General features: G+C 45.6%; 1 protein-coding gene and 1 pseudogene across 1 annotated transcript; both read right to left on the bottom strand.

Annotated features, from left to right (window-relative positions):
* Positions 1-52,441: 52,441 nt before the first annotated feature.
* On the bottom strand, positions 52,442-59,611 carry LOC129012880 (uncharacterized; annotated as a pseudogene).
* C15H14orf132 (chromosome 15 C14orf132 homolog) lies at positions 52,442-106,907 on the bottom strand. The gene is made up of 3 exons (XM_054449044.2): positions 106,696-106,907; positions 59,584-59,835; positions 52,442-52,812 (listed from the first exon to the last, which is right to left on the bottom strand). The coding sequence occupies exons 1-2, from the start codon at positions 106,720-106,722 to the stop codon at positions 59,611-59,613; spliced, it is 252 nt and encodes an 83-aa protein (XP_054305019.1). The 5' UTR covers positions 106,723-106,907; the 3' UTR covers positions 52,442-52,812; positions 59,584-59,610.
* Between the last annotated feature and the right edge of the window lie 37,272 nt (positions 106,908-144,179).

Raw genomic sequence — 144,179 nt, 5'->3', positions numbered from 1 at the left:
AAACAGTAACACAATGGAAATAACCACAAGGTATTAAGGCAACAACTAACATAATGGATAGAACTGTACCTCACATCTCAATACTAACATTGAATGTAAATGGCCTAAATGCTCCACTTAAAAGATATGGAATGGCTGAAGGGATAAAAATCCACCAACCAAGTATCTGCTGTTTTCAAGATACTCACCCAACACATAAGGACTCACATAAGCTTAAGGTAAAGGGGTGGAAAAAGATATTCCATGCAAATAGAAGCCAAAAGAGAGTAGAAGTAGCTATTCTTATATCAGACAAAACTGAATTTTAAGCAACAACAGTGAAAAAAGACAAAGAAGGACATTGTATAATGATAAAAAGAATAGTCCAACAGGAAAATATCACAGGCATATATATATATATGTTATATATATACATATACGTATATGTATATGTAGCTATACATATATACATATATATTTTGTAGCTATACGTGTGTGTGTGTGTATATATATACATATATATATATAAAAAACACTGGAACTCCCAAATTCATAAAACAATTACTACTGGACCTTAGAAATGAGATAGATGGCACCATAACAATGTGGGAGACTTCAATACTTCACTGACAGCACTAGACAGGTCATTAAGACAGAAAGTCAGCAAAGTAAATGTTTAAAATGCAAAATGAAATGACCTAGACGGTAAAACTGGCCTGAAGGCGCATTTCTTTCTCAACATTGTAAAGGGCTCACATTTTCTGGGGTCACCGGGAAGGGTAAGCATTCCCTCAAATATATTTTTTCAGATTTAGTGATGTGTTTGCTTGAGTTGCTGCATGCCGGGGCACATGTGAGGTCAGACTTAACTCTTACTTGCATCTTTGAGTTCCTGGTGGTGTTTTGCCCTTGTTGAGTTCCTGTAGTTGTACCCCACAGGATGCGGGGTGGGGGTGGCCTGGGAGTTTTTACCTCTGTTTCGGAAGTTAATTCTACCCTGTTTGTTAAACACTCTCCACTTCCACACACTGAGTGACTGGGCGGGGAAGGTCTTGAGGAATGAGCTAAGACCAATTTCATACACCGCCAATTCATGTCCTGCTCCAGAGGGAACTGGCTGGCTGTGCTTTCTCATTCTTGGCACAGGAACACAGTCATGTTTGTCCTGCAATGCCAGGGGAGCCCCAGGCCTAGAACAATGGTGAGTGATTTATTTGGTAAAGTGTATTTGAGTTCCAGAGTGTTGCTAAGCATGTTAAATAGCTGTTATCTTTGCTCAGTCCTAGCCAGTAGTTTCTGGATGCATCCAGGAGGAATTCCACATAGTTTACATGACTTTTCAAGGAGCTAGTTTAGCTTTCCTTTCAATCTTCCTAACTCTGGGATGATGGTCACTGTGCTTCCCAACCTTTTAGCTGTGGGCAATCAATGTTATGTAAACTAAAAGATCACATTTAACAATTCAAAAGATCAAAAATTGAAAAGATTAATCACAGATGAGCCCTAACCCACTCAATATCAGAATCATATTTCCGTATGTTCTGATACACATGTGGATGTCATATCTAAACATCTAAATTGGTGAGATGTCCTATCTGCATATACCACAAGGCATGGGGCCGCCTTTAGGGAGGACTCTTTTACTCCCTGTGGCAAAACATTACCCCAAATCCCAACACACACTTTCTAGTCCATACCATGGCTATGAAAATAATCATGAACTAAACAAATTCTTCCCTTGGAGAATGAGTTTTCAGTAAAATCCAAAGAGTCAGGAAGCACTTGTTTCTCCAAAATGAATCATACACAGGCTAGAAGTTGATTTTATACCCTGCCAAACTTGGGAATAAATTTTGTGTGTTTTCTTGCAAAACAAAACTGTGCTCGTAATTTATGTGTTATTTTGTAGCTTTCTGTTTGCAATTATAGTATGTCACAAGCATTTTCTTATTTCACTAAATAGCATTTTTAATGGTTGCAGAGTAATCCTTTGAATTTGGTACCATAATTGATTTATCCAAAGCATTATTATTGGATGTTTGGAATAACTATATCTTAATACAACTTATTAATTCATTTGCTCAACATTCAAGAAGCATCCACCATGTGCCAGGTCTTCAGGGATAAATAAGATAGCCCTGTCCCTTAAGGAGCTCTCAGTTCAGGGGGAAGTTCTTGTGATCCACTGTGTTAGAGTGAGAAGAACCCACAGGCCAGACTTATTTAATAAGGGGCTACTCTCCCTAAAACCTGCCGCCCTCTCTCTAATCCCAAAGTGCTCAGAATCTGAGCTGCACCTGTTGGAGCAGGGGGGCTCATGTTTGGCCCAGGCTAGTAGTTTCCTCTTCTTTGCTACCTCCTTCTAGGGCAGTGATTCTCAACTCCTCTGAATGCTAGTAGCAGCTGATAGATTTAAAAAATACCAATGCCATGGCTGATCAATTATCACCAAGAATGGAGTCTGAGCAGTGATGTGCTGGTAAATATTTAATAATCAGTAATCCACAAAAGTATGCATAATTATACATGTACATAAGTTTATTATATATCTAGTGATACAAAGAATGTGTAGGACACAATTTACAAATCATTAAAAATATGCAGGACTCTAACATAAATTCCATAATACTAATGGATTCTTTTATGTTGTTATCTATTTATTTTAACTTTTATTTTAGGTTCAGGGGTACACGTACGGGTTTGTTATATGGTAAATTGCATGTCATGGGAGGCTGGGGTACAGGTTATTTTATCACCCAGATAATTAAGATAGTACCTGGCAGGTAGTTTTTCCTCTTCCTCCTCCCACCTCCACCCTCAAGTAAGCCCTAATGTTTGTTACTTCTTTCTTTGTGTCCATATGAACTCAGTGTTTAGCTCCCACTTATAAGTGAGAACATGCGATATTTGGTTTTCTGTTCCTGCCTTAGTTTGCTTAGGATAATGGCCTCCAGCTCCATCCATGTTGTTGCAAAGTACATGATGTCATTCTTTTTTATGACTGCATAGTATTCTGTGGTATATATGTACTACATTTTCTTTATCCAGCATACTGTCGAGGGGCACTTAGGTTGATTTCATGTGTTTGCTATTGTGAAAAGTGCTGCAATGAGCATAAACGTGCATGGGTCTTTATGGCAGAATGATTTCTATTCTTTTGGATATATACCCAATAATGGGATAGCTGGGTCAAATGGTAATTCTGTTTTAAGTTTTTTTGAAAAGTGACCACGCTGCTTTCCACAAGGGCTGAACTAATTTACATTCCCACCAGCAGTGTAAAAGCATTCCTTTTTCTCTGAAACCTCACCAGCATCTGTTATTTTTTGACTTTTTTAATAATAGCCATACTGACTGGTGGGAGATGGTATCTCATTGTGGTTTTGAATTGTATGTCTCTAATGATCAGCAACATTGAGCATTTTTTCATATGCTTGTTGGTCATGCGTATGTCTTCTTTTGAAAAGTGTCTGTTCATGTCCTTTGCCCACTTTTTAATGGGGTTGTTTTTCACTTGTTAATTTATTTAAGTGCCTTATAAATCCTGAATATTAGGCATTGTTGGATGCATAGTTTGCAAATATTTTCTCCCTTTCTGTAGGTTGGTTGTTTATTCTGTTGATAGTTCCTTTTGCTGTGCAAAAGCTCTTTAGTTTAATTATGTCACATTTTCCAATTTTTGTTTTTGTTGCAATTGCTTTTGGCATCTTTATCATGAAATATTTGCCAGGGCTTATGTCTAGAATGGTATTTCCTAAGTTATTTTCCAGGGTTTATATAGTTTTATGTTTTACATTTAAATCTTAAATCCACTTTGAGTTGATTTTTGTGTATGGTATAAGGAAGGGGTCCAGATTTAATCTTCTGCCCATGGCTAGCCAGTTATCCCAGCACCATTTATTAAACAGGGAGTCCTTTTTCCATTGCTTGCTTTTGTTGGCTTTTTTGAAGATCAGATGGTTGTAGGTGTGTGGCTTTTTTTTCTGGGTTCATGTGTCTGTTTTTGTACTAGTACCATGCTGTTTTGTTTACTGTAGCCTTGTGGTATAGTTTGAAGTCAGATAACCTGATGCCTCCAGCTTTATAACAATAGATTCTTACAGAAAGCTTTTGTCAGGCCATAGTCAATCTACAGTTGTGAATGACAAAGGAATATAGTCCTGCCATGAACAATAGTTATTTTCATTTCTGTTAATGAGTAAGATGAAAGTGAAACAAGGAAGACACGTGCCAGAACTTCACTCGTTTATCAATGGCATAAATTACTTTTTTGCTGGATTATAAAATGGGTTTTGAATATTGGAGGAATATTTTCTCTTTTTCTTTTTTGTACAATTCACAATATAACAAGTACAGACACAGCACTCTTTTAAGTTGACTCTGCATTGTTAACACTTACCCATTATTTTTAATAGTAGACAATCAACAAAATAACAAATCAAGCCTTTATTTGTAGCATTTGCTGATTCCTGTGGTGTAAATTCTCCTATGGCCAATTACTGATGGACATTCCTGAATGCAGAGCTGGGAAATGTACGTATCATTACATAGAATTTTTGCCATGTAAATACAATAAAAATATGCCACAATGTCACAGGTGACTCAGGCTGGCCGAGCACGGAGGGCCAGAGCCCCTGAACACTGAGAGCAGCCAGTCTGCCCCCAGCTGCTGCTCCCACCAGTGGGACCCACCTGCCAGTGGTGGGTGGCCAGTGGAGACCTAAGCCCCTGTGACACCACGTGGCAGTTTCTCTCCACTTTGGCAAATCTGTCTTCAACCAAGGACTCAGATGGGGGCTGGCTGAAAGACGGCACTCTTTCAAACAACTTGACTTTTATTCTCCCAAATGGGGATTTTTTTAATGATTTTATGTAAACAACATATTTTGTTTGTAAAAATTCGAAAAGAATGATAAATAAAAACGGGAAAGTTTTCTGCCCCTCAGTCATTTCCTACTCCTCACAAAGAATCACCTCTAATCATTTGTTATCCATCCTTCCAGACAGTATTCCATGTGAGCATGTGTGTATACATTTAAACGGGATGGCATGACATTTTAGATTCTGTAACCTGTTCTTTTTACTCAATAACAAAGCATATATGGCATTTGTGATTGCATTTCCTCAACTATTTATACTGCCTAAACTTCCACATACGGATGGTTTCATAATTTACTTAATAAATCTCTGTTGACAAGCATCTAGGTTGTTTCTGGTGTTTGCCATGACAAACAATACTGTCAATTTTAACAAGGGGAAACATTATGGAGATAAATACAAACCTTCCACGTGAGATATCCCTCACCCAGAATCATAGTGGCAGTTACCGTTTCTCTAGTGCCCGTTGTGTGTCAGACACCATGCCTAGGACTCACCCACTGCAGTGGGATACCAATGTTACTACTACACAGTAGACAAAGCTGATCCTCAGAGAGATTCAGTAGCTTCCTGAGGTCACACCAACCGCTGAGAGAAGAGCCAGTATTCGAACCCCAGTCTGCCTGAGTCCAGAAGCCTCAGATCAGTCTGGCTTCTGCCAGGATGAGTGCATTAATCTTGCTTGTTATTTTCTGTATTTTATGATGTGTTGATGTCTTGGGGCCTTGCAGATCTGGGAGAGTCTGCCCCTCCCAGGTTTAGCTAATTCCTGGAGATAACAGACAACTTACCTGTCAGCACACCTTTGATATACAACCAGTGCAGAGCCCACACCCCAACCACCTCTTTTATCAGACCCTTACATACCAAGACAATATTCCCGGTACCCTAAATCATCTCAGGGCCAGATACTAGACAACTGGGGATCACACCCATAGTCCAGAGCCCACTGAAATTATTCCAACCATTCAGTCCTCAGCTTACTTAGAATATTTACCATGTTTGGACTGTTCCTTTCCACAAAAGCCACGATTCAGGGTCTGGTCATGCTTACCCCTTGCTCCTCCTGCCTCCTGACCAGCACTGGTGCTTCCTGACATGGCCCTGCATGGTGTGGCGGATCCCTTCCTCTTAGGAAATAGAAATAGAAATACTGAACTCTCCTTGCAAGGCCATCATCTCCACATCTGTCAACTAACCATCATTATAACAAGATCCCAGGCACATTTTAAAATAGCAAGGAGTCCATCTGGGCTCTGGCTAGGGACATGGACTTCCCACCTTGGTTATTCCCCCTCCACCCTCTTGTCTGTCTCACCCTCCCCAGGACATCCGCCTTCCTCCACTAGTCTGTCCTCTAGCCTCTGCTCAGGCTTGGTCAGTTTCTCCAAGCCTGCCAAAGTCTAGACGATGATGCTCTAATTTGTTTAGACTGTTGTTTCCAAAACGTTGCTTGCGGATGTCCTGGGATGCTCACCCTGTGGGCAATCACTTCCACCCCCGAGAGTTTTACATAAAACTGCAGATAAGGAGAACAATGACAATCCTCTCCAAGATGACAAGGGCATGAGTGGATGACGTTGTCTGAAAAGAGACTGTGGGGGAAGCAACCATCCTTAAGGAAGCTGACTTATTCCAAGGTCCAACGAGTCTTCCCACAATAGAGTTTTCAGATGTCTAGAATATCAGACAGTGAAGGGTTTCCTAAATGAAATATCAAAGGGCTTCCAGTAAGCTTTATCTTGAAGTCAATAACCTCTTCATTTCCTTATAAGAATTTCTACAAGAGAAATTCTTTTCATAAAGCTTAGAGGGAAAAGAAAAAGTGGCAGGAAAAAAACAGAACATGAAAACTCAAGATACAAAATGATTCAGGATTTTTCCTCAAGTTGGAAACTGGATTGTGTCTTCAAGGTGAGGCTCATCATCCTTCTGTTGGGTCTCAGAAGGAGATAAGCACTCTTGGGAGCTTCTGGGAAGCAGAAGAATCTGCCCAGGTTGTGAGCGGCGGGGTGGGTGCTGGCTGGCTTCCCCCAACTCCACCCACTTGTCGAGATCTGTTGCACAGCTAAGATGGGATATTCAGGAACATGTCCAGAAAATGGACTCACAGACGCTTGCAGTCAAAGAGCACATGACACTCATAGGAGGCCCCTGCAGACATCTCACAAAGTCTGGGTTTCTTTCAGTGTTCCACCAGCAGGTCCTGGGGGTTCTTGAGCCTGAAACCAGGTGGCACTAAGAGTGACCAGAGGTTCAGAGGAAGGACCTAGGGCAATGAGGATAGAGGGTAAAGAGAAGGGAGATGGGGCTCATTCAATATCTGCGGTGGGTGGCCTGGTGGAGTTGTCCCCAGTAGCAAAATGAGGAGGCTTGTGTAAATTAAGGAGCTAGAGGGAGGTGAGTTGAATAGGGTGAAAGAGCTACTCCTAAATCCCAACCCCATGCTCCTGTGGGGTTGGGGAATTTTATGGGTCAGATGATATGATTCAGACAGTGGTGAAGCACAGTCAGCTTCGTACATTTTTCTGGAGTGCATCTGTGTGTGATGTGTGTGCTCTTGACTGCCCTGATACTAGGATGTCTAATAATGTACGCCTCCTCAACCTCCTACGAATAAAGGCTTGGTGATGGTGGTCTAGGTAGAGCCTTAGCCACCCCCACTGAGTTTTAGGCACCTGGCAAAATAAAAGGAGTCAGGTGGGGGGTCGCTGGGATATGGGAGGTCTCATCTAGGGCAAACTATAAGAGAGGTTGAGGAATAGGTCTGTATTTCTAAGCCCCATATACACAAGCCCTGGGCCAGAGCTGTAGAGTTGAACTAGGCTTGGTGGGGGTGGGGGACAGGTTGACGATAGGCTCCAAATGCTGTGTGCACGTCACGGGCCAGATGGCTAACACGGGACGAGGCAGAGCAGCAACAACTAGAGAGGCAAAAACATGTTAACAGTTCAGAATGGGTTTGGGGATCGTTCTATGTCTTTTTCCAGAAGTTTCATATACTTCTAAAGTGGGCAGTGGTGTGCTGCAGGTGGCTCATATGGGTTTACAATGGCAGATCATGTCTCTCTTTCCAACTCTCTGATCAAGGACATCAGGTTGGTAGTTTGCAAATGGCCATGGTGGGAATATTTACACTATAGCAATCAGCAAGTGCTACAGACCACGACTTCTTTTTCCCCAGAGAGCTGATTGTTAAACATTTACCAGCACATAATGGGCAATAGGTAGAGTGATAGGCAGGCACGTAGAAATCAGTGAGAGCTAACAGACAGCTCCTAATTCCTGCCTGAAAGAGGGAGGGTTTTATTTGGAAACTAGCCCTGTAGAGTGGGAAAAGCTGGGCTTAAGAGTCAAACAGATCCACCTGGGTTTGAATCTAAGCTCTCCTATGGATCAGCTAATAACCTTGGGTACATTGAGCTTCAAGGTCTTCATTTGTAAGAAGCGGGGACAGCAGTATATCTGCCTTTTCATGGGGTGCATCTGGTAAGGCAGACACATTATAGACACTGTCTCTAATACTCACATGCCTTGAATGCATGCAGAAAAACATATACTTGATCAATAAGGATCTCTTGGGCACCTACTTAGTACAGTATGGTGGATAATGTGATGTCCAACAGGCCACCAGTCTATGGGAGGAGTAGAGGAACAAGCTGCCATTCATGCATGATAGAAGTATGACTTTGTGGTGTGATGTGGCAGCCCACACACAGCCTCCAGTGACCCCCACCTTCTGGTGCTCATGGCTGTGTAATCCCCTATCTGTATTGTTCCAGGAGTGTTCTCTGCGACCAATAGCACATGGTAGAAGTGTGTGTTGTGTTTTCCTCTGTTAGGTCTTGAGGTCCCTCTCATGAGAGTCGCTGTAAACTCTACTCCTGCTGTGATGTGGCTTCAGGGATCTGGCCTTGGATATTTGTAGGGTGCTTCCATGGGATATGTCTCTATTCTGGCAGACGACCTAATGCCTAAGTGCTAGACCCATGACCAGGTGTCCCTCTCACTGAAAATTTGTTTACACTGGCAGACACCCTTGTGGCTCTTGTCTGACCTCTGTCCAGTTTATTCCTACCAAGATAACCATTCTCTGGAAGATCCCTGATGGAAAGAAGCTGGGTTTGGGTGTGTTAGTTGGATGAGACTTAGAAGAGATGACACAGCAAAACACATGAAATAACAGAAGCAGTTTATCACTCACAGATCCCAGAGAGAAGAAGGCAGCGTGCCTCGTAGGGCCAATGGGAAGCAGGAAGCCATCCAGAATAATGCGTTCAAACAGTGGGTGGGGAGCAAGAGAGAGCTATAAGGCTCCCCACCCACCCACTTGGGCCTGTGGGCCAAGCTATTATTGGGTCCAGGGCATTACCCAAGCAGGTTTCCTCCTGGGAAGTTCTAATTGGTGGGTTTAGAGGAAACAGGCACAGGTTTCATGGAGCTATACTGTGACTGAGAGGGTGGTCACTGCAGCATATCTGTGCTCTCTATGTGGGGTATGGGAATCAGTGGGGTGCGTCAAGTGGGTTGCATCCAGCTGTCCATGGGGAGGTGTTCACCAGGAGGTGGTTGGTAAGGCAGGTATCTGGAATGACCACATTTGAGGAACTGGAGGGTAGAGAACTGGAAAGTGTGTTGAGGGTGACCAAACCCTACTTCTGGTATAAGAAAGTTCAGCGGCACCTGTAGTCCCAGCTACTTGGGAGACTGAGGCAGGAGAATGGCGTGAACCCAGGAGGCAGAGCTTGCAGTGAGCCAATATCGAGCCACTGCACTGCATCCAGCCTGGGCAACAGAGCAAAACTCTGTCTCAAAAAAAAAAAAAAAAGAAAGTTCAGCTTATATTCAAAATGGATGCTGATGCAACATAGCAGTAACAATAACTCACTATCTGCTGGGATGTGACTTCCAAGATTAGGTTATAGAAGACTTCAGCTTTGGTCTTGGGCTCTCTCTGGAGCTATTCACTTTGAGGGAAGCCAGCTGCCATGCTGTGAGCAGCTCTAAGGAGATACCCCATGACAAGGAACTGAGGACTTCTGCCAGTATGTGGTGAGCTTGAAGATGGACTGTCTAGCCCCAGTTGAGCCTTCAATGACTTCAGCCCCAGCCAACAGCTTGACAGCACCCTCGTGAAAGACCCTGAGCAGAACCACTGAGTTCAGCCTCCTCTCAATTCCCAATGCTTGAGACTGTATGAGACAACAGATGCTTGTTTTAAGCGCTAAATTTGGAGGTAATTTGTTATGTGGCTCTAGATAACAAATCTAAGGATTGTGGCTAGAAAACTGCCAGGTAATCTTACAGATGAAGAAGCATAAGTTGAAATAAAGAGAAGCAAGTTACCTATAGAGTGCTAAGGAGGAATAAAGTCTTAGAAATCATCTACTTCATGTCATTAAAAGAGATAAGAAATATTTATTATTAAAGAGTTTTATCATGCCAAAAATATTGTACCCATAATGCTATTCCTCGCGTGCATCAACTGTTTACATTTCTCCACAGCCCCTTGCACTCTTTAGCTATAAGCTGGATAGTTAATATCCTAGCGTACATGCAGTTTTGTGGCCAGCTTTTAAAAACTTGACATTTACATGCTTTCATCTTTCTACAGAGTTATCACATTGATCATTGTAAATGTATATTAGGTTGGTGCAAAAGTAATTGCGGTTTTCACCATTACTTTCAGTGGCCAAACCACAATTACTTTTACACTAACCTAACAGTATTTCATGGCATCAACAAGCCATATTTCCTGGGCTTCTTAGTAGACATTTCTGTTGTGCATGATAAACAACCTTTTAAGAAACAGCTACAGATGCTCCTCTAATTATGATGCAGTTATGTCTTGATAAATCCATCGTAAAGTCAAAACATCCTAAGTCAAAGAATCCTATGTGAGGGAGTATCTGTATATATGTGATTTTTTCATTTCTTTCCCAGTAATTTCCTTTGGATACATTCCCAGAAGTAAAGTGAACAGGAATGCTATGGTATTTTTTTTTTTTTTTTTTTTGGCTCTCGGTGTGTACAGAAGGGTTGCTAGGGAAGGTGGCTAAATGTTGTTCATCCTACATTTCTGATATGCCTAAGGGGGTGGCCCCTCCAGGGGTCTGACTCATCATGAACTGACTGGCGTCTAGGACAAATTCACCTTGAGAGAAGGTGAAGGGCTGAGCCAGGAAAATAACGGACACTATTCTATTTAAAATTGACTATGTTCTAGTCAGGTCACATTCATTATTCTCATATCCACAACCTTAATAAGTGTGTGGGTGTGTTTGTGTGATGTGTGTATATATATGTATATATATGTGTGTGTGTATGTATATATATGTGTGTCCCATTTTGTAGATAGAGCAAGTAAGGTAGTAAAAGGCGTGCAAGTGTTTTATCTTTAACAGATAAAACCGGTGGTTCAAGCCCAGACCTACCAGACTTTCACACTTGCACGCCTTTTACTACATGATATTGTCTTGAAATCCTCTTTTACTCCTCATGAGTGTTACGGTCTGTGACTATGCTGATCCCTGGCCCCCTTCAGTACATAAGACCTGCAGTTCCCTTCACAAGGCCTACGGCAGTTTCAGCATCAACAGAACTGCGTAACTGCTTCTGTTTAACCCCAAACTCATCTGCACTGGCATTTAAAATTTTCTTCCTCATTGTTCAATTCCCACCTATGAGTGAGAATATGCGGTGTTGGGGGAGGGGGGAGGGGGGAGGGATAGCATTGGGAGATATACCTAATGCTAGATGACGAGTTAGTGGGTGCAGCGCACCAGCATGGCACATGTATACATATGTAACTAACCTGCACATTGCGCACATGTACCATAAAACCTGAAGTATAATAATAATAAAAAAAAAAAGAAAAAAAAATTTTCTTCCTTTTCTCTAGTTTAATCCAACCAGGTCAACTTAAATTTGAAGTGAAGGGACTTGTTGAAGGTCACCCACTGAATTAGCCATACCGTTTCTGCTTAGCCCTCTCCCCATCTCCCCCATTTCCAGTTTATTCTTTTTTATTCCTCCACCGCTTTCCCTGCCTTCCAGCCTAACATTTGTACTCCAAAAGAAGGCTGAAAATAGCACCTTCTGGTCATGAACCAATTTGCTCAAGGGTCCCCTCTTTTTGATAAGAAGTGAGGGTGTGACCGATTCCCATATCCATGTCCGTGCAGCTACACAAAGCTGGGACATCAACTTCCCCGCCACTTCTCAGACCACAGGAAACCTGGACGGCTGCCTCGGCCAACGTTTAAAGTGTCCATTTCCTCAAAGCTCTGTGGTCTCACCTCTCACCTCTGGCCATGGAATGCCTTCGCCCACGAATGTCTCCCTATATGGTGGTTGTTTGTCTACACTCTGGGCTAATTCCCAAAATAGGTGCTCAGGAAGTGTCTCCGTTCTACTCACTTAGGGAAGGACGTCTTCCAAAAAAGGTTAAAGATATCCTGAGATGGAAGTGGGGAAAAGGAAGGCAGAGAGACCTTTGGACTTGGTTATTAAGGAAGGAATGTGATATCTGGTGTTGTGAACTCCAAGCCCATTAATCAGATGTGAGAGAGGGAGAGGTGGCCTGGAGTGGCCAGGCTACTTCCAAAACAGGGACTTGAAGGAGTTGCATAGGTTCTGTTTTGTCATGAAGAGATTCTAGAATAGCTTCTTTTTCTTAAAGAAAAAAAAAAAAAAAATTGTCCGGGCTTGGTGGCTCATACCTGTAATCTCAGCACTTTGGGAGGCTGAGGCAGGCAGATCACTTGAGGTCAGGAGTTCAAGACCAGCCTGGCCAACATGGTGAAACCCTGTCTCTACTAAAAATACAAAAACTAGCCGGGCATGATGGCAGGTCCCTGTAATCCCAGCTACTCAGGAGGCTGAGGCAGGAGAATCACTTGAACCCAGGAGGTGGAGGTTGCAGTGAGCTGAGAAGGCACAACTGTACTCCAGCCTGGGTGACAGAGCCAGACTCTGTCTCAAAAAAAAAAAAAAAATTAAGGCAAAATTCACATTAACATAAAATTAATCATTTTAAAGCCCACAATTTAGTGGAACTTAGTATATTCACATTATTGTGCAACCACCACCCTTATCCAATTCCAAAACATTTTCATCACCCAAAAAGAAAACTCCGTGTCCAATAAGTTACTCCTTGTTCCTTTTTCTCCCCAGCCCCTTTCAGCTACCAACCTGCTTTCTGTCTCTATGGATTTAACCATTCTGGATATTTTATATAAATGCAGCCATATAATTACTGTGCACTATGGCACATGCCTGTAATCCCAGCTATTCAGGAGGCTAAGGCAGGAGGATGATTTGAGCCCAGGAGTTTGAGGCCAACCGGGGCAATATAGTGAGATCCTGTCTCAAACAAGCAAACAACAAACAAAAGACAAATAAATGGAGCCATATAATTTGTGACCTGACTTCCTTTACTTAGCACAATGTTTTTGAGGTTCATCCATAGTGTAGCATATATGGGTGCTTCATTTCTTTTTTATGACTGAATACTGTTCCATTGTATGGATGTACTGCATTTTGTTTATTCATTCATCAATGGACATTTGGCCAGTTTTCACCCATTGGTTATTGTGAATAGTTTTGCTGTGATTATTTGGGCACAAGTATTTATTAATTGAATTTATTTCAGTTCTTTTGGGTATATATCTAGAAGTAAAATTGCTGGGCCATATGGTAATTCTATGTTTAACTTTCTGGGGAGTCACTAAACTGCTTTCCACACTGGCTGTACCACTTTACATTTCTACCATCGGTATACAACGGTTCCCGTTTCTTCACATCATTGTCAGCACTTGCTATTTTCCATTTCTTTGATTGTACCCATCCTAGTGCGTGGGAAGTAGTATTTCATTGAAGTGTTGATTTGCATTTCTCTAATGACTAACATGTTGAACATCTTTTCATATGCTTGTTGGCCTTTTGTATATCTTCTTTGGAGAAATGTCTATTTAAGTCCTTTGATCAGTTTTTAATTGGGTTAGAATAGTTTTTAACCTCAGAGCTGAAAAGGGCTTTGGGGATCATCTATTGCCTGCCCAAATTTCTCCCATTTTACAAATGAGGAAACAGAAACCTAGGAAGGTGCACAGGTATCCTTAAGATCACACAGCAATGACTGAACAAGAAATCAGAGCTCTTGACTGAATTCCGGACACCCCACATAACCTATTCTTCACAGATTTGACCCAAGGGCAGATCACAAGTCTAGACAGCTGGACTTTGGCTCTAAGGAAGCCTCTAGAGCAGTAGATCCGTGGTCCCATTGATCTGGCTTGCTGATCGCCCAGCTAATGGAGGTAGGGACTTAAGAACAAGTTAATGACCACAGAGAGTGAAGCCAGCAGCACTCACACCTTAGTTAGCCTCACTCATCCTCCCAGTCTTTAACCCCTCCAGGTCTGTGTCCTTCCTGCTGCTTAGTTTCACCATATTTTCATTCATATGCAAATAGATGGATGGGTGGATGGATGGGTGGGTTGGTGGTGAGGGGGTAGATGGATGGGTGGGTACATAGATGGATAGATGAATAGATGGATGGATCAATGGATGAATTGATGGGTGGCTGAGGAGGTGGATGGATGGATAGATAGACAGATAGACAGATAGATGGATGGATCTATCCATCTGTCTGCTCTTCTTTGTGCTCAGTTTTCTTGCTAAGAATCTCTGTTTCATAGTTGGCACTCACTGATGATGCAGGCTGAGTGGTTTTGTAGTTGTCCCTTTAGTTGATCTATTTTTCAGATTGTGGAATTTAAGACATTCACAAAAGCACAGTTCATGGAGGGAGCAGGGAATTGTTCATTCTTGTCGTTAATGTCTTCCTTCTCTGGATCTCAGCCTCTTCAATGCTTCCTCCCTCTCCTGTGTCTTCAGCCTGCCCCATTCTACCTCCTTATTAGTTCCCATCAGCAAAAAACATGCCTAGCTCTCTTATCTTTGCAAATGTCTCCCTTGAAATCATGCCCCACCCATTAGGGCTTTTTTTTTTTGTCACCCCACACCAGCCATTGACAGGCAACTTCTTGAACAAATTATCTACTCTCTGTAACTCCTATTACTCATTCTTGCTCATTCTTCAACCAATCTTCTGGCTTTTGCCCCCCACCCCACTCACTGAAGTTGGTCCTTGCCATGGTGACCTGCATCTCTCTAAATGTGACCTGTGCTTTGGAGACTTTATCTTGTACACCTCTCCACAGCATTTATACTACTGACTGTTCCTCCCTAAAACCCACTCCCTGGCATTCTCTGACAGTCACCTCTCCTGGGTCCCCTCTGCCCTGATCTGTTCTTCCTCAGACTCCTCTGCCAGCTCCTCCTCTTGTATCCAGCCCTTAAATGCTATAGGGTCTCATAGTTCTGTTCTAGGCACTCTCCATGCCAATACTTTCCATGCAGCAGATAATGACCATGAACCAGTTTATGATCCCCTAATTTCTATAGAAAACCAAGATCTCTCTAAACAGCCAGACTACAAAGTCAACCTCTCATGGGCACACATTTCCCTTGAATGCCTCACTGGTACCTCAAACTAGTCATATGTAGGGCTGAATCCTTAGTCTTTCTCTCCAAATTTGCTTCTCTTCTCAGCTTCCCTTCTACAACACGCTTAAGTGTATCATTTGGGACTCTAAGTCTCAATTCTGGCCATAACATTTTATCAGCTCTTGTTCTAAGGGTTGCCCAATTTGCATATCAGGAAATTCCACAGCCAAATGGATGGGAGTAGCCGAGTCAATGTGTGCACTCACAGTATATAAGATCAACCCTGAGGGTTTGCAAGTTTGCATGTAACCGATCATAAGGGCATGAGCAGCACTGTCACTAGGGGACCAAACCCAGAAGGAAATGTCCCACTTGAAGCAGAACTCTGAGCTTTCATAGCCCAGGCACCCTTGTTGCCACCATGGAGCTGCATGCTGTGTCTCCTGTCCCAATGCGAGAGGGTGAGCCTCTGGCTGGAAGCTCCTTGCTCTGAGAGAGCCCTTATAGCAAATGCAGTCCACAGTGAGAAGCGACAGCATCCGTAGCTATTGGGCCACCAATAGGCTCTTGAGATACTCACCTAAGGGTGAGGTACTGTGGCTGTCTACCCCATCCTAAAAAAGTGTTTGTGTGGGGGTAGGAGGTGCATCACTAGGAAGCTTTGGTTTAGAAAGACTGAATAATTCTAGATAAGATATTGCTTTATATTAGATAATTCTACAGTAAACATGAGTAATTTGAGAAAGCTATCTTTCAGTTTCCACTTATTACACTGAAGCCAGTGGGGCAGCCTGAGCAACATATTGAGACCAGTCTCTACAAAAAATAAAAAATTTAGCCAGGCATGGAGTATGCGCTGGGCTTGGCGGCATGTGCCTGTAGTCCAGCTACTTTGGAGGCTGAGGTGGGAGGCTCCTTGAGCCCAGGAGTTTGAGGCTGCAGTGAGCTATGATTGTGCCACTATACTGCAGCCTGGGTGACAGAGCAAAGCCCTATCTCAAAAAATAAAAGGAGCCAGCAGAGTGATTGCACTGCCACTCACTGAAGGTCTAAGATCCCCTTTTCCTCCGTCCCCTCCCCCAACTTTGACACCCTCTCAGGTCAAGAGTGCCACCATCTTCCCAGTTGCTCAAGCCTGAATGCCAGGGTCCCTTCTGGCCCTCCCAGTTTACACCCCTTAGCCAATCCATCGCCAAGTCTGCCAACTCTACCTCTACAGTGTCTTGAGAATTAGTCACTGGAATGAGACTGCCAGAGTGTGAAACCAGGCCCTGCCTCTTCGCCACTACTTGTTAGCAAATGGTGCTGTTTCTCAACCTCTCTGTGCCTGAGTTTCGTCATCTGTAAAATGAGAACAGTGCACAGAAACCATTGTACTGATGTAATTATTAATAATGCTCCCTTTCTCTCTTGAAAGTGTCCTAGTTTGGATAAATTATATGGTCAACCTAACTGATATGAATATTATGAAACCTAATCAAGGTTCCCTCTTCAGGCAATATGCCCATCCCCCTGCTGGGAATATCACTTTTATCTCACTCATTAATGCAAATAAAAATCTCGATCATCATTCATGTCAGAGCTGCCTTCCTTTATCCATTGTAACCGCACATAGACTGTGGCCCCATCTCCCCCTGGTGCCCCCAGCCCTGCCCTGAGTCCTTCACTGGGAACCGTCCTGTGTCTCACCCGCTGTTATACTGTCTCCCAGGGGCAGCCCATGGCTGATGACTGGCTGATTAGGGATATGAAGATCCAGCCCATTTACCGTAATTTGGGGCAACTCTGAAGGGCCTCCCCAGCTCCAGAGTTTCACATGGGATTGTCTGAGGTCTCAGTTGTACCACAGTGTGGGTCCCTTCACTCTTCCCAATTCTATCTTCCTCTCTTCCTACTGGTGAATCTCTCGAGAGCAATACTCAGTAACACTTCTGAATCTGGTTCCCCATATTACAGTTCCTTTCCAGAGAACTGAATCTTAGACACTAATGATAATCTTTGTCAACATTTCTTTCCAGCGTGGCTGTGAGCAACTTGAGGTCAGGGCCCGTGTTTTCTTTGCCTTCCCGGTCTTGGCAAATGGCACATAGATTGTGCTCATCTTAGGTTGGTTGAAGTGCCTGAAATGCAACTGGAAGGGCGAGGTGGTTACTACCCTGGGAACAAAACAGGTAGATAAGTTAGAGACCTGGGTTAGGCACTTACCTCAACCTTCCTCTCCACCAGGAAGGTGGTCTAAGTCAGGTTGCTGAACACCTCCCAGAATAGGGGATGCAACATCAAGGCTGACACAGCTCCCGCAAATGTGGGGTTGTGTCTGTGTTATGGGATTTGATGCTATTGCCTGCACTAATAGAAGAGCCAACCAAAAGTAGATTAAACTTTAAGGGCATTTATTATCTCAGATAGTAAGAACTCTTGAGGCAAGGCAGCTAAAGGGTTGTTTAGTCCTGTGGTTCAATAATGAGGATCCAACTCCTTTCTGCTCTGCCATTTTTGACATGTTATCTTTAGTCCTTAGGCTTATCTCCTCATGGTCATAAAATGGCAGCCATATTTCCAGACATTACATTTTCATCTGTTAAGGCCAGCACAGAAAGCCATTTCAGTCACTGACAACTGCACACATGAACTTCCCCCACTTAGGACCCTCAGGTGACTTAGATACAGGCTCCCTCAGGGGCCCTAAAGTTGGGTAGTCCAAATGTAGAAAGGACAGGAATAACCCACTGCTATAGACCCCACAGGCCCAGCTTCCTGGGTGAGTGGCCTGGGCAGCCCCACAGGATCCCTTGCTCAGTAAGGCCTAGTGCTTGGATTAAGGCTGTGCTGTTGCTGTCTTGAAAGTCTTAACACTTTTATCTTTGAATTTGTTTTGTAAGTGAAGTCTGATGGGACACTGGAGCATGACAGTGACCCGAGGAGGGAAGTGCAGCGTGTGTGTCTCTGTCCCTTGCTGCTCATTGACACAGTGTTCAAGATGCTCTATGAACCCACGATGCGTCAGTGATCGGTGAGACTCAAAGTGAGCACGAGGTAGGTGTGTTACACCTACGACTGAATAGGAGGCTCTGCCACCCCCAAGGGGTCACATTTTCTTTTCATACCAGAACTTGCTTTGAAAGCACAAAGTAGGCAGTGATATTCTAAGAAACAGGAACAATCAAGGCATCTTGTCATATCCGTTCTCATTCATGTTGTTTCCCTGTATTGACCAACCATATAGGGTGACGATGATGGCATAGAAAGACAAGGAAAGATGGTCCCTTTCCTTTCAGTCCTGCTTTACTCCTCAGGAAGACGAAGGTAGAGTTTGGGTAGAATGTGCCCTTAGCAAGACATGAATGGGCTGGGCATGGTGGCTCATGTCTCTAATTCCAGCACTTTGGGAGGCTGAGGTGGGAGGAACACTTGAGGCCAGGAGTTTGAGACCAGCCTGGGCAACATAGCAAGACCCTGTCTCTACACACACACACACACACACACACACACACACACAAAATTGAATTAAAATAGTTCAGCTAATTTGGTGTTCTGTCTTAGCTGTACTGGTAAGAACAAATACATATGTACATATAAGCTACAAAATACAAATTGCATAATATCAGTGATTCCGCATGTAAGTTAAATTTCTCTATTTGCATTTGAAACTGGAAATGCACAATGCCAAGATGAACAGAATTCATGCTAATCATTTTAATTTTTCTTTGCTTACAAAGTTAAATAGCAAGTAAAAAAAATTCCATGACAGAGAGGGGGAGAGAGAGAGAGAGAGAGATTGGAGAATAGCTTTATATTTTAGTACCTTTAATGGCATTTTTCTCCATGTTTTTATTTTGCACTGGTGCAGATGCTGGAAGTCCTTTGAAGAAGTGATCCACAATGGAATGAGTGTCTCGGACTTAAGCAGTAAGGTCCTTGGTTCTGGAAGATTTCAAACAGCAATTAGAAGATGTCTATAAGAGATGCGGTAGAAGATTCCTGACATGCGTACAGTGATCCTCAAGACTCCCTTTAAAGCTAATAATTCCATAACTTTTAGTGGGGGAGTGACAGGTCCACAGTCCCTTCTCTGATACCACGGGGACCAGATTATTCCAGAATTCAGATCTTTCATACCTTATAATGTATGCATATAACTTGCATTATGTAACACCCCTAGGGGAGTTTGGAAAGCACCCCAAAACCAAACACACTGGTATCTCTGGAGCAAACCATAAGCCGGTGACAAACACAAACCATGAAAAGCCTCATGTTAGGTTCAGCTGGGAAACAAACTCAAAGAGGTCAGATTGTCCCACCAAATATGGGAAGTCTTTTGGAATTTGAAGCTTTTGGACTTTCAGATAAGGGATTATGGATCTGTGTGTGAACTCTTAAGTCATTTCACAGATTGGAAAAAAACAAAACAAAAATACCAAACAATGTATACATGGAGGCACCTGAGATGTCTTTAAATTTCATGATGGGAAGAAAGAAACCAACACTTGTACACTGCTCTAGACCTGATGAAAGTGCTTGGGGCTCCACTGTCTGTTAGACAATCACCATGACCTTATGAACGAAGATGCATCATCTCCATCCTTTGGGGACAGGGAAACTGAAGCTTCCACATGGCCGGCATCACATAGTACATGCTAGTGCCTGTGTGAGAACACACGGATTTGGGACTCCAAATGCCAGGCTTTTTCTATAACCTCAAAAACCTCCTAAATGGTGCCCAGTGAATGTATTTCAGGCAGTGCTGCTATTCAGACGGATGCCCCCATCTAGCTGTACTGAATGTTGGAGTTCTTCCTTTTAGGTGATATATCACCAAGGCCCTAAGTCTGTGGAGGCCTCCAGCCTTATCCTGCTGCCCCAGAGTGCCCCAGACTCTCCCACAGTGTAGTAACTGTACAAAGGGCAGACGCCTGGCAGAACAGGGACTCCAGGGGCTGCAGACTGTACCCTATTGTAGCCACATATTTGGAATATCACACCTACTAGAATTGTGCTAAGATACTGACCAGTCCTTGAGTATGTTGCCTTCCACCAAGAAGAGAGCACTCCCCTCCCCCAGAGATGTGCTATGTGTGTTTAGCTGGGAAGCTCTGCACAGCTGCAGGCTGGTATATCCATGCTTGCCTGAGAATCACAGCTGCCTGGAGCTCTTGGGAAACACAGACTCCTGGGCCCCATCCTGACCTAATACAGAATCAGAATCTCCTGACACAGGCCCAGGTGTTTTGTGCACAAACGTTCCAGCTAAGTGCCGCCTAGAGTTGGGCAAGTTTGGAGATCACCGTGGCCCTCCATTTACTTTGGTAAGAAGGATCTAATCAACCCATTCAAATTTGCAGAGGCAACAGTAAGCAACTCTCTCTAGTTCTTCCACATAAGCACCTTTAGAGACAAAATTTTCAGCTCTAATGGTTTCCACATTTCTTTCCTTGTCACTTCCTCCTTTTGTCAATGTCAATGTATATGTGTGTATTTCCAAGGATGCCATGCCTTGCCCCATGTGCTGTAGCAACAGGGCTGTGCCCACCCCACCCAGGCTGGCCGGGTGCTCAGTGAGCGCATTCTCCACTATGCTTCACCCCACCCCATTGTGGAGATCTCAGAAATAGTGGGTTCCCCAGGTGACATTCAACCTCAAATGTGCATTTGTCACGCTCAGTTCTAAATTGGCTTGTTTTGGCAACAACTTGATGTTTCTAAATATGTGTTCTCCACATATCCTCTTGCCTGAATCTTGAGAAATCTACACAGGAACTGGTAGCCTAGCTACGGAGAGAAGGTTTTTTCCCCTTCCTTTTCCCTTTGAAGCTGCCTGTGGTTGCACCCAAACGCTGCAGATGCAACCATGGATGTGTGTGCGCTGTATCCTCAGCCAGCTCTGGGTCAAGAGCCTGCTTGGCGTTTTTATGTTTCCCTTCTTATGAAGGATAAGGAAATGTGGGGGCAAATGGAATCTCTGCTGGGGACATTTTCAGCCACCGATGCCACCAAAAGGAAGTGAATTTCTTTTCTGTTTATATCTCAGGAAATAATCTGTCACATTTGAAATCATTTCAGAAATATCTACTGCTCATAAACTTTCTGTTCCTTCATCCCCTGATCTGTTGATTCTGTAACATTATAGAGGGAAGGAAGAATGGATTAAGCAGCCTCCCCAGCCATGTGGAACTGTGAGTCCATTAAACCTCTTTTTCTTGGCCAGGTGTGGTGGCTCACGCCTGTAATCCCAGCACTTTGGGAGGCCAAGGCAGGCAGATCACCTGAGGTCAGGAGTTCAAGACCAGCCTGGCCAACATGGTGAAACCCCGTCTCTATTAAAAATACAAAAAATTAGCCAGGTGTGGTGGCACACCCCTGTAATAGCTACTCAGGAGGCTGAGGCACAAGAATCTCTTGAACCTGGGAGGCGGAGGCTGCAGCGAGCCGAGATTGCACCACTGAACTGCAGCCTAGATAACAGCCTGAGACTCCATCTCAAAAACAAAACAAAACAAAATAAAACAAAACCTCTTTTTCTTTATAAATTACCCAGTCTTAGGTATTTCTTCATAGCAGTATGAGAATGGACGAATACAGTCCTTAAAGAAACAAAAAACTCAGAGGTGAAATATGTTTTTAATTAACTTTATGAGGTATGATTTACATGTGTATAAATTATAGTGTACAGGCTGATGAGTTTAGATAAATGAATTTACCATATAACCACCATCTCAATCAAGATAAAAGCATTTCCGGCACCCCAAATGATTTGCTTGCACCCTTTCCCAGTCAATTCCACTCCCATCAACAACCTCAGGCTACCATTGATCTGATTTCCATCACTATAGCTGGATTGTGTCTGTTTTAGAACTTCTTAGGAATGCAGCCACATACCCTTTCCTGATTGGCTTCTTTCATTCAGGGTAATGTGTTTTTGGGATTGATCTATGTGGTGTGTATCAGTAATTCATTCCTTTTTATTGCTGAGTAGTCCATTGGAGGGCTATACTACAATTTGTTTATCTGTTCACCTGTTGATGGACTTGGGGTTGTTTTCAGTTTCGGGCTTTTATGAATAAAGCTGGTAGAAGCATTTTTGTATAAGCATTTTTTTTTGGTGTGTGTGTATGCATGTTTTCATTTTGTGGGGGACTAAATACTTAGAAGTATAATGGCTGGGTTATATGGTAAGTGTATATTTAACTTTGTAAGAACTGCCAAATTGTTTTCCAAACGTCTGTACCATTTTACACTCTTGCCATTAGGGCATGAGTATTCTATTAGGTTGGTGCAAACGTAATTGTGGTTTTTGCCATTAAAAGTAATTTTTGCACCAAGAATAGTAATAGCCTTACTAGCCCTGGGTATTAACTTTTTAATTTTAGCCACTCTTCTAGGTGTGAAGTGGTGTCTCTTCGTGGTTTCAATTTGCATTTCCCTGATGACTAATTATGCGAACAGTTTTTCATGGACTTTTTGGCCATTTTTATATTTTCTTTGGTGAAGTCTTTTTGGTAGTTTTTTGCCATTCCCCTTTTAAATTGGGTTGTTGGTCTTCTTATTACTGAGTTTTGAGTGTTCTTGGTATATTTTGGACACAAACCGTCAGATATATGTACTGTGAATATTTTCTTCTTGTTTTCTTACTTTCTTAATGGTGTCTTTTGAAGAAATTTTGAATTTTTATGAATTCTAATTCATCATTTTTTTCTTTTATGGTCAGTGCTTTTTGTGTCTTAAATCTGCCTACAAGGTTATAAAAACTTTTTCTTCTGTTATTTTCTGGAAGTTTTACAGATTTAGCTTTTAGGCCTATGGTTTATTTCACATAAATGTTGTGTATGCTCTGAGGGTAGAGGCTGAGGTTTGTTTTGTTTCGTTTGGATATCTAGTTGTTCCAGTGACGTTGCTTAAAAGATTATTATTTTCTCATTGAATTACACTGCATCTTTGTTGAAAATCAATTGGCTTATATATGTGTGGTTCTAATTTGGTTCTCTATTGAATTAGCTTCCCGCAACAAATTGCTACAAACTTGGTGGTTGTAAACAACAGAAACTTACTCTCAGTGTTCTGAAGTCCAGAAGCCCCAAATCAAAGTGCTGGGAAGGGCGTGCTCTCTCCAAAGGCTCCGGGGGACAATCTTTCCTTGTTGTTCCAGCTTTTTCCCCAGCCCCTTCTGTGAATCGTGTGCTACATCTCATCCTGACCTAGGTCAAAACTCAGGCCTTCTCCCCTGAGGCAGTTTGCACAACTCGGCCAATGCTTATTCAGCCTTGCAGTGCCCTTTTGCTCTGATGTGGAATGACTTGGAACTCAACGAATGTTTATTGCGGTCTGCAATGTTTGGTTGGAGGGATTCAGGATTGAAATACAACAACAAAACATTCTTAAGGCATGTTAATTGTTCCTAATAAGGGAAGGTAACAGTCCCGTGATTAATCTTTCCAAAATGCAACTCTGAAATCTTGGGTGGTCTTCAGAAAACCTACTGCCTCTTAGTGCTTTACAATCCCATCACAACCTACCTGTTCAGAATTCTTTCCCTTTACAGAGTTCCCCCCCATCTGAGGTTCTGCTTTCCCTGGTTTTAGTTACCTGGGGCAACAGTGGTCCAAAAATATTAAATGGAAAATTCCAGAAATAAACAATTAAGTTTTAAATTGCATACCCTTCTGAGTAGTGTAATGAAATCTTTTGCCATCCCACTCTGTACTGCCCGGGAAGTGAATCACTCCCTTGTCCGGAGTTTCCACAGTATATACTCTACCCATCTGTTAGTCACTTAGCAGCCATTCCAGCTATCAGATTGACTGTCGCAGTGAAGCAGTGCTTGTTTTCAAGTCGACCTTATTTTACTGCATAATGGCCCCAAAGTACAAGAGCGGTGGTACTGGCATTTTGTTATAAGTGTTCTATTTTATTATTAGTTATTGTTGTTGCCTAATGTATACATTATTATCTATCATAGGTATGTATGTGTAGGAAAAAAACCTTGTATACATAGGGTTCCATACCAGCCTCAGTTTCAGGCATCCACTGGGAGGTCTAGAAATATATCCCTCCTAGATAGGGGGCACTACTGTACTCTCTAATCTAGCCACACCTATATCCTCCCTCCATAGTCAATTCCTGCCTTTGCAGCTCTGCTTAGCCCTGTGAAATTTTTGCTTGCAGCTGTAATGGAGGCTGTTGGACATTCAGGTCTGGAGTTTAGCACAGCAGTGTGGACTGGGGACTTGGATCTAGGATTTTCAGCACAGAGATGTATATTAATTTTCTAGGGCTGCCATAACAAAGTACCACAGACTAGGTGGCTTAGAGGCATTTATTTGCTTGCCTTTCTGGAGACTGGAAGTCCTTGATCAAGGTGTCAGCAGGGTTGGTTTCCTCTGAGGCCTCTCTCCTTGGCTTGCAGACAGCCACCCTCTTGCCGTTTTCACATAGTTGTTCCTCTGTGCACATGTGTCCCAGTGTCTCTGTGTGTCCTAATCTCTCCTTATAATGACATCAGTCAAGCCTGGGCAATATAGACAGACACCCTCTCTACAAGAAAGAAAAATAAAAACAAAATTTGCCATGCTTTTACTCCTAGTTACTTGGGAGTCCAAGGCAGGAGGATTACTTGAGCCCAGGAGTTTAATCCACTTATGCCTAGTAGGCTAAGCTTGTGGGAGTTATTTATATCCTACTGCTCAAGGTCATTACCAAGGTCTGATATTTCACACAAAAAATTTGCAACCTCCGGCATAAATGATAAGGCTGAAGTGAGCGATGATCTCTCCACTGCACTCTAGTCTGGGGGACAGAACGAGACCTTGTCTCTAAAGATAAAAAGATTGGCTTAGACTAGAGCCTCCACTAAAGGCTTCATTTAACTTAATCATCTGTTTAAAGGTCCTATCTTTAAATACAGACACATTTTGAGGTACTGGGGGCTTAGAGTTTCAATATAAATTTGGGAGGAACACAATTCAGTTTATACCCAAGAAGGTATCTAAGTTATGGGAATGGATGATTTTACCGAGAAGGATAAAAAAGGGGTTGCAAACTCTATGTAACAGAGATTAATGAGCAAAGGGGGCTGGTAGTAACATAATGGCATCTCAAGTCATCTTCTTTTGGCACAGATACACTTTATTTTACTATTATTCTCATTTTTTAAAATGTCAAAACAAAGAAACGTTCTTCCTGATTTTCTTAAAACAAGCTTCCCTTCCAGGATATCCCTTGGTTTCAGACTGTTGATGGTAACCTTGGCACTTAGAACTAGTTCTCCATCCAAAGAAAAACAACACTGCAGATCCCTGGGAGATGCGAGTGATGCTCAGCCTCAGCCTGGGGAGCTATAGGAGTGCATGGCAGTGATGACTGACAACCAAGAGTGCACACTGTTATAGAGTGTCAGCCACGAGTCAATGCTCCCGGATTTTTGGTATTTCAAAGGAAGCTGAAAATGCATATTTTAAAATGTACATTATCATCACTTTAGAAAATTGTCTCAGCTGTTTAAAAAACAACACTGTGAAGTTGAAACAAAACACATCACCAGACTGTATTTGGAGTGTGAGCCATCCATTTCTAATCTTAACATAAAGTGAGACATAAAGAAGAGGAACTAGAGGTCTGAGCACTAGACAGAGCTCAGAGGAATCCTGTCTTAAATGAAAGCTGAAATTTTTCTATTTTTTATGAATGAGCTAACAAACATGGCTGGATGCTGAAAGTTCCAGTGGATGATGAAAAGTTAAAGAGGGACCTTATATGGAGTGACCTTAACTCACAAACTGAGACAACGTCATTATGTACTCCCTGTCTAATGCAATAGGAAGTATCCAGTACCAGCTATGAGCTTCTTTTTGCCCAGATCACTCAACCCAAATCTAATCAAGCCTGTAGACCTAATTTCCAGCTTACAGGAAATTAAAAGGTTAGAGGAACCCAGTAAAGGATACTACAAGGATGTGCTCGATCACATCCACCATGTAGGGAATTCTACAGGGCAAATGGCCAGGTTTTCTTCCAGATGTAAAAAGGGGAGAGGGACTATTATAGATTTTAAAAAGATTTAAGACACACATCAGCCAGATGCAAAGCATAAGTCACATGTGGATCATGATTTGAACAGTTGTTTGTAAAACATACTTTGAGACGGTTGGAAAAATGTGGACTCTGGCAGACATTAGCAGACATTAATGAATCACTTGTAATTTTATTATATGTGATAACTATTTTGCAGCTATGCATTTTCAAAAGCTCTCTCTGTCAGAGATACAAACTGAGGTATTTTTGGGTGAAATGATAGGACATCTGGGATTAGCTTTAAAATACTTTAGGAAAAGTTAAACAGGGAAGAGGCAGAATGGATAAAATAAGATTAGCAAAATGTCAATAATGATTGATAAATGTGATGGAAACATGGGAGGTGTTATTGTATTATTCTTTCTACTTTTATATATATTTTTAGAATCCTAAATAAAAGGAAAAAAATAGCACAAAGCTCCGGTAGAGCAGGTGACCTTTGCAGAGAGGTAGGAGAAGGCCCAGGCATCAGCCTTTCCCGGCTGCCTCTTCTCAGAACTGTGCCTGGACACTATCCTTTGAACTGCACCCATGAACTGCCTTGTTCTACCTTTTTATTCTTTCTTTTGGCAAACACTGAAAGCACCTGTTATGTGGTTAGGGCTGGGCAAAGGGCTGAGTTAAAAAAATCATTTTAACAAAGAAATGTTCTTTTTCTTAATTTTCTTGATATAAACTTCTCTTGTTTCTCTGAGTTCTGGAGGCCTATGTGCTGGATCCTCCCAGCCAGTGAGGGAGCCCCTGGAAGGCAGGAGGCTTGCCTTATTCCTGTAAACTCTGTTGCTCCAAAACACCACTGCCATTTACTAGCTTGCTGTGTGCCAGGCGTGGTACTAAATGCTTACTATGGAATTTAAAATTTTGATGTTTTGCATGGTTTATTTTGCATTAATTTGGAATTTGTAAAACATTACATTAGAATAGTATTTACCTTCATTACCTCAGCTGTTTTTTGGCACCCTTTAAATTTTGAGAGGAGGTTAGTACCTAACTCGCCTCACCTAATCCTGGCCCCGCATGGAGGTCCCAATACTTGCCTCAAAACTATGTGAATATCTGTTATTCTACTGGTGAATGTTCTGGAACATTCCTCGGCACCTTGCAGGCATCAGTAGTCAAAGCAGGACAGAGAGAATTAATTACAGAACACTGGGTGGCATTTGGGAACAATAGGTCTCACCAAAGTCTGATTCTCAGCATCTTACTTAAACTACAAATAACAGCTGGGAAGACAGGGAAGAAGGAGGACAGTAGGTTCTCTTTCTTGAAGTCAAAACTTTCCACTGCCCTGAATGGGCCACTTCATTCATGGCCCCTTCAATTGGCTTCTGTTTGTTCTCAAGGAACCAGGATTCCTCTGGGCTTGTGCCTTCTGGAGCTGTCTTCTTGTTAGAGTAGGTAGTTAGGCAGACATGAGCAGGGCAGGAGAGGCCCCCCCCAACCCACCACAACTGACACCCAGGAAAGTCAGGCGACCATCAGGTAATGGTCAAGCAGTTGTTAAACTTTCTCTCTAAAATAATAATTGGTTGCAGCTGGTGCCGGGGAAAGGCAGTCTCCCAACAGAGAGAAAATAACTGAAGCTGATGATCAGCAGCTTCCTGATAAGATCTCAGGAGTTGGGCAAGTGGGCTCAAGCGTGTGCGCTAAGAGGCAAAACGGCAGAGTTTAACTGGTATGTGATCTTCCTCTAGGAACACTCGAGTAGTAAGGGGAAAACACCTCAAATGAGTATGCACATAACTTCAGTAAATACATTGTGCATGCAGCCCCTCCCAAGTGCTGGCACATGAGGATAGCTCACCCCAAGGGAAGAATCAGAGGAGGAGAGATGCAGATGCTGGAATCATGCTAATGTATAAAATCCCAGGTCAAGGACTAAATGGCACTTGAATCTCTCAAGTCACCTGCTTGGCCTTCTTTCAAGTGTACTTTACTTCCTTTCGTTCCTGCTCTAAAACTTTTTAATAAACTTTCACTCCCGCTCTAAAACTTGCCTTGGTTTCTCACTCTGCCTTATGTCCCTCAGATGAATTTTTTCTCCTGAAGAGGCAAGAATCAAGTTGCTGCAGACCCATATGGATTTGCTGCTGCTAACATACTTTGGTGTCGTGACTCACATACGTCCCCAGTGGTAAGATACTGCTAAGCCTTGCCTTCTTTGGCTGGGGGTGTTTAATCCCCGTGTGTGATTTTCATCTCCCCTTTCACATTCCTGCTTACTAACCAACCCCCGGAACAATCCCTCTCGGTCACAGTGGCTCTGTTCCCCCAGGCTGATCTCTCAGCTCACCCTGACAGGTGGCTTATGGGAGTAGGAAGGACCTTGGCATCTGCAACAAGCAGACCTGAAGCACTGATAGCTCTCCTGGACAAGAGGCTCATGAGAGTGGTAGGGCTAAGGCCTGAGACTATGGAATGTCTGGGGTTTCCTCTGCTATTTTAACTAAAATCGGTTCTTTCTCAAAAAACCTGCACATCCTGTTCTCTTGTTTTCTCTAAGTGTGTTTTGAAATAGCCTTGTGCACCCACTGCACTGTCTGCCTCAGGGGCAAGTCTGCCTCTTCTCTGGTTTCACCTTGCATGCTGTCTGACTTCCTTCTCTGCCTTAAAACACACACTCCCTGTTATTTGTGCACCCGCGGCTCTTGCTGTATCTGTGCAGCAGCAAAGACATGGCCTCCCTGTGAATGTCTGTTGGCTTGTTGCCAGGACAGATACTAATTGCAACCACAGCTCTGCCAGCTCCTTATAAATTACCATACACTTTTCATCCCTGTTACACTCAAGGGCCAAGATTTTTTGGTGGCTTTTGAAACAGTTTGTCACCTGCATAGGGCCTCACTCTCACTCCTTTAAGGATCCCACTTTCTTGCTTTTTTTGAGTTGGCATCCCTTTGGGAGGAGAGAAAATTCCTCCTTTGACATTTGAAGCCTTTATCCTAAGCCCCAAGTCCTCTAGAAGTTCCTTCTTTATGTCAAGAGGGTAAATACATGTTGCCCTCTGAAATCCAAGGGTTGCTGTTTTTGCGAGCATATGAAGGCTTTCCATAAGTGTCATTCTCACCTCCTCCCACTTCCTCATGTAGCAGGATTGTCCTGTCTGCTTAAGCATTTTTTCTGCGTGTTGCCCTGGGAGGATGAGGAACCCCAAATACAAATTTTCTTTCATTTCTCTAATCTGTCCCATGCCCTTCTCAATATGCATCAAGACCTTCAAGGTCATATTCAAAGGGAGGAAAGTCCAGCCTTGTGGCAGTTGGCAAAAAAGCAGGCTTCTCATCTACTTAAAGAATGTGGAAAATGAGAATCTGAGAAAAGAGATAATCATTTTGTTTTTCCAAGTGAGAGTCACTATAAGGTCATGGAGACAAGGATATAGGCCAGCCCAAGGCTACAGGTGCAAGAGACAAAAGTACCCATAAGGGTCAGTCACGGTGGCTCATGCCTGTAATCCCAGCACCTTGGGAGGCCGAAGTGTGTGGATCACGAGGTCAGGAGTTCAAGACCAGCCTGGCCAACATGGTGAAACCCTGTCTCTAGGCCGGATGTGGTGGCCCATGCCTGTAATCCCAGCACTTTGGGAAGCTGAGGTGGGCAGATCACTTGAGGTTGGGAGTTTGAGACCAGCCTGACCAACATGGAGAAACCTCATCTTTACTAAAAATACAAAATTAACTGGGCATGGTGGCACATACCTGTAATCCCAGCTACTCAGGAGGCTGAGGCAGGAGAATCTCTTGAACCTGGGAGGCAGAGGTTGCAGTGAGCCAAGATCACACCATTGTACTCCAGCCTGGGCAACAAGAGCAAAACTCTGTCTGGAAAAAAAAAAAAAGGAAACCCTATGTCTACTAAAAATTTAAAAATTAGTTGGGCACAGTGGCAGGTGCATGTAATCCCAGCTACGTAGGAGGCTGAGGCAGGAGAATTGCTTTAAACTGAGAGGCAGAGGTTGCAGTGAGCCGAGATCGTGCTGCAATGAGCCGAGATCATGCTGCAGTGAGCCGAGATCGTGCCACTGCACTACAGTCTGGGTGACAGAGCAAGACTCCATCTCAAAAAAAAAAAAAGTACCCATAGGACAGAGTTGAAGACTGATCCCAGGCTACAGGAACAGAACAGATTATCATTAGAACAGAGATGAAGGCAAGGTTGGGGTAATGGGCAAGACCAATTCTTCCGAAACCCCAAGGATGAATAAGGAGTCCCCTCTTCACTCCAGTATCTCCTCTGTTCTCAAGTGGGTAATTGGGACCAAGGTTAAGGGTACCTGGTAAGATTGGCTCATTCTGGAACCCTAAGGATGAACGGGGGATGCCGTGTTCAGAAAAGGATAACAGAGGGGACACCTTCTTTTTCCTTTTCCTCCTCTGTTTTCTCTTTGCAGATGAGAAATTGTGTCTCCATACCACAAGACACCCCCCTTAGATGCATCCCTAAGAACTGGGAAAAGTTTGATCTCCCAAACCTTAAACAAAAAACTAGTTCTCCTTAGTAATACTGTTTGGCCTAAAAATGAACTGGGAAAAAAATCACAAAAGTCAGCCTTAGAATCCAGTGCGCCTATGCAGGAAATCCTCAAATTAGCCTCCTCAGTCTTTTATAACCAAGATCAGGACAAGGAGGACAGGGCTAAGAAAAAGGAGAAACTCAAGGACAAGAGGCTACTCACATATTGGCTGCTTTACAAGCCCCCAGCCCCCTCCAGATTGCCCTAAGGCCACTCCTCCAGGTAACTGCCATTGGTGTGGGAAGCCAGGCTGCTGGAAGGCAAACTGGCCCAAGGGGATAAATGGGAAAAAGCCCCTCACAGTTTGACCCCTCTGCCACAAGCTCATCCACTAGAAATGGGACTGCTCTGAGGGCCAAATGGCCCCTGGGACAGAATCCCAGCCCCTGAATGCTGTGAGCTGAAGGCGCTCTCTACTCAACTGGCTTCCAAATCAGACATCATCATCAACAGGACAAAGCCAAGGACAACTCTTGGAGGTGTCAAGTAAAATTATACATTTTCCTTTTGGATTCAAGAGCTGCCTACTCTGTGCTAATCTCCTTCTCTGAGCAACTCTCCTCCAAATAGTATTGGATAGTAGGGGCAAATTGCACCCCCTCCCCCCAAAAGAAAAGATTCACTCCCCTTTGGGGCAAAAATATACTTTCCAAGATGGGTGCCTCCTTAATATTTACCCAACCTCTAAATTCATCTTTCCCTCTAATAGCCCTGTTTCTCCTGGGAAACCTACCTAAATCTTTAACCAATAACTTTAACCTGCACAGTCCTACTTCAGGGGTTTAAAAATAGCCCACACTTATTCAGACAAGCCCTAGCAAGAAATCTAACTGAGCAATCTCTTGAGGGGGGGATAACTTCTACAGTATGTAGATAACCTCCTTATCTGCTCCCCTTCACAGGACTTGCACAGCAACATGTAGTGCAAGCCACAACTTCCTAATAGAAGGAAAATGACTTTTGCCTAATTCAAAGGTTATAAAGGTAAAGAGGTATTTTTGGTAAGGAACATTATAAAGAAATGAGATTTTATATGAGAAAGGATCTTGTATGGTAAATTCTTGCCATAAAGTAAAATGACTTGTTGTTTTAGAAGAGGGATATTTAGGACAAGTCAGAAAGTCCAAGCATGTCATAGCTGGTCCATGTAATTTGTGAAAAGATTTGTGAAAGGGAATTTATAAAAATTGTACAGTTTCAAAGGTCATTAGGTATACTACATGCTTTAAGGTCATAAACTGCTACTATAACTCTTAATAACTGTACAATTTGCCTGCTTTAAAGCCATTAAATTCTAAGTAAAACTTAGGAAAATATGGAGTTAGCCATGATCCCTAGCTAAAGAGTCAGATTTTTCTTTTTTCTTTTTTTTTTTTTTGAGATGGAGTCTCACTCTGTCACCCAGGCTGGAGTGCAGTGGCGTGATCTCGGCTCACTGCAACCTCTGCCTCCTGGGTTCAAGTGAGTCTTCTGCTTCAGCCTCCTGAGTAGCTGGGACTACAGGTATGCGCCACCATGCCCAGCTAATTTTTGTATTTTTAGTAGAGACGGGTTTTCACCATATTGGTCAGGCTGGTCTTGAACTCCTGACCTTGTTATCCACCTGCCTCTGCCTCCCAAAGTGCTGGGATTACAGGCATGAGCCACTGTTCCAGGCCCAGAATCTATTTCATTTCAACATCTCTACTTGTCTTAAAACTCAAGGAGTCTTCTATGTTTGTGGCCAATCAGTTCACCAATGCCTTCCCACTAACTGGACTGAAACTTGTACCATAGACTATGTATCCCTGAACATCCTCATAGCCCTTGGCAATCTCTCTCTGCCAGTACCAATACACTGGCATTCCATCTTGCTCAGGGTGAAGAGGGCTATCCAATTAAGTCCCTTTCTCACAGGACTTGGCATCATAGCCAGTACAGGAACTGGAATTGCTGGAATCACAAAAGCCTCCTTAACCTACAGCCAACTCTCAAAGGAAATCAACAACATTGAGGCCATGGCCAAAACCTTAACAATCTTGCAAGAACAAATCAACTCTTTAGCAGCTGTAATCCTCCAAAACAATCAAGGACTAGAGATGTTAATGGCCAGTACAATTTGTTTAGCCTTAGATGAAAAATGATGCTTTTGTGTAAATCAACTGGGAAAAGTATAAGACAACATCAGACAACTCCTAAATTGAGCCTCCAATTTACAGGAACAAGGCTCCCAGAGTTGGCAAAATTGGAAAGGAACCTGGAAATGATTATCCTGGATTCTTCTGTTTTTGGTTCCACTCATTAGTCTTTGATTTTTGCTCCTTTTTGGTCCATGTCCTCTAAATCTAATAACTCCATTTATCTCCTCTTGCCTTCAGGTCATCAAGCTCCAGATGATCCTCAGTGAGGGATGCCATCCTCTCAATATTCAAGTCACCCTTCTACAGAGGACCCCTAGACTGCCCAGCAGAGGGACATGACAGAGATAAAATCCTGCTCATTTCCCTTGGATCTGGCTGAATACCACTTTCACCAACCCATGGAGCCACCCTGCCCTGACAGCTAGCAAGAGTCCAAGACCCACAGAACAACCACCACCACCCCTCTGTCAGCAGGAAGCAGTTAGAGAAGACTGAACTTCATCCCGTTTCCTAAAGAATTGGGTCTTGGACTCTTGAGTGGGAAAATGTTAGAGCAGGGCAGGAGAGCACTGCCTTCCCAACCCCCTTCTTTGACACCGAGGAATGTCAGGCAACCAATAGGTGCTGGTCAGGCAGTTGTTAAGCTGTCTTGCTAAGATAATAACTGGTTACAGCTGGCAACAGGGAACAGCAAAAACAACTGAAAACAATGGAAGCTGGTGATCAGCAGCTTCCCAATAAGATCTTGGGAGCTGGGTGAGTGGGCTCAAGCATGCGCACTAAGAGGCAAAATGGTGGAGTTTAACTGGTAGATGACCTTCCTCTAGGAACACTGGACTGATTAGGGAAAAACCCTTCAAGTGAGCACGCATGCAACTTCACTAAATTCATTGTGCATGCAGCCCCTCCCAAGTGCTGGCAGGCCACTTCTCATGAGGACAGCCTGCCCCAAGGGAAGAATTGGAGGAGGAGAAATGGGGATCCAGGAAAAATGCTAATGTAAAAAGACCCCAAGTCAAGGACTAAACAGGACCTGAATCTCTCAAGTCACCTGCTTGGCCCTCTTCCAAGAGTACTTTGTTTTGTTCCTGCTCTAAGACTTTTTTTTTTGAGATGGAATTTCACTCTTGTTGCCCAGGCTGGAGTACAATGGCACAATCTCAGCTCATGGCAAACTCCACCTTCCAGGTTCAAATGATTCTCCTGCCTCAGCCTCCCGAGTAGCTGGGATTACAGGTGCCCACCACTACACCAGGCAAATTTTTGTATTTTTAGTACAGACGGGGTTTCACCATGTTGGCCAGGCTGGTCTCGAACTCCTGAACTCAGCTGATCCACCTGCCTTGGCCTCCCAAAGTGCTGGGATTACAGGTGTGAGCCACTGCACCCGGTCTCTAAAACTTTTTAATAAACTCGTTCCTGTTCTAAAACTTGCCTTGGTCTCCTACTCTGCCTTATGCCCCTCATATGAGTATTTTCCCCAGAGGAGGCAAGAATTGAGTTGCTGCAGACGCCTATGGATGCACCACTGCTAACATTCTCTCCTCTGTTGAAGGAACTCCCTTCTTCTTCCTTTCACATGTCAGCACATCAGGACCTCAAATTTTGGCTGGTAATTTCTATGGGAACAGCAGGAGGGGGCACACACTACATGGGAGCTACTATGGTTACCCTGAGCTTGTGTCCTCAGCTCCTACCAGCAACTTCCCCTTCTGGAGCTCCATGGCAGGTCCTTGATGGAGCTATTCCTGGGAGCCACCTGCAAACTCTGAACTGATTGGCGTTTCTACCCCCTGCCTTTCTTTCCTTTTCTTTTTAAGTTCTGAAAAAAGAACAATTCATGGTACTTCTCAATAATTTATACTGCCAACTCCCTAGTTCTCATTTGTATACTGAGGCTACAGGTCAACCATGTGACTTGTTCCAAAGGGAAACCCATGTCTGTGTAATTCAAGCCAGAATCCACTTCCATAGCTACAGAAATGGAGGCCAAGTTGATTTGGGGCTTATTTATCTAAAAGCTTTAAAGAGAAGCAGATGACCACATGGCATATGAGAGGGAGAGATTTTTCTGCACAAACCAGCATCCCAGACTGCAAGTGATTTCTCCAAGATGTTCTTGAATTAATAATGGCAATAGGTCTCCTGAGAGGAAAGTGGTTGCTTTCTTAAAAGGGTCTCCGATATGCTTCTTGGGCTCCCACATAAGGAGCCAGTGCCCATGATGTGGGGGATGTGCCTGTAGATTTCCAGAATGGTAGCCTCTGCTCTGTCTGAGATGAAGTGAAAACAAGTAAGACTTGGATGCTAAGCTCTTGATCCTGTGCCCAGCACGTAGTAGGCACTCAATGAATATTTGCTGAATGGATGGATGAATCGGCTCTTAGCTATCATGTATGTGGTCTGACGTTCAGAGATTTTTGTAGAGGATCCATTCCCCCACTTCCCGTATTTTCCATGGCTTTTCCTGGGATGTCTGGAATTGCCCCATGATGGCTTGTGGCTGAACACTTTGCTCCTTCTCAAATGTCATTAACACTCAGGATGAAAGAAGGCTCTGGAGAACCAGTAGGAGACAAGAGTGGCTTTTCCATGCTTGCTGTGTTTCTTGCTGTTTGCTCTTGGAACTGTGGCATCCTTCAGGGCAGGGACTGGGCATCTCATCTGTGTGTCCTCTGGGCCTTGCGCTGTGCTCAGTGCATGCAGGCACTCAGGAATGTGCTCTGAACAAGTGACAGAGAGGACACTTTTGTCTCTTTAGTGTTGAGCGCTGGGCTTGGCACACAGTAGGTGCTCAATAAAGGCTTATTCCATGGAAGGCCAAGCATGATTTCTCAGGAACACTGGGAAGTGAGAAACATTTTGATCTCTGGAAAAGACCACATTCAGGCTGGATAAAGAGGCTTTCAAATATCTTTCAATGAATGAGACCCACGGCTGACACATTTGCTTCCAAAATGTTTGTTTCCCCTCCTTTGACTCAGCCCCTGGCCATTGCCAGTGCAGATTAAGGTGTTTCCCAGTGAGTTTCTGGAGGAGTTCCTACTGAGGAATCCCAGGGCCTGCACCCAGGTTCTTGGGAGAGAACCAAAGCCCTGTGAAATGCTGGGCCCAGGCAGCCAGAGGCAGTGGGGCATGTGGCCTCTTCTCCCACCTTTTGAGTCCAGCCAAGAAGGACAGTGCCCTCTGTCCAACATTTACTCAGTGCCAAGCATTTACCAGCAGAATCCAACTGAATCTGCACACGATCCTAGAGAGCAGGTGTCATCCCCACTTTACAGATGGTAGAGCTAATTCTCAGGGGTGTTAGCTAACTGGCCCAAGTTCCTGTGGGGGAAGTAGCAGAGCTGGCATCCACACAGGCTGCAGAGCTGGCATCCACGCAGGCTGCAGAGCTATGCCTGAACTCTAGAGCTGCCTCCCACAAGATAGCTGCAGGGTGTCAACACACAGTGATGCCAGTACTCACTTGTGTGCCCATCAGTCAAGGGTGCACTATGTGCACACAGATAGGGACCTGTCGTACCTCCGTTTTACAGAGGAAGGAAGATGCTTGAGCCACCCAGCTCAGAAGGGGACTTGAGTCTGTCTATAAGCAGGCCCTGAAGCCCAAGGCCTGGCTCTACTGGCCTCTTCCACACCTGTCCCACAGTGGCCATGATACTCCTGGCATAGACCACCCAGTGGTCTTCCTGCCCCATCCCCAAGTCTTGTCTCTCTTCAGTTTTTCCCACCCCAGCCCCACCACACCGCATCTGTCGGCATTTCTTTCTAAATCTCAGATCTGTCACGCCAGTGCCCATACAAGGCCCTCCCGTGGCCCCTTCTGAGACACGTGCTGTTTTCCAAGAATAGACACAATCAAAAAAGCCATTTATCTTGGAAACACTTCACACAAATACTTTCCTAATTAAATTCCATCTCTATGTCAGCACCTACTAATTTAAGCCCCTACTAATAAAATTCCATCTCTATTTCAGTAGGTGTATTAAGCACCTACTATGTGCCAAAACCTGTGGGAAGTGTTGGTGGGTGCCGTGGGAGCACCCAGGAGGTCTGCTGACCTCACAGGTGTGGTGTTTCAAGCTGAGAAAGAGGGATCCGCATTCACCCTTGAATCCTCGATTTACCCTGTGCATCGGTACAAGGCCAGGGGATTACATGTGTCAGTACGTTTAATCAGCCCATTTACCCTTGAGAGACAGAGGCTCAAAAGGGCTGAGCGGCTTACCTCAGTGATAGGTGGTGGGGACTGAATCAGCCCAGGTCTCTGTTTTTCTCACAGTGAACACCATGACAGGACATGAATGAAGACGGGGGCACAGGCGGCGCTGAATTCGGGCTGAGACTGGCTCTGAATGGGGGCATGGTGGCAGTTGACACTGAACAACTTCCAGGATTCATCTCTCCTCATTCACAGTGTGCCTACAAGATCCCAGGAAACCAGAACATGAGCAGGAAACTGAGTCTCATTTCACAAGCTGTGTCACCTGGGACAAGTACTTAAGTTTCTTAGCCTCATTGTCCCACCTAGGAACATGGACAGCGTAGCTGTGAAGAGAATGGAGTGGACTGGGTGAAGCCCATGCACGTGCTCTGTTCCCATGTACGGGGGTTCCCTGTAAGCACTGTGGGGAGGGGAGGGAGGGGATGTCTGGGCTGGACTCTGCGTGTAGGCAGCACTGAGGTCCCTGCCCCCCAGCCCTTTCCTCCAGGGAACACTGTGGGTACCACAGTGGACAAACATTAGTTCTTCCTGGGGGTCAGAGACTGCCCTAAGAACTTGATGGGTGATAGCTTATTTAATGCTGACAGCAACCCTGGGAGAAAGTGCCATTGCTGTCTCTTTTTGACAAGTGGGGAAACTGAGGGCTGGAGAGGTCGAGAGATATCCCCACCCAGGTGACATGGCTGATGGTGAGAGAAGAGGTCTGAGCATCAGTGCCTCTGTCCTTGACTGCATGCTAGGAGCTGGGGGCTCCAGCGGTGGAGGCGGGTGGGGACAGGGGCACCTGCACTGCCAGGTAGAGCTCTGTTCCCTCTCCATTCCCATCATGCATGAAATATTCAGAGCTGACACCCACCGACAGCCGAGGTGTGTCAGAACTATTTCTCTTCCAGTTTCCCTTAGACCTAAGAAACACCCTTTGGATCCTAGCAGTCATTGCTAAGCCTGTGTCTTCCAAGTAGAGAAGTAAAAAGGAGAAACAGCAGAGAAAAATGGGGGCTGAGATGGGTTCTAAACAGAAATCTACTGTCCTGGGAACATTTTGGAGTCTGTCTTCATGGGAAGGGGAGTGGTGAAGTGAACAACAGGTGCACCTGAGGGACTGGGGAACATGACCATGGATCAAGGGGCGCTGCATTTTAAAAGAAGACAGAGAGGAGAGGGAGGAGGCTTAGTCTGCTCTGGCTGCCGTGACAAAATACCATAGGCTGGGCAGCTTAAACAGCAGAAATGTATTCCTTGCAGTCCTGGAGGCTGGAAGTCTGAGATCAAAGGGCCAGCCAGTTTGCTTTTTGATAAGGGCTCACTTTTTGGCTTGCAAACAGCTGCCTCTCTGTCCTCAAATGATGAAGACGGGCAGCAGGGTGCCGGGGGGTGTGGAGAGAGAGAGATAGCACTCCACCTCTGGTGTCTCTTCCTACAAGGACACTAACCCTTTTGGATCAGGGCTCCACCCTCACAACCTCATTTAACCTTAATTACTTCCTTACTCCACATACAGCCACACTTGGGGTTAGGGCTTCAACATATGAATTCGGGGGAGCACAATCTATTTCGTAGCACGAGGGAGTTGGGAAGGTGACATCTGAGGCATCCTTAGGGGAGAGTTTGTGGGTGGAGAGAAGGCTTCCCAGAGTCCATCAGAGAGATTCCCTTTTCTGACACCCCCAGTGTGCCTCAGTTTCTTCATCTGTAAAGTGAAATTATACAACTTCCTCATAGGGTTCCTATGAGATGATAATGAGAAAATCTATCTTGAATGGTCAGCACAGGGTCTAGCACACAGGAGGTATTTCTCTTCTTAGTTAGCAGGGTGGGGTGGGGTCTATTGCCCACCACTTGGCAACGGCTGGGCTTGCGACTTGCTTCGAGCAATGGAATGTGTGGAAGGGACACTGAATTTCAGAGCTGGGGCCCCCAGGTTCCTTGCAGCCCCCCACCCGTCCCCTCTCTTGGTATCCTGTGAATAAGCATGAGCTAGCCTGTTGGGTCATGAGAGTGAGGCAGAGGAGAGTGAGGAGACCTAGGAGTTGGAATATTCTAGACCATCCAGGTGCCACCTGGACACCGACTTTTGGGGGAGCCCAGCAAATATCAGCAAATATCCTGGCCCAGACTAGGAACATCACCCAGCTGACCAACGGAATTATGAGCTAAAAAAAATGATTGTGGCTATAAGTCACTACATTTTGGAGTGTTTTGTTTTTAAGCCCAGCAAAAGCTAAGTGGTAGCTGTATTATCTGTCCATCTGGCTGGTGTGTGTCTATATTGTAAATGGCAAAGATCTTGGCAGATATGAGAGATTTTGTCTTATCCCTTTGTTAAACTGGAAGATGACCTCTGAGTTGCTGTTGAGGGGTACAACATCAAAACTGCCCTACGGCCTTGTTTTATCTTTTCCTCTGAATATTTAATTATGTGAATGAAAAAATTATACAGATAACCTGTGTACATGTTCTCTGCGCAATAACCTGAGTCAAAGCTCTTTTGACCATGTCCACCTCCCAGTCCTCTCCCCAGGGTAATCCTGGGTCCCACTTTCTCCCTGTGCATTTCTATCTGTGGACGCACAGACACTATAAAGCAGAGTTTTCCATCTTCTAAATGGCATTACGTCAATATTTTTCAACCATTTGCACTTTTGCCCAGTGATTACATTTTGGAGAACCTTTATCTAAATGAGGGCATCCTCTCCGCTGATGTGTGTCAGCTCTCCCGCCCTAGGCCTGGCACACGACACACTTTCAGTGAGTTGTTGCTGAGGGAATGCCTGAAAGAAAGAACGCATGTGGGCAGTGACATTGTCATCCCACCCAGCTTGCAGCCTGCTCTGGCACAGCTGCCTCATGGTCTGCACACCCGTGACTCCGAGGTGAGTCCTAGTGGCCCCGCCTAGAGCTCTAGGGAGGACCACCCCGCACATGGCCCTGGCATCTCACGAGAGGATGGGAAGAAGAACTTTGAAGGCCACCGTCATTGTCATGGACACCAGGCTTACTCTGCTTGCACAGAGTAAGCAGGGAGGGGGGGGGATAGGCTTCAGTAATTTGGGGGAGGGGTGTCTGAGGTGGGGGCAGCTCCCTTTTGGAGGATCAAAGCGCATGCGCTCCAGCCTCCTCCTCTGTGCTCCAGAGCCTTGCCCAGGTCTCAGAGGGGAGGGCGGGTTTCTCAGCTGCTCTGGTTTATATCCACACTCAGATGGGGCCTGGTGTGAAGTCTCAGTACAGACGGTTTCTGGAGCAGGGCTGTGTCTAAGGGACCTGAAAAATGGGAGCCTGAAGTCCCAGGAGCTCCCGGTGCGTCCCCGCTGCTCGCTGCTCTCCAGCCCATTAGACTCACATGCCAGGCAGATCAGGCCATTCCCCACCGCACAGCTAAATGCCAAGCAGCCTGTCTTCTGCCTGGAGCGTGTTTTCTGTGACATCAGTCTCGTCGTGGGCTGGGAGTCCGAAGGACACAGGTGACTTGGGGATTCTTCTCCTGCCTTTCTTTCTGTCTTTCTTCCTTCCTCCCCTCCATCCTCCAGACATGATATTTTGAGGTGCAGCGATAAGTCAGGCAGTGTGGCAGGCACTGAGGACTTCAGGGACCTGAGTCAAGCAGAAGGGTCCCTGCCCTCCTGGAGCTTACGATCTAGTTGGGGACAAATATGTAGCTAGAAGGTAGTGAAGGCCTATGAGAAAGACACAGGAGCAGTGACCCCAACAAAGTGGGTTGGTCAGGGCCCCAGGGCAGGGCCAGCCATGGCAAATCAGAGGAAGAAGATGCTGGGTGGGGGGTCAGCATGGGGCGGGCCCTGAGACCAGGCAGAATCTAAAGAGAAGGAGGCCGTCCTGTATTGGGGAGCAGGATCAAGTACCATGGGGCAGGCTGTCTCCACACTAACAGCTGAGTAGGGTGACCAACCCTCTCAGATTGCCCAGGACCTAAGGGGCTTTCAGTGCTAAAACCAGGAAAGTCCTGGGCAAACGGGGATGAGTTGGTTACCCTGGGGCTGGGTCACTGGGTGAAGCCTCCCAGAGGAGAGACGAGCTGTAGCTGGGCCCGGAATGTGGTGCAGGCTGAAGCATCCCAGGGAAAGGCTGTGGGCGGGGTGACGGCATCCCTGCCTGGTTTATTACTGCAGGGAATGATCTGGCCAGCTGGCCACCCACTACCAGCCTGAGATGAACTTTTGCTTTCACTGCTGGCTGCACTTGAAACCAATGACGCAAGCCGAGGCATGTAAATAATGACTTCACGGCCACCTGGCCTGCCTCCCGTGGTTGGGCAAGTCTGGAAGGGGCCGAGGATGCAATGACTGTAATCTCCACCATATGGCCTCCTTCCCTTCCTCGCGTGGTCAGAGGTCACTCCACGTTTCCCCCAGGAGGTTCCTGGGGCCGGAAAGAGGCAGGAGCTGGATAGGGGCAGAGGTTCGGAAGCCCCAGTATTGACCGAGTGGCAGTGGCTTCCACTTACTGAGCTCCAAGCTGTGCCCCAGGGACCGAATGCTTAGAGGCCTCATCTCAGTTCATCCCTACAGCGATCCTCTAGGGGAGGTGCTTGTGGTAGAGTTTCCTACATCTGCTGTTACCAGTGACTGCAAATTTAGTGCTTAAAACAACATCAATTTAGTACCTTACAGTTCTGGTACTGGAAGTCCAAAATTAGTCTCACTAGGCTAAAGTCAAGGTGTTGGTGGGGCTGGGTCTTTCTGGAGGCTCCAGGGGAAAATCTGTTTCCTTGCCTTTTCTGGCTTGGAGAGGCAGCCCACACCCCCAGGCTTGTGGCCCCTTCCTTGCATTACTCCAACCTCTGGCTTCCTTTGTCACATTCTGAGAGCTCACTCTGACCCCCTGCTCCCTCTCATGGGGACCCTTGTGATGACATTGGGCCCACCTGGATAATGCAGGATGGTCTCCCATCTCAAGATCCTGACTTAATCACATCTTCAGAGTCCCTTTTGCCATCTAAGGTAACATATTCATGGGTTCAAGGGGTATCTTTGGAGGGCCTTCATCAGCCTAGCACAGTGCTACTCTTTCTCCCATTTTACTGATGAAGAAACTGAGGCTCAGATAATGTGTGTCTCTTGCCCAAGGTCAGGGCCAGGATGGATATCCAGCCCAGCCCCTGGAGGGCCACCACATTAGCTCATATGGCTCATGGGTTCCTTTATGAAAACTAAGAGGAAGTGTTTGTCCTCTGGGCACAGGTGGCCCACACTGGGTACACAGCTTGGTGAGTGGCACAATCTGCACGTCAGCCCCTGGAAGCCCCTAGGCCAGATGCCTCTGTGTAGTGACCACTTGTCACTGTGCAGCCATATGTGGCCTCCAAGGCTGCTTCCATCTGTCTCTCTTAACCCGAGGGCTAATGATAAGTGGCCTACTCGGGGTAAAGATGGGATGAGAGGACAAATGATTGTGGGGCTGCCTTCTCTGTGTCAGTTGTGTACACAACTGCTTCCTCCTAAGCTCCCTAGGGGCAGCTGCCCCCAAAGATGACAAAAGGGAGGGTGAAGAAGAGAGACTTTCCTGCTGGACTAGCCAGGTGACCTTGCCTGGTCTTTAGGAAGGGCTAATTCTCAGAATTACCTTCTCTGGTGAGGCTGGCAAACGTTTTCTATAGAGGGCAGATAGTAATTATTTTTTACTTTGCTGGCTATTTGGCCTCTGTTGCAACTACTCAGCTCCTACTGCAGTACTTAAACAGCTATGGACAAGGACTAAACTCATGGGTATAGCTGTGTTCCAATAAAACTTTATTTATAAAAACAGGCAGTGGGCCAGACTTGGCCTCTCCTTAGTGCACTTTCCTCTCTCTTGCTGCCTCCCAAATACTAACCAAGGAGAAAGGTGCTCCCTAAAGAACTCTAAGGGAGATGAGGCCCTGCCCAACTCTTCCAACCATGAGGGAATGGGTTTTAGTAGGAGTTGGGCTGCTCTGTTGAGCAGTGAGCCCCCACAGTGGCAATCACTGCTGTGGTCTGTGGGCACACACTGTGTGTAAGGCCCACTGCTGACATCATCTCTTTAAATCCATAGGATGCTCCTCTGTTGTATTCCCAGGAAATAGAATCGTAATCCCCCACCTCCCATCCCCCACCACCATACCCAGTACAAAGGCGGGGGCTGGGTGACTTTGATGGGATTTCATAAATATTCACAGAACTAGAACCAGTCTGAAATTAATAGGCTGGCTAATAATTTCATCCCCTCTATCCCTTTCCAAACCGATGTTCTTTAAGTCCAGGATTGCAAACACAACACCTACAGGGCCAGACAAGTAAGATGAGGCTAAAGCCAGCTGCTGTAGAAAAACCTGGCGTTTCAGGGAGGCTTCCATTAACTCACGCTGGGCCAGGGCTACTGCACAAATGGAGGACAACACGCCATTTGTCAAAACGTTTTAAAGATATGATTCAGCTAATGAATTGTGAGCAAAATATGCCCTCTCCTTTTACCTGGACAGATGCACCTTTGCACCCTGGAAGGAAGGCTGGGTTTGAATATAGCCTTCTGGGAATCTGTGATGATGACTTTTATGTCAGCTTGGCTAAGCTATGGTGGCCCAGTTATTTGGTGAAACCCAGTCTAGCTGGCGCTGTGAAAGTATTTTTTAGATGTGATTGACATTTAAGTTACTAGACTTTGAGTTAAGCAGATGACCTTCCATCGTGTGGCTGGGCCTCATCTAATCTGTTGAAGGCCTCAGGAGATAGACTTTCCCCCAGGAGGAAGGAATTCTCAAGACTGAAGCACAAAAACTTCCCCTGAGATTCCAGCCAATTGCCCTGTGGAATTTGGACCTAAGACAGCAATATCTGGCCTACCAGCCTGCCCTACAAATTTCAGCCAGCCCTGCTTGCCAGGACCCACAGTTGCATGAAATAATTCCTTATTCCTTAAAATAAGTCTCTCTCTCTCTCCCCCCATGTATACACACACACACACACACACACACACATACACACACACACACACGCACTATATTGGTCTGTTTCTCTTGTGAACTCTAATAGTGGCTTTTTAGGGTGCTGTGCTGGGGTGAGGTGCCCAGGACAGTGGGCTTGGCCCCAGGTCTGCCCCCCTTGTCTTCCCACCCACCGCTTGAACATCATTTATTTATTTATTTATTTATTTAGAGACGGAGTTTCACTCTTGTTGCCCAGGCTGGAGTGCAATGGCACACTCTTGGCTCACTGCAACCTCCACCTCCCGGGTTCAAGCGATTCTCCTGCCTCAGCCTCCCGAGTAGCTGGGATTCCAGGCGCCCACCACCATGTGCCGGATAATTTGTATTTTTAGTAGAGACAGGGTTTCTCCATGTTGGCCAGGCTGGTCTCAAATTCCCGACATCAGGTGATCCACCCACCTTGGCCTCCCAAAGTGTTGGAATTACAGGTGTGAGGAAATTACAAGTGTGAGCCACCGCGCCCGGCCAGCTTGAACATCTTGCACATGCCCTTTCCTCATGTCACAGACAGCTGCTCCTGAACCATGGCAGTCAGCTCTCAAAAATACGAACACAGACAGAATTCTGGGGTCCTGAGTACAGAAGTGTGATCTAGAAGGGGGATGACAGAGCCAGGTGGACATGTCTCCTGGCCTTTGGAGCCCTTGCCTTGTGGGGAAGGACCATGTCAGAGGAGGACAGGGAGGGCCTTTAAAACAGAGGGCACATGGCAGGTTCCCCTCTTCCCTGGGCTAGGTGGCCAGGCATGAACTGCTGTTCCAGGCACGGGCAGGCAGCTGCTGTGTGAATCTTTCCATTTTCTCCAGAAAAACCAGAAATCCAAATTTTCTGTTGCTGTTATTGTTGGCAACCAGTTTAAGTGAGTTTCACAACAAGGTGCAGGCTGAAGACGTTTCTGAGAATGTTCCGCTTGTTGGCCCCATTTCTGGATTTATGGGGTATGAGGACTTTGTCAAAATTTGTTGAACGGTATACACAGTTTTCTTTCTGTATGTTGTACTTCAATGCAAAGCTTTATTCAAACAAATCAGAGCCATGCCCAGTTCCATCAGAGGAGGTCTGAGGACCGGGTTCGACCTGTTCACCTGTCTGGGTCCTGTCTTAGAAGGTTTGCTTGGCATTTATTTTGGGGGTGGGGCAGGGTGATCCCAGGGAGTTATCAGTTAATTTCCTCTCTGGGACCTCGTGGTTTGTGGGCTATTTCTCGTATGGGAACATGAGTTCCTGAAAGGTTCTGGGGGGAATCTCAGAGCTTCTTCTGTTTTTCTTTGCAACCACCAGCGGGCGACAACCCACTGACCCCAGAGGCTGCCGGGGTCTCTTCCCATCCCTAACACCACACTGCCCCCTGCTGGTCCTGGCTCACTGCATTTTTCCATCCGACTGATTTTCCAGGCCCAGTAACTCATAATTGCCCCTGGGGGCAAATTTTGGGAATAAATTAAATGTTTTGGAGTTTCTTGGGCAAGGCAGGATTTTGAATGTGTTTCCAGGGAGTCAAAAATTGAGCATCAACACAGGTGCAGACAAACACAATACTCCTTGCAGGAGGAGAGTGCAGGTAGGGAGGGGAGCACAGGGAGGGAGGAGGGAGGTAGGGAGGAGGGGAGCATAGGGAGGGAGAAGGGAGGTAGGGAGGAGGGTAGTGTAGGTAAGGGAGAAGGGAGGGCATCTCGGCAGTGCCATGTGCTCCTCTGAAGGCAGCCCCGGCTCACACGACCCCCTGATGCTGCAGGCCTATGGGTGTAAGGGAGCCCGGGAGCTCACAGCTCTGAGCGGCCCACCGAGGATTCCGCCTCTGATCCAGCTTCTAGCAGCACTTGGAGCCAGCCAGTAGGAGTCACACGGGGTCATCACACAGCCACGTGCCTGCAACTGACCGGTCATCCATCACATGGTGTTTTCATGTTCACATTTGCCCAGTAGTGCTCTTGCCCCCTCCCCCAAACAAAAGGAACCCTAAGCACACTGCAAGGTGGGGAAGCCTTGAGTGGATATAAGAAAACCTTCATCAGTGGCTGGCTTCATAAGAAGTATCTTTTTCTTTTTTTGCAAATTTGACTCTACAAAAGCACATTATCACAATATTGACATTTTGTATAAGTATTGCCCACGTACGCACAAACATTGAAACTTCCTCAGTAAATGGAGAGATGTCCTTTTTGTACATCTGCACATATGAAAAATGAAATATCTCGGGATCTCGGCTCTTTGATCACCATCATGGTGACCCATCACAGTTTTTGACAGAACGTCTCAAAATGCTTAGGTTATTCATTGCAGTATCTCAGATGACTGCAGTTAGTGAGCCAGCCATTGTGGTATGTGTTTATACATCTCCCTTTTTCACCGGTTTCTTTCCTTTCCTTTTTTTTTAAATTTTTTTAAATTATACTTTAAGTTCTAGGGTACATGTGCACAATGTGCAGGCTTGTTACATATGTACACATGTGCCATGCTGGTGTGCTGCACCCATTAACTAGTCATTTACATTAGGCATATCTCATAATGCTATCCCTCCCTGCTTCCCCCAACAAGTATCTTTTTCAGAGGGTAGAAACAGTCACAGTTGGGTTCAGACCCTGCAGCAACTGGGGCTCTGTGTTTCTCGTCTTCAGGGCTATCTGGATGGACATGAAGGGTTCCATCCTGGGATCCACACGGTTGGCTTACAGAGCAAGAAAAAGGATGGACAAGGCTCGGGTGAGAGGGCAGATGAAACTCAGGGCTGTGGCTGCTGTGGTCAGTGTTTACGATGACTCTGGGCTGCAGAGAGCTCGCTAAGGCTCTGGTATTAATGTCCAGCTTCTGAAGACTTGATTGCTAATTGCAATCCCAGGCATCTAATTAATCAATGGAGGATGGAGTGCCTTGGGTTGTGGGGTCTAGAAGAACTGAGTTTAAAGCCTACCCTGTCACTCACTGGCTGTGTGATATTAGACAGGTTGCTTAACCTCTCTGAGCATTAGCTTCCCTATGAACATATCTAGCTCTCATGGGAGTTAGGGCCATTTCTTTCTATGTGTTCCCCAGAAACAGACCTAAGACAAGGGTTCAATGCAAGTGATTTATTAAGGAAGTGCTTCTGGGAAACGGGGTGTTTACAGGAAGCAAAGCCAGGGTAGCAGTTCCAGGCAGTGTCCTGCTGGGGGCAGCCTCAGCTTGGTCCTGCAGGGAGCTCAGGGGTGTAAGTTGTTAGAGCCCATCGGAGGCAAGGGAGCTGGGACACCTGTCATCAGTCCCACCATGTGGGAGGAGGAAGGGAGCAAACTGCCTGGCCTTCCTGGCTGCTCCCTCTGTGTGGGCAAAGCTGCTGGACCCATAGCCGGAGGGCAGGCTGCAGGAGTTGCAACTGGAGACAAAGGCACACTGCTGCTGGGAGGGGGCAGACCAAAATGCACCAGCCCTCCGAGGGCATCTGGGCAGTGCACTGCAGGGCTCCTGTGTGATCAAATTAGAAAATGTATGCGAAATGTCTTAGCTTGGAGAAACAACAGAGATTTATTTCTTGCAGCGCTAGAGGCCAGAAGTGTAAGAGCAAAGTGCCAGCAAGGTTGAGTTCTTCTGGGTTGCAGAGGGCCATCTTATTACATCCTCACTCAACAGAAAGGGGGAGAGAGAGCTCTCTGGGGTCCCTTTGATGAGGGAACTTCCCATTCATGTGGCTCCACCCTCATGATCTAATCGCCCCCCAAAGACCCCCCCCCACCTCCTAATACCATCACATTAGGGGTTAGGATTTCAACATAGGAATTTTTTTGGGGGGTGACACAAATATTCAGTCCACTGCATGAAAGATTTCTGCAAACTACGAAGTGGGATGCATAATATTGGTGATGTTAGGCTTCCCAGATTCCCAGAGCAGCAGTAATGACAAAGGGCTGTACCGGGGCGGTCCCCCACCCCACTCTACTGGCATGAAACAAAAATGAGGAGGGAGTTTGTTTGACACATTCTAATTCTTTGGAGGCAGGGTCAGGCTAATTCTGGGGTCAGGTCCTAGGTGTTGAGCCTCATTGGTGGACAGTATCTGAGGCCATCAGAAACCAGCAGATAAGGCCAAAACCAAGGACAATGTGTCGAGCCAGAAAAGCTGAACCTGTGGCTGGACTCAAAGTTCAAGCTTCGAGGGACAAAGGGAACTGGGTGAGAGCAGGGATAGAGTGAGGCAGCAGCCAGGCAGGAGACCCCAGGATGGCCGAGGATGAATAGGACGGCCCCCTAGGGCTCCTCAACCTGGGGGTGGCCATCCCCATGTGGGGTGAAGGTCAGAGTGCACTGAAGGAGTATCGCCAACACCCTTTCTATGACAAGGGGCAGAAGCCCAACTCAAACCGGTTCAAGTAGACAGGGAATTGATCAGCTTACATGAGGAGAATCAGATGTGGCTTGATCCACAGGGGTCCAGTTAGACCCAGCAGGAGCCAATCTCTTTCTTCCCAACTCTGGGCTCTGCTTCCTGTGCCTCCACTCTCAGCAGCTTCTCTCACAGTGGTGAGATGGCAGCTGCCATGACAGGCGCACATCCTCCTGGCTTTCCTTCCAGCAGAGAGACAGAGTCCCCCGTGCAGACCACTTCCCAGTGCTCGCTTACAAGTCAGGGCATCTGTGCTGCCTGCATCTGCCTGGTTGTGTAATCACTCCTGGCCCAGCCACTGGGATCAGGGGGTTGCAAGGCCACCACTGCCCAGGCCAGAGCCAGGCACACACCCTGCACATATCACTGTGGCCATGGGCATTCAGGCTACCCAGCCCAGGAGGGATCAAGTACACAGACTGCGGATTGTGGCTCCCCAAGAGGAAATAGCATGCTTTACTGAAAGGAGTGACAACAGATGCTGAGAGTCCAAGACCAGCATGCACCTGCCCCAGCAGCCATGTCTGACTGCTTGAGATAGATGCCAGGGTGCTAGGCCCCAGCAGCACCTGCAGGAGCCACACAGGGAGGTGACTGTCCCACTCAGAAAGGTCCAGCGAGGTATAGGGCACCACCTGAGCATTCCCTGTGGGCAGCAGTCTCCAGCCAGTGTCACCCGCATGCAGACTTTGGCTGGTTAACCAGGTGTCTTCTGAGACTTAATCTCAGGGGAGAACTGGGTCCTGCTGCCCCAACCGTGATCACGACACAGGGACTTCAAGCCTGGACCGTGAGTACCGTGGGGGCAGGAGCCAGGGTGTATTCTTGCCTGTCCAGCTCAGAGTAGAGACTCAGTGAAGGAATGGGTGAATGAATGAATGAATGCTTGAATGAATGAATGAATGATGCTATTTCCAAAAGCACTTCTGGGACAAGACAATACTCTGTAAGAACTGAGTACAAAACTCTTTCTATCCAGAAGCTTGGGGTGGCCAGGCACATTGTCAGGTCACCTCTCTGAACTGTCACCCTGTCCTGAGCCACTGGCACCACCTCTCCCCTGGGGATAGGAGTGCCTTGATCATCCTCTCCAAAACTGCATGCCCCTCCTGCTCCAGCCCCACACTTACTTTCTGTTTCCCCCAACACTTGTCTCTATTCCACAGCGCATTCTTTCACTGTTTCTTTCTTTTGGTTTTTCAGAAAGTGAGGCTTGATCTTGTTTCTTTATTGGCCTTCGCCATCAGCAGGATGGGGGCTTTGTTTTGTTCACTAGACACCCTGAGTGTCTAGAACAGTGCCTGGCTCATAGCAGGTGCTCAGTCATTGCTTATTGAATGAACAAGTCAATGAACTTCAGTTTTGTTTTCTAAAAACTGGAGGCTTGTCTCCCTGGCGTTCTAGCCTGGAGTGCTAGTCTGGTTAGGGGGCCCTCCTCAGCCCCTGCCCATTTCAGCTTCTCACTATCACGCAGTTACAACCCATTGTCCTCATCTGATCATTTGCCTCCCCAACCCCGCCACACACAATACAGAGAGTAGGTGCCCTGCCTAGTTGTTCTTGGGGCATGGGAGAGGCCGACACAGGTCACCTGTTCAGAGGATGGAAAACTGGAATGGAAAGTGCTTGCAAACCCTAAGGGCAGCACAGCTCAGATGCTGGTTGCTGTGGTAGTTAATATTATTTGTCTTGCTTGCGAAAGAGGCCTCAGCAGCTGGCTTGTATCAATATTAATCGTGGGGCCATCTCTGCTGCCTGGTAAGGCCAGCACCCTGCGGGAGCCTGAGCCACTGGAAGCCAAATGGAAAATCCCCAGCAAGGACAGGCTTTGGAGACGTGGGTAGCAGACAGCGAAATAAACAGGCAGCCTCGCCAGAATCACTAAGGGGCCCATCTCAGCCCTGGAAACCCGTTCCTCCTCTTCCTCTCCCCCTCCTCCAACCCTAAAGGCTCAGGCAGCTCTGGGGAGCGGATGCAGGGCCTGGCCATTCCAGCAGGCACCAAAGGGAGGCCGCGGTGTTCATCCCTGCCCCCCTCATTAGTTCATTTATGGAAAGCCTGACACTGCCATCCCTGGGCTGGGCACTGGGGAGGACAAAGGGGTGAGCCAGAGGAGGCATTAGCCCTCCAAGGGTACACAGCTAATGGGGGGCTGGCTCATCCCTAGGGGAGAGGAACACCCCACTACCCACAGCATAACCAACTCCTGGACAGAAGTGAAGAGCTGTGGTTGTCTGAACCTTTATTTCTTTACAGGCCCCACATTACAGATGGACATTCTGCTCCAGGAAAGCTGCCCATACCCTTACAATACCAGGGTTGACTAGGAACAGGCACATTGCATGAGGATGTATGTGTTTACAATCCTGATTGGTAAAACCAAAAATTCAATTAAATGTTAGCAAGGAGGGTGGGGCAGGAAGTGAGGGACATGTTGTGGCCTGGGCTGGACTGGCTGCAGCTTCTTGAGACATAAATTCAGCAGCATTGGACCAGGGATGCCTCCTTTTCTTGAAAAACCTTGCTGCTAGCCATTTTTGCTGTTTCAGAGTGATGCTTATCAGTCTTGAGAACGCAGTCCTTTGGGCCATGTGAAAGCCTCTGCCATCTTTGCAAGGCACACGACTGGGAGGGAGACCCCAGCTTATCAGCCACGCCGGTGCAGGGCGGAGGTGCCATCCAGCGAGCTAGGGAAGATGCCAGAGGGGCAGGTTCGAGGGGCAAAATCAAGAGCCCCTTCCCAGTTCTCTTGCTGCCTCCCTGCTCCAGAAACTGCAGCCCTCTCTACTTGAGAATCAGCCCTGCTTCCCTATGGCCAACGGTGGCCCATGACCCACCATGGTGCCCACCTTGACATTCAAGGCCCCTTCCAGCTGGCTGTATCCCTTCATCCTCAGAAGCCTCAGATCTACTGCTGCCTTGACCTTCATCCAGCCTGGCCTTCTAGCCCAACCCCCATGCAACCTCTGCTCTGCACCTGCTTCTGCAGATTCCATGCCAAGTTAAGTCTTGCCTCCTCCAGGCAGTCCTCAGTGATCTCTTTAGTTGCTGCCTACAAAGTCCATGCAGCTCTTGACATTATGGAACACCTTCCTGCTCAAACCCCTCCCTTGGCTCTCTTATCTGTTGGGCTGTTGGCAGGCTAGGAATGGCCAGGCTCTGGTCTCTCCTCATCCAGCAGGCTACCCTTGCTTTCATCCTCAGGGTTCCAAAGACAGAATAAAAAAAGGCTTCTTGAGGCCTAAGCCCAGGACTGACCCAGAATCAGTTTTTCAGTCCTGGTTCACCAGTTACATGGCCCTGGGCAAGAAACCTCTGCATGCCTCAGACTCCTCATTTGTAAAATGAAGATTAAGTGAGTTAACATGTGTGGAAAGAGCTCAGAGCTGCGCCAAACACCTCATAAGTGCTATATGAATGTTTGTTATTATCAGTGAACTAATAAGTAAAATGATATGGTCCATGTTCCTGGTAGTGTTGAAATGTACTGGGCTGCTCATTCAGGTGTCATTCACTCATTCACAAAATATCGGATGTTTGCTAGGAGCCAGGCACTGTGCTGGGTGGTGGGGATAACATGTTGAATAAGATAACTTTGCTCTTAGATGGCTCAGATAGTTGGGAAAACTGAATGTAGCTTCTGCGATTTGATTTGCTACAGGTGTGATGATGGAGTGGGATCAGGACGAGATAGGGAGGAGGGGACCCATCCTGCCTCGGTGGGGCAGGAAAAGCATCAGAATGGAGGTGACGCTGGGGCTGAGCCTTTTAAAGCTGAGTAGATCATCTCCTTTACATAAAGCACAGATGAGAACCAGACACAGAGGAGTTCATGTTTTCTTCTTTTCTCTTTTCAATTATCATAATAGAAAATGACAACAGCAACAACGCTAACAAAGTGAGATTTCACAGATACATTTTTACATCTTTTAAGGTTAGATATTTTTAATCAAAAGAGCACAGCGAAATCCTACATTAAGAAAGAATCTTCACTGTAGAAAAGTCAGTGATGATCGCATGGTGAAACCAGGTGCTTGGGTAGCAAAGGACTCCAAGAATAGTTAAAATACCTTTTATGAAGTCAACTGGTTACATTTACAAGTTGATCATGAAAACATCAGTAAGACACAGAAACATTTCCGATGCTCTCAGCATGAAGAACTGGTATCTGGAGAGTAGCAAGTTACAATAATAAGGTTTCTGCAAAAGATTAAATAGTATAAAGAATATTAGTATGCCTTCAACTGGCGGAAATAGGACTGGACACGTGGAAAAAGGTCAGAAATAAGATTAGATGCAGATTTGCTCAAAGGCTGCTACCCAGCACTCCCATGCCCAACCAATTCCTAAGCTCTTCCCCAAGCATGCTCCTCAGTTGCATTGGTGAGGGGCCAGGTCCCTGGAGGTCCCAGAGACACAAAGTTAAGGGTAGGGAAAATTTCAGCCCCACACTCCCATCCACTTTGTAGGGCTTTCTCCCTCCAGTCTGGGGATCCCCACAAATGCCCAAGATGGTGGAAACAGAGTCACATGGATTTCTAAAAGACTCATATGACATGCTGGGAGTTCCAGATCACTGTCCTCAGCTGGCATTATTTGAACTCAGGGCAGTGACCATGGTCACTGCTGCTGCTCAGAAGAGCTTTGATTTATTCGATGACTCACAAAGGGGGAAAAGTGGAAAGCATGCATAGTTTTAGAATCAGAGATAGGATGGCCCAGAGCAGGGTCCCCTGACCTCGGCACTATTGGCATTTTGGGACTGGATAATTCTTATTTGTGGGGGGCTGCCCTGTGCATTGTAGGATGTTCAGTGGCATCCCTGGCCTCCACCCATGAGATACCAATAGCAGTCCCCACCAAGCTGTGAGAATCAAAAATGTCTCCAGACATTGCTGATGGCCCCCAGCCCTTCCTTGAGAATGACTGGCCTCATGAAAGTCACCACTAAGTCTCCCAGTGAAAACTTGATTGTTAGGTGTCCTGGGCTCAAGACCCCTGTCTCCTGAAAATCTCCACCTGGCAATACTCCCAAGCCTCTCAGAGATTCAGTTTCCTCAAGTTACAAGGTTGGAAGCTCCCTTCTGCCAGCATATAGAGCCCTTGTCAGAACCATCTGCATTGTTGGGACAACGCTTCAAATGGCAAACGCAGTAATGGCGTGGTTCTTTAAGAAACTGGCAGAAAGACAGCCAGTGAGACAGATACAGGGGACACAGGGGTGTTGCTCAGCCACGTGGATGGGGCTCGGTGTGGAATGGGCTCTGATTCCCCCAATAATTGAGGCCTGCAAATTCCCTGCAAATATGTTGTGCACATCTGTCAGGATTTATTTCCAAGGCAGGATGGGGCTCAAACCTCCTCTTGGGGAGGCAGGAAATCAGCTTGAAAAAGGACCCAAGAGCAGATGACAGCCTTGCCAAATGTCTGGATGGAGCCATCCGGGCAGGCGTGAGGCTGCCGCCACGGTCAAAAGACCAGCATCTGGATTCCTCCGAGGACTGCACCACCTGTGCAGCCTCTCCAAGGACCAATGTCCATGTCATTCTCTGCTCTTTTCTATCTTGATAATAAATGCATGACTTCTACAGTGACTCAGAACACACTATACACTTTTATTTCAGAATTTATGGAGTCAATTTTGTGTACTTTTTGGCTCTTCCATTCTGCTTCTGGCAGTAACTGTTTTCTCGCTCCAGGGAGTCTTTTATCATCTTCAGTCATGACGATTTGCATTGTTTTGTCCTTTGTCACTTTCCTTCTTCCTCAAAAAGAAACCCAGTAAATGCTCAAGGTCTGAGCTCAGAAGGACGTGCTGGGAATGCGTGGGTGCTGTGATAATTCTGGTTATCCAGATTTTTCAGAGAGGTCCCTTTTCATGCTTGGAAGCTGTGGGCTCGCTCTGTCCTCTGGGTTCTCAGTATTCAGTTCAACCACCTTCTCCTCCATCCCTCTCAGTGAGTGGCCATGGTCAGGGGCCTGCGGAGTGGGCCAGGGCGGGAGGGGCTGGGGTGGGTGAACATAGAACATTCAGGGTCTGTCTGTTCCCTTTGGCTCCCTGAGCAGAACTCCCTGGGCCTCCCTGTCATAACAGCTCAGCCCAACCCTGGCACTTGCTCAGGGACAATCACTGGGCATCTGCCAGGACGAAGCAAAGCGGGCCGGTGGCAGCTGCAGCGAGCACAACCCACCTCGGGACTGGGGCAGGTAATCCTGGGCGAGCCCTTTGCTTCCCACCGAACGCACAACGTGCTGGACCACGGACCCCTGGGCCAGGAGCCCAGACACTTGTCAGCTCTCCACTAATTTTCCACATGGCCTCAGCTGCTCTCCCCCAAAAATTAAAGGTCTCGATTAGATGCTCTCTAAAGCCTCTTATCACTGTGAGGTTCTGAAACTGATAAATCCATGTGCGCTGCTGCCTGCCCCTTTCCTGGACTTACACTGGAATGTGGCAATCTGGCTACAAGCTCTTCAGGACCAAACCTCAACCCCAGCCTCCAAGGCCTCATATCCCGAGATGGTTCATCCCAGGGGGATCACCCTGGTGGGCATGGATGCAGGGTGCCTCTGGAGCTGACAGAACTGGTCTGAATCACAGCTCCTTAGCTGTGAGCAATCAGCCCTGGCCTCCGTTTTCTCCACAGAAAAATGCGACAGTAATTGATGTGCATCTCTCTGCATCCTCATTCCTGCCCCCAGGGGCAATTTGAGAAGTAAATGAGATACAAATAGGGCAACAAAAAGATGTGCAAAACCGGCACCAGTAAGAATAATAACTGGGAATAATATTACTGCTAATAACGAAGGCAGATGATGCTTCTGAAGAAGGAAAGTGCCATTTGTCTTGCAGGGATCAGGCAGCAGCGCTGACAACAGACAGACTCCACTGAGCCTCTTCGGTCTCCAGGGACCCACTTCAGGATACGCCAGAGTGGTCTGGCCGGCCTCCAAGCCTTCCAGCTGAACCGGGGCTGGAAAAGCGTCTGCTGCCTTTCCAGCGAAGTGCTGCTGCCCCTCCTCCCATCCTTTCTCCCTCAGATCCTGGGGGATCTGAAAGGAGTGAGAATCATTTCTCTCAAGGGGGTGGAGTGGAGCAGGGAGTCTTATTTGCCTCTTGACCTTGATTTCATGGGAAAGGGGAAGGCAAGCATTGGCTTGGAGTAGGGAGAGCTGCGCCATCATCCTGCCTGGGTCCCTGGAGGCACAAGTCCTCTTAACACAGGCCTGGCTACAGCGGCATCTGGCCTCTTCTCAAAGACCTTCAGTGGCAGCCACTCACAACCTCACAAAGCAGCAAGTTGCTCTTTTTTTTTTTTTTTTTTTTTTTTTTTGAGACAGAGTCTCGTTCTGTTGCCCAGGCTGGAGTGCAGTGGCGCGATCTCAGCTCACTGCAGCCTCCGCCGCCTGGTTCAAGCAATTCTCCTGTCTCAGCCTCCTGAGTAGCTGGGATTACAGGCACATGCCACCATGTCTGGTTAATTTTTGTATTTTTTGTAGAGATGGGGTTTCACTATGTTGGCCAGCCTGTTCTCGAACTCCTGTCCCTGCCCGCCTCGGCCTCCCAAAGTGCTGGGATTACAGGCGTGAGTCACTGTGCCCAGCCTAAGTTGCTCTTTTGAATCACCTAATTGCTTGTAGAGGAGCAATGGAGGGGCACACAAAGGGGCAAGCACAGAGAACATTCCAGAAAATGCAGGACCCTTTCTCTGAGGCACAGCTATTTAACAGGCAACCCCACCCAAGGAGAAGCCAGTACAGAGGCCCCAGCTAGAGTCTGAATGAGGACGATCCCTCTCCCCTGTCCTGGGGAGCCTGGGATCACCTTGCAGAACAAGATGGTCCCAGGACTCTGACTCTGCACTTCTGGCTGCAGTGAGCCTCTTTCTATGTGTGGGTGCTTCTGTTGGGCTCCTGGGTGTTGGTCAGGGAGGGTCCCCTTCTGCCTGCATCCCAAGAAAACCAGTCTCTGGGAGCTTCACCGGGGCCTTCCAAGGAGACTTGAGTTCAGTCTTAAAGAAGGGGGCAGGCCTTGGGGACCGGAACCCCTGAAATCTGGGCAGAGAGAGAGCAGTGGGTGGGAGGTTGAGCATGTTCCACTCTGAGGACAGTCAGGGACCTGTGGAAGCCAGAGCTGGCCCAGGCCACACCATGATGGGCATCTTGAGAAACAGCCTCTGCAGATTCAGGGCCTGGTGTAAATGTGCCCTGGAGGTGCCACCCAGTCACAGAAGGCAGTACAGTGTGGCAGAAAGGTGTGGCAGAAGGCAATACAGTCTAGCTTTAGAGCCCAACTTCCCAGGTTCAAATCCTAGCTCGTCACTTTCATGCTGTGAGACCTCAGGAAGGCGACTTCACTCCTCTGAGCCTCTGGTTCCTCATCTGTGCACTGCGGCGATGATGCTGTGTGGTGATTGTAAGGAGTTAGTGTGCATGCAAGTCTAGTGGCACCTGGCCACAAAACTCAAGCAGTGAGGACTGGCATCTTTTTCCCCTTTCCGAATTGCTAAGATGGACCCCCGCTGAGGCAGGAGGGAGAGTGCAGCTCACTGTGGTCAGAAATCCATCCTTTGCTCCTTAATCAGACACTAATGGGCACATCTATCTTCATTGTTATTTGAGAGATGGTGGTAAAAAAGTTGATGAAGAAACCATAGGAGACCAAGATGGGGCAACCCCGAGGAAGTCACTGTAATCTGCAATGCAGAGTGGTCGAGGCCTCCAATGCCCTGGACCATCTACTGCTCTGACACTGAAAAGGGAGAGAGGCTTGAAAACTGAATTTAACTGACATTTATGTTAGGGCTGGAGGCTGAGGGGCCTCCACAGAGAAAACTCAGCAGCCAGAAGCACCCGGTGCCTGGGATGCTGGAGTCCTCTTCAGGGCTAGAAGCCATCCTTTCCTCCTGCCTTCTCCTGCCTTCACCGCAGCAAACACAGAACCCTCTCTCCCGTCTGCCATCTCCATGGGCCATTTGGAGGCCAGGGAGCTGCCTCCTGCGTCTTTACAGGGGTCAGGCCCTCCTAGGGATGTGGGGCCAGAGGGAAGATTTGAGCATGTGGGGCAGAGTGACTCCATGAGGACGTCAAACAACCCCGCCTTGGCTCTGGGCTTCTTGCCTTGGGTTTTCTCATGGAGACATCCACCTGTTAAAGATCTTGCTTATGGGGCAGACCTGGGGTTTGATGGAGAGAGACTTGCTGGAGACACAGCCACCCATGCACACTGCGGCTAACTCCCCAGCCCAGCCTCCGCCCTGTCAGTGATCCCAGGAATTCCAGGCAGGTGGTCCATGTTCCTTCTCCCTCATTGCCAAGGGTCAGGTTCTTTCGCACTCGTGACCTCCCCTTAAGCTGATGCACTGGCAGATGATATACGGTGGCAGTGAAGGATGTGATCGGTAAGAACTGGCAGCCATGAGCAGGCACTGTCTGGAGCCAGGCTAGTAATCCTACTATCGTGGCAGCTTCCAGGGAAGAGTGCGGCTTCTGGATAACTAAGATGTCCCTTTGTCTGTCATCAACAACACTCATTTTTCCTGAGGCCACAGTGGCAAGTCCAGCTTTCTTGTAATTGTCCCTAAATATACACGAGAGCTTCCTAACCAGCTTTTTAAGTTTCTCCACCACAGAGGGTGCTATTGACACAATTTTTCTGTTTTTGCAGTGTATAAAGTGAGGAGAAAGCCTCTCTGGGCCTAGAGGTGAGTGAGCCCCTTTCTGGGACCTTTCCCACTCTATCTGCACTGGGAGGCTGGCTTCGGAAGGCGTGGGGGGTGGGGGTGGGGGTGGGTCCTGTGCAATAAGAGTTCCTAATGAAGAAAGAAAGTGTGCCCTTCTCTCTGGTTTTTACTTGGAAGCTTCCTTGTTTGCCAGGACCCCAGATGCTGATTTTTCAGAATTTAAGGAAGTGGCTTGGGCAGAAGCACTTTCACAGCTTCAGGAGAATGCACGGTATCCACACTGAGTGTAAAGGACAGGTGTCTGAGCGGCCCGCCAATCTTGCACCCACCTTCAAGATGCCTGGACATTCTCCCGAGGGCAGCTTCTCAGCAGTCTCCTCAGGGAAGTGCTTAGTTGGGGCAGAGAGCACAGTGAGCTGAGAGTGAGGACACATCTTTCTGTTCCGACTCCTCCACGAACCTGCCTGGTGACCACAGGCAAATCACCCCCCTTTCTGACCCATCCGTTGAATAATTCAGTGGACATGAATCTTGTTCATCTTTAAAATTCCACGATTCCTCAGAGAAGAAACAGCATCCTCACGTGGGTGGCCTGAAGAGTCCACTGCCTGGCAGATCTAGCTCTTAAAGACATCCTCTCCTCTTCTTAAAAAGAAGAGAAAGTCTGACCAGGAGATAAAAACCGCCAACAACACCCCCAGAAACCCCACCTATTACCAGTAACCCCCCATCCCTGGGTCTCCCAATGCACTTGGGTCTTGGAAGGGACCAGGTGTCTCGTGGCAAAGGTGCCATTTCAAAGTCAAATTAGGAACATCCAATGGCCCTACTAGATGGCCAAGGGACTGAATGTGAAACCAGAATTGGGTCAGGAACACTGAAGTTCTGAGGATTGCTCTTGCCCCAGCACCCCACGCCCTAGGTTCGATAAGTTTGCATAAAAACAAGACACACGAGTGATTATTTACCACCAGCAAGCGATCATCAAATCATGTCTATGTTTTAAACTTAACTAGCTGTCTCATCTGGTCTCATGTTCCTGGAATGTAGTTTCAAGGATCCCCAATCTGCCCTCTGAAGGCCTTGCCCCGTCATGCCTCTAGGGGCAGGAGGCCCATACTTCCATGTCTTCTGACTCAGCTGGACCACAACATGGGATATTTGAAATCAGGGCTGCTGGGGGGAAATTCCAGAAGGATGGCAGCTGCCCCTGGTCAAAACTCCTGGTTCTAGAACACAGGAGAAGCCAAAGGCCAACAGCAAGTCAGAGTTACGTGCCAAGCCTCACCCCATGGTGGTGCAGGGTGTGCCGTCCTCAGAAGGTGAAGGCATACACCACGCCCACCACCACGATGTTCCCCAGCGTGGCTATGATGGCAATCCATAGCAAGACGGCGTCGTTGGAGGACCGAGGAGGATCTTCCGGCTGGCCCTGGCCGTTGGCAGCCGCGTGGACGTTGGCAGAGGAGTTAAACAGGGAGTACTCGGTGCTGAAGTCCTCGTTGGGCGAGTCCATGAAAGCTCCCCCCATCATGGGCAGCTGCGAAGAAGGAGAGAGAATTATCCAGGGCCATGGGGGCTTGGGCCCTGCAAAAGGGAAGTGGTCTGGTCAAACAACCCCACATGAAGCTACGACCTCTATTGCACCTGCAAAACGGGGCTTTGCTTTTGTGGTTTTATAATTGATGGTAATCTATAAAAATCAGTGTTCACAGCAGCCTTTTGAGGCAGATGTTCTCATGCCCACGCTACTATGAAAGCATCAAGGAACTCACCCAACAGCTAGCTGGTGACTCACCAGGACTCACAGCAACCCCTCCAGCCATTCCCCTCCCCTCCGGGCCAGGCTCCTCCATAACGATATGGGTTGTAAAATGCCTTCATTCCTCTTCTAATTTTAAAAATAATATATGCTTAGCATAGAACCCTAAGAAAATATAAAACAGGATAAAAAAATGAGAATCATGATCCCACCACACAATCAGTGCTAACATTTTGATGGTTTTTCTTTTCCATCTTTTTTTCCTCTGTGTGTGTGTGTGTGTGTGTGTGTGTGTGTGTGAGAGAGAGAGAGAGAGAGACAGAGAGAGACAGAGAGAGAGAGACAGAGAGAAAACACATTTAAACGTGTTTTTTAATCCCTGTTTCAAAACGGCCACCAAAATTCCATTTTAACAATTGTGTATTATTCTATCATGAACATAAGCCACAGTTTAACCACTCCCCTAGTGTTGGACATTTAGCAATTTCCACTTTTCCTATGATAAATGACGCACTGATCAACATCCTTGTACATCCATTAGCATGTACATGCATCATTGTACACACATTATTATTTATTAGGGCAGACTCCCAGACACACAATTTCTGAGTCAATGAGTATGAACATTGTATACCTTCCGGTGGATAGGAACAAATATGCTAGAAGAGGTTCCCTAATTCCCACCACCCACGCCGCACATCACTGCACACGGGATGCCAGAATGTTTGCATTCATGAATCAGAACTTCCTATTTCTGTTTTTAAAGTTTCTCTGCTGCTCAGACTTCAGGTGGCAGGTGGGGTGCTCCAAGGGAGGGGGTGATCCCAGACACAGCAGTGAAGAGGAGGCCCCTTCCTGCCCCAGCCCAGGAGGCCCATGTCCAGGCTTCCCAGGCCCTCTCCAGAGGCAGAATGTGCATGTGTATTCCCAGGCTGGCACTGATACCTATTTGGCCCATAATCAATGTTTCTTTTGAAGGGAACCTGAGTGAATGAACACGACACAGTGAGGCCTGCATCAGATGCACAGTTACCGAGCACTGCATGAGACAGTATTCTGTGTGGAGCTCCTGCTATGGTCAGGGACTGTGCTAGAGATATTAAAATACTCTCAATCACTCAACTATCCTGGGGGAGGCTAATACTGCAACCCCATTTTACAGGTGGATAAGCAGAGGTCAAGGCCACAGCACTAATCTGTGGTGGTGTCAGGGTTGAGCGCCACGAGTGTCTGACTGTGAGCCCAGGCACTCCCGGCTCTGCCCCATGGGCTTCAGGGTCAGGCTCCTGGAACATGAGAGGCACACAGGTGCCTGGGCAGCTGCTGCTCAGAAGCTCTCTGGCCTGCCTTGAGTCTCAGTGGCCTCCTCTTAAAGGATGACCGTTACTAGGTTACCAGGTGGTCCTTGAGCATCTGCTTCTGATGGGCTCCTGCCAGGAGGCACTCGGCACCTATATTCCTAACATGGTGCTGTCCTTGAGGGGACGGAACAGGGCAGTTGTTGACCTGGAGAGTGCAGTGACTGGAAGGGACTGCTATGGGGCTCAGGGCAGGCCAGGTGCAATTTCCGAGTGGGGGCTGCAGGTTACCATGCTGTGTTCACCCCTCGTGGGGTACATTTTTATATAAGTGCTTCTTATATGTATAACATAGTCTATTAATATATTTCAATTAAATATAATAACCAATGCAAACAAGAATATTACAACAGTTTTTTATGCTAAAAATACAATTATAAGTGGAAATAAAAGAATTACAGGTCAGATGGGGTGTGGGTGCATCAGACACATGCCAGCCTAATGGGAGGCTTCCCCTTCCCCAGGCGACATCATCAGTGCCTTTGCCCAACTTGTCCACAACAGAAGGCCTCCCAGGCTAAGGTAAAGCCGCCAACATTTGCTGGAGGCCTCTTGGAAAGCAGGCTCAGTGTGGGAAGCTGTGCTTTCTTCCTCTTGGGCATGACGGGGGCTGCGGGGGCTTGTTCTGCCTCCACATCCCCCTGTGACCCCTGCCAGATTCCCCGGAATTAACCAGCGTTTCTGTGCCTTCCCACTCATTGCTTCTTGTCTCTCCTCCCTTACCAGGCCCATGCTGCTGGGTGCTCAGACAGATGCCTCCCCGGACTCCACGCATGGGATCTGAGCCATTCTCCCACCCTATGGAGCTCTCTGGGCATATGTCCTGTCTCTCTCTTCTCTTTAGGGCAAATGTGAATGAGATGAGTATTTTCATCCAAATCACTGGAGAAAGAGGAAGGGAATCTGGACAGAGCCTTTTGTAGGGCTCCTGCCAACCAGGCCATCAGGTGGCCCTTGAGCACCTGCTTCCGATGGGCTCCTGCCAGGAGGCACTCGGCACCTGTATTCCTAACATTCCTGCCAAACGGGTCAGGGTGATGCCCTCCAGCCTCTGCACCCCTCACTTCTCTGCCTCCCTGCAGGTATTTATTTAATAGCTTTGCATGTCAGTTTCCTGTTGCTGCTGTGACTAATTACCACAAGCACAGTGGCTGAAAACAACACTAATTTATCATACAGTTTCAGAGATCTCACTAGACTAAAATCGAAGTGTTGGCAGAGCTGCACTCCTTCTAGAGGCTCTAGGGGACAATCTGTTTTCTCGCCTTTCCCAGCTTCTAGAGGCCGCCCACATTCCTGGGCTCATGGCTGGGCTCATGGCCCCTTCCTCCATCTTCAAAGCCAGCAGTGTAACATCTTCCAATCTCTCTCATCTTTCAATCTCTCTCTCTCATCTTCCAGCCTCACTCTTATAAGGGCCCTTGTGATGACACTGAGCTTCCCTGGCTAATCCAGGCCATTCCTACCATCTCAAAATCCTTAACTTACTCACACCTGCAAAGTCCGTTTGGCCATGAACGGTAATCCATCAACAGGTTCTAGGGGTTAGGACGTGGACATCCTTGGTGGGGGCATCATTCTGCTGACCATACCCCGGACTTCTGTTCCAGAAAGGAGTCAGGACGGTGTGCATAACTGGATGTCCACCTCCCATTAGACAGAGAACTCCTGAAGGCAAGGATATGGTCTACTCATCACAAATCCCCTCAGCCCCATCCTTAACATACAAAAAAAGTGACAAGTAAAAGCATGCGGAATTAATGAATTTGAAATCAGCAGGAGGGCTCCCCACAGGCAGTACTTCATAAACCCCAATCCTGGAGCTCCCAGCCATGGGACAGGCCTCATGGGGAGTCCCCTTTGCCCTGCACCTGTGGTGGGAGCTCAGAACTGCCAGAGAGGATGGTCAGTGTGGGACGGATTCTGCTGTCTCAGAGCGTGGGAAATGAGGGTGGGTTCTGGTGTCAGAAAGGCTCGGGGGTGAATCCTGCTTTGCCACATATGGTGGAGCTTGGGTGAGTTACTTACCCACTTGCCTCAATTTCCCTGTAAGTAATGAAGAAAATGCAGTCCAACCAGTGAGATTGTTGCAAGCAGTGAATAAGATCATGTATAAGAAAGCATGGCCCAAGACAGTTACACAACAATTACCAATATTCCTTCCCTCCGTCATCCTTGTAGGACAGTATCACATGCATCTCTTATCCAGCTGCTTAAGCTAAAGTGAGGAAATCAGGAACACGGCATTTCTGGTCATGTGCTTTTTGTGTGATCGACAACCAGATACTCATTTTCAGTTGTCAGCAGATGGCCGCCCATGCCCCCAATGTATGCTGAGACAGGCGGCTGAGAGGTGCTCCAAAGCTGGTCAGCCCTGTTGCTCCATCCGTCTCAGGTTTGTTGGTTTTATTTTGTTTTGATTTTTTTTCCTTTGTAAAATAGGTTCTAAATGGAAAGTGCTGAGTTAGACATAAAAATAACTTCCAACAGCAGAATTCCATGACTCAAAAACAAAAAGTCAGTCTCAATTTCATCATTTGGAAGTCACAAAAATTTGATCAGGAGCTGGCTTGTGGTCAGCATGAGGGGTGTTGGCTGAGGTCATCCTGGAAGCAGGTGGTGAGAGAATGTCACTCTCAAAGCTTGCCCGACTAGCTCCAGTCTACTTTTAGCCACTTTGAAAGATGCCCTTCTGGTGGTACGCCACTGCTGGAAACGAGCAATGGGGCTTTCTCATACCAGTGGGCAGGGGTGGCCACTGGCCTTCAGAGAATGGGATTCTTGGATGAGGTTTTCACTCAGAGCAGATTTGGGGGTGTGACCCTAACCTTAAACCCTAGAAAAGCTATCGTGCAGAAGACAGAGTGGCTTAAGGGGGCAGAACAAGAAAACTAGTCTCCTCTTGCTGAGTTAGACACTGGCAACCAGGACAACACAGGGGGTGATGGGGGGCTTGTTTCCCTATCAGAGGAGATATTCACATCAAGATTAAAAAAAGAAACAACAACAACAACAAAAACATTTGTTGGCCAGGTGCGGTGACTCGTGCCTGTAATCCCAGCACTTTGGGAAGCCAAGGTGGGAAGATTTTTGAGGCTATGAGTTCAAGATCAGTCTGGGTAACATAGTGAGACTCCATCTCTACAAAATATAAAAAAAAATAGCGGGGTGTGGTGGTGCACACTTCTGGTCCCAGCTACTAGGGAGGTTGATGTGGGAGGATCGCCTGAGCCCAGGAAATCATGGCTGCAGTGAGGTCTGATGGCACCACTGCATTCCAGTCTGGGCGCCAGTGAGACCCTGTCTCAAAAAAAAGAAAACAAAAACACTTGTTGGCCTGTTGAAGAGAGAAGGCTGTATTTTCTGGCTACACTTTTCAGAAGGCAAGTCTCTTGCACAGTATCACAGTATCCCCAATGCCTAGACCAGAGCAGATACTCAAAAAATATTTGGTGAATGAATGAATCCTAGGACCATCAGTCAAGAATCCTGAGGGCGTGATGAGATTTAGCCCCAGGGCCAACATTGCCTCGTGGTATGATCTAGGCCCACTTCTTAACCTCTCTGAGGCAGAGGTTTCTCAGTTAAAAACAAGGGAAATAATAAAGACAGCTGTATAGAAGGGGGCTGCTGGGAGGTTCTTAACACTGGATGAAAAATGCTTTCTAGGGAAAAAGGCAAGTCACAAAATAAACTCACATAGCATTCTTGAAATCAAAAACATGCATGCATAATATGAGCATGTACTATGCATGGATTTATACAAATGTTAGTAAAAGTACCAACTTGGATTGTGAAGCCAGATTCATGATCGCGGCTGCCTCTGGGAAAGGGGGAGATGGGACAAAGGAGACTGATTTCATCTGCAGTTGTTTCATATAAGGAAAGACAAGGCAAACATGATGAAATATTAGAAATGGCCTATTCTGGTCAGTGGGTATATGAGTGTCTGTTATTTTTTGGTATTTTTGAACTTCCTAAAATTAAGAGCAGGGCTTCAAGCATTGGAGTGCACCAAACGCATGATGGTTATAATCGATTGTAGCTGTGGGATTAAGTGCTCTCTGAATTCAGGAGCGTGCCCCAGGCTCAGGGTCCCTGCCCCGCAGTGTCAGGGCGCCATGTAGCATGTGGTGGCTGAGTGCGATGTGGGGTGTTCCAGGTGGTCCAGGCCATTGTGGAAAATGGGACGGCATCCCCCAGGGGCCTCAGAGGGCCCTGCCTTCCCGACAGTCTCCATCCTGCTCCCAGAGCAGAGCTGCTCCAAGGAGTGGGGTGGCCTTTAGGCCTCCACCTGTTCCTGCTAAGGAGGTAGGTGTCCGTTATATAAATCTCCCCTAAGCTCCACCTCTACAGAGAAGGGAATGGAAAATGCTTTCAGAAGGAAATCTTCAAAGCATGGTTATCAGAGGTGACCCCAGCAGGCCTTTCAGAGGACGGGTAAACACAAAACAACAGAAGTGTGATTGTGATGGCTTGTGATACGGGGGCCACCAGACCCTCCTCCCTTAGATGCAGTCTCAGTGCCCGTCTTGGCCGCGCCCGTTCTGCAGCAACCTGGCCCAGAACAGTTAGAATCTGATGTCCCTGGGCTATGAATTTTACAGTTAAATTTGTGTGGGGGTAAAGACAACCATGTCCCCAGTGGGCTGGGCTGCTCCCACACTGCTCTGGGTCTGGAGACCTGAGATCTGGCCCTGCTCCAGCCCTGCCCTGTCTTGGATCCTTACATACTAGGGAGTGGCTTGGATGGGGTGATATCTAAGGTCAGAAGTCCCTGCCCAATACTAAGAAGGCTGAAGTCAGTTATAGACGGGCCTAAAGTGAGAGTCTGTGTGGCAAATATTGCCATATAAACCCTTCAATAAAATTCTCAAACAAAATTTAAGATGCTCAGTTAAATTTGAATTTCAAATAAACAACAACACAATTTTTAGCATAAGTATATCCCACATATTAGCATAAGTATATCCCACATATTGCACAGACTATACTTATCCTAAATAATTATTTGTTGTTTATCTGACAATGAAATTTAACTGTGCATCTTTTATTTGCTACATCTGACAACTCAATATGTGGCTAATCTAAAAACTAGCAGCAATTTCAGAATTTGTACAAGGGACCACGCCTTCAGTTTTGTCTCTTCAGAACACACCATCTGTGGCCCAGGCTCTCTGGGGGACCTAGCACATCAGAAAATTCCAGAGAAGACTCCAGTTAGTGTACAAACATTATAAAGATAATTTCTCTCATCACTAAATTCTCACAGGGTCTCTGTGGTCTAAACATAAAGGCTGGATAGATTTGAATACCATCCATCCATCCTTTCATTATTCATTCAACAAATACCAAAGGCCCACTTGCACCAGGAAGACCAGGAAGTAATAGACAGACATTAGGCACACCAAGAGTTACTCATGACTTCTGAAGGGCTCAACATTTAAAAAGAATATAGACTGAAACACACCGTCATAAAATGGTGTCATGTGCACTTTCACAGAGAGAGGAAAAAGGTGATGGGATTTCGACGGGGTGAAGACATTTCGGCTAGAAAGAAGCGACACAGGTTGGGATTCATTACAAGAGCTGCAGAATCAGGCATGAGACTGAGCTCCCGCGTGGTTCCTTTTTAGCTGTATGATGAGGGCAAGGGACTAACCATCCTATGCCTCAGCTTCCTTATCTGTAAAATGAAGATAAGAGCAGGAACCACCTCCTAAGGTGCTGTGGTGTGACAGAAACGCACAGCACCTGGCTGTACGTGTTCCATGCTCGTGAACTGTCACTGTAAGTTTCATCCTTGCTGCCTGGCCCCATGACTCCCAAGGCAGAGAGCTGGACCTGCTGTCTCAAGGTGTCTCCAGAGTGGGGTCTCTTTCGATTTTCTCCATTTTCCACATTTGGGTCTGGTTTATTTTATGTGGATTACACTGGGAACGTAAGAAAAAAAATGGAAGGTGCATGGCTAGGTACACGCTGATCCCCTCATAAATGTCCTCTGATGGGGAGAGCTGAAGCCCCACCGAGCAGGAGGGTCAGCAAAGGATGGAAAGGCACCTGAGTTTTCATTTCCCACTCGTGGGCTCTTACAAATCAGCAGGAACTGCTGGAAGGCTGGGCTCTGAATGGCACAGTGGCCTCCTGACCTGGAGCTGGCAGGACTGCAGGACCGGAACAGGCAGGCAGGTCCTCCTGAAGGGATGGGTGGTACATGAAAGGGCCCCAAAGGGAGATGTAAGATCTTGGTGCCAGCCCAGTCTGCCTGCTGGACTGGGCCACTTCTACTGCTGGATCTGTTCCCTGTCTCAACATGAGAACTCCTGCCTGGGACCCACAGGACCATTATGAAACTAGGAGAATATGATAAAATGCTTGCAGTGCCAGCACAGATGGAGTAAGCCCACTGCAGATTCCAACTAAGAACCCCAGGCAGGCTCCAACAAGCAATGGCCGAGGCCCCTGACAAGAAGGTGGCAGCAGCTGGCTCGGGGAGGGAAGATAAACCTGGAGAAAGACAGGCATCACGAGCTTACTGGAGTTTTTGTCTTTTTTATCTCCCAGGACTGAGCACAAAAGCTCTAGAAGAAACCTTCTCTCTCTAGACAGAAGACTGAGAAACCAGGCTCCTGTGAGCTGGCAGTTTGAGGGGAATCCCCGATTTTTACTTGCTTTCTCTTTTTTCTCTCCTGGTCCTGCCTCTCAAGGCAGTGTCAGTTGCTGAGCTGTGTTGCCATGGTCGCGATGGCAGCAGTGACAGTTCCGCTGGCCAGAGGAAGCCGGGGAAGGGCCCCATGGTCTGAAGGGGGTGGGGGCTCCCTTGATCTCTTCCATTTTCTCTCACTGCTTTGCCTGCAGGGTGCCCCGGCAGTGCAGACCTGTGCAGCAGCACAGAAGGATGCAGCGGGCAGAAACGCAGGCTTTGCAGCCAGAGGGTTACAAAGAAAGGCCCCTGGGAGCTAGACAGTGTCAGGGGAACCCAGAGGGAGGAAGCTGGAGAAGGGAACCCCCTAAGTTTGTGGTGTGAACCTATACACATTTTGGGCTCACCCCAAACTCACGCACAAAAGAGATTCAAAGGAGCACTGTAAAGACTCTTATAACTGAACTATGGTGCAAACCCCTGCCATGTCGAGACTAACCCCCGAGGGGAGCACCTGCAAGACACACCCAAACGACATGCAACCACTGCTTATAGAAGGTGACAGAGAATTTTCAGACCAGACCCAACCTGCTAAAACAAAGCAATGCTCTAAAATTTTTAACAAGACACAGTGTACTAGTTTGCTCTGGCTGCCATACGAAGTACCTCAGACTGGGTGGCTTAAACAACAGATTTACATCCTCACAGTCCTGGAGGGTGGACGTCCAAGATCAAGGTGTCGGCAGGGCTGTTTTCTTCTGAGGCCTCTCTCCTTGGCTTGCAGGTGGCCGCCTTCTCCCTGTGTCTTCACATGGTCTTCCCTCTGTGTGTGTCTGTGTCCTAATTTCCTATTCTTATAAGGACGCCAATCATACTGAACTAGGGCATACCCTAGTGACCTCATTTTAACTTAATCACCCCCTTTAAAGACCCTATCTCCAAATACACTCATGTCTAAACTATTGGGAGTTAGGGTTTCAACATAGGAATGGTGGGGTTGCGAGAAGGAGCAACAACTCAGCCCATAGCCCCCAGCATCTCACAACATAATATTCAGAACACCCAGAATCCAATCCAAAATTATCACACCTCAGCACTTCTCTCGTGGTATAGAAAGAAATAGGAAATCAACAAGGACACAGAAGACCTGAATGTCACCATCAACCAACAAGATCTAACTGACATACTGAACCTTCCATCTGACAACAGAATGCACATTCTTCTCATGGGCAAGTGAAATAGTCACCAGGACAGACCATATCCTGGGTCATAAAGCAAACCTTCACAAGCTTAAAGGAATCAAAATCCTATGAAATATGTCTTCTGATCATAATGGAATTAAACTAGGAGTCAATAACGAAAGATATTGGGGAAATCTCCCAAAACTTGGTAGCTAAATCACACACTCCTAAATAATCCATGGGTCAAGAAGGAAGTCTCAAGAGAAACTAGCAAATATTCTGAACTGAATAAGAGTGAAAATACAAGTTATCAGCACGCATTGATGCAACTAAAGCAGTGCTTAGAGAAAAATTTATAGTACTAATTGTTTATATGAGAAAAGAAGAAAGGTCTCAATTTAATAATCTAAAGCAACCTTGTCCAACCTGCAGCCCATGGGTTGCATGCAGCCCAGGACAGAATGTGGCCCAACACAAATCCATAAGCTTTCTTAAAACATTACTAGATTTTCTTGCATTTTTTTTCTCATCAGCTATCATTAGTGTTAGTGTATTTTATGTGTGGACCAAGGCAACTCTTCTTCTTCCAATGTGGCCCAGGGAAGCAAAAAAAAAAAAAAAAAATCTCTGTTGTTTAAGCCACCCAGTCTGAGGTACTTCGTATGGCAGCCAGAGCAAACTAGTACACTGTGTCTTGTTAAAAATTTTAGAGCATTGCTTTGTTTTAGCAGGTTGGGTCTGGTCTGAAAATTCTCTGTCACCTTCTATAAGCAGTGGTTGCATGTCGTTTGGGTGTGTCTTGCAGGTGCTCCCCTCGGGGGTTAGTCTCGACATGGCAGGGGTTTGCACCATAGTTCAGTTATCAGAGTCTTTACAGTGCTCCTTTGAATCTCTTTTGTGCGTGAGTTTGGGGTGAGCCCAAAATGTGTATAGGTTCACACCACAAACTTAGGGGGTTCCCTTCTCCACACTTGGACACTCCTGATCTAAAGTATACCTTAAGAAATTAGGAAGAGGGGAAGATTAAATTAAACCCAAAGCATACAGAAGGAAGGAAATAATAGAGATAAGAACAAAACTCAATAAAATTGAAAACAGAAACAATAGAGAAAAATCAGTGACTCTACAAACCGGTTCTTTTAAAAGATCAATAACAGTGATAAACCTCTCGCCAGGCTGAGCAAGAAGGGAGAAAACACAAATTACCAATACCAGAAATGGAAAAGGGATATTGCCACAGATATTACTGACAGCAAAAGGGAAGACAATAAGGAATTACTGAGATGATTAAAAACAACTGCATATCCATAGGTTTGACAATGTAGGTAAAATGAATCAATACCTTAAAAAACACAAACTACCAAAACTTACTCAAGAAAAAAAGATAAACCACACAGTCCTTATAGCTATTAAATAAATTAAATTTTTAGTTAAAAATCTTCTGGGAAAAAAAATCACCAAATGATTTTATTGAAGAATTTACCAAAAATATAAAGAAGAAAAATACAAGTTGTAGACATTCTGTTCCAAAAAATAAGAGGAGAGAACATTTTCCAACTCATTTTATGGAACACTTCCCAAATCATCTTAATGAGGCAGCATTACTCTGCTAACAAAATCAAAGACATTACAAGAGCAGAAAACTGTGAATCAATATCTCAATTGAACACAGACAAAAAGTAGTCAACAAGATATTGGTAAATTAAATCCAGCAATATATAAACAAGATAATGCAAAGCATTCAAATATTCAACATGCAAAAAAAATCAATCCTTATAATTCATGCCACACTGACAGAACTATGAAGAAACAAAACAATCATATCAATAGATGCAGAAAAAGCATTTGACAAAAGTAAACATCCACTCATGATTTAAAACTCTTAGTAAACTAGAAATAGAAGGGAACTTCCTGGATCTGATAAAGAACATCTAGAAAACAAAACCAAACAACCTATAGCTAACATTATACCTAATGGTGAAAGAGCGAATGCTTCCCTCTATGATCTAGGAATACGAGAGGACGTCTAACTTCACCACTCCCATTCAAAATCACACTGAAAGTTTTTGCCAGGACAATAAAGCAAGAAAAAGAAATAAAAGTCATATATATATATAGATGCCTTATATATAAAGAAGACATAAAACTGTCTCTAATTGCAGAAGACATGATTGTCTATACAGAAAATCTCAAGGAATTTCCAAAACATCATATAACTAATAACTGAATTTTGAAAGGTCATAGAACACAAGGTCAATATTAAAAGATCAATTGTATTTCCACACTCAAGCAACAAACAATATGAACTTTAGCCAAAAAGCACCATTTACAACAACACCAAAAAATAAAACACTTAGCCTAGATCTAACAAAATACGTGCAGGATCCAAATGCTGAAAACAACATACTGATGAAATAGCAAAGAAGATCTAAATAAATGGAGAAAAATACTATGGTCATGAAATCAAAGACTCAATATCGTTAAGATGTGAATTCTCCCCAAATTGATGTAGAACCTCAATGCCATCCCAATGAAGATCCCAGCAGGAATGTTTGTCAATGCCAACAAGCTGATTCAAACATTTATTTGCAAAGGCAAAGGACTAAGCATAATCAAAACAATTTTGAAAAAGAAAACAAATTTGGTGAACTCATGCTACTGTATTTCAAGACTTACGATAAAGCTACAGTTATCAAGACAGTGTAGTGTTAGCAAAAGGATGGATGCATACATTAAATGGAGGGTCCAGAAATGAGATGCACATAATATGGCCAATTAATTTTTGAAAAAATTGCAAAGGCAATTCAATGGAAAAAGGATAGTCTTTTCAACAAAAGATGCTTGAACAAGTGGACATCAATATGCAGCAATATATAGAGAGACAGATATGTGAACTTGGAACCCAAACTCTTACACAAAAATTACAAAACAGCTGCAGCAAAAAAACAAAACTTACGCCTTATACAAAAAAACTCAAAATGGATCTTAGACATAAATGAAATCATAAAACTATAACACTTTTAGAAAAATACGTAAGAGAAAAATGTCTGTAATCTTATGGTAGGCAGAGTTATTAGATCCAACATCGAAAGCATAATCCATACAAGAAAACACTGCAAACTGGATTTTATTAAAATTAAAAACATTTTCTCCATGAAAAACACCATCAAGAGAATGAAAAGACAAGCCACAGGCTGGAAGAAACTATTTACAAATCATCTATCTGACAAAGAACTTATAAGTAGAATATATAAAGAACACTGAAAACTCAACAATAAGAAAACAACCCACTTTGTTTTTTCCTTCAACTTCTATTTCAAGTTCTGGGGTCCATGTGCAGAAGGTGCAGGTTTGTTGTTACATAGGTTACATAGGTTAACAAGTGGTTTACTGCACAGATCAACTCATCACCTAGGTATGAAGCCCGGCCTCCATTAGCTATTCTTTCTGATGCTCTCCCTCTTCCCACCCTTCCCAACAGGCCCCAGTGTCCCCCATGTGTCCACGTGTTTTCATAGTTCAGCTCCCACTTGTAAGTGAGAAAATTCAGTGCTTGGTTTTCTGTTTCTGTGTTAGTTTGCTGAGGAGAATAGCTTCCAGCTCCATCCATGTCCCTGCAAAGGACATGATCTCATTCCTTTTTATGGCTGTGTAGTATTCCATGGCATATATGTACCACATTTTTTTATCCAGTCTATCATTGATGGGCATTTGGGTTGATTGCATGTCTTTGCTATTGTGAATAGTGCTGCAATGAACATACGCATGCATGTATCTTTTTAATGGAATAATTTATTACATATTCCTTTGGGTATAGCCCCAATAATGGGATTGCTGGGTCAAATGGTATTTCTGCTTCTAGATCTTTGAGGAACTGCCACACAGTCTTCCACAACGGTTGAGCTAATTTACACTCCCACCAACGGTATAAAAGCATTCTTTTTCTTTACAAACTTGCCAGCATCTGTTGTTTCTTGACTTTTAATAATCACCATTCTGACTGGTATGAGATGGTATCTCATTGTGGTTTTGATTTGCATTCTCTAATGATCAGTGATGTTGAACTTTTTTTCATAGGTTTCTTGGCCACATGAATGTCTTCTTTTGAGAAGTGTCTGTTCATGTCCTTTGCCCACTTTTTAATGGGGTTGGAAAACGACCCACTTTTAAAAATAGGTAAAAGATCTGAACAGCTAAATAGGAGATATGTCACTGAACAAGAGATATATATATACAGAGGGCAAATAAACACTTGAAAAGGTGTTCATCATCATTAATTAGGGAAATGTAAATTAAAACTACTATGAGATAACACTACACATCTATCACAATGGCTAAACTTTAAAAAACAAAACAAAACAACCTGGCATTACTAATTTCTGATGAGAAATTGGAGCAACCAGAACTCTTGTACCTTGCTGTGGGAAGCAATTATGCAGCCATTTAAAGAAAACAGTTTAGCCAGTTCTTACAAAGTTAAACATATGTTTATCATATGACCCAGAAATCCCACTCCTACATATTTACCCAAGAGGAATAAAAACTGATGTTCACCAAAAACCTGTGTGCAAATGTTTACAATAGCTTTATTCATAGCTGCCCCACACTGGAAACAATGCGAATGACTTTCAACTGGTAAATGGGCGAACTGTCTACATTCACCCAATAGAATCCCACTTGGCGATAAAAATGAACAGGTTATTGATGTCCGCAATGATATGGGTGAATCTCAAATGCATTAGGTTACACTGAATGAAGCTATGTGGAAAAGGCCATTTAGATGGTATTCTGGATGATGCAAAAAACAATGGGGTGGACAACAGTAGAGACAGGGATGTGTCAGCTAGGGGGTGGTTGACCGCAAGAGACAGCAAGAGGAGATATTTTGGGGTGATGGAAAGTTCTAGATTTTTATTGTGGTCATGATCACAGGGTTCTGTGCATTTGCTACAAGTTGGAGAACCATATCATCCCCTCCACCAAAACAATTTTCGGGTGTGCATATCAGCAAGTAAATCAAAAGCACAGCGGGAAGGAGACTGCAGCATTTGCTCTGAGCCAGACACTATGGCAAGCCCAGCGTTCACCATTCCATGCAGTCCTCAGGGCCCCTGGGAGGTGGTGGTGGCCTTCCCACTGCACAGACTCAGCTGAGGCCCAAGCACCCAGGGTCAGGCTGGACCCCAAACCACGTCTGCCTCCACGTCCCAAGCTCTTTCTACAGCGCCAAGATTTTACTGCATATGTGACAAAGGTGCTTGGCAAATCGAGACTCAGTGGACCTCAGCCCACAGCAGAGATCACTGTGGTGTTTCGACAGGCCTGCAGAACATGTGACAACTTTCCTGAGGAAGTGCTCGGAAGGATTCCCCAACAGCATGGGCACGGCTCCCTGAGTCCCAGGCCTTTCCATTCACATCCCCCACCTTACCCTGATGGCCATTCCGACTTGGGGGATCTCTTGAGCCCTGCATGACCATTGTGGAGTCTGAGTCAGAGGCAACTCCAAAAAGAGCTTCTCTCTTCACACCAGGTCTCCCTTCACCTCTCTGTGAGGCCACATTCACATGGCTGTCCCAGGCATGCCCCGGAACTGTGCTGAAGCTCAAGCTGATTGATTTCAGCAAAAGTCCTTTGTGACGAAGGCCCAGGGCTGGACAGGCACAAGGCGACGTTCACCAGCCCTGGCAAGGCACCCTGTGTGCCCCACCTCCCTGCAGTTGTCTACACTCCCCATGGGGCTGGTCTCCTGCTGAGACATCTGGGGCTCTCACTAACCACAGAACGCGGCCCAGCTTCCCAAGGTTGAGTGGCACCATCCCTCAGGGTGGCAACAGGCTGGGTCTACAGGCTGCCACCTGAACCCCTTCAGGAGAGAGGGCTGGGACTGTGGCAAGCTGGTCAAAGACTGGGGATCCCCAGGGGGCAGTGTGTGTTTATGGCTTAATTGGGGTGACAGTAGTAGCAATGATGGCAATCAGAACACTTGAGTTTATGCCACCAAATCCAGGGAAAGTGGAGAAGAGACGGGCTTGCTTGCATTTCACTATAGGAGAAAGACCCCTGGTGATGAAGGCTTGAAGGGAGACATGGGCAACAGAGGGAGAGTGAAATAGTTTGGCTGTGTCCCCACCCAAATCTCATCTTGAACTGTAGCTCCCCAAATCCCCATGTGTTGTGGGAGGGACCTGGTGGGAGGTAATTGGATCATGGGGGCAGTTACCCCCATGCTGCTGTTCTCGTGATAGTGAGTGAGTTCTCACACAATCTGATGGCTTTATAAAGGTGCTTTCCCCTCTTTTGCTCAGCACTTCTCCTTCCTGCCATCATGTGAAGAAAAACGTGTTTGCTCCCCCTTCCGCCATGATTGTAAGTTTCCTGAGGCTTCCCCAGCCATGTGGAACTGTGAGTCAATTAAATCACTTTCCTTTATAAATTACCCAGTCTCAGGTATGTCTTTATTAGCATCATGATAATGGACTAATACAAACCTCATTGGATGTTGCTTCCCCTTCTCAGCACATCACCGAAGGCTCAGAGTGAGCTCAGCTGTCTCTGCACTGCAGACAATGATCAATGACCTTTACAGTGTGGCAGTCATTAACTCAGAGTGGTTTAGCTGCCTTTCAGAGACTCTGCCACCCTAGGGATGAAGAAACTAAGGTGATGCAGTGCACCCCATGAGGACACAGGGCATGCAGCTACTCCCCTGCACACCTTCCATCGGAATCTTCAGAACTGCCAATGACTCTGGTGGGGTAATTTCTATCTATGCCTTTAACAAAAGGGGATGCAGAAACTGCCTCTAGAAAGAGTTAAGCTATTTGCCCAAGGTTAGTCCCTCAGCTAGCAAGGAGTAGAAGGGGTCAGTGCAGTGTGTGTGTGTGTGTCTGTATGTGTGTGTGTGTGTGTGTCTGTATGTGTGTGTGTGTGTGTGTGTCAGAGAGAGAGAGAGAGACTTCATGTACACTGGCGAATGAACCTTTGCAATCCAGTTCAAATCAGAATCTGGGTTTCCTGGGACATGCTTCAAGTGTCTCCTCCTCCCTAAGGACTTGCATTTCTACAAACCTGGCTCCAGTTTTATCTGCCACGGGCTTCCTCAAGGAGAGAACTTTAGATGGTGCAGAAGGAGAAGAATGAGGCGGTGATAGGTAACCGGCTCCAGAAAGGGAAGGCTGGGCTGAGGTCAGCTCCAGTGATCAAGGGAAGGATGGCTACCTGGCTCATGAGACACTGAGGTGGGCAATCAATTATTTAAAAAGTAAACAACCAGGTAAAGAACGTAGGACTCTAGGCACCTAGACTTAATTACCAAGGAAAAGGGACAATTCCAAGGGGCACAACCTGAGTGCCCTCCAGTGAGTTTTCCAGTGGAAAAACCCTCATTTGTACACAGGGCTCCTACCTCATAGGCTCTTGGTTTAGCCCTGGCTACAAGTGGAGGTGAGGTCTGGGGGTGCATTTCAGTAAATCTACCTGGCTTAGTACAAAAGTCGACCCCTCTTCCTGGGGCAGGGCTCTCCGATGTGGAATGTTAAGTGGAAGCAGGACAACAGCATGCTCTGTGAATTTCCTCCCAGGGGTCTTTGGAAGGCCCTGGAAGAAATGCTAACAAGCACAGGCCCTGGAAGAAATGCTAACTTCTCCTTAGTGAGAAGTCTGTGCCAAGGGCATCAAAATAAACTTCCAGGCTGTAAAAATAAAGGTTGGTTGGTGTTTGGTGGAAGAAGGGATCTCAAAGTAGAAAGCCATCCTCTCTAAAATAATACATATTGAGGTCCTTGAAACTTAACAAAAAAGCAGGATTTTGTGGCATGCATTTCCACATCATCAAGGCCCTCAACTCCATTACATGAGTAACTCATGGAGGTCCCTGGTCAGATGTCAGCCTCTGAGACCTGGGCCTTTGAAGCCAGTGCAGGAGGCTGAAGCCTTCGAAAGCCGCCTGCCTGCCCAGGCTGACTGCGCCAGCTCCAGACTGGGCTGCCAGTTGTCCAGCTTCATGCACATCCCATGCCTGCCCTGGCTAATCATGGTGTGCCTCACAGGGAGGAGGAGGTGGTGTCTTCCCACCACACAGGTATTATAACTGAGGCTTTGATAGTTTAAATATTTCCAAAGAACCAGAAACTAAATTCAAATTGCCTGAGTATCACGGTATACTTTGCAATATTCCAGGATTATAGAAATCAATAGTTTCTACCAAATCTGTATTAGTCCGGGTTCTCTAGAGAAACATAACCAATAACATATATATATATATATGAACGTAAACAGAACCAATAACATATATATATGAACATAAACAGAACAATAACATATATATACACACATACATATATATGAAGAGATTTATTATGAGGAATTGGCTTACGTAATTATGGAGGCTGAGAAACCCCACCATCTGTCACCGGCAAGCTGGAGACCCAGGGAAGCTGGTGGCATAATTCAGTCTTAAGTCCAAAGGCCTGAGAACCAGAGGAGCTGAGGGAGTATAACCCAATCCGAGAGCAGAAGACCAATGTCTCACCTGAAGCAGGCAGGCAGGAGATAAAAGGGGCAAATTCCTCTTTCCTTCTCCCTCAGTGGACTGGTTGATACCACCCACATTGGGGAGGATCATCGGCTTTACTGGGTCCACGGATTCTAATGCTAACCTCATCCAGAAACACTGTCATGGACACACCCAGTCTGGGCATCCCAGGGTGCAGCCAAGTCGACACCTTAAATGAACCATCATGGTCCTCTGGTGCTCAGCACAGCGCCTGGAGCACAGCACATGCTAAAGGTGACAAGAGCTAATGGGCAGAACTTTGTACAGAAGCCAGGTGCATAGGCTTTTGCTGATGAATGTGGCCAAGCTTTCCTCCCAGGGGTAGTAAGCGGCTGCTGCTCCCTACATGGTCCGTGTGCTCATCCTGAGGGAGGTGGAAATAGAGAGCTCCGAAGAGTCCCAGCTTTGATCTCATCTGGAAGTGAGAAATCCTTTTCTACTTCCTGTAGAGGGTATCAGCGGGTGGGGTCTGCCTCTTTCTACAGACAGGGAGGCTGAAGGCTGGAATCAGCGCCCACGCATCTGCAGTGGGTGCCCGCCGGACGGGCACGGAGCACCCCGCCTAAGATCACTCACATCACACACCTGGGAATGGCGTCCAGGCCTCCTCCGATCCCCAAACCCCAAAGGCTTTCTCATTAACTTTCCCAGCCCTACAACACGTTGGGGTGACATCCTGCAGAGAATTGGCCTCTGGCTGTTTTGCTGAAAAAACATAATCTGCCCTTTCATTAAGCTTTCCAACACACAGGGAGCTACCTGTGTGTTTCTGGCTGTTTTGCTGAAAAAACATAATCTGCCCTTTCATTAAGCTTTCCAACACACAGGGAGCTACCCAGCCTTTCTGTGCTGTTCACCCACGCAGGGTGCAGTTAAGGGAAAGATTTGCTACTGGATATCAGTACTTGCCACTCTCCTTGGCTAATGTTTCCATGCTGGAGAGTCTTCAATTTACAATGAGGTGGATGAAATAAAAATGAAAGCTAATATTTATTGACAGCCTGCTCTATGCCAGATATGGGCTGAGCACGTTACAGGCATGATTGGGTTTTATTATCACAACCCTGTGGGGTGGGTACTATCATCACCCTTGTTTGACAGGCGAGGACACAGGCACACATAGTAAAGAAGACATAACCCACTCTGGAACCCCTATAAGTGGCCACCTGCATGTGCTAACATTGCGCAGGACAAAGAGGGCTGCTTTCTTCCCTCAAAGAGCATCTAAGCTGGTGGAAGGTGGACGGCACGCCTACAGCACTCCACGTGTGACCAGGCACAATGACACTGGGACCTACACTGAGTGCATGCTAATTTTTTTTTTTTTTTAAGACGGAGTTTCACTCTTGCTGCCCAGGCTGGAGTGCAATGGCCTGATCTCCGCTCACAGCAACCTCTGCCTCCTGGGTTCAAGCGATTCTCCTGCCTCAGCCTCCCGAGTAGCTGGGATTACAGGTGCCCGCCACTACGCCCAGCTAATTTTGTATTTTTGGTAGAGATGGGGTTTCTCCATGTTGGTCAGGCTGGTCTCAAACTCCCGACCTGAGGTGATCTGCTCCCCTCGGCCTTCCAGAGTGCACACTAATTTTTAGAGCAATGTTCATGTTTGTTGCAGTGCCTCCCTTGTAAGCACTTTACCACTGTGCTATCTTTCTGGTTCAGTGGAAGCTTTCAAAAGGGGTCTCACCCAGAGCCCAAGGATGGCAATGGGTTCAGATCCAGTCCCCTGCACTGGCCACACTGGCTTTCCTATCTCCCTCTGAACTGATGTGCCAGGTGTGCTCACGCGGCCACCTTGCTGCTGGTGCAACTGCCTTTGACGGAAGTGCTGGCCTGCTGCTGCCTGCAGGTCCCTCTATCTATGCTCACTTCCTCTCCTGAGCCCCTTCTGGGCACTCCAGCACCTGGGCAAGGAGGAGCACTATCTTTCAAGTAGCAGCTGCTCTGAGACTTCGTGGTGTCCCCTCATTTTTACAACAGCTCGGCATGAGATAGAGGATTGGAGCTCAGAGAGGGATGTTCATTTCCCTGAGCTGGCATAGCTCATACGTAATTGATCAGGAATCAAACTCTAGATCTACCGACTCCTAACCCTCCTCACTCCAGGGTGAATTAACAGCTTTCTCTACTGGGGTCCTACACTAATTTATTCCTAGAACTGACAAAATATTTATTACATTACATTATATTTACTACATTACATGTATTATAATACATTATATTATATTACATTACAATATATTATGCTATGTTACATTATCTTATAGTTAGATGTGTATTTATGTTACATTATAGTTAACTGTGTACTTGTCTATTTTTCATAGGGACTGTGAGCGCTTGTAGGATATGAGTTGAGTCTAACTTCTCTTTGAATCCCAGTGCCTAGCGCATCTACTGACATAGAGCAGATGCTAAAAATATTTTTTATTTAAAAAAAGGCTTACCCAATCAATTGCTGTGCATTGAGCTACTTGATGTAATATATACATGGTGGAGGAGATGGCTCTATTTTCTGTGTGTCCGACATGCCTTGACCCACAGTAGGACCCAGGGAAATAAGGATATTTTTGGAAAGCCTGAGAGCATTTCAGAATTAAGACGAAAAAGCAAATTCACCTCTTCTGAAAGTGTTGCCATAGTAACTCAGCACAACGCAGGGGGAGAAAACGCTGTCTCATCAGAGCACATCATCTTAGATTAGCAATAATGGAGGAAGCACTTGCCCTGGGGGGACAGAAAGGCTCAGATGGTGTGGTCCAGGGCCCTGGGGACCTTGTCCTCCACACACATCCCATGGTCCATGGTGAGAACTCAGGGGACATAGCCACAGCTTGCATTCAGAGGAGGCTGGCTAAGAACCTTAAGGAGAAACAGCCAAGGCCAGTTTGAGATGCCCCACCTCCCTGGCTTTACCTGAGGAGCTCCTCCACCTGGCTCTGGCTTCCTGAGGTGGGGATAAGGGCGAGGAGGCTGTGCCTCTGTTGGTTCAGCTGTGAGAAGTTCAGGCCACTCACACTGGATCTCAGCAGTCAAGCAAAGCAAGAGGATGGGGAGTTTAAAAATTTTCCCTTAGGGAAGAGCTGGCAAAGGTTGCCATAAATTAGTATTTATGCTACCCCAATTAACTTGATAGCATCTTTGAAGTGATTCAGCAGTGTCATTGGAACCAAATGGGCGTCCCTTGTGTGGGTCGGCAGCCTCCTAATCAGATTAAATTCCTTGCCACTGAGCAGAATAAAGTCTCAGGGCCTTAGGAGGATGGGTGGGGAATTTGTTCAATTGTTATCTCATTCATTGGCTAAACAGACATTTTACTGGGCACCTACTACATGCTGGGGGCGGGGGGGGTCAGGTTAGAAGCCAGAGGTACCAAGAGAAAAATTATGTAATCCCTATTTTGGAGGAAGAGAGAGAGAAGGGGAAAGTGGTTGGGGGTGATGAAGGCTAAGAGGAGAGGACAAAAGGAATAAAAGTGAAACCGAGCATCATTCTCCATCAGCGAGCACACGCAACCTGGAGTGAAGCGGGGGCCGGGGCAACGGCAAGCCCAGGATGTTTACCTCCCTAAGTGGATCCTTTTGGTTTATTTTTAAACATCCTCTCCTCTATATGGCAAAATTGTCTTCAGTAGTAATCATGGCACGAAACAACAGCAACAAAAGGCCAGATTCTCCACTGGAGATGAACGTCGGAATCTCCAGGAGGACGTTCTAAAATGCTATAGTCTCCTCCAACCAGTGTAGCTCTCAGGGGAACACACTGCACCCTCCTCCGCAGGGGCACCTGTATGAGCAGAAGAGGAAGGCACAGAGGTGGCCATCCTGTGCCAATACAATCCGGCTCAGGACCCTGCAGCCTCACAGTTATTTCAGTACACCCAGCTGTGTCAGAAGCCAGAGAAAACTCCCCCTACCGCTACACATGATGTCCAGGAAGTCACATCAAAACCCCCTACCTATGTATGGGAGGAAGAGAGCACACTGGGTTAGGAAGAAAACAGGGCCAGAGAAGCTAAGGGAGGTGGCGCCATGTGTGTGCACAATCCCTGCCAACCAGCAAAGCCTGTTCAACAGAGCTGGCCAGAGCGGAATCCCAGCATGGAAAATGCAAAATGCCAGGAGAGCAAATTAAGATGAGGACGTGACTTTTTTAATTTTTTAATTTTTTAAATTTTATTTTTCCATAAGTTATTGGGGTACAGGTGGTTTGTGGTTGCATGAGTAAGTTCTTTAGTGGTGATTTGTGAGATTTTGGTGCACTCATCTCCCGAGCAGTAGACACTGCACCGTATTTGTAGTCTTTTATGCCCCCTTCCACTCTTCCCCTAAGTCCCCAAAGTCCACTGTATCATTCTTGTGCCTTTGCATCCTCATAACTTAGCTCCCACATATCAGTGAGAACATACAATGTTTGATTTTCCATCCCTGAGTCACTTCACTTAGAATAATAGTCTCCAATCTCATCCAGGTCACTGCAAATGCTGTTAATTCATTCCTTTTTATGGCTGCCTAGTATTCCATCTCATATATATATGTCATAGTTTCTTTATCCACTTGATGATTGATGAGCAGTTGGGTTAGTTCCATGATTTTGCAATTGTGGATTGTGCTGCTATAAACATGCGTGTGCAAGTACCTTTTTTGCGTATAATGACTTCTTTTCCTCTGGGTAGATACCCAGTAGTGGGATTGCTGGATCAAATGGTAGCTCTACTTTCAGTTCTTTAAGGAATCTCCACACTGTTTTCCATAGTGGCTGTACTAGTTTACATTCCCACCAGAAGTGTAGAAGTGTTTCCTGTTTACCGTATCCATGCCAACATCTACTCTTTTTTGATTTTTTTTATTATGGCCATTATTGCAGGAGTAGGGTGGTATCGCATTGTGGTTTTGATTTGCATTTCCATGATTAGTGATGTTGAGCACTTTTTCATATGTTTGTTGGCAATTTGTATATCTTCTTTTGAGAATTGTCTATTCATGTCCTTAGCTCACTTTTTGATGGGATCGTTTATTTTTTTATTACGGATTTGTCTGATTTTGTTGTAGATTCTGGATATTAGTCCTTTGTCAGATGTATAGATAGTGAAGACTTTCTCCCACTCTGTGGGCTGTCTGTTTACTCTGCTGACTGTTCTTTTGCCGTGCAAAAGCTCTTTAGTTTAATTAGGTCCCAGCTATTTATCTTTGTTTTTATTGCATTTGCTTTTGGGTTCTTGGTCATGAAATCCTTGCGTAAGCCAATGTAGGGACGTGACTTTTGTTGTTCCTCAAAAGGATGCCACATGGCCAGGCATGGTGGTTCACCCCTGCAATCCCAGCATTTTGGGAGGCTGAGGCAGGTGGATCACCTGAGGTCAGGAGCTCGAGACCAGCCTGGCCAACACTGTGAAACCCCGTCTCTACTAAAAATACAAAAATTAGCTGGGTGTGATGGCATTTGGCTGTAGTCTCAACCACTAGGGAGGCTGAGGCAGGAGAATCGCTTGAACCCAGGAGGCAGACGTTACAGTGAGCCAAGACTGTACCACTGCACTCCAGCCTGGGTGACAGAGTGAGACTCTGTCTCAAAAAACAAACAAACAAACAAAAAAGGATGCCACAGTCCTGTTCCTTGGGTGGACAGTACTTTTCGAGAGATCACTTCTTATAAGGAACCTCCATCCTATTCATCCTCTGTTCCTGAGGGGATGGCAGCTTTGACAGGAGCAAGGAGGCCTGAGACCCACCCCAGCTGCAAAGTCAACGGCTGCTTCACAGCTCCCTGGCCTCCGCTTACCCAGCTTTCAAACAGACATGACGATTCCTGTCTCATCCACCTTCCAAATTCTTTAAAAGCATCAGATGAAAAATTTTTTTCTGTGATAAAGGTACTGACACCCACTCTTTTAGTGACTCTGGGCAGAAAGGGTCTGTGGTGTCTCTTTGATCCTCAGTGTTTTGCACATAGCAGGTACTCAATAAATGCTCAGTGGCTTGTCTGGGCGAAATCAAGTCTATATTATGCTCCATAGGTAACCTGTCTGTCGGAGAGAAAATCGTCTGAGAAACAAGATTGGATTCATCCTGAGAGTATGTAAGGGCACTCCGAAGGCCAAAGAAGAATGTACCTGGCAGCCCAGGAGTGAAGACAGCACTTTAATTCTCTGTTGAGAAACCTGGGTTCCAGTTGCCGAAATGTTTGGCAAAGGGATCTGGGCCACTCCCTAGGGTTTCTGACACGGATGCAGCTCAGAGTGGTGGAATTTCGAGGATGTGAACCTTAGCAGCCGCGAGCAGGGAGCTGGGCAGGAGGAATTTTTCCTAAGAGGCAGGAAATGCCTCCTTTCCAATCGAAACAGGCAGTGCTGCTGTTTCAAATTATTACCATAAAGACACATGTGGAGGGCTGCAATGTCCATGTCAGCTTTTGCAAATGGCAGGGGAGATAGAAAATAGATTAATGAAAGGAAAACACGAAGATCCGTTGGTCCTTTTTGTTTTCTTTCTTGATTAATGGGGAGCATTTGGAGCTGGTGATGCTCATCTCATGGTTGAGGTTGAAAGAGGACTAGGGGTTCAGGCCAGGGTGCAAAGTCAGGCTCTCTCTCCGACTGGTAGCATAGCCACACATCCACTCCTTCACTCCAAGCCCATTTTCTTTACCTGACCTGTGGTTCAACACCCTAGTGGGCAGACTGTGGAAGGTTCAGAGAAGACATATGCACATGGCAGGGACTCGATCCATGGAGCGACTTGCTGGAGAAAAGCCATGAGCAGACAAGAAAAGCTGCCTGCAAGGGCTTTTGACTTCAACATGAGCCAAAGGACTGGACCAGCTGGATAGAAGGTTTATCCTCAGGAAGTTTGATTAACTCCTCGTTAAGGGGGAATGTGGTGACTGAGATAGAAGACAAAGTATTAGAATAATTGTTCTGTTGAGCATTTGTAAGAAAGCTGTGGAATGATGCTGAGATGTTTGTTTATTTATTTATTTATCCATTTATTTATTTTTAGAGAGAGGGTCTTACTCTGCCACCCAGGCTGAATGCAGTTGTGTGATATTGGCTCACTGTAGCCTCAAACTCTTGGTCTCAAGCAATCCTCCCGCCTCAGCCTCTCAAGTAGCTGAAACTACAGGCATGCACCACCACACCCAGCTAACTTTTTATTTTTTGTAGAGACCCGCCCTGTCTGGTCTCCAGCTCCTGGCCTCAAGCCATCCTCCTGCCTCAGCCTCCCAAAGTGTTGAGATTACAGGTGTGAGCCACTGCACCTGTCCTGAGATGTTTATTTCTTTAAATATTGCCCACCCAAAGGCACACGATGGCAAATTAGTGCTACTTAAAAGAAAATACAATAAGTTAAACCCACAGAGAATCAGAACCGCAGTGAATCATATCTGCCACTGCAGACGTTCATCACACACAGCTCTAGCTCTGGCGGTGCGCTCTCCAGGCAGCCACGTTTGCTGTTTGTCACACACACAGTTAGCTCCTTAAATGAACCTATGAACTAAAATGAGGGGTGCGAATACATGCCCAATGGCAATAGATAACACCAACCCCAGCTACTCCAACAGGGAGAAGGTGCAGGAACAAAGAGCTGGGCCATCCGCACCCCATGTCTGACTTGGCTACTAAGGAGCTGTGTGACTGTGGACTAATCCCTCACCCTCTCTGGGCCTTATCGTTCTTACCTCTAAATGTGGATAATGAAAATATTTCCCTCCTTGAGGTGCCGTGAGGACTTCTTGAGCTGACAGAAGAAAAGCCCTGAGAACGAGGCCCAGTGCATGGTTTTGGGCACAGAGCCTAGCACCAGGGAAATGGTAATTTAATAAGCTGCCACTGTGTTTAGTTTTAGTAGCATCAGTAGTAGGTGATGGTCGTGGCATTGTCTTTGTTTTTACAATTTAAAGATGGTGAATGTTCTGGGAAGAACTTTTTCAAACTTGAGAATTATGAGCTTACTGTTTTCCTTCCTATTCAAAGGTCTACGGCAAATACACAGTGGGCTATGGAAATGGGCAGGGATGTGTCTCAGGGCTCAGGGCACCCTTTACCCAGACCCCTCCCATCTCAGCTCCTTGGATGTTTGGCATGGGAGATGTGGGACTTATTTCTCTTTAGATAGATGTGTTTGCTGGGTTTTCTGATGCTGGGCTGAGTCCCTGGCACTGGGCACGGGTGAGAGGGAAGACGCCTCTGGTCATAGCATGGAGGTGAAGTTCCTGCCTCTTTCAGGCATGCAGCACAGGAATTGGGGGTGGCTGAGGAGGAAATCAAGTGAATGGGTGAGGCAAGGGAGAAAGACAGAGTAGGGAAGGACACTGCTCTGTCAGGGAGCTGAGCCCTGAGTCCCCAGATGGTAGCATGAGAATGAGGGTGCAGAGGATAAAAAATCTGCTGAATAAACTCAATATTCTGTTTAGCCACTCATGCACGGCGCTGGAACTCTCTACATGTCACAAAGCATGTCGCAGCTCACTTGGCTGGTCAGTACTGGCCGTGCTAATAGAACAGCTGTCATTCCATTTTTACTGTTGCAGAGATGGTAGCTGTAGGGGGTCACCTTTGCAAAGATCACACAACCAGTGTGGGGGCCAGCAGAGACCTGGGCCTATGACACCAATCCCACCTCCTTCATTTTCTGTGCAGAATTGACTTCATACCAGCCCTATGTCCTGTGCTGGGAAGCCACACAAGAACCAGCCGATCAGCTCCACAAATGACGATCTAGCCGATAGGGAGGGAGAAGTCCCTAGGAATGCTACAGAAGAGCACTGGCCACTCGGAAGAAAGGACAGTGTCTTAGCGTGTGGGATCCAGGCACCTGGCTTTGTGGGAAGGGGATTCTGAATCCAGCATTGAAGGAGGGGAGGGGGGCATCCCAGGGACAAGGCACTGAAAATTTGGGGCATCACTATGGGGAGCTGCATGTGTCTCAGCCTGACTGGTGTGGGCACCAGGAAGATGCATTTCAGGCCCAGGCCTAGAGATGGGATCTGCTCATGGGAACAAGGGTTGGCCCAAGGACCTGGCACTGTATCCCATGGATGGAGGAAGCCACAGAAGACCCTCAGCAGGAGAAAGCTCCCTCTGGCAAGGGTGAAGAAAGGAAACAGATCAGGAAGCAACTGGAGACACCCCCCAGGTGAGAAGCACCTGCAGTGGTCCAGGGAGGAGGAAAGGTGGGGGCAAGGGCTGCAGCAGTGGCATGGGAATTTGGATGGATGTTACTGGGTCAAGAAATACCCAGCCCAGCTAGGGCCCCCTCAGCAGAGACTGCTACCAGGTTAAAGAATATCTTATGAGCTATGCTGCCATGTGACAAGTGAGCACAGCACAGTGGCTGACAGCAAGGATGCCCAAACACGACCTGCAAATCCCCCTCTGCCACTTGCTCCCTGTGTGGGTTGGTGACATAATCCTGAGGCCTCAGTTTCCTCATCGGTAGAATGGGAATGATGAGAAGTGCTGAGAGCAGTGCCTGGCCCTTCATGAGTGCTCAATACATGTCAAGCTGTGTCATTATTATCTGTTATATTTGCAAAGCTGTTTGTACAAATTACCACATCCAATGTTCAAAATAAACCCATGGGGCAGGTTTTTTGTTTTGTTTTGTTTCTTTGACAGTGTCTCATTCTGTCGCCTAGGCTGGAGTGCAGTGCTGCAATCATGGCTCCCTGTAGCTTCGACCTCCTGGGCTCAAGCAATCCTTCCACCTCGGCCTCCTGGGTAGCTGGGACTATAGGTGTGCACCTGGCTAGGCTAATTTTTTAACACCGCACCTGGCTAACTTTTTTGTAGTTTTTGTAGAGACAGAGTCTCACTATGTTGCCCAGGCTGGTCTTGAACTCCTGAGCTCAAGCAATCTGCCCACCTCAGCCTCCTAAAGTGCTGGGATTATAGGTGTGAGCCACTGCGCCCAGCCTGGAGAAGGTAATCTTGAGCCCCTCTTCAAATATGCAAACAGGCTCAGTCATGACTTTCTCGGGATATACAACCAGGCTCTGGCAGAGCCAAGACTGGAGAATCGAAGCCCCTTGGGCAACCTGTGGCTACCCTGCACAGGAGATAGCCCCCCAGCTGTTCCCAGCCCTGCCAGTGGCAGCCCTACTGCTGCAATGCTGTAGGAGGCACCTGGGAGAGCTGGGCCAGGCAGGGAAATCTATGGATCCTTCCCATTCTCTGTTTGAGATGCATCCTGTCTGATCTATGAGCCCAGGTGGCTGCTGCTTTCTGCTTGAGGGCACAGACTCGTGGATGCATTTTCCAACATCACTTTTAATCTCCCCAACATGCCTGAGTGTCTGGCTGTGTGGGAAAATCCACAACGTTGACTTCAATTAAAAACTGTTCTCATGCCTCTTGCTTTGCTTGAAATGTTCTCAGCATGGGTGAAGGATTGGAGTCTTTCAAGATGTCTCCAGCAAGAAGGTAGATGATTAAAACCTGCCCCAGGAGGCCTGAGATGGTGCATAAGTATAAATAAGCCAATGTTCACAAGATTCTTAAAAGAAGGGGGAGGTGAGCTGAGGTGGGAGTTAGGGAAGAGGGGAGGTAGAAATGGTGTCATTAAGGATCTTTATTCCAATGGAATAAAATAGCATCAGGTCACAGAAGGTAGTTATTTCCAGGAGCCACAAGTTGTGTTTGTGAGTAAGTTGGACACAGACAGAGGTGTAGAGTGACCGAGTGAGGAGGATCTGCCCCATGAAGTGCGGGCAGGGAGGAGAGTGGAGACCCTGAGCTGAGGAAGTGAGCCATGAGACACAGCACGTGGGAGCCAGCTGGCTGGTTCAAATCTGAGCCTCAGCTGCTTCACCTGAAAATTGGGCTCAATTGTAATCTCGACTTCAGAGCATGGTGTTGAGGCTTAGCTGTGCTGCTCTGTGTAACGCATTCAACAGAGAGCCTGGCACATGGCAAGGCAGGCATTAGCATGGTCAGTATGGTCAGTTTTGGTTATGGTGACTCAAGGGACCAATGGCACCTGACAGTTAACTTCTCCAACCTCTGCAACAGGAACCAAGAGATGTGAAGGAATTTCAGTGCCTCCACATGGTTCTCCACGAAGGATCCAGGGGTGGAGGTGAGCTTCCTTCCGGGCAGAATACAGGAGGCCTGCAGGATTCTCTCCCAGGATGTCTACTAGCACCACGTGATTTTCCTGACCCAAAGTATAAAAAATGGACTCTACTTCCAAGGATCAATAGACATCATTCATCAGCAGGAGGCCAAACAGATTCCCCTTTTGCAGAAGCCATCACTCCTGCAATGTTTGGCAAAAAGGAGTCTGCTGCTGGGCCGGTTCACCCTGTGTGCCACTGGGGTTCAATGAGCTCCTTCAGCCTTAACCATTCCAGTAGATGTCCTGAGGTCTACTCAGCATCAGAACAGAGCAACAGGCAGCTCCAGCCATTGGAACTGGTCTTAGTTTAGCTTGTTTGTGCTGCTATAACAAAATCCCACAAACTAGGCAATTTATACACAATAGAATTTTATTTCTCCCAGTTCTGGAGGCTGGGAAGTCCAAGATCAAAGTGCAGGCAGGTCTGGTGTCTGCTGAAGGCTTCTCTGCTCTCTGCTTTTGTGCCTTGCTGCTGCACCCTCTGGAGTGAGGAAGGCTGCGTCCTCACAAAGTGGAAGGGACAGGAGTGCATTCACCACCTCAAGCCCTTTTAGAAGGCATTAATCCATTCATGAGGGGGTTAAGCCCTCGTGGTCTAATCACTTCCTAAAAGCACATTTGTTTCTTGACCGGGTAATACCATTGCATTGGGGATTAAGTTTCAACATGAGTTTTGCAGGAGACACAAACATTCAAACCACAGCAGAACCCTGGAGGTGTGCCTGTGAGCCCCATTAAGTGTCTGATGTTTGAGTTACCTTCATACTGGCTATAGCCCTGATTAGATGGAGCATACTTTGAGGCCAGTGGCCCTGATGATTGACAACCCTGGAGCTGAGAGGGACCTTGAGCACCTACCAAAGTCCTCTGTCATGTATGGTGACCAGTGTTTTTGCCATACATCACAGAAGGAGGCGTGGGGAGCTGGCACCATCGACAGGTGAGGTGCAGATAAATTGTATGAGGCTATAAAGAATTTGGACCGGGGTTTTCTGACTGCAACTCCAGGAGTTTTTCCATCTCCCTATGAAATAAGAGATCTTAGGGTCTACCCACTCAACCTGCATTTTGCAGACCAAAAAAACAGAAAATAGTGCAATGTCATCATAGGCACCATTTCCTGGCCAGCCTCTGCACACACATGGACTTACCTAATCCTTACCCCTCCACGAGCCAGGAGAGGTCATTATCCCCACTTTACAGAAGAGGAAACTGAGCTCAGGAAGATGGGTGATGTGCTCGAGTCGCCCAGCTGGTTTCAAACTCGGGATTCAAACCTAGGTCAGTCTGATTGCCTCTCAAACCCTTGACCACTATGCAGTGCTGAGTCCCTCAGTGGAGCCCAGCGAGAAGGAGGAGGTTCCACTCTCCTCTCCCTGAGGTCACACAATATGCGAGCAATATTGTCAAGACCAAAAAAGCCCAGCTGACCACCCTGACCCCCTTGCAGGGTGCCTTAGGCAATTCTGTATTCCCCAAGCCAGAAGCTCACAAAGGGCCCTGTCACGTGAATGCTGAATGTACAGTCAATTGCTGCTGCATGCCACCAGCATGCTGAGTGAGCTGCAAGAGGCTTGCAAATTGTTTTGCTTTTTCTAATAATTTCCCTCTGGGGAGCAGCTAGAATGGCCTACACTGCATTCCGAGAGGCTCAAGCTATCCAAATAGCATCATAAAGGCTTTACTGAGCACCTGTCCCTTGCAGGAACATTCCAAACATTTCATGTTTATTATCTCCTTTAATTATTTCTTAAATCCTAGGGGGTGGGTTCCTTGTAACAAAGGACACTGAGGCTTAGCTTAGAAAGTACCACCCAGTCCCAGAGCCTAGGTGTGACCCGGGCTCTGAGATCTCTGCTCCAGGCCTTGCAACGCCAGCTACCCAGGTGATTCTGCCCCACTTGGCAGGGAAGAAACAGGAGCCAGAGGGCTAAGTCAGGGAGGGATAGTGAAGGAAAGAGATTTAAGTGGTCAGAAGGATGGGCTCTAAATCACAGTGATCTCGGCCCTGCTGCTTCCTCTCCATGGTCTATTCTGTATCAGGCACGGTGAGGAGGCTTCATGAACACTACTTCAGAGAATCCCTTACAGAACTTCTGGAAGATAGGAATTATACCTCCTCTTACAGGCTGCAGAAAATGGAGGATCAGAGAGGTTAAAGAGTTTGCCCAAGGTGATACAGCTCAGCAGTGGTCAAGCTGAGATGCAGGCCCAGATGTACGCAGCTGCATTTGTGAGGGATATGTATAAATGCATTGTTGGAAGGCAGTTCTCCATAGAATCCTGTTCTGTATGCCTTTTGAATAGAGGATTTGATAGGCTGTGTTCTGGACTATCTTTTCAAGATATGGGTAAAGTAAACAGCCCTGAAAAAAGACAGTGTCCCCTCTCGGGCAGATGGCACATCTGTTTCCTGACCGGGATAATTATATCTCTCACTCTGAGGCAAAGGCTGGGCAGGTTTGTCAGCAGTCTCCCTGAAAAGAGTGGGTTTTCCTAAGCTTGAGGTTCCTCAGCTGTCACACAAACCCACCGCATGTGCAGAACCCACCCGGGCTGCTCCACGTTGCCCCATGGGACCTGCAGAGCAGGGAGCACTGATGTGAGCATGAAACTCAAGCTGCTTGCTGCGGTGTGAGTGATAATGCCCTTTGACTCCGGGAGTCTCATGTCTTCTGTCTGCATCTTTGAAATTTTGGAAGACTAACTTGAAGGCAAAGTAAAATTGCAAACCCCTCACAGTTCTTGACGTATCTGTGCTAAGCTTCAAAAAAATCAGTTGTAAAAATCCTGGAGGAGAGACGTGGCTGAACAGCAGTGTTTAGGAAAGAGAGATCTCCTATCAGAATGAGTCAAAGGTTTTGCATTAGACAAGGCAAGATTTGGCCCTCACTGGCCACATTAATGAATGTATTAGGGCTAGATCCAAGGAGGTAATAGATTTTCCTGAATTATTATGTCCTGTTATGAAAAAACTGTTCTATAAGAACACTGACAGACTAGAGTCTGACCTAGTGAAGATTTTTAGAGAGAATGTGCATTTGGGAAAACAGTTGAGGAAAATGGCTACATTTAGTCCAAAAAAAGGGATGATGTGGAGGGGGGATATAGAGTTTTGGTTCAAACATAATAATTGCTGGTGTTCGTGCTGCCCTGCACAGTTTGTTCTTTCTCATTCACCATCTCATTTGATTCTCCCACCCATACTATGAGCTATTACTACTGTTCCCATTTAACAGAAAGGGAAACTGAGGCGCCAAGAAATTAAGCATCTTGTTCCAAGTCAAACAGCCCCAAATCATGAGTGGCGGAGCCAGGCCGAGAACTCAAGCCTCCTGCCTCCCCATCTCAGGTGCCACATTACCATATTTAAGCGGCAAAATCCCAAGCCTTGTGGTAACTTATCATAACTACCATCAGTGCACTGCACAAATGAGAATGCCGTGGCTGGGGACCATGATGTGATTTCCCCAGCAGCACGGTGGCAGGGCCATGCTGTAGCCTAGGGAGACCTGACTCCCGTGGAAGTCTCTGTTTGGCGAGGTGGTGAGCCTCGTGTTGCTAAAGATACAGACACAGCGGGTGACTCACCCTGCATAAGGGATGATGGGGAGGGATTCTGGCACATTACAGTCTGTGCTTCTACATAGGCGGTTTGGTCAGGGTCCCAGAATAGCGCAAACAGAAGAGTCAGAACATCCACCACGTTCTCCAACTGAGGGCTCATTATGCTCACTGCAGGCATTTATTAAGGCCTTCCACCGGCCAGGCCCTGGGGCTGTAAAGAGAGGCACAGCTTACTCCATTAGCCCTGAGGGTCTCCTATGCAGAGCAGAGGCAGACAGATGGGTAAAGAGAGTGATGCGACAGACGCTTGAGTGTTCTGCTGGAGGCTATGGCTTGACTCCCCGGAGTGCTCCCTCCCCAAGGCCTCATGACTGTGGGTGGGACCACATCCCTCCTTTTTTTGGTACCTCCTCCCACAGTGGGCTGCTGGAGACTGACGGGGTGAGCCGTGTGACCTGGCTAACAGTGTTCTGTAACACCGGGAGGCTTCTGGGTGACAGGTGGCCATTGGAGACTGAACAGGCCAGGGCCATCATGGAGGTGGGGCTGTGCTCCTCCTACAAGACCACTAGCTGCTGTTGGGGCTCAGCCTGGGATTTCTAGGACTACAGAAGAGGAGGGGGCCTGCCTGCTCCATGCTGGGCCTGGCCAGCCCAGGGAGAGTCCCCTTCCGGGGGCCAGGGGTCTGCCCAGGCTCTGCTCATCTTCTGCTGCCTTCCTGATGGATTCATCAAAGTCAACATGTACTGGGCACCTCTCTGCATGGCTGCCGGGACACAGAGGTGAGCGGACAGCAGGGGCTGTGTGATGCCCTCACTCCTTGGTCACCTTTCATAGGAGGTGAGCAGCTGTCAGGACAAGGTGCCATTAGCGAGAGCAGGCACTTTAGTGCTTGTTCCCCAGCGTCCCCAGTGCCTAGAATGGTGTCTGGCCCATCCTCAGTGCTTGTTAACACTTGAGAATTAAATGGGCCGGGGAAAGGTGTGGATTCTGGACACAGTTTCAACCAACCCCACTCATTTTTTAAAAGCAAGAATATTAGTCAAATACAGTGAGGCCCACAAAACTCTGAAACAACATTTCAGTCTTCCCAAAGGGATCCAAAAAGCCCCTCTAAATGGCCTCTGGGTAGGGTGACCAGCCATCCCAGTTGGCCTGGGGCTGTCCCGGTTTCAGCAATGGAAGTGAAAGTCTCCTGTCTTGAAAGCCCCTCAGCCCTGCAGAAACCGGGGTGCTGGGTCACCTTACCTCTGAGTCATGATTTTGACAGAGAAGTCCAGAGGTTTAGAGAGGTCAGCCCTCTCCAAATACAAGCCCCACTGCAAGACCTTGAGCCGGCGTCTTACCCTGTCTGGCCTCCACTCTCCTCCTGAGTAAACTGAATGATCACAGGTTCACACCATGGAATCATTCAGAGGAAGAAGAGGCAGAATGCCTGTAGTGCTGGGCCCAGCATGCAGCAGACACTTTGTAGGGGTACAAGAGAGCAGCGCTGGGGACTGGGGAGTTTGAGGACTTGGGGCAAGGGTGGGGGACTTGGTGCTGTCCAGATCGCTGGCCTTGGGGAAAGTCATAATCCAGATTCCAAGAGGAGGTGCCTGGCAAGCTGATGCAAGACATAATTTTCTGTCCAGGTTTTTCTTGTGCCTTTATTGATTCCCTGCTCTTCCTTGATTGGTTTATGAAATATTTACTGGGTCTAGCCCTGGGCTGGGCAGCAGCAATCCTGACATAAATGAGACGAGAACCTTGGCCCTCAAAGGAGCCTTGGAAGGTGAGGGATGCTCTGATGGTGAGCTGCTTGGAGCTGCAGGGGCAGAGGAGAGGGATGGCCCCTCCCAGGAGGAGCAAGCTTCCTGTCCTCCAATGCCCCTCTCAATTCTTTCAGCCTCCTGTGGGGTCCCCACCCCCACCTCTGGCACCAGCCTGTCTGAGTTGTGGGACACCTGGCTTCAGCCACAATACACTCTGCCCAGACAGGCTGCAGAGACAGCCAGGCTGGAAGGGGTTGTGACATAGAACCACACTCTCTGGGGCTCAGATCTGCCTCCATCTCACCCCAACACTCTAGATCTGTGATTCAGATCTAGCCTTGACCCCAGCTTAGCTTCTTCTCATCTGGATGACTTTGGGCAAGGCCCCAAAGCTCTCTGAGCCTCGATATCCTCTTCTCTAAAATTGGCGCACTGAATGTGTTGCCTTCATAGGCTGCCTGTGCAGCACAGAACCTGGCTCTTAGCAGGTGCTCAAGATTCACCTACGACATCTATCCTTTCCTTCCACCAGAGGGCGGGGCTCCTGCCTCACAGGTCTTCATGCCTAGGAATGATGTTCTGTATGCAATGTGTGCTCTCACGCTGTTGGCAAGGATGACAAAGACGATGAAGGCTGGCAATCACTTCTTTCTGGCTTTCCACATTCCCCAACACAGCCTGCCTGCATGGCTGGCCCTGCTTGATTGATTTGATTATTGGGATACACAGCAGGACCCGGGTGGAACCTCCATAGGAAGAGAAGAAGGATTGGCAGGAGGTCAGAGAGAAGGCAGGAGATGCAGGAAGGGCTGCTAAGACTCGGTGGAGAGAGACGGCTTCAGGGTGCCTGGGAGAGCACATTAGTCAGCCCCCCTCAGGTGTCCCTCAAAGCTGCTGGAAACCAAGTCTTAATATATTTCTAATCAGCTTCCAGAACTTCATGCTGAGGAGACAGATGAGGGGTCCTCACGAGGGCTGGAGGAAATGAGCAGTGTTCCAGCTCTTGGCTAAACGGGAGGCTGGCAAACTGCGTAGGCCTCAGGCTGGAGCAACCTGCTCCCACCATTTCCCCTCACTTTCATCCTTCTGGGGAACAAGGCTTTCTAGGGCCCAGGTATTTGGGATGGAGGCCTAAAGAACCCATCTCTGCTCACTGAACTGCCCAACTCTGGCTCCTGGTCTACAGACCCCACACCTGAATCACAGACTGGCTCCCTCAATGTCTCATGGAACCTGTCACAGGATACTTGGAAGAACTCCAAGTGGCAACGGCAGACTGGAAAGGAGTTAGTTAGGCTGGTCCATGCATGATTAGGCGTCCTCACTTGTTATTCCCCAGGCTCACTTGACCTGTAGAGTATGTACGTATGTTACTCACATTTTGTGGCATTTGGGAGACAGGGAGAAAGAGAAGTGCTGGCTGGACCAGGGGTCCATAGCTGGGAGGTAGGGGTAATGGTCTAGATTTAGATTCAAGTGTTAACATTCCTTTTCCCACAATGGGAGAAAAGGAGGAAGGGTGGAAATACAGCTGTTAAAAACACAGGCTTATGAAAATTCCACGTCCAGCCAAAATGGAGTAATATGGACTAGATTTACCCTCCCAACTGAAACAACTGAAAAACCAGATAAAATACATGAAAATGATTTTCAAGACACCGGACATCAGACAATGAAGGACAGTGACCTTGAGAGATGGGAAATTAGCAAGGTGAGCCATACAGGTGCTCCAGTTTACTGCCTATGGAAAGTTTCCAGGCCATGGAGCAGGAAACTCAGACAGGGCTCAATGGACTCCCTGAGTTGAAGAATGGAAATGAGAGTCTGAGGAGAGTAAGGCAGCTGGAGACCACATGGCAGAGTATGGAGAGAAGACAGCTGCCCACAGAAAGAACCCTGGGGTTTGAGAGAGGGACCACTCAAACATTCAACAAAGGACAGATGAGTGCATGTTTGCACAGAAACTGCCTGAGGCAGGGAAAGAATCACCCTAAAAATTATAGAAAATAGTGCCTGGAACCCATATAGGGCCAGAAATAATGCCTGCTTCCATCACCCATTTTGAAAATCTCATCATTTATGAGGCACTGAGTAGGCAGAATTCTCAGAACAGCATTGCCTTAGTGATGGGGAATAATTACTCTTAGATTAAATTTGGCTTGATCCTGCCTAACAAATCTTAAAAACAGTACTTGCAAAAATCAAACTGTTCTCAAGCATCTGAACTGCATCCCAGAACAAAGCACAAGAATATTTATGGGAATACAAAAATATCTAGCATACACCACAGTAAAATTCACAATGTTTGGCATCCAACCAAGAATCATGAGGCATGTAAAGCAGCAGGAAAATATGAAGCATATGAGGAGAAAGGCAATCAATCAAAACCAATCCAGAATTGACATATTTGGAATTAATAAGTGAGGACATTAAAACAGTTGTTATAACTGTATTCCATACGTTCAAAAAGCTACAGGTAACAATGAACATGTTAAGAAGAGAATGGAAGAGATATGTTTTTATATAAAAGATCCAAATTAGCTTCTAGAGATGAAAACTATAGTATCTAGTATCAAAAGTACACTGGGTGGGGCTATTACTAATAGCAGATTAGATATTGCAGAAGAAAACCTTGTTAACTTGAAGACATATCAATAATAACTATCCAAATAAAACACTAACAGAAACAAAGACCAAAAAAAAAAAAAATGAAGAGAATATCAGTGAGCTGTGAGACAACTTCAGGTGACCTAATATATGTGTATTAGTCCCAAAAGAAGAGGAGAGAGAAGACAGAACTATATACATATATACACACAAACACACACACATATGTATATATATGGATACATATACACATATATATCCATATGTGTATATATATGGATATATTTGTGGATATGTATCCATATATAGGCACATATATATATACATACATATATATATCTCCAAAGAAATAATAGCAGAAAAATTCCAAAGGTGATGCAAACTATAAGTCCATAAGTGCAAGAAACTCTCCAAACTCCAAGCAAAAGAAACATGAAGAAAATGACACTAAAGTACATCATAATCAAATTGCCCAAAATCAATGATAAGGAAAAAATCTTAAAAGCAGCCAGATGTCAGAAAGATGTATTACGTTCAGAGGAACAAAATAAGGATGGCAGCAGATTTTGTGCTGAAAATAATGTAAACTAGAAGATGATGGAACAATCTTTAAACAAACTGTCGACTTAGAATTCTATGTCCAGGAAAAAACAAACAAACAAACAAACTTTAAAAAAAAAAGGCTTTTCTCCTCCGAGACATACAAAAGATGAAAGAATGAATCACCAGCACTTCTGCATTACTAAAAAAGTCTTTCAGGCAGAAGGGAAATGATACCATATAGAAACATGGATCTGCAGAAAGGAATGAAGGGCACTGGCTATAATAACGACATGGGAAAATAAATGAAAATTTTTCTTACTATTGAAACCATTTAAAAGAAAACTGACTTTCAACAAATAATAACAATGTAGTTTGAGGTTCATAACATATATACAAGGAAAATGTGTAACAAGAATAGCACAAAAACTTAGAGAGGAGAAATAGAGTTATACTGTTTTAAGTTCTTTCTGTATGTACAGTGGCATACTATCACTTGCAGATCCAATCTGACAATCTCTGCTTTTTAATTGGAGTGTTTAAACTGTTTACATTTAATGTGATTATTTATAAGGTTGGGTTTAAATCTATTATTTATTGTATTTGCTTTCTATTTTTTCATCTGTTCTTTCCTCTGTTTTTCTTCTTTTTCTGCCTTCTTTTAATAGGTTGTAATAAGTTAAAGATCTATCCTATAAATACAAAAGCAGCTGTAAATTAACAAAACAAAGAGTTGTGTTTAATAAGCCAGCAAAGGAGATAACATTGAAACATTTAAATTTCCCAACCCAAAAGAAGACAGAAAAACAGAGCAAAGGAAGGATGAATAAATAGAAAATACATACAATAAATAGTAGATTTAAACCCAACCATATCAATAAACACATTAAATGTAAAAAGTTTCAGCCAGGCACGGTGGCTCATGCCTGTAATCCCAGCACTTTGGGAGGCTGAAGCAGATGGATCACAAGGTCAGGAGATGGAGACCACCCTGGCTAACATGGTGAAACTCCATCTCTACTAAAAAATACAAAAAAATTTAGCTGGGCATAGTGGTGGGCACCTGTAGTCCCAACTACTTGGGAGGTTGAGGCAGGAGAATGGTGTGAACCCAGGAGGCAGAGCTTGCAGTGAGCCGAGATCACGCCACTGCACTCCAGCCTGGGCGACAGAGCGAGACTCTGTCTCAAAAAAATAAATAAAATAAAAGTTTCAACACTCCAATTAAAAAGCAGAGATTGTTAGATTGGATTTTAAAATAGGCTCTTAAAAATTTATGTCCGCAGAAAAACCTGAACACAGATGTTTATAGCAGCTTTATTAATAATTGCCAAAACTTCAGGTCATCTGCCTGCCTCAGCCTCCCAAAGTGCTGGGATTACAGGCATGAGCCACCGCGCCCGGCCCAACATGGCAAAACCCTGTCTCTACTACAAATACAAAAAATTAGCTGGATGTAGTGGCGGGCACCTGAAATCCCAGCTACTCGGGACGCTGAGGCAGGAGAATTGCTTGAACCCAAGAGGTAGAGGTTGCAGTGAGCTGAGATCATACCACTACACTCCAGCCTGGAAGACAGAGCGAGACTCCATCTGAAAAAGAAAGAGACGTGATGCAGAGACCTGTGTTTGATCCCCAGCTGTGTGCCCTCTAAGCCTCAGTTTCCTCACCTATAAAATGGATCTGAATGTGCCTATTCCATGGGGCCATTGCAAGGATTCAGTGAGATTCTGTGTGTTGCTCAGCACAGGGTTTGTCTGGTACCTCAAAGGCATCTGTTGAATGGTAGCTGTGATGGGAAGGTACAGGGACGTCTTGAGGGGACACAGTGAGGAGGGAGTGAACACAGATGGATCTCCATCACCTAATTGTAGAAAGAGCTGGGGTGCAGGACCTGAGCAGGACAGAGCACACAACAAGGGCTCCCTAAACACTCAAGCATTTCATTGGAGACCGGCCATCCACCCACGGATGTCCCGGTTCTCTTAGCTTTGTGAGATTCTATTGTTTCAAGTCAAATGTCTGAAATCTTAAAACACTAGAAATTTGGTCTAAAAAATCACTGGAATGTTTACTTCTTGAACTGCTCATTATACCTCTGCATAAAATGTAGCCTTATACCCTCTCCTGAAGCAGGTCTAATTAGAAGGATAAAATATTTAAATCTTTGCAATGGAAACCTGAAGTACAACAAGACAAGCCCTAAGATAACAGGCAATTTGTATTTTAATGATAATTCTTGCTTGAAGAAAAAGAAGCACTCATTGACTGAAGAAAATATTCTCTAAGAAGTGGACTGCCAGACTCCCTAGAATTCTGTTTTTCTGGGCAGTGATATGTTCCTCTGGGGACTGACAACTTCTGCTAGTTTCTTGCATATCTGTCAGAATGGGGCCCTTCCCGGTAGCTAAGACAGTTTCAAAAGATAACAAAATCACCTCTCCAATAGGAAGAGATGTCTTTTGTGTCTTTTTTCCCCTCCGTGAAAAATGATTAAAATGCAAATTAACTATGAGTCTTTCAAGGTCCTGGGGGTGAAGAGAAGGGGAATTAGCAGGGAAAATGACAAGGACAACGACCATCCATTCTGTCCCTCGCTCCTAGACACACACGCTACATCAAGAGCTGGAATCCGACTCCCCTCCCTTTAAATCTGGGCTGGCCTGGAGACTTTCTTGACTAAAAGAATGTAGTGTTAATGACATTCTGGGACTTCTAGGCAGGTCCTAAGAAGCCTGCAGCTTCTACCTGGAACTGCTGGAACACTCTTTCTTGGGGGAGCCAGCACCATGCAACAACAGCAACAACCTTGGGACCTCCATACTGGGAGGAAGCCCAAGACAGCTGAAGAAGCCCTTGCAGGATGAAATCCCAAGATGAGAGTGGCCAAGTTGCCTAGGGGCACCAGACAAGTTCGGAGGAAACTACAGGCTGGAAGCCTAGACTCCAGCCCCTGCTGTTCCAGCTGGTGCCACTGGGGCAAAAACAAACTGTCTAGCCAAGCCCTTCCTCAATTCTGGTCCCACAAAATCATAAGCACAATAAATGATTGCTTTAAGCCATTAAGTGACTGAAGTCATAAGCAGTAAGTAACAGAAACAGTCCACACCATGGTTGGTAGGTCTGGTAAAAATTTCTAATTAGTTGTTAATATTAAAACACCCAGAGTGCATGAGAAAATCAAAATTTCAGCTTTCTTTTAAACACAGAAGCACCTGTGGCCCTAGGCCTGTGTTTCTGCATGGCATGAGCAAGGGGCTAGAGCTCCAGAGCCGCCTCCAGGCCAGGCTGGCCAAGTTCTCCAGGGCATCACAGCCCCCACTCCATCCAACTCCACTCCATGAGGTCACCTGGCTGGTTCTGGGCTCCCTGGCCTCATACACCCACCCCTTCACTTCCTGACCCCTCTGCTCCAATGGCCACTAGCAACTCACACTCCCAACAGGAGACACTGTTTCAAGCCCTCTTGCCTTTGTGCACACAGTTCCCTCTGCCCAAAACACCCTCACTCCTATGTCTGCATAACCGCCATGCATCTCTCAAACTCAGTTCAAATAAAAAATCCCTGAAGGCTTCCCTTACCTCTGGGCTCTTGGGGCCCTTGTGTTTACCCCCGTCTTGTTATCTATCACTTGGAAGGCTCTGAGGATATCCCTTACCCCAAGCATTCCATGTAGGGAGGGCCTGGCACACAGGAAACATTTTCTAAGAGACTAAATGAACAGTTTTGTGAGGACACAGTTTTACCCCCATTTCACAGATAATGAAACTGAGGTTTAAATAAGTGATCTGTTCACTGCTGCTCTAAGATCAACAGCTGCTAATATGAGGGCCAAGATGCTTATCCTTTACGGGTCTTCAGAACCTGTTGTGGGTTGAATTGTGTCCCCTCGATAGGTGGAATGAGGTTCTAACCCCTGGGTCCTCTGAATATGTCCTTATTTGGAAACAGAGTCCCTGCAGATGTAATCAAGTTAAGATAATGTTATTAGGGTGGGCCCTAAGCCAATATGGCTGGTGTCCTCATAAGATGAGAAGAGACTCAGAGAGACACACTGGGAGAATGCCACATGACGATGCAGGCAGAGACTACAGCAAGGTGTCCACAAGCCAAGGAATGCCAAGGACTGCAGGTAACACTGTGATGCCAAGAGAGTGGCCTGGGACAGATTCCACCCCCAACCCCAGCACCTTCAGAGAGACTACTTTGGCCCTGCTGACACCTGGATTGTGGACTTCCAGCCTCCAGAACCATGACAGAATGAATTTCTGTTGTTTTAAACCACCTAGTTTGTAGTAATTTATCACAGCCTTAGGAAACTAATAGAGATTGGTTCAAGAATTTGTTTAAAAATGTACACGGCTGGGCACAATGGCTCATGCCTGTAATCCCAGCACTTCAGGAGGCCAAGGCAGGAGGATCGCTTGAGCCCAGGAGCTCTAGACCTGCCTGGGCAACATAATGAGACCTCATTTCTACTAAAAATAATTTTTAAAAGACTAGCCATCCATGGTGGCGTGTGCCTGTAGCCCCAGAGACTCAGGCAGTTGAGGTGGGCAGATTGCTTGAGCCTGGGAGATTAAGGCTGCAGTGAACCATGATCGTACCACTGCACTCCATCCTGGGCAACAGAGCAAGACTCTGTCTCAAAATAAAAAAGAATAATGATAATAAAATAAAAATGTACACAAACACAACCCCCTGGATGGATCAGAGGATGGTGATTCCCTGAAGCTAATCCATGGAGGGTCCCTGGTCCCCCCAGCTCTTGCAGGGGTGCTGCGATGACATGGAAGGATGGCCCTGCATCAGCGGATGTGGCTCCACTCCTGGCCCTCTGTTTGCCGGCTGAGCCTCCCTGGCTATTCATTCCAAATCTCCCTTTCTCGATGATGGGAATAATAAAGGCACCCACCTCAACTCCAGGTTTCCCACCTCTGGCAGGTGTGGCCTGGAGAGAGGGAGAAGCTCAGTTTTGGAGCAAGTTCCAAGGCTATGTCATTCTGGGCCCAAACATTTTAAGTTGCTGAATCGATACTGTGTTAGGTGACTTCCAGTGACCACATGAGTTTTTAATGGCCTAAGGGTGACCAGAGAGGCAGGGATCTGTTTCATCCAGGGAGGGAGAAGTGGGAGGGTGGATGTATCCTATAGGGTGGGCTTACACTCTGAGTCTCACCCTTCATCGACCACTGGGATCAGCTGGGGAATGCAAGGAAAGTGCTGGTGCCTGGCTTCCACCCCTGGAATCTGATGGGAGTATCGGAGGTGAGACGTGGGCAGCAGGACTCTTGAAAGCTCCCAGGTGATTCTAATGGCAACAACATTTGAGAACCACTGGGTTGAAACCACTCACTACAGGGACGGGACAGTGCAAGACAAAAAGAAGGTGGAGCTTTTACACCCGAGGCATGCTTTAACAGGAGAGTTACACCGTAAGAACAAGTGAAGGAGCCCTCCTGTCTCTGTTGTCCATCCCATTCCCCCATAATGAGTGCTGGCTTAGCATGCAGAACGTTCCTGAAATGTTCGCTCCCTTCCCACAGCATGATAGCCTCTGTGTCGCTGCACTTCTTGGATGATGTGGGCTTCCCCTGGAGCAAGTGAGCATCCCAACAGGCCCAAGTGGAAGCTAAGGCTTTTTAGGACTTGGCCACAGAATGTCACCAATACTGCATTCTCTTCACCAAGAAAGCCACGAGACTTTCTCTTCACCAAGGACAGTCCCAGATTTAAGGGGAGAAGAATCAGATTCCAGCTCTTGAAGTGGTGGGCAGCAAGCGTGTCCAGAAGGGACAGAGGGAATGCATGGCAGCTGTCTTTGAACATGGGTGATCCCGCCAATGACACAGGGATTTTGGACTCAGTCCTAAAAGACTGTGATTCTCCCCTTGTCCCCAGCCCACTGGGCGTCCAGGTGGCCCTGTCTTCTTGGCCACTCCTGGCCAAGGAGAAATGGATGCCCTTTTTCACGGTTCACATCCTCCAGAGTCTCCAGAGACTCAGGCACTGCGTGGAGTGGGGCTGGGGTGTTTCCAGGGTGGGGGAGAGGGCAACTGGGAGCCTCCAGGGCTCAGAAGCAAGATGGGGCCCACGAGCACACTCTCAGTGCCTGCAGCCTCTCTTACACCGTCATACAGCCACGTGTACCGCACCAGGGAGGGCATCTCTGTCTAAGAGGATTTGCCAGATAACTGGGGTCTACTCTGTACACCCAAAGAGGGTATCTATTTAATGCTTAGCTTTTGAGTGGAAAATCTTTCTAAAATGGCTTATGTGTTCTGGGTCTTCTTAAGCCAAAAACAGGAATCACATTTAACAACACAGGGAAGAAGAAACGTGGGCTTGGAGTCACGTGGATCTGGTTTCACTAACTTAGTTAATCACACAAGCGTGCACGCCCAGCCCCAGGCATCCCTCCAGCTTCTATCCTCTACAGGGGCTGAGGTTTTCCCAACGGTCTGTTTCAACTATATGCCATTCCCCTGCTCAATAACTTGCAGTGGCTCCCACTGCCTTACTGTAGATGCAAACTTCTCACCCCAGCAATCAGCACCTTCTATAATCTGGCCCTGGCCTCTGTCTCCCAGCCCTCCTGCACCCCTATCCTCTAGCTTTCTGAAGAACTCTGTGAATATTTCCCGGGATTCCCTATCTCGATACCTCTCCAACTAGAACAGTCTTAACTCCCAGGCCCACCAGGAGATATATGCCTATAGTTCTAATCCATCTACAGCCCCCATTCTCAAAGTCCTGATGATGACAGCTGTTCAGTGGCATTGGCATTTGACACTTTGAATTCACCATCTTTTCCTGTTAATGTCTTTTCATGAACATACATCTTGTCCTCATCCAATCCTCTAACAAATACTTGAGGACCTACTACGTGCTGGGCACCTTCTTCAACCCAGCACTTTAGCCATTCCCCTCTTTGGGTCTTAGCTGGGCCCATCATTTCTCGAAGATTTTATGAATATGCAGAAAGAAAATCTACGTCCTATTCAAGTTTGTCCTACAGGATCCCTGTCCCAGTGCCTGACACAGAGCTTGTCACAAGGCAGGTACTAGACATTTGCTGAGCAAGTGGATGGATGCACCAACATTTCGCTGCAAACTGCCCCCTGCTGAGGGAAAGACTGCACAGGGAGACGGTGACCATCACACACACCTGGTGGCCACAGGACACACCAGGAGCAGGGTCTGAGCACTTGCTCCAGCCAAGCACTGTGAAGTATTGCTGGTAGGGAAGTAACAGTTCCCATCTTTATGGGGATAATGGGATGAATCAACAGCAGAAAGCAATCTACTAGAAAGGCACAATAGTAGGACCACTTCCCAGAGGGAGGAGAAGAGAGAAATCATTCTGAAATAGATCTGTCCTGTACCTTATATTGTATCTTTCTCAGGATGAAGCAATAAGGTGGAAAACCCTTTGCGGATACTCAGGCCCAGATTTGAAATCCAGTTCTCCTCCTTACAAATGGCATGTTCTTGGGCAAATTATTTAATCTCGTTTAGTGTCCTGACCTGTAAAATCCTTACCGTCATGGACTTGTAAGGATTTGCTGTGATAAAATATGCCAAGCACCCAGCGTCTGGCACATAGTAGGTGCCCAACAAACCTTAGCATCTGTTCTCATGTGTGTGGTACTTCATGTTTCTGTTCCTTGCAGCTAGCACAGTACTGCGCATGTAACCAATGTCAAAAATGTGTCAAGGAGAACACATTGACCAAGTGGAATGTGAATTGTAAACAAAAAAGGAAAAATAGGAACCTGGTCTCTGGGCAGATTCCGCCTAAAGACGTTAAAAAGCCCTGTATTTATTTTGTCAAGTTGCCATGGCAGCAACTGATGCTTCAGCCAGCTCCGGGGTTAGCAAGGATCAATTTATCTTGTAACCATGGAAATTCCGGAGGTTCAGTGGGATCCAGAGGGGAAGGCAGACACAGTTCTTCTCCAGTCTAGAAATAAATCCTGGAAAGCCTCCTTAGTTTTCATGTAGCTAAAACCATCATTATCTAAAATGATGTTTACATGACAATTTTTATAAGTATGGATTTAGGCACAAGAGATGTAAAATCAGGCAAAAAAAAAAAGGGCCAGCGATACTCAGAAGGGCAATTAGCATCATGGAAAATTTAAGGGGCTGCGGGAGAGCCAGGATCTAGACCCTCAGAACTAACTTGGGGCTTCTGCATCTTTTAAGCCTCCATTTGCAGATTCTCTGTCCACACACAGTCTGGATTTTGCTGTCACTTTTTAAACAGGCTTCCACTACAGGTGAAGCCTGGGGAAAAAGAAAGTGTCCCCTCAAACTTCATTCCCTGTAAAAGAAAACAGCAGCAGATGGGATCCCTGCCACACACCCTGGAGACAGAAGGGAGCCTGGGTGGCCTCCCGACCTCTCTGCTCCCACCATAACCAACCAACACAACCAGAGAAGGTGCAAGATTTGGCTTTGGTAGATTGGGACTTACTCTCCCAGGCCAAATGCAGCCCTTTCCTGGAGCCAGCTCTGGGTCTTCTCTAGGGCCACAGACTGATGGAGAAATCTGGGATTTGTCTTTGTTCTGGCTCAGGAGAGTTGAGACACAGAAAGAGAATCATCACCCAAGCTCAGAACTCCAGGGCATTCTGCTGGAAGAAAATTCAAGCTGTGAGCGATTTGTTTTTCCGGCCATTGGGAGCCTGTTTGTGTCGGGGGGGCGGGTGGGTTCTGGCCGCGCTGGGCATTGGTGGCTCCATCAGACTCTACACAAAGCAAAACAGGACAAACGACCGCGGCGCGTCGACGCTTGGCGGGTCACGGTCACAAAGCGGGTCTCAGCGCCTTCCTCAGGCGGCGGCAAAGGGGGCGCTCGAGGTCACCGGCAAGAGACAGATTACTGGCGCCTCGGGAAAACAGAGTGGGGAAGAGCGAGACTGTGCGCCCATCCACGTTCGCGCGGGTCTGAGCTGCCCCGGCCTTGGAGGGCTCCGGGACCCCAGAAGGGGGACAGCAGTGGGGGATGGGCAGGAAGGGGGCGACTCGGGCTGCCCAGGCTCCTCGCAGCCTTCCTGCCAACGAGAGGGGCCCGGGTGAGAACAGCTCGAGCCGCGGGGGTGCCGGGCGCGCAGCCCGCCCCACCCCGGGAGAGCCGCTATCGCCGCCCCCGACGCGTGCACCAAGTGGGGGTGCCCGGCTCTGGACAAAGGACCGGGACGCGGATAGCGGGCGGGCGCCACTGCCCAGCCCCAGCGTGGAGGGCGAGACCGTGGCCCCGAACCTCCCCAAACTTGGCGGTCCGGGGCGCGTGGGGAGGGCGCCCCGTTACCTGCGCGGCCATAAAGGAGAGATCCATGGTGTCGATGCCGCCAGCGCTCGAGTCCTCGCTGCTGCCGCTGCCGCTGCGGGTCAGCCGCCTGCACAGTTGGCGGGGATCGGGCGGAGCAGCGAGCGTCCGGAGCCCGCACGGCGCCCTCGGCTGTCTCTGGACTTCTGGCTCCAGACCTCTACTAGGCGGAGGGCCCCGAGCGCGGGGGCGGGCAGGGCGGGGCGGGGCGGGGCGGGGCGGGGCTCGGGGGACGGGGCGCCCCTCCACGTGACCACTCCCGGCCCCACCCCCGGGGCGGGGTCCATCAGAAACCCCAAGCGCTCACAATCGCCTCCCTTCGTGGGCGGGATGGGGAAACTGAGGCCCGAGGCCGCCCTGCTGGTTTGTGCAAGAACCAGCCTGGAACCCAAGTCCTGAGCTGTTGGCGCCCCGCCCCGTGCAGTTGAACCCAACCCACCCGGGGCTGTGGGCAGCGCTCTCTTGGGGCTGACACGTTATCCCGTGCCTGAGGACCGAGATCCGAGTGACCTGGCTTTCCACGCCAACGCTCTTCCCAGAGTCCGGTATACTCCCGGCTCGGCATCTGGGCAGAACGAGGTTTAATCCTAGCCCTGCTTTGTCGTGCAGCTTGAGCAAGATAGTGTCTTTGAGCCTAGATTTCCTCATCTGTGAAAAGAGAATACAGAACCGAATAATTAAATGAGAGGGAATATAGCACGCGGTGTCCTCAATAAATGAGAGCCCTAACATGGCTAATCATCCAATAGAGACGAGGCTGTGAGTGGTGTCTTCGAGGACTGCACGGTGCTCAGGTTGCACAGCGGGTACTCCATGGCTCTCAGCTCAAACAAGTATCGAAAATCATGCACGTGCCACAGTTCAAGTAATGGGAACAGCAGAGATGCCCATAGGGGCCCATTGCTCTGTGTGTGTGTGTGTGTGTGTGTGTGTGTGTGTGTGTGTGTGTGTGGTGTGGACACCCCAGACTTGGTGACACGAGGAGGCTTTGCCCTCCAGGGGCTCACTGGGAGGGAACCAGTTGTACTCTAAGGAGTCTCAGTGGGTACGACTGCTCCCTTTGGGTGGTGTCTCTTCCAGGTACTTCACACTCATGGTCATCATGAGCCTCTGTGAGGGGCAGCCTGGGACTCCCAGACTTTGTCACAGGCAAGGAAGCTGTGGCACAGGGAGATAGAGGGGTTTGTTCAAAGTCCCTCGGCAGCTGGGGGCCCAGTAGGGACTGTGGCTGTGGGAATGGGACCTGAACCTCACTGCCCTATAGAAGGCTTTCAGTGTTATCTTTCCTGTAACTTTCCTTTCTTTTCCTTCCCTTCCTTTCTCCCTCCTTTTCTTCCTCCTCTTCCTTCTCTCCTTCTCTCCCCTTCCCCCCATTTTTTTCTTTCTTTTCTCTTTTCCTGTCATGCTTGCCTCCTCCCTTGCTCCTCTGGTCTCTAAACCTTCCAGTTCCCTGGCCCTCCCTTTCCTCCCTGTTTTTAGCCAGTACCGCTCTCTCCGCACCCATCATTCCTGCCAACTCCCAGCCTAGTCCACACGGGGCCTGCCCAAAAACAGTCCATGCCAAGAGCCGCCCACCTCCTCCCGTCCTTCCTGTGGCCAACAGCGAAGCAGCCTGCCCAGGACTCTCCAGGGCTCCCCGTCTGCTGTAAGAAATATGATGTACATGGCATACTTCACAATAAAAGGGCATATATGTTGTGTGTGTGCAATTTGAAAAATAGTATAGCCTTGCATAGGTTAAAAAATGGAACAATAAAAAACAGTCGTCAAGTCCTGCTGTGTATCTCTCCAAAGGCATCTCCTACCTGCCCCCTTTCCAGGGTCACCTCCATCCTATTTAGTATTCACTCGTGCCAATTCTCTTGCTTTTCTTTATAGTTTTATCTTTATAGATTACCTGCTTTAACCCTTTGTAGAAAAATTAAATTGCTCTCAATTTGCTCTTCCATGTCTTCTTTGTTCTTTTCTCAGCATTATTTGTGTAGTTGATGTCTATTGTTTTTCAGTGCTACACAATGTCCCATTTGTATGTCCTTGTCACAGTTTTTATTGATGCACTAGCCCTTTGATGGATACTTTGGTCATCTCCAGGTCTTCTGATAATGCCAAAAAAAAAAAAAAATGCTGCTATGAATACTCTCGATCTTGTCTTTGGATGCACAGGTGCAAGGGGTCCTCAGGGAATATGCTAGGAATGGAACAGTTGGGTCTTGTGGTCAGCTCATCTGTACTTTTACTAATCGATGTCCATTGCTTTCCAGTTTCTGATTTCCAAGGAGGCTTCGTCCATTTTATTATCCTACCTACAGTAGGCATGGGTTTTTATTGCTCCACAATTGACCAACACTTTGTATTGTTAGGATTTTTTTTTAAGTTTTGCAAATATGATATGATGAAGTAGTGTTTCATTCGGATTTGATCCTCATTTCTCTGATTAGTAATGACACTAAGTATCTTTTATACATCTATTGATCAGTTTCATTTCCTTTGATGAGAAATGCCGTTCACCGGGTCTTTTGTGCTTGCTTTGAAATTTTGCTTATTTTTTTATTGACTCAGGAAAAGTATCTATATGTTTTAATGTTAATCTTGCTAGTTATAGGTTTTTAAATATCATCTTTCATTTTACATTTCTTTTCACTCTATTATATCTTTTCATGCATAGAAGTAAATAATTTTAATTTGGTCAAAATTTATTAATATTTTCTTTTATAGTTAGCTCTTGTTTAATAAATTCTTTGCCAACTTGAGACCATAAAGATATTGTCCTGTAGTATTTTAGTAAAAATTTAAATACTTTTCTCATATTTCAGCCTTGTATAACTGATATATTGTGTGTGAGGCAGGAGTAAGGAAGCAATTTTATTTTTCTCACATTAATGTTCAATTATTCCAACCCCATATTGACTAGATCAGCTTTTTCCTATTGATCTGCAGCACCAAATTTGTCAGGTGTCCATTTAACCATCAGTCTGTTTCTAGGTTGTTCTGTCCCATTGGTTGTTTATCTGTCTAATACTAATGCTATTCTGATTTAGTTACTCTAATTTCATGCTAATTCATGTATGGGAGAGCAAGTTTCCTCACGGCGTTCTTTGTTTCCTTACTACCTTTCACTCTTTGCTCTCTGAATACATTTTAGGGTGACCTTGCCAGCTCCCCCAAATAACCTGGACTTGAACACAATTCTATTAACTTTTTGGGGGATAATTGACATCTTACAGATAACAAATATTCTCTTCAAGAACATGCCATATCTCCTTATATGCTTAACTTTCCTTTAGTATTTCTATATAAAGATCTTGCAAATCTTTTGCTGAAATCATTTCATGGTGCCTTTCTTAAAGATTTTATTTTGAGATGATTATAGGCTCATGTGCAGTTGTAGGAAATAATACTGAGATCTCATGTACCCTTTACCCAGTTTCTCCCAATGATAACATCTTACAAAATGAGGGTACAATATCGGCCCAAGGATACTGACATTGATATGGTGAAGCATTTCTCACTTTGCTCTTTTACAGCGAGACCTGCTTCCTCCCTGCCCTACCTACTCTTTAACCAGGGACAACCACTCATCCGCCCTCCCTTTCTATAATTTTGTGATTGCAAGGATGTTATTAAAGAATCATACAGTTTATACTCTTTTCAGATCAGCAGTTTTCACACAGCATAGTTCCATGGAGGTCCATCCAGATTGTTGCCTGTATCAATAGTTTGTTCCTTTGCATTGCTGGGTGTTATTCTATGTTACGGATGTATCATAGTTTGTTTAACCATTCACCTGTCAAAGGACATCCTGGTTGTTTCTAGCTTTTGGCTGTTGTGAATAACGCTGCTATAGACATGGTGTATGGCTTTTTGTATAAACATGTCTTCACTTCTCTGGGATAAAGGCCCAGGATCATATGGTAGTTACAGTTTTCATTTCAAAGAAACTGTCAAACTGTTTTTCACAGTGGCTGTAACATTTTACATTCCTACCAGCAACGTAGGAGTGGTTTTTCCATATCCTTGCCAGTATTTGGTGTTGTGATAGTTAATTTTATGAATCAGTTTCTATTGGGTGCCCAGATAAAACATTATTTATGGGTGTGTCCCTGAAGGTGTTTCTGGATAAGGTAAGCATTTGAATCAGTGGACTCAGTACAGTAAATTGGCCTCCCCAAGGTGGGTGGGTATCTGTATTAGTCTGTTCTCACACTGCTAATAAAGACATACCTGAGACTGGGTAATTTACAAAGGAAAGAGGTTTAATGAACTCACAGTTCCACATGACTGAGGAGGCCTCACAATCATGGCAGAAGGCAAAGGAGAAGCAAAGTCACGTCTTACAAGGCGGCGGGCAAGAGAGCTTGTGCAGGGGAACTTCCCATTTGGAAAATCATCAGATCTCGTGAGACTTAATCACTTCCATGAGAACAGTATGGGGAAACCACCCCCATGATTCAATTTTCTCCACCTGGCCCTGCCCTTGACACGTGGGGATTATTAAAATTCAAGGTGAGATTTGGGTTGGGACACAGCCAAACCATATCAGTGTCATTCAGTTATTGAGGGCCTGTATAGAACAAAAAGCTGGAAGAAGGCAGCATTCTCTTTTTCTTTTTATCCTACCTCACTGCCTGAGCTGGGACATCTCATCTCATCTTGTCCTGCTCTCAGACTGGGATTTAGATATGCACCATGGCCTCCTCTGATTGTCAGGCTTTCCGATTTGGACTGAATTACACCACCAGCTCTCCTGGGTCTCCAGCTTGCAGATGGTAGATTCTGGGACTTCTTGGCCAACTCTTCATACTAAACCTCCTCTTATATATCTCTAGGAATGTCCTACTAGTTCCGTTTCTCTGGAGAACTTTGATTAATATGGGCATTGTCCTTTTTTTTTTAATTTTAGCCATTATGATAGGTGTGACATGATATCTCATTGTGGTTTTACTTTGTATTTTCCTAAGAAAAGGCAAACAATGTTTAACATCTTTTCAGATGTTTATTTGCCATTGGTATATCCTTTTTTGTAGAATGTCTATAGATGCAATCGTACAACTGTACTCTTTTCTTCGTCTGACTTTTTTGTTCGGCATGATATTTTTGAGAATCACCCATGTTGTTGCCTGTATCAGTAGTTCCATTTTTACTGCTGAATAGTTTTCTGATTTGTGCATATAACACAGCTCATTTATCAATTCTCCTGCGGATGGGCATTTTGGTTGTTTCCAAGTATTTGGCTATTATGAACAAAGCACCGATGAACATTTGTGTGTCAGAATTTGTATGGATATTTTGTTTGCTTAGTTGTTTGTTTATAAGAAACTGCCAAACTGTTTCACAAAGTGTTTGTACATTTTACATTCCCACCAGCCATGTATGAGAATTCCAATTGTCCCACATTCTCTGCCACACTTGGTATTTTCACTGCTTTTAATTTAGCCATTCTAATGGGTGTAAACCAGTATTTTATTATGGCTTACATTTGCATTTCTCTGATGACAGATGATGCTGAGCATCGAATCATGTGCTTATTGGCCATTCTTTTATTTTCTTATCTTTCACCTATTTTTTAAAAATTGGATCGCTTGTCTATTTTTTTTTATTATTGAGTTGTAAGAGTACAAGTCCTACGTCAAATACATACACTGCAATATTTTCTCTCAATCCATGGTATTTTTTCATTTAAAAAAATTTTTACTTATTAATTTTATTGTTTCTGGCCTTTTAACTGTATATATTTAAGTGTACAACATGCTGTTTTGATATATTTATCTTCATGTACACATATATAGTGAAATGATTACTGCAGTCAAGCAAATTCACACTCATCATCGCATAGAGTTACCTTTTCTTTTCTTTCTTTCTGTTGTTCTTTCTTTATGGTAAAAGTAACTAAAATCTACTCTTTTGGCAAATGTCCAGCATACCATATGATATGATGAGCCGCAGTCCCCTTGCCATCAGATCTCTAGACTTCCTCATGCTGCATAAGTACAACCTTGCACCCTTTGATTTACAGGTTCCCATTTCCAAGCTCTGTGCCTGGTAACCATTGTTCTACTAGGTTTCTACGTGCTCATTTAAAAGTTTACGTATGTAAGAGAGATCATACAGTATTTTTCTTTCTGTGTCTGGATTATTTCACTTAGCATAATGTCTTTTAGTTTTGTCCATGCTGTCGCAAATAGTAGGGTTTCTTTCTTTTTTAAAGTGGAATAATATTCCGATATATATGTGCACACACACACACATACAATGTCTTTATCCATTTATTTGTAGTTTGTTTCCATATCTTGGCTATATAAATGGTGCTGTAATGAATGTGGGTGTGCAGGTATCTTTGCGATGTGGTGATTTCATTTCCTTTCTATATATACCTAGAAGAGAGATTGCTGGGTTATGTGGCAGTTCTATTTTTAATTTTTAAAGGAATCTCTATATTTTTTCCATAATGGCTGCACCAGTCAACATTCCCACTAACAGTGTGCAACGGTTTCTTTTTCATCACATCCTCATCAACATTTAGCTACATCAGTCTGTGGCTTTTTTCTTCATTTTCTTAGCAGTGTTTTTCAAAGTTCTTAGTTTTGATAAAAATCCTATTTTTTTTTATCTTTCATGGTCCATGCTTTTTGTGTCCTATTTAAGAAATTTCTGCCTGCCCCAAGGTCACGAAGATGCTTCTCCTTTTTTCCCTAAAAGTTTTATAGTTATAGCCTTTATGCTTAGGGTTCTAATCTATTTTTGTTTTTATGTATGGTCTGAATGAAAGGTTAAGGTTCTTTTTTTCCCTAAAGGGATGTGCAATTATACCAGCACTATTTGGTGTAAGCACCATCCTATCTCTTCAATTACCCAGGACTGGGGCTAGACTTAAGGAGACACAAAATTTAAGGTTCCACTCACTCTCAGGCACAAACCCTACATTGGCAGGAGCCTGACAGTGAGTGCCACCTTAAATTTTGATTCCTTGGCTCCTTGCTGGCATCACCCACTTTCTGATAAGCACCTCCCAGGCAGATATACACATTAGAAAGATCACCCTACATGCTCTGCATGAGTGACCTCATCCAGGCATGTGAAAAGACCTGCTGAGGACACCCAGACCTGTGTTGTGAGCTTCAGGGCCACATTCCACTGTCTCCTCAGCGCCGTCTCCTGAGTGGCTGATGGCATCTCACATTTAGCCTGGCCAGCACTGAGCTGATTCCCCGCCCACCTGGCTCCATCACAGGCAGGTAATGAATGGAACTACCCAAGTCTTCCATGTATGATTCTGAAGGTTGTGCACTGCACAAGGGCAGCTGGTGGAGAGGTAGGGAGGGCCTAAAATTCATGCTGTCCTCATGGAAACTATGCCCAGATAAGGGGATGTGTCTGCCCAGAGGAAGGGATGCTTTGCTAATTCCCCCAGAAGGGTCTTTGGGGGAATTAGCAAAGTCATCCTCATCTCTTCTCTTATACCCATTCTCGTCCACCAACCCTCGAGTTCACTGTGCTCCAGCATAGGAGGCTTCTTTCTGTCCCAGGAGCACATCATGCAAAGTGTCTTTCTCCCTAGGGAATTAGTATTTGCTAGTCCTTCTGCTTGGGACTCTCTCTAGATCCTTCTTCTGATGGCTCAGATTTCATTTCAAAAGCCACCTCCTCCAGGAGGCCCTCCCTGATCACCCTAGCTTAAGTAATTGGCCACTCTCTATCATAGCACATTGTTTTGTGTTTTCCATAGCATTTCTCCACTTTAAAATTATTTACTTGTTGGGAGAAGCAACCTGCCATGGGCCCTGAGCATCCTCTGCAGCATCTTAAGGGGGATGGCAAGAAGGCAAAGATCTAGTGACTCTTTTCCTGGGCTACTTTTCAGGATTGCTTTTTTTCCTTGAATTTTTATTTTAGATACAGGGGTACACATGCAGGTTTGTTACATGGGAACATTGCACAATGCTGAGGTTTGGAGTATGAATCCCATCCCCCAGGTAGTGACCACAGTACTGGAGAGGTAGCTTTTTTGGTTTTGCTTTTTGTTTTTTTTCAGATGGAGTCTCACTCTGTTGCTCAGGCTGGAGTGCAGTGGCACAATCTCAGCTGACTGCAACCTCCACCTCCCAGGTTCAAGTGATTCTCCTGCCTCAGCCTCCTGAGTAGCTGGAATTACAGGTGCCCGCCACCAGGCCCAGCTAATTTTTATATTTTTAGTAGAGACAGGGTTTCACCATGTTGGCCAGGCTGGTGTTGAACTCCTGGCCTCAGGTGATTCGCCCGTCTTGGCCTCCCAAAGTGCTGGGATTACAGGTGTCAGCCACCAGGCCCAGCCTGGAGAGGTGTTTTTTTTTTAAACCATCCCCACTCAACCCACTAGTAGGTCTGTTGTTCCCATATTTATGTCTGTGTGTACTCAATGTTTAGCTCCAACTTATAAGTAAGGATTCTGTTTTTAGTGAGCACCTGGAGAGAGTGGGGTCACATCTCCCCATGGACACAGAGCAGACTCGCTCACTGCTCACCTTCAAAGCACTGAATCCTCGAGACTCTGTGTTGCCCTCCTGTAGCGCAGCCCACTGCGTGAGAGACACTCATAATGAGACAAGTGTCCACTCCCTGGGGATACGGAGGTGTCAGGAGAACCTTCAAGAGTAACAGGGAAAACAGCACCAGCTTCTGTGTTGACAGCTCTTGATCTGCACAAGGAGCTGAACCGGCAGCCTCCTCCATATCCTCTTCTTCCATGCTCACAGCAGTCAGGCAAGGACACCTAATTATCCCGCTCTGAGACCAGGAGGAGCGAGGTGACTTAACTCAGCCACACAGAGCTGGTGAGGGCTGGAGGTGAGAGGAAGGGGACCTGGAGCCAAGTCTCGGGCCGGGCCACCTGCATGCTCTTGGGCAGTGTGGTGCAGGGATGGAGTCGGGGACTGCACCTTTGGGATCCTGGAACAGTTTCCAGAGTGCTGTTACGCCAAGTGCTAGATACATAATTCATGTGTGCAGAGAACTTGGGATCTGTGAGAAGGAACATTCTGTTCCTTAAAAGGCTTAGCCTTAAGGCCATAGCAGGGGGGCAGGACCTTGTCACTATGCCTCATCTGGGACCCAGATGGAGAAGGCAGGGGTCCACAGAGGCCTTGGGGTGGATGACTGGCCTCCCTGGGAAGCCCTTAAAAGGGTTTAAGAATTCATGAGCTTCTCGCTGAGTGATCTCATACATTATTCAAGGCACATCACAGGGGGTGGACATGGCCCATGACCCACCCTTTTTTAACAGGCAGAAGCAGTTGAGGCCAGCAGGGACGGCAACATGCACACGAAATCCTGCTGTCCTTTGAGGCCTGGCCCCAACACTCCCTTCTGTGTCCACTCACTCAGTAAGACACAGTTTTTTTTTCCCTGACCACTCTCTACAGGGTGTCCCACCCACCTGCACTTTGGAAAAGGTGATCCCTGGACCCTAGTATCTGGATATCTGGATCACCAGGGGACCTTGTTAAAACACAGATTTCTCCTGAACCAGGTTCTCCGGAAGGGGGGCTGTGTAATGTGGATCTTACAGGTTTTCCAGGTGAGTCTGATGCCCACTCATCTTTCTCCCAATCCAAATTAAGCCTTCTCTTTTCTAGGGCTCCCTAGGACTCTGCTATGAAATTGCAATTCAACTCAATTTGATTCAATTTAAATCAATTCAAATTTAGTAAGAATTTACTGAGCATATCACACCATGCCACACACAAGATGGACAGTAAACTACAAAAAATAGAGGCTCAGAAAGGTTAACTTGCTCGGGTCACTGAGCAAATATGGGCAAATCCAGGATTTGAATCCAGACCCAGATGAGTCTAAAGTCCCAATATCTTCTATGCTATTGTATCTATATTTTAGTCAGACCAATGCAAAAACAGAAATAATTATAAAGTGAGGAAGAATTAATCTATTCCTTCACCTATTCATTCTTTTATTCAGCAGGTATTGCATTCATCTATCCAATACGTGTTTCCTGAACACCTACTATGTGCTGAGTACTGTGTGCCTGGAAGGGGTGGCCAGAGTGGCAGAGTTTCAACAGCAGTGACAAGCAGCTGAAGTATGGCCAAAAGTTGCCTATTTGGGAGGCTGAAGAATCAGGTTTGCATCTTGGCTCTGACCCTGCTAGCTGATGACATCAGGCAAGCGACTTAGCCTTTCTGAGCCAAGCTTTTTTATCTGTAAAAGTGGAAGGCTGAATGAAATGGTGGTAAGAGTGTCTAGCGCCATACCTGGCACACAGTAGGCACTCTATCAGTGGAAGTATAGAAGGAAGGTTACAGACCGGGGTGGGAGGGAGGAGCCCAGTGTGTGCAGGAATTGCTCATGTGCTTATGTGTGTTCTAGTTTTAACAAATGTTCTGCTAGAACAAGTGCACCAGAGGATTACAGAGAAAGAGGCAGGATGGCTTTTTCTTTATCCACGAAACATGCCAGCACCTGGAGACGTTGGGCTTAAATGGAGTGCTCTGAGAATGCTTCACGAATGAACAAACTAATGAGCTCATAAGCATCTATGGCTGGGTAAGTGGATGGATGAAAGTAGGCAGAAGAATGCAGAAAATAAACATCTGCCTCTGCCCACCTCAATGGCCCCACTTGCTTTCCTTTGTCCATGCACACCCGTCGGGTCTGAGAGTTATAATGAGTGATTTTCAGATGGACAGAAGCTCACCTGTTGGCCTCAGTTTCCTCATTGTTGCTAGGTTTCTGCAGCTTGGGAAAGAAAAGGGCACTAGGAGCAGGATGCCCTGGCCATTGCTACACCTGGAGAATTAAATGTCCACATTTTCTAGCATGATTTCTTAATGCCAGAGCAGAGGAACCCTCACATGCAATCATTCATTTACTCCAAAGCAATTACTAAGCTCCTACCAAGAGCCAGGCATTGTGCCGGGGTCCCTGGGGGTGAATATACCTTCCTGGACCACAGTTCCACAGGAGGAAAATGAACCAAGTTGATAAATGGAAACAAGGCCATACCCAACATTAAAACACAGTGCAGACTGCACTGTCCAATATGGTGGCCATGAGCCACAAGCGGCTACTCAGCCCTTGAGACACGGCAAGTCCAAGCTGAGATGTAAGTGTAAAATACATGACTTCTAAGATCTAGTCTAAAAAAATTAATGATTTTTAATATTAATTACATGTTGAAATGACAATACGTTGGATATAATGGGCTAAAGGGAATATAATTAAAATTAATTTCACCCATTTCTTTTTAATGTTTTTAAAGTGGCGACTAGAACATTTTACATTGTACAGATGGCTTGCATTCTGTTTCTGTTGACAAGCACTGGCATAGTCCATTCACAGCACAGCTCATCTTTGAGGCTGGGCTGGGGTGCAGGAGGGCTGGAGGGGGCTAGGCTGGCTTCGTGGTCCTCAAGGATGACTGGTTTGGGACACATAAGCAGAGGGAACAGACAAAATGCTCCAGCAAGGGAGCCAGGCACAGGCAATTCTAACCAGAATAAAGCCCTCGTTTCCCAAGCAGACAAAACAGAGCCATTTCAAATGCAGCCAAGCTCGTTTTGCTCTCTAAGGAAGATGACAGCCCCCTCTACCCTGGCAATCCGGGCCTGGACCCAACACCTTTACTGGGAGCTGGGATGTGAATGCTCACCCTCAGGAATCCCACATCCCCCTCAGAAATCCCAATCCCAACCCCTGCTGCATGCCTGCCAGCTTCTCCCACATGCCAAGAGGAAAGTGTCTCCTCCCCAAAGCCCCAGCTAAATCCTTCAATGCCACCCACACTTGCTTTTCTTCACAGGAAACTTGCAAATCTCCAGGCACCATCCCCAGAAGGCAATTGCTGTTTTTGTTTCCTTTGTTGGCTGCACCTTCAAAGAGTCTGATGAACTCGTTTTAATTAAAGTGCTGATGCACTGGGAGGAAATAATGGAGGAACACGCAGCTCTGCTGGGGAGGGTGGCCGGGTGGTGATGCAGGAAGCAAATTGTAAGATACTTCTTCCCGCGGCTCTGCCTGCCCAGGGCAGCCACATCCCATCATCTTGCAGAAGAACAACAATAATGATGACAGTGATCACGTGGTCTCCAGCCTGCTCCTGTCTCCCTGCGTGTTGATTTTCCCAGCCCCTTAGCACCCATCACATAGTTACTCCCCAGAGCAGCCCTGAAAGGCAGCCCAGGCCAGGGCAAGGTGTCTGCATTCAGAGAGAAGGAGCAACTTTCCTAATGTCACCTAGCTCATGAGTGGAAGGGCAGGCCTTGAACTCAGCATCTGGGCTGGCGATTGCCACTGCCTCATGTCCCACTGCTTTCTGGAGTAAGTTGAGTCCCTTGGGAACCTTGCAGGGTGAGAGCTCGGCCCAGATCCTGCCTCTGCCCAGACCTAGCAACTTAATCTCGGGAGCCTCTGTTTCTTTCTACATTGTATGAAATGGAGCTAATACCACTGACCTCACAGGACAGCCAGGACTGGATTGCAATCTCAGTGCCTCTGTTTGAGCCCCTCACTTGCCCTGCGATACTCCTCACATCACCTAGGACATGATGTCCTGACATCTTGATGTCTGATCTCCTCAGCATGGCTGCCCCAACCCTTCCAGTTCTTCCCTCCCTCCAGCCTCTTAACTCCTCTTTTTCATTTCCCTCTTTGCCATCTCTTTGAACTAATTTGTCCTCTCCAAACAAGCCATGTTCCCTCTGCACCCTCACCCTTTGCCCACGGAGTCCCTTCCTCCTAGAGCACATTTCTCCCTTCTCCTTCTCCTTCTGCTGCATCCTCCTCCTCCGTCATGTCTCCGTGAAGACATCCCTTCCTTCAGAACCTGCTGGGGCTCAGTAGGTACTCGGTTTCTGTGCCCACCCTCCTTGGAGAACTCACTGTTTACCATACCAGGTATGTCTCCCTACACCCTGAAAGTCCCTGGAAGATAGGCTCCTGGCTTCCTCACCACTGGGACCCAGTAGCTGTCTCTTACACTGGGGCTAAAGGTGAGCAAGGATTCTGGAACTAGTCTGGCCTAGATGCTGTTATGCATGTCCCAAAAAGATATGTTGAAGTCCAAACCCCTAGAAACTGTTGAATGTGACTTTACTTGGAAGTAGGATCTTGCAGAGGTTACCAAGTTAACATAGATCATTAAGGTGGGCCCTAATCTCATAGGATTCATGTCCTTATAAGAAGAGGAGAAGAGACACAGAGACTCAGGAAGAACAACGCATGTTGATGAAAGCAGAGAGGGGACTGATGTCGCTGTAAGCTGAGGAATGCCAAGGCCCACCGGCCACCACCGAAAGCAGGGAAGAGGCAAGGAAGGGTTCCACTCAGATTCTTGGGGAAGCACAGCCCTGCTGACATCATGATTGGGAGCTTCAGGCCTTCAGAAGTGTGGAGAACTAATTTCTATTGTTTTCAGCCACCCAGTTTGTGATACTTGGTTGCAGTAGCCCCAGGAAATGAAAAGAGATGCTAAACTCTACAACTCATGGTGTCTAGTCTTGAACAATTTGCTTATGCTCTGTGCTTCAGTTTTCTGTAAAATTAGGATGATAATTATAGTCCTCACTGTGTGGATTTGTGAGGATTAAATGAATTAATAGTGTAAAGCCAAGTAAACAAAAAGGCTATATATGAATTAGCTGTTACTATTATTTGTAATAATAGGTGCTAAAAATTTTATGTTGAAAAAATAAGCAGAAGAAAGACACATAGTAGATGTTCCAAAAGTGTTCATTCCCTCCCTTTTTGTGCTCTCCAAGTACAGCTACCATGTAAGTCTGGCACCTTATAGTGGGCATGTGTTGTTCATGCCTGTCCAGTCTTCATTCTCCGTCCTCTGGTTACTGTGCTCCAGTTTTCCCTGTCAACAACTCTCTGTCCAAGGGGTTTAGCTGGGGCTAATCCTATTCTCCATCACCATGGATGATTTTACTCAGGGGAGGACACATGATCCCAAGGTGGTCCAATGAGAGTGAGCCTTGGAGTTTTTACTGGAAAGAGAAACTGTCTGTCTGAGAAGCTGCTAACCCGATAGGCTATAAATGGGAAACTGCTAGCAGCCAACTTCCTACCAAAGCCAACCTGTAGGGAAGCAGAGCTGAGAGATGAAAAGAGAGTTTCCAGTAACAGCATTTGAGCATCTGGATCCTTTGAGGCCTGAAGGCATATCTACCCCTGGACTTTTCAGTTACCGGAAAAAATAAATTAGAGTTTTTGTCTCCTGCAATCAAAAGCTCTTGCTCAATGCTAAAGTTGGTAGCAGAAGTGGGGCGTTGCAAGTGATAGAACCTGGAATGAAGGATCAGCTGAATGGGACTAGTGTGAGAGTGACGAGGATTTCTCTAACTGCAGGTGAGAAGTTGGCCTTCCCTGTTATGCAGGAGCAAATCAGCTGGCTGAGAGTTGCTTGCGTGTCCTGGGACTGGGGCCCCGTGCTGACTGGTATTGAACTTTAAGAGATACGGCAGGAAAAAGGATCTTGGTGCATGCTGGCTTCTTCTTACAGACTTCAGTAAATCCTTACAAGAAAGAGATGAGCTTTGATGGAAGCTGGCACATCCAAGTGGTGAGAGATAATAAAATCTGGCTTTCCTACAAGAGGCTTTATTTGGTCTCTGGCCAATAATCCAAGCTGACCGAGAGTCAGATAATCTTCCTCCTTACAGAATTAGAAAAACCAGCCCTATTTCTTAATCAGGTTAATTTGGGGGAAAGAAACAGAGCAAGGCATGTAGGATCCTGGAAAGGCGTGACATCCACTTCACACTCCAACCCCTCCAAGTATCAATCTCATATCCCATGTGTGCCAACCACCAGGGTGAGAGTTGCTCCAGAAAAAGACATCACTGGGATTTAGCCTGGGCACAAAGCAGGTGAGAAAGTTCACCTCTCTACACTTTGTTTGTTAGGTTGCCTAAACAAGGTGGTGGCCACATTGTTGAGGGATGATTGGGGTTGAGAGAGGACAGAGGGAGGCCTGCTTCTAATCTGTAGAATTTCCCAAGGTATGCACGACCTGCATGCAAGGACTAGACTTCAGACAGACTTCTAGCTTTGGGTGCTGGTCCATGGAGTTGTCCAGACACAACAGACCAGAATCTTAATGAGTTTGCAATTTACTGGACTTCTAGAGAAATCCCAGTCATGGGAATTAAAAACCTGATTTACTCAACCCCCAAGACAATGATGAAGTTTTGAGCCTACACCAACAAGAATTGGATTGCCAAAGACATGTAACTGTCAAAGGAGCAACCTTCATGATCCAGCAGTAAAGGTCGGCTGCTGAGGGGGATCTCCCCAGAGAGCAGAAACAGGGGCAGCCAAACATGGCTAAGCAATGAACTCATCCATTGCCAGGAGGAACTCCTAGAGGCTATGCATAAGCTAAATAATGTGAAGTGACAGTCTTATGTTGTTTTCTGTTTTCCCAAAGGGATTTTTCTTACAATTTTTCTTTTTTATTCTCTCTCCACTGTTGTACAAGAGATAGGCTGAGTGGGGGAGGAGTTCAGCTGTTGGTTGCTGAACCTCGAGAAACTACATTCAGATCTAATGGAGATTAACGAAATTTGCCCATTTTGTGGAATTGGATATGGATATGAACATGACTTTAGGTTGTCTCTATTTGGGGTAGGAGAGAGGGCAGTGTTTGGTTGTACATGATTTGTTGCATTCTGTTAGGTGCAGGCATTTTTGAGGGTGTTGAAAGACTGGTATATGGAAGTTGGACAGTCAGAGGGCTGGATGTAGTTGACATCTATTGTTTTTGCCTGTCTCACACCCACCCTGGCCTTTTTTTTGCTATAAAAACTCTGCTTTTCTTCTGAAAACCTTGCCAACAGTCACACAGAGTGGTTAGGTCAGGTTGACAAGTTCTCCATCTCCCAGCTTCTCAACCTTGGAGGTTACTTTAGAACTATCAGTGATTACATCTCACAATCTACCAGGGATAGACATATTCCAAGAAGAGTCTAGAAATACTCTCTCTGGACCAAGGGTGAAAAAAGAGGTTTCCTTTCCTATCTGTATGAACTCTTGGCTTCTTATTTTATTCAATGAACTACAATCTTACTATTGTCTTAGTCTGCTGGTGATGCCATAATACAATACCATAGACTGGGTGGCTTAAACATCAGAAATTAATTTTCTCCCAGTTCTAGAGACTGAAAGTTCAGTATCAAGGTGCCAGCATGGTTGGGTTGCAGGTGACGCCATCTGCTGTGTCTTGATGTGGTGGAGAAAGAGGTAGCAAGCTCTCTGGTGTGTCTGTTCTTCAAGGGCACTAACCCCATCATGATGGCCCCACCCTCATGATGTCATCTAAACCAAATCACCTCCCAAAGGCCCCATCTCCAAATGCTATCATCTTGGGGATTAGGGCTTCAACATAAGTATTTGGGGACACAATTGAGATCGCAACAAGAATCATTATTCTAATGCTCACATTGTCAAATCTGGCCATTCAAATTGATTCAAGTTGGTTTCTGTGTCCTTGTTATATGTTCCCATCATTTTTCTTTTTGAGCACTTACTTACTTTTCAGACACAATTAGATGTTATAGGCACATGTCATACTTTTTCTGTCTCAGCCTGGGGACCAGTCATTCTTCCAAGGAGCCTTGGTTTCTTTTAGTGGGATTGACATTTAGAAACCAATATCTAGTAACTGTTGGGTTTTTGAGCCTAGAATCTGGCAACACTTGGGACTGATGAGCTTCTCTGGTAGCTCAGAGACCTTGGGAGTAATCCTTCGTCTCTGACTCTTATCTGTAAGATGCAAACAGTGGGCCCCAGTTTCAACCATTCTATTTTTTGCTACAATATACTTTGTTCAAAGAAGTTCAGTGGGTAATACAGATGTGACTGAATGAGTGTTTGAGAAATTAATTGATGTCTGGCTTCTTCGACTGATGAGGACTCTTCAGGAAAAGTGAAAAGGAATTTGTCCATCCTTACACCAATAGGATGGGCAGCCAGGCTTTCAGTTCCAAGTTGGAGGCTCTCTTGCCTCAAAGAGATTTAATAACTTCGTGTTTTTCATGACTAAGCTGATTCTTCTCATAAAAGAAAGAGCCTATTTCTGAGCTTTGAGAAGGGGCATGGAGTGGTCTTGAGCTTGGAAAGGGGCTGATTTAGGGTGTCCTGGAGTGGAGGATGGCTGGACTCTGTTCCCACAAACAGCCACTGAGGATGAGAATAGTGAACACAGGTACCACAGAGGAGAGTGCAGGTCTCTCTCCCAATTTTAGGGTCTGAGTAAGCTTTGGGGTTTCTGGTTTAACTGAAGGAGGTGGGAGGGAATCCTCCAGTGTTAGATATTAGGCTTTTCAGAAACTTTTATGAGAGCAACTCAGAGCCGGATCTGATTTGACGTTTTAAAATTTTATTTTCTAAATGTGATATTTTGTGCTGATATGTGCATGTGGGAGGCGGGGGTGGTATTTATACCTGGCATATAGATTTTTTAAAAAAGAGTTCTCTGGTTGAAGAAGGATGTCCAAAGGCATATGGAATTTTCCACATTTTATGAACACACAGTGCTGAGATTTGACATGTGGCATGGCCATGCCTGCTCCCAGGTGTTAAAGAGGAAACATCTCAGGACCTGGACTTCAAAGACTTTCCTCATTTGTACATCATAGGGTTGTCATGAAATTAAATAAAAGTGCCTGTTTCAGTACCTGCACATAGGCCATGCTCAAAAAAGGCTATTATTATTCTTAGTTTAATAGTTAATTGACTTACTTTTTTTATTTGTTAATGAGCTCCAAGTCCTAGATCTTTTCAGTGACCTTAAGGCATACAGCCTGCCTGACCCACTTCCTAGTCTTTGGCTCAGGGTGTCCTAAAGACAGATGCCCCAAGTAAATATCCAGGCCACCACAAATCATTACTGTCCTCAGCTCCTCCACATGGAGCTCTTTGTCTTACATTCCATACATGTAAACCAATCTTTCCATCATCTGGTTGAGAAGGGTGAGCATGAGCATGAGTGTTTGAGCCATTGGCATTGCCAGAGGGGCTCCACCTTGCATTGCCTTAGGAGGGGGTACCCTGCCACTTAATGGGGCACAGGCAGGTTTCATGGGCATCCTGCCTTCTCTCCAAAGAGAGGCCTGGCAGCAGGAGACAGAATCCCAGGGCGATGACCTTGATTTCCAGTGATGGATTATGATGCTAATTAGCTAATTGTTTCCCAAGCTGAATATCATCACTTTGGGGAATCTACTGATGCATTCAATCCAAGTGAGCCTGTGTTATCATTATGAATACCCTCTTGGACCTGCCGACTGGGGCAGCACATCTGTTCATTCCACACTCTGGAGAACTTGGTTTGCTGAGCTGTACTCTGCAAAGTTGCTGGAGTGCAGGCTTCTTCTGTCTAATTATTCCCCCATCCCTCAGTATTGCCTTCAACCACTTGATCCAAGAGGCTGAGTTGAGTGTTGCCCTCAACCACTTGATCCAAGAGGCTGAGTTGAGTGTTGCCCTCAACCACAGATCCACCATGTCTGTGCATGAGCCAGTGGGCAGCAGGAGTGGACACCTTTCAGTCTCAGAGACTCCCTATGCCTGATATCCATGAGCCTCCTACTGCCATTTCAGTAAGTCCATTTGTATTTGAGCTCACTTGAGTAGTTTTCTATGCCTTGCAGTTACATATCTCTAGCACATCCTAATTCTTAGGAAAAAAATAAGTGAATTAAATTATCAAGTTTAAGTTTTTCTTCCATAATTGAAGACAGAATAAGAAATGGACCTGCTATTGTGATGACTGTCATCAGAACTGAATATCTTAGCCCAGTCATCAGGCTTCCCAGTCCATAATGTGTGTGTGGAGCTCATGCTATTATTATTAATTTTAGCCATTGCACTTTTATTCACATTGTGTACTTTGGCATTTTCCAGAGGACAAACACGAGACAGGGTGGCACAAAGACTGAGGTAGAAAGGCAAGGGGAGTCCCCATTTTCCTCATATCCCTCCATAGTAGTCCATGTTTACACTGCTATAAAGAACTTCCTGAGACTGGGTAATTTATAAAGAAAGGAGGTTTAATTGGCTCAGATTTCCACATGGCTGGAGAGGCCTCAGGAAACTTACAATCATGGCAGAAGGGGAAGCAGGCATGTCTTACATGGTGGCAGGAGAGAGAGAGCGAGCGAAGGGGGAAGAGCCCCTTATGAAGCCATCAGACCTGGTGATAACTCACTCACTATCATGAGAACAGCATGGGGAAAACCACCCCCATGATCCAATCACCTCCCACCAGGTCCCTCTCCTGACACATGGGGATTACAATTCAGATTACAATTTAAGATGAGATTTGGGTGGGGACACAGAAAAACCATATCACCCCTTCCTTGTCCAACCACACCGAGGGCAAACACAAAGCAGGAGGGAAGGCACAGATGCTCCCTCTCCTGGAAGAGGATGCCCGAAGCTGCACCCATGCATGCACACAAACAAGATCCCTTCCCTCCATGCCAGGGGGCTGGGCAGGGTGATGGAGAGAAGCAGAGCACTGTGGATTCCGGGGGCAGGGGAAGCAAGAAAGTCTCCTTATGGATCAGTTGTTAGTCCCTCCTGTCCCCTTCCTGCTCCATTCCCAGAGTCTATCAAGTGTTCCTCTGCTTTGCCTGGTCATTCTCTCATGGCCTGCAGCTTCTTCCCTGCTGCTGGGGACAAAAGGAAAAAGGTTACAGAGTAGGGGGGCTGGAGTCCATCCCTTCTTCATGCTAGGTGGTCTTCCCTTGCCCTCATGCTACATAGGGGTAAGGGCAGGCTCTTAGCTGGCCACTGTCTGGTAGAAGTAGATGTATTCCAGGTCCTTGGGTGGCTTCTCAGAGGCACCCACTTTCTGGTGGTTGTGGATCACCCATCTGCCCTTCTTCTTGATGTGGCAGACATAGTGACCACAGATGGTAGAGGTGCCCATGTGACTAATGAAGGCAAAGAGCTGATATTTTCCAGGTCCTTCTCAGACTTTAGTCCCACTGGCCCAGACTCAGAGATGGAGTTGGCAGCTGAGCGGCCCTCTGAGATATCCATGGCAGCTTCAGCATTCAGGTTCTCTGTGTAGTTCACATTATTTATTCTTCTGCTCCAAAATAGGATGTGAGGAGAACATTTTGAAGTATTGACACATATATTTTTTAATTCTAGGTAATTCCTTTTTACCCACAATCATTCCAATACTAAAAGTGTACTAGGTGGCAGAGGCTTACAGCCTCAGGGGAATGGCCAACCTTTGAGAGAACGAAGTTGTCAATTGTGTTTCTGTGTACATTATTTTTATACGCTTAGCCAACACAACAGTTGTGAAAGACAAAGTTTCAATCAGTTGTAAAAGCAAGTATTTTGTTGAAGTTACAAAATTTTGCCATTGAACATTAAGGGTCAAAACCTGAAGGACTCAATACACAAAAAGTATCACATAAACAACAAAATTTAGAAGAATGCAGGGTGATGTAAGAGCTAGTTTCTAGACAAAAGCAGATAAAATCGATAGGCTAGGGAAAGAGGGGTCAGAGGGTACATAACAATAGGTTGATTGGAGCTGGAGAAGCAGAGTTTTGATATCTCAGAGAAGTTTTGGAGGATTTGGAACCAAGAGACTGGCTTCCCAAGGGTAACCTGGGCTGATGGCACCCCTTGGAGAGAAAGCCCTGGAAGATGGAGCAGGAAAGGTGCTGGGTTATGTACCATATAGAATTGCCTTATTCAATCCTATGGTTGTATTATTATTATTCTCATTTACAAAAAAGATTTTGATTCACAAAGGCTAACCACTTCTCTCAGACTCTGTATCAATCAGGATAGGATGGGTTACTCTGTAAGCAACTGCAAAGTCTCAATTGCTTAAAATATCAAATGGTGTTTCTCATTCATGTTGTATATTCACAGCAAATTGGAAGGGGAGTTCTGCTTACTGTACTCAAGGAGGAAAAGGAGGAGAAAGAGAAGGAGGAGGAGAGGGCAGAATTCCAAGACCAAGGCTGATGGGAGCAACCACCATCTTGAGTGTTGTCAGTTGCCATGTAAGAGAGAAAGAAACATTACAAGACCTCAGACTTCTCTGGGACAAAAATGATATAGATCGTTTCTCACAACTCTTGACAATAAATAGCTACATGGCCCCATCTACCATATGGAGGCAGGAAGTGTGGTCTACCAGATAGCCAGAGGAAGGAGAAAGCTCTATATCCATGGGTAGCACCAAAGATCATCACATTCCAAAGATTAAGTGGCCAATCAGAGATTCAAATCCCAGATCTGCCAAGCATTCATTAATCTATCCATCTACCCATCCACCCATCCATCTGCCCACCCATCCATCCATCCATCCATCCGCCCATCCATCCATCCATCCGCCCATCCGTCCATCCATCCATCTATCCATCAGTCCACTCACCCACCTATCCATCCATCCATCCATCAATCCACTCACCCACCTATTCATCCATCCATCCATCCATCCATCCATCTATCCATCCATCTATCCATCCATTTGTCCATCCGCCCACTCATCCATCCACCCATCTATCCTGCATTCAACAAATATTTTGAGCACATTTTCCTCCCCATTCTCCTTCTCTCTCTCTCCTCCTTCGCTTCCCTCTTCTCCACTGCTGTCCTTTTCTCCCTCTTTTTCCTTGTCCTCCTTTTCCAATTACTACCTTATTATTACTTACACTGAAAGAAATTGTAGTCACTTCTGGAGGCCAAATGACTAAGAACAGATTTATGCCCTCTTTCCTTACAGAGCTCATGATCACCATGTGGAAGAACCAAATGACTAAATAGGTGATCAAAATATGTTGTGAAAAGAGCTAGAATGTGCCAGACATTACAGAGGCACAGAGGGCAGGTATATAACCCAACTTAGGGGACAGCAAAGGCTTATAGGAGAAAGAAATACCTAATTGAGACCGGAAAGATTATTAGGTGAAGGTGAAGGAGAGGAAGGACAGGGGTGTGGAGTGAGACTGGAGAAGTAGACAAGGGACAGGTCATGGCAGACTGGGAAGCCACATGGAGTCAGGACTTTATTCCAAGGATGGTGTTGTGGGGTGTTAATCAGGCTTCTTTCAAAAGATAACACTTCTGCTAATAGGAGAATGACATTAAGGAAGGCACCAGTTAAGAGATCAGCTGGGAAAAGCTTATAGTCATTCTCAGGCACAGTCTGGATGTGGCTGTGAACATGGAATGGATAGCAGTCAGCAATTTCCAGAGACATTTATGAGAGAAAATTAAGAAGCATACTCACTAGGACTGGGGATTGATTAGATATGGGAGGTGACATAGAAGGAAAGTGCCCAGGTTTCTGGTTTGGCCAAGCAAGTGGGCAGTTTTGCCCACTCTTTCCCAAGGTGAGGATGCTGGAGGAGGAGCAGAGTGGGGAAGGCATGTCCAGTTTTAAGCACATGGTAGTTGAGGTGTAGATGGACCATCCCAGTGGAGAGGTCTGGTAGGCAACAGACATGCAGCTCTAGGGCTCGGAAGAGAACGCTGGGGTGGAGAAAGAGCTGTGGGAGCTGTCGTGTCTAATTACAAAGCCTGGGAGGATAAATGCTGTAATGAACAGGCTGGCCCAGACTGAATGCCTAGGGGGATTGTTTATTCAACACTTGGGGCATACTTACTCCATGCCGGGAACTGCTAGCCACTGAGAATTCCACAGTGAATATCTTATCTGTGGTTCCTTCCCTATGAGTCTAGTGGATCCCTCCTGGTTTCAAGAGTCCATAGGTAACAATATATTTTTAAAATACAGTATTTACATTACTGTGGGAAACCACTGCTTCTTTCCTGGAGATTTTCAATTAGACACACACACACACACACACACACATTCTGCAGCAATCATCCATGCAAAGTAAAGCAGGCCATTGATTATGGTAACTAAGGTTGTCCAGCATTGCTTTAAAAATATTAATATTTCTGCCAAAGAAATCCTGCGTAGCTTTAGAATCACATCTATCGGCTGCCGCCTGAAAGGGAGGGTTGTTGGCAATCAAGATAAATGAGCCACGGAAGGGGACTATATTAGCCAGTTCAACCCACCAAACAGAGAAATAATGCTGGAGACAAGTCTCTGAGACCAAAAAGCACCTCACTTACAAAACAAAAGGCTGAGCCCTAGTACTCAGCATTCAGCTCCGTACTGTGCTGTACAGGAAGGCTCCAGGCTGCCACTTAGCAGAAAATCTCCAGGGGTTGTCCGTATTCTGCAAAACTCGACCTGGGAATTCCATTTTTACGTGTGTGTCTTAGTGAAATAAAAACACATGGCATAGGAAAGCAAGTACAGGAATATTTACTGAAGCAATGCTATAATAGCAAGAAAAGGAAGAAAATGAACAAAAGAAACAACCTCAGTGACCATCAATTAAGGACTAGATAAACAGATTAGAATATATTTATAGTGTGAAATCTATGCAGTACTCAAATTACTCCCTGCACCAACATGTGAGGATTCTAAGGCATTAAGGAAAAAGCAACCCATTTTAAAATTAAGATACAATGCATAGAAAGCAAAATTTACCCTTTCTAGTGTACACTGTTGTGAGTTTTGGCAAATGTAGGTGGCTGTGTAATCATCACCAAAACTATGAAGAAATAGAAGAGTTCCATCACCCACCCCCAAAGTGTACCCCATGTTCCTTTGTAGTCAGCCACTACAACCATCCCAGCTACAAGCAACCACTGATCTGTAATCTATCCCCATAATTTTGTCTTTCTGAGAGAGTCATAGAATGAAATTATACAGTATTTATACAGAGTCTTTTGACTCTGGCTATTTCACTTCATGTAATGAATTTGATATACACCGATGTCATTGTGTTTCAGTAGTTCATTCTTTTTTATGTGGCTGAAGGGTATTCCGTTGTATGAATGTGTAAGTTTGTTTATCCATTCCCCATTTGAGGAACTTGAAGTTGTTCTCCTGCTGTTTTCTTCCTCTTCCTTATTTGGCTTATAAAAAAATGAACCCACTATAAACACTCACACATAGTTTTAAAAAATTGAGCTATAACTCACATGCCTTTAAATACATCATTTTAAAGTGTAGAGTTCAGTAATTTTTTGTATATTCAGAGAATTGTGCAACCATTATCATTATCTAATTCCAGAACACTTCCGTCACACCAGTAAGAACCCCATATCCAATAGCACTTACTCCCAATTTGCTTCTGCTGCCAGCCTATGGCAACCAGTAATCTATTTTCTGTTGCTATTGATTTTCCCCTTTCAGTATATAAATGCACTCACAAAATATATGGCACCTTGTGTCTGGCTTTTTTCACTTAGCTTGTCTCAAGTTTCATCACTGTTGGAGCACGTATCACTACTTTGTTTCTTTTTATAACTGGAAATATTACATTGCACAGGCACAGCACATTTTGTTTATTCATTCATTAGTTGATGGATATTTAGGTTGTTTACTTATAGCTATTATGAATAATTCTGCTGTGAACACTCATGTACACTTTTGTATGAACACATGTTTTCAATTCACTTTGAGTGGAATTGATAGCTCTTAGGATAATTCCATGTTAAACTTGTTGAAACTGCCCATTTCTTTTTCTAGCGTGGCTGTACTGATTTATATTTCCACCAGCAATATATGAGCGTTCCAATATCTGCACATCTGAGTCAATATTAGTTATTGCCTGTTTTGCTGATTCTAGTGTCTAAGTAAAATGAACTATAGAGATGAATCTTTACATTTAAAATATTTTATTTGGAAAGCAAGAATTGCAATTCAGGACACACACACAGACTAAATGGTCCTCAGTATGTCCCAAAGATAATGTTGGAAATTTTATTAGGAAGAGACATATTCTGTATTGTTTTGAAAGAAAGTTCATTCGCACTACAGAAGCTTTTGGGAGATAGCAAGCTTCTTGCTAGCTCTGATTAGTGAGTGATGGTGGTAAGTAAAACCAGTGTTAGGGTCCCAGCAGGTTGTTTCAGCAGCTGCTAGGTAAAGCTGTTCTTGGGGTTACAGCAGGCCATTTCGGCACCTGGGCTTGTGGAAGATTTAATTCTTGGAGCAGGTGCTACGAGCTCCCAGGGCTTTTTCCCCGTAGCCCCCTTGACTGATTTATTTGGGTATGACAAGAATGACCCAATTTGAATAATTAACTTTCACACTAGCAATCCTAGTGGATGTGAAATGTTGTCTCACTATTTGAATTTCAGTAATGGTTAAATTATGTTAAGCATTTTTATGTGCTTATTGGCCATTTGCATATCTTAATTGGAGAAATGTGTGTTCAAATTTTTGCCAATTTTTAAATTGCAGAATTTGTCATTTTATTGTTGAATGCTAAGAGTTCTTTATGCATTCTAGATACCAGTCCCTTATCATATTTATGATTTGCAAATATATTCTCCCCTTTTGTAGATTCTGCAAGCTGTATTTTCACTTTCTTGATGGTATCATTTGTAGCACAAGTGTTCTTAATTTGGATGTAGCCCAATTTACCTATTGTTTTGTTGCTTGTGCTTTGGAGATTGTATCTAAGAGAACATTGCCTAATCTAGGGACACATTGCCAGATCTAGGGACTTAAATCTATTTCCATTTCATCTAGATTATCTAATTTGTTGGCATACAATTGTTCACAGTATTCCCTTAAAATCCTTTTTATTTTTCAGAAGTCAGCAATAATGTCTCCTCTTTTCATTTCTGATTTTATTTAGTAATTTGAGTCTTCTCTTTTTTTTCCGTCAGTTTAGCCAAAGATTTTGTCAATATTGTTAATCTTTTCAAAGAACAAACTTTTGGTGTCACTGACTTTCTCTGTTTTAAAAATTCTCGGTTTCATTAACTTCTACTCCAATATTTATTATTTCTTTCTTTCTGCTGGCTTTGGGTCTGGTTTTGGGATTGCTATGACTTAAGGTGGAGGCTAGGTTATTGATTTGGGGATCTCCTTTTTTAATATAGGCATTTAGAGGTATAAATTTTCCTCTTTCCACTGTTTAATCTGCATTTCATAAATTTTGGTATGATGTGTTTTCATTGTCATTCATCTCAAAATATTTTCTAATTTCTCTTATAATTTCTTCTTTGATCTATTAATTACTTAGGAGTGTTTTGTTTAATTTCCACATATTTGTGAATTTTCCAAATTTCTTTCTGTTGTTGATTTTTAATTTTATTCCATCATGGTCAGAGGAAACATAGCAGGACGAGCCACAGACAAAACCTCTCAGACACCGAGTTGTAGAAGGAAGGGCTTTATTCAGCTGGGAGCATCGGCAAGCTACTGCCTTAAAATCCGAGCCCCCCAAGTGCACAGTTTCTGTCCCTTTTAAGGGCTCATGACACTAAAGATTTCACATGAAAGGGTCGTTACTGATTTGAGCAAGTAAGGGGTACGTGACAGGGGCTGCATGCACCAGTGGTCAGAGAGAAACAGAACAGGGCAGGGAGTTTCACAGTGTTCTTCTATACAATGTCTGGAATCTATGGATAACATTGGTTGCTAAATCATGAGTTGATTTTTAACTACTAGGTTTAGGCCAGGCAGGCCCAGGCCTGGTTTTGGGCCTGGCACCAGGCTGCCTGTCTTTGGTTTCACTTCCTTGTTTTTTCTTAAAACAGGTACTGAGTATAAAACAATATAAAACAATATGAGAGGGTCTCTCTCTTCCCGCAGAAATACTTAGTATGATTTCAGCCTGCCCTTTTTAATTTATTGAGAATTATTTTATGGCCTAACTTATGGTTTATCCTGGAGAATATTCCACATACATTTAAGACGACTTCATTTTTCTAGTGCTGAGTGGTATGTTCTATAGATGTTTGTCTTCCTCAGTGACAGACATAGCTGTTTTATGGTATTGTTCAAGTCTTTATTTCTTTGTCTTTTGTCTATTTGCTTTGTTATTAAAAATGGGGTGGAAATTTATTACATAAAGTCCTTACTACACCATTCCTTGTGGTGGTATCATTCATACACAGCTTTTATGTTAATATAGTTTTAATTTCACTTGGATTAATACCTTGGAGTGGGATTGTTATGCCATATGTTAAGTATGTATTTAGCTTTGTGAGTGATGTAGTTTGCATATTTGTCCCAGCTCAAATCTCATGCTGAGTTGTAATCTTTAATGTTGGAGGCGGGGCCTGGTGGTAGGTGTTTTGATCATGGGGGCAGATCCCTCATGAAAGACTTGGGCCAACACCTTGGTGATGAGTGAGCTCTCACTCTGAGGTCACATGAGATCTGGTCATTTTAAAGTATGTGGCACCTCCTGCTGCCCACTCTTTCTCTCTCCTTTGCTCTGGTTTTCACCATATGATATGCCTCCTTCCTGTTTGCCTTCTGTCATGATTGTAAGCTTCCTGAGGCCTCCCTGGAAGCTGAGGAGATGCCAGCACCATTCTTCTTGTAAAATCTGCAGAAACATGAGCCAAGTAAACCTCTTTTCTTTATAAATTATCTAGGCTCAGGTATTTCTTTATAGCAATGCGAGAATGGCCTAACACAGGAAATTGGTGCCAAGGAGTGGGGCATTGATATAAAAATATCTGAAAATGTGGAAGCAGCTTTGGAACTGGTTAACAGGCAGAGGTTGGAAGAGTGTGGAAGGCTCAGGAAAAGAAAGGAAGATGAGGAAACATTTGGAATTTCTTAGAAGCTGGTTCAGTGATTGTGACCAAAATGCTGACAGTGATATGGACAGTGAAGTCCAGCGGCTGAGGTGGAAATGAGGAACTTATTGGGAACTGGAGCAAAGGTCATGTGTGTTATGCAAAGAGCTTGGCTGCATTTTGTTCATGCCTTAGGGATCTTTTGAAAGTTAGAACTAAAGAGTGACAACCTAGAGGAGCTGGTGGAGGAGATTTCTAAACAACAGTGTTCAAGATATAGCCTGGCTGCTTCTAACAGCCTATGTTCAGATGTGCAAAGAAAGAAATGACTTAAAAGTTGGAATTTTGGAACAGAGGATAAAAACAGAGGATAAAAGTTTGGAAAATTTTCAGCCTAGCCATGTGGCAAAGAAAGAAAAAGCTTTTTCGGTAGAGGAATTCAAACAGGCTGTGGAGCAACCATGTGTTAGAGATATCTGCATAACTGAAAGGAAGCCAAGTGCTAATATCCAAGACAATGAGGAAAAGGCCTCAAAGACATTTTAGAGATCTAAGAGGCAGCCCCTCCCATCACAGGCCCTGAGGCCTAGAAGGACTAAATGGTTTTAAGGGCCAGGCCCAGGGCCTCTATGCCCTGTGCAGTCTTGTGACACTCCTCCCCACCTCTGGGCTGCTCCAGCTCCAGCTTTGGCTCAAAGGGACCCAGATACAGCTCAGCCTGCTGCCTTGGCAACCACTATGTTGTGTTTAGCCTTCAGGTGTGCAGAGTGCAAGAGTGAAGAATACTTGGCAGCTTCTGCCTAGATTTCAGAGGCTGCATGAGAAAGCCTGCATACCCAGGCAGAAGTCTGCTGCAGGAGTGGAACCCCCAGAGAGACCTCTACTAGGGCATTGCCAAGGGGAAATGTGGGGTTGGAGTCCCCACACAGAGTCCCCAATGGGGTACCACCCAGTGGAGCTGTGGGAAGGGTGCTGCAGCTCTCCAGAGGTGGAAATGGTAGAACCACCAGTGACTTGCAATCTCAGCATGGAAAAGCAGCAGGTACAGAGCTGCCTAAGAGCCCACTCCTTGCTCCATTGTGCCTGGATGCAGGATATGGAGTCAAAGGAGATTTTTCTGGAGCTTTAAGATTTAATGACTGCCCTGCTGGGTTTTGAACTTGCGTGGGGCCTGTAGCCCCTTTCTTTGGCTGATTTCTCCCTTTTGGAATGAGAATGTTTACCAGATGCCTATACCCCCTTTATATCTTGGGAGGAAATAACTTGTTTTGATTTTACAGGCTCATAGGTGGAAGGGACTTGCCTTGTCTCAGATGAGACTTTGGACTTTTGAGTTTACACTGGAATGAGTTAGGACTTTGGGGGATTACTGGGAAGGTATAATTGTGTTTTGCAATGTGAGAAGGACATGAGATTTTATGGGGCCAGGGATAGAATGATAGTTTGGATATCCATCCTCACTGAAATCTCATATTGAAATGTAATCCCCAATGTTGGAGGTGTGGCCTTGTGGAAAATATTTGGATCATGGGGGCAGATCCTTTATGAATGGCTTGAACCATCCCTTTGATGATAAGTGAGCTCTTGCTCTGAGTTCACATGAGATCTGGTCGTTTAAAAGTGTGTGGCACCTCCCCCTCTCCATTCTCTCTTTCTTGCTGTTTCTTTCACCATGTGGCATGCCTGATTACCCTTTGCCTTCTACCATGATTGTAAGTTTCTGGAAGCCTCCCTAGAAGCTGAGCAGATGCCAGCACCATGCTTTCTGTAAAGCCTGCAGAACTGTGAACCAATTAAACCTCTTATCTTTATAAATTACCCAGTCTCAGGTATTTCTTTATAGCAATGCAAGAATGGCCTCATACAGTGAGAAAATGCCAAAGTATAAGTGTCTGTACCATTTGCATCCCCAATAGCAAGGTATGAGAGTTCCAGTTGCACCTCATCCTTACCTAAGCTTCCTGTCATCAGGTTTGCTTTTTTATAAAGTTATGTTAATTGGTATGTAGCTTTATCTCATTTTGGTCCAAAATTCTATTTTCCTCATGACTAAGGACATTGAGCATCTTTTCATATACTTATTTGTTTTCTGTATATCTTCTTTGATAAAGTGCCCATTTAAATATTTTGTCTATTTTAAAAGTTGTTTGTTTATTGAGTTTTAAAAGTTCTTTATACATTAGAAACAAGTCTTTTACCTGACATGTAATGTCAAACATTTCCTCCCAGTCTGTGGCTGGTCTTTTCATTTTTTAAACAGTGTCTTTCAAAGGGCAGAAGTTCTTAATTTTGATTAGGCCCTATTTATCATATTTTCTTTTACGGGTCATGTTTTTGGTGTTGTATTTAAGAAAGCTTTACCTAATTAAGGCTATGAAGATTTTCTCCTATCTTTTTCCCAAAAGTATTGTGGTTTTAGGCTTTACATTTAGGCCTGAGATCTATTTTGAGTTAATATTTCTACAGTGGGTAATGCATGCCTTGAGGCATATCCATTTATTTGCCTAGGGATATTCAATTGTCCAAGAACAATTTGTTGAGAGAAACTATCACTTCTCCATTAAGTTGCCTTTGGGACTTTGTCAAAAAATCATCAAATGACCACATGTGTATTGGTCTATTCTAGTCTGTTCCACTAATCTATATGTTAATCCTTTTTTAACAGCAGATTCTCTTGACTGCCAGCTTTATAGTAAGCCTGAAAATCTGGTAGTGTGAGTCTTCCAATTTTGCTACTTTTCTTACAATTTGTTTTGCCATTCTAGTTATTTTTTAAAATTTCCATAAAAATTTTAGAATTACGTTGCCAATTTCTACAAAAAAAGTCCTGCCAGGATTTTTTAATTTATTTTTATTTTTATTTTTTGAGACAGGATCTCATTCTCTCACCCAGGCTGGAGTGCAGTGGTATGATCATGGCTCACTGCAGCCTCGACTTCCCAGGCTCAAGTGATCCTTCCACCTCAGCCTCCTGAGTAGCTGGTACTACTAATTTTTGTATTTTTTGTAGACATGGGGTTTCACCATGTTACCCAGGCTGGTCTCAAACTCCTGAGCTCAAGCAGTCCTCCTGCCTCAGCCTCCCAAAGTGCTGGGATTAAAGGCATGTGCCACCACTCCTGGCCTGGGATTTTGATTGGAATCGCACTAAATCTATATATCAGTTTGGGGATAATTGCCATCTTAATAATAGTGAATCTTCCATTCATGAACAATATATGTCTCTTCATTTATTTAGGCCTTCTTTCATTGCTTTCATTAGTGCTTTGCAGCTATCAGAATATAGATATTGCACATATTTTATAATAGTTATGCCCAAGTATTTTACATTTTTGGTAGTATTCAAAATGTACTGTTATTTTTATTTCAAGTTCTAATTTTTCATTGGTAGTATAAAGAAATATGATTTTTTTTTTTAATTTTGGCAATCCCTCTGTCTGTTTTTTTTTTAAATTTGATTTTATTTTAAGTTCCGGGATACATGAGCAGAACATGCAGGTTTGTTACATAGGTAAACATGCGGTGGTGGTTTGCTGCACAGATCAATCCGTCATCTAGGTATTAAGCTCACATGCATTAGCTATTTATCCTGATGCTCTCCCTTCCCCTGCCCTCCACAACAGGTCCCAGTGTGTGTTGTTCCCCTCCCTCTGTCCATGTGTTCTCATTGTTCAGCTCCCACTATGAGTGAGAACATGCAGTGTTTGGTTTTCTGTTCCTGTGTTAGTTTGCTGAGGATAATGGCTTCCAGCTCCATCCATGTCCCTGCAAAGGACATGATCTCATTCCTTTTTATGGCTGCATAATATTCCATGGTGTATATGTACCACATTTTCTTTATCCAGTGTATCACTGATGGGCATTTGAGTTGATTTCATGGTGCTGCAATGAGCATATGTGTGCATGTATCTTTATAATAGAATGATATATATTCCTGTGGGTATATACACAGTAATGAAATTGGTGGCTCAAATGGTATTTCTGATTATAGATCCTTGAGGAATTGCCACACTGTCTTCCACAATGGTTGAACTAATTTACATTCCCAACAGTGTAAATCATTCCTATTTCTCCACAGCCTTGCCAGCATCTGTTGCTTCTTGACTTTTTAATAATCACCATTCTGACTGGAGTGAGATGGTATCTCATTGTGGTTTTGATTTGCATTTCTTTAATGATCAGGGATGTTGAGCTTTTTTTCTCATATGGTTGTTGGCCAAATGTATGTCTTCATTTGAGAAGTGTCTGTTCATGTCCTTTGCCTATTTTTTGACGGGGTTATTCATTTTTTTCTTGTAAATTTGTTTAAGTTTCTTGTCAATTCTGGATATTAGAACTTTATCAAATGCGTAGATTGCAAAAGTTTTTCCCATTCTGTAGGTTGCCTGTTTGCTCTGATGATAGTTTCTCTTGCTGTGCAGAAGCTGTTCACTTTAATTAGATCCCATGTGTCAATTTTTGCTTTTGCTGCAATTGCTTTTGGTGATTTCATCATAAAATTTTCATCCGTGCCTATGTCCTGAATGGTATTGTATAGATTTTCTTCCAGGGTTTATAGTTTTTGGTTTTATTGGTTTTTGTTTTTTGTTTGTTTGTTTGTTTGTTTTGAGACAGAGTCTCACTGTCTCCCAAGCTGGAGTGCAGTGGTGCGATCTCGGCTCACTGCAAGCTCCACCTCCCGGGTTCGTGCCATTCTCCTGCCTCAGCCTCCCGAGTAGCTGGGACTACAGGCACCCGCCACCACACCAGGCTAATTTTTTTGTATTTTTAGTAGAGATGGGGTTTCACCGTGTTCGCCAGGATGGTGTCGATCTCCTGACCTCGTGATCCACCTGCCTCAGCCTCCCAAAGTGCAGGGATTACAGGCGTGAGCCACTGCACCTGGCTATAGTTTTGGGTTTTACATTTAAGTCTTTAATCCATCTTGAGTTAATTTTTGTATAAGGTGTAAGGAAGGGGTCCAGCTTCAGTTTTCTGCATATGGCTAGCCAGTTTTCCAAGCAACATTTATTAAATAGAAAATTTTTTCTCAGTTGTTTGTGTCAGGTTTGCCAAAGATCAGATGGTTGTGGATGTGTGGTCTTATTTCTGAGATCTCTATTTTGTTGCATTGGTCTATGGTCTGTTTTGGTACCAGTACCATGCTGTTTTGGTTACTGTAGCCTGTAGTATAGTTTGAAATCAGGTAGCATGATGCCTCCAGGTTTGTTCTTTTTGTTTAGGATTGTCTTGGCTATACAGGCTCTTTTTTTGGTTCCATATGAATTTTAAAATAGTTCTTTCTAATTCTGTGAAGAATGTCAATGATAGTTCGATGGAAATAGCATTGAGTCTATAAATTACTTTGGGCAGTATGACCATATTCAGGATATTGATTCTTCCTATCCATGAGGATGGAATGTTTTTCCAGTTGTTTGTATCCTCTCTTATTTCCTTGAGCAATGGTTTGTAGTTCTCCTTGAAGAGGTCCTTCACATTCCTTTTTAGCTGAATTCCTAGATATTTTATTATCTTTGTAGCAATTGTGAATGAGAGTTCATTCATGATTTGGCTCTCTGCTTGTCTATTTTTGGTGTATAGGAATGTTCGTAATTTTTCCACATTGATTTTGTATCCTGAGACTTTGCTGAAGTTGCTTATTGGCTTGAAGAGCTTTTGGGTTGAGACAATGGGGTTTTCTAGTTATAGGATCACGTCATCTGCAAACAGAGACAATTTGACTTCCTCTCTTCCTATTTGAATACCTTTTATTTCTACCTTTTGCCTGATTGCCCTGGCCAGAACTTCCAATACTAGGTTGAATAGGTTGAGAGAGAGGGCATCCTTGTCTTGTGCTAGTTTCCAAAGGAAATGCTTCCAGCTTTTGCTCATTTGGTATGATATTGGCTGTGGTTTTGTCATAAGTGGCTCTTATTATTTTGAAATATGATCCATCAATGCCTATTTTATTGAGAGTTTTTAACATAAAGCGATGTTGAATTTTATCGAAGGCCATTTCTGCATCTATTGAGATAATCATGTGATTTTTGTCATTAGTTCTGTTTATGTGATGAATTACGTTTATTGATTTGTGTATGTTGAATGAGGCTTGCATCCCAGGGATGAAGTTGACTTGATTGTGGTGAATAAGCTTTTTGATGTGCTGCTGGAATCAGTTTGCCAGTGTTTTATTGAGGATTTTTGCATCAATGTTTATCAGGGATATTGACCTGAAGTTTTCTTTTTTTGCTGTGTCTCTGCCAGGTTTGGGGATCAGGATGACGCTGGCCTTATAAATTGAATTAGGGAGAAGTCCCTCCTTTTCAATTGCTTAGAATAGTTTCAGAAGGAATGGTACCAGCTCTTCTTTGTACGTCTGGTAGAATTCAGCTGTGAATCCATCTGGTCCTGGGCTTTTTTTGGTTGGTAGGCTATTTATTACTGCCTCAATTTGAGGACTGGTTATTGGTCTATTCAAGGATTCAGCTTATTTCTGATTTAGTCTTGGGAAGGTGTATGCATCCAGGAATTTATCCATTTCTTCTAGATTTTCTAGTTTATTTGTGTAGAGGTGTTTATAGTATTCTTGGATGGTAGTTTGTATTTCCGCGGGGTCAGTGGTGATATCCCCTTTATCATTTTTTATTGTGTCTATTTGATTCTTCTCTCTTTTCTTCTTTATTAGTCTAGCTAGGAGTCTATTTTATTATTTTTTTCAAAAAACAAGCTCCTGGATTCATTGAGTTTTTGAAGGATTTTCCTGTCTCTATCTCCTTCAATTCTGCTCTGATCTTAGTTGTTCTTTGTCTTCTGCTAGCTTTGGGATTTGTTTGCTCCTGCTTCTCTAGTTGTTTTAGTTGTGATGTTAGGGTGTTGATTTGAGATCTTTCTAGCTTTCTGATGTGGGCATTTAGTGCTATAAATTTCCCTCTTAACACTGGTTTAGCTGCTTCCCAGATATTCTGGTACATTTTCTCTTTGTTCTCATTGCTTTCAAAGAACTTCTTGATGTCTGCTTTAATCTCATTATTTACCCAGGAGTCATTCAGGAGCAGGTTGTTCAATTTCCATGTAGTTGTGTGGTTTTGAGTGGGTTTCATAATCTTGAGTTCTAATTTGATTGCACTGTGTTCTGTGATACTGTTTATTATGATTTTGGTTCTTTTGCATTTGCTGAGGAGTGTTTTACTTTGAATTATGTGATCGATTTTAGAGTAAGTGCCATGTAGCAGTGAGAAGAATGTATATTCTGTTGTTTTGGGGTGGAGAGTTCTGTAGATATCTATCAGGTTCACTTGATCCAAAGCTGAGTTCAAGTCATGAATATCCTTAATTTTCTCTCTCAATGATCTGTCTAATATCGACAGTGGGATGTTAAAGTCTCCCACTATTATTGTGTGGGAGTTTAAGTCTCTTTGTAGGTCTCTAAGAACTTGTTTTGTCAATCTGGATACTCCTGTATTAGGTTCATATACATTTAGGATAGTCAGTTCTTCATGTTGAATTGATCTCTTTTCCATTATGTAATGCCCTTCTTTGTCTTTTTTGATCCTTGTTGGTTTAAAGTCTGTTTTGTCAGAAACTAGGATTGCAACCCCTGCTTTTTTCTGCTTTCCATTTACTTGGTAAATTTTCCTCCATCCCTTTATTTTGAGCCTATGCATGTCTTTGCACATGAGATGGGTCTCTTGAATACAGCACACCAATGGGTCTTGACTCTTTATCCAATTTACCAATCTGTGTCTTTCAATTGGGGCATTTAGCCCATTTACATTTAAGGTTAATATTGTTATGTGTGAATTTGATCCTGTCATCATGATGCTAGCTGGTTATTTTGCACACTAGTGGATGCAGTTTCTTCATAGTGTCATTGGTCTTAGTATTTCAGTGTGTTTTTGCAGTGGCTGGTACCAGTTCTTCCTTTCCATATTTATTGCTCCTTTCAGGAGCTCTTGCAAGACAGGCCTTATGGTGACAAGTTCCCTCAGCATTTGCTTGTCTGAAAAGTATTTTATTTCTCCTTTGCTTATGAAGCTTAGTTCGGCTGGATATGAAATTCTGGGTTGAAAATTATTTTCTTTAAGAATTTTGAATATTGGCCCCACTCTTTTCTGGTTTGTAGGGTCTCTGCTGAGAGGTCCACTGCTTCCTTTTGTAGGTGACCCAGCCTTTCTCTCTGGCTGCCCTTAATATTTTTTTCCTGCATTTCAACCTTGGAGAATCTGAAAATTATGTGTCTTGGGGTTAATCTTCTCATGGAGTATCTTACTGGGGTTCTCTGTGTTTCTTGAATTTGAATATTGGCCTGTCTTGCTAGGTTGGGGAAGTTCTCCTGGATGATATCCTGAAGTGTGTTTTCCAACTTGGTTCCATTTTGCCCGTCTCTTTCAGGTACTCCAATCAGTGGTAGGTTTAGTCTTTTTACATAGTCCCATTGTTTTGGGAAGTTTTGTTCATTTCTTTTCATTCTTTTTTCTCTAATTTTGCCTGCCTCCCTTAATTCAGCAGCATAGTCTTCAAGCTCTGATATTCTTTGTTTGACTTGATTGATTCAGCTACTGATACTTATATTTGGATCATAAATTTCTTGTGCTGTGTTTTTCAACTCCATCAGGTCATTTATGTTCCTCTCTAAGCTGGTTATTCTAGTTAACAGCTCCTGTAACCTTTTATCATGGTTCTTAGCTTCTTTGCATTGGGTTAGAACATGCTCCTTTATCTCAGTGAATTTTGTTACTACCCACCTTCTGAAGGCTACTTCTGTTAATTTGTCCATCTCATTCCCCATCCAGTTCTGTGTCCTTGCTGGAGAGGTGTTGCAATCATTTGGAGAAGAGGCACTCTGGCCTTTTGAGTTTTCAGCATTTTATTGTTGATTCTTCCTCATCTTCATGAGATTGTCTAGTTTCAATCTTTGAGGCTGCTGACCTTTGGATGAGTTTTCTGTGGGGACTTTTTTGTTGAAGCTGTTGTTGTTTTCTGTTTGTTTGTTTTTATTTCAACAGTCAGGTCCCTCTTCTGTAGGGCTGCTGCAGTTTGTTGGGGCCCTATTCATCTGGGTCCTTCCGCCACCTGGAGATGTCACCCGAGGAAGCTGGAGAACAGCAAAGATGGGTGCCTGCTCCTTCTACTGGGATCTCTGACTTCAAGGGGCACCAACCTGATAGCAGTAGGAGTGCTCCTGTATAGGGTGTCTGGCGACCCCTGTTGGAAGGTCTCACCCAATTGGGGGGCATGGGAATCAGGACCCATTTAATGAAGCACTTTGGCTGTCTCTTGGTGGAGGGGGTGTGCTGCACTGAGGGGAAACCCACTCATCTGGGCTGCCCAGATTCCTCAGAGCTAGCAGGCAGACAGACTAAGTCTGCAGGTCCACAGAGACCATGGCCACCCCTCCCCATAGGGGCTCAGGCCCAGGGAGATCAGAGCTCTGCCCCTAAGCCCCTGGCTGTAGTTACTGGAGTTCCTACAGGGAGGCCCCTCCCCGTGAGGTGGGATGAGTCAGGGTCCAGCCTAAAGAGGCAGTCTGGCCATAGTCTGCCATAGCTGGTGTGCTATGCTGTGGGGAATACCTCTTGGGATTAAGCCATGCAGTCTCCCTGGCTCTAGCAGGAGAGAAATGCAGCCTGGAGCTATAGTGATGGCTGCTGCCCTTCCCCCACCCCAGGAGTTCATTGTCTTAGGTAGCTGGCAGCCAGAGTGATGTCTGCCGTCTCTCCCCTGGGGAGCTCAGCTTTCTTAGCCAGCTGGCAGCCACAGTGATGATGGCTGCCCCTTTCTGAGGAATTTCAGTTGTCTTAGGCAGCTGGCAGCTGGCAACCACAGTGATGGTTGCTGCCCCTCCCTCAGGGAGCTCAAATGGCTTAGACAACAGGCAGGCACAGTGA

The sequence above is a fragment of the Pongo pygmaeus genome, chromosome 15 (genome assembly GCF_028885625.2).
Source record: "Pongo pygmaeus isolate AG05252 chromosome 15, NHGRI_mPonPyg2-v2.0_pri, whole genome shotgun sequence".
In the NCBI taxonomy this organism is placed as follows: Eukaryota; Metazoa; Chordata; class Mammalia; order Primates; family Hominidae; genus Pongo; species Pongo pygmaeus.
Note: the sequence above shows the minus strand (reverse complement) of the source record. Positions and strands in the feature narration are given on the sequence as shown.

What these genes read in the sequence shown, in the direction of transcription:
- C15H14orf132 (XM_054449044.2), bottom strand. Translation starts at nt 106,722, where the DNA reads ATGGATCTCTCCTTTATGGCCGCGCAG. An exon ending in TCTCCTTTATGGCCGCGCAG is followed by an intron (nt 59,836 to 106,695) that starts GTAACGGGGCGC and finishes CCTTCTTCGCAG; the next exon opens with CTGCCCATGATGGGGGGAGC.